At 47.6% G+C, this 142,142-nt stretch overlaps 3 protein-coding genes, 1 long non-coding RNA gene, 2 other non-coding genes and 1 pseudogene across 6 annotated transcripts; 5 read left to right on the forward strand and 2 right to left on the reverse strand.

The window, feature by feature from the left end:
* Positions 1–1,302: 1,302 nt before the first annotated feature.
* On the forward strand, positions 1,303–3,025 carry LOC141423133 (uncharacterized). Its single transcript, XR_012447784.1, has 3 exons — positions 1,303–1,387; positions 2,480–2,543; positions 2,944–3,025. It is a non-coding gene; the product is annotated as an uncharacterized lncRNA (long non-coding RNA).
* A 19,714-nt stretch (positions 3,026–22,739) lies between these two features.
* On the forward strand, positions 22,740–31,979 carry Bpifa3 (BPI fold containing family A member 3). The gene is made up of 7 exons (XM_020151318.2): positions 22,740–22,863; positions 26,154–26,304; positions 28,949–29,056; positions 29,526–29,675; positions 30,656–30,740; positions 31,170–31,233; positions 31,728–31,979. The coding sequence occupies exons 1-7, from the start codon at positions 22,740–22,742 to the stop codon at positions 31,760–31,762; spliced, it is 717 nt and encodes a 238-aa protein (XP_020006907.1). The 3' UTR covers positions 31,763–31,979.
* Positions 31,980–36,685: 4,706 nt separating this feature from the next.
* Positions 36,686–42,962, forward strand: LOC109674319 (BPI fold-containing family A member 1). Its single transcript, XM_020151314.2, has 9 exons — positions 36,686–36,743; positions 37,685–37,892; positions 38,044–38,203; positions 39,322–39,429; positions 39,744–39,893; positions 40,858–40,930; positions 41,491–41,554; positions 41,916–41,991; positions 42,839–42,962. Exons 2-8 carry the CDS (start codon positions 37,697–37,699, stop codon positions 41,954–41,956), a joined length of 792 nt encoding a protein of 263 aa, XP_020006903.1. The 5' UTR covers positions 36,686–36,743; positions 37,685–37,696; the 3' UTR covers positions 41,957–41,991; positions 42,839–42,962.
* A 31,040-nt stretch (positions 42,963–74,002) lies between these two features.
* Positions 74,003–74,992, reverse strand: LOC109674323 (large ribosomal subunit protein uL10 pseudogene; annotated as a pseudogene).
* Positions 74,993–95,762: 20,770 nt separating this feature from the next.
* Positions 95,763–95,896, forward strand: LOC141423724 (small nucleolar RNA SNORA18). Its single transcript, XR_012448544.1, has one exon. It is a non-coding gene; the product is annotated as a small nucleolar RNA SNORA18 (small nucleolar RNA).
* An 18,115-nt stretch (positions 95,897–114,011) lies between these two features.
* Bpifb1 (BPI fold containing family B member 1) lies at positions 114,012–139,756 on the forward strand. The gene is made up of 16 exons (XM_074072413.1): positions 114,012–114,037; positions 116,118–116,274; positions 119,222–119,363; positions 120,017–120,124; positions 121,598–121,747; positions 122,163–122,244; positions 125,619–125,682; positions 127,494–127,579; positions 131,053–131,232; positions 132,090–132,143; positions 132,502–132,660; positions 134,516–134,583; positions 135,730–135,775; positions 136,515–136,578; positions 137,374–137,450; positions 139,595–139,756. Exons 2-16 carry the CDS (start codon positions 116,148–116,150, stop codon positions 139,625–139,627), a joined length of 1,440 nt encoding a protein of 479 aa, XP_073928514.1. The 5' UTR covers positions 114,012–114,037; positions 116,118–116,147; the 3' UTR covers positions 139,628–139,756.
* Positions 138,886–138,992, reverse strand: LOC141423568 (U6 spliceosomal RNA). Its single transcript, XR_012448413.1, has one exon. It is a non-coding gene; the product is annotated as a U6 spliceosomal RNA (small nuclear RNA).
* Positions 139,757–142,142: the final 2,386 nt, after the last annotated feature.

A 142,142-nucleotide genomic window follows, 5' to 3' on the forward strand; every position in this document is an offset into this window, starting at 1 on the left:
CTTGTAACTCTATAACCAACTTAATCTCTTCAAGGCTCAGTTTTCAACATCTGTAAACTTGGGACAATAATGATCCCTCCTCATAGGCCTCCAAAATGAAAGATGAGAAAATAGGAATCTTTAGCACAGAACCTGGGATATGCCAAGCTGTCAGTAGCAATGATATCCATTTTGACTCTCTGTTAACTGGTTCTCTCTATCAGTGAGGCAGGAATGTTGACCATAATCATAAATTTGTCTCTGCTGCCTTTCAGCTCTACCAGTGTATGCTTTGTTCCTTTGAAGCTCTGTTGTTAGATGCATACATGTTTAAGATTGTTATGTCTTCTTGGAGAATTGACCCCTTTATTATTAAGTAATGATAAATACATAAAATAGTATTAAAGTTGCATCTATCTTCTTGCCTTGAGTTGGGAGGCAGCTGGGGAATAAATGCCTATCATGGGCTCTGATTCCACATTGTTCCCTAATTTTTCCCCACCCACTGGAAATTCCTGAAATGAGATCTTGAAATCTTAATCCTCTCTGTTTAAATCATTGATCCCTGTTAAACCACAAAATCTACATCTTTAACTATGTGCTTAAAAAGCAGGTTTGGCTCAGACAAGAAGGTAGAGGGAGAAAGGGTGGCCCTGGCCAGGGACTGGGAGAGATGCCAAGAGCCAGAACTGGTTGGTCTCAGCCAGAAAAAAAAGATGGGTCCTTGGCTTTCAGCCCTGATGCCCACAGCCAGAGGTCATTCCATCCTCCCCCTACCAAGATATCTTATCACAGCTTCCCCAAAGAACTGCTAAAATAAAGAACAGATGCACTATTTTGACATGCACATCCAGAGTCATGATCCCACTGGACACTGCCTTGCCAAGCAGCTCCAGGAAATTCATCTTGCTATACTTTGTCTCTGGTGCCACTTTGCTACTCCAAATCCTCTCACTCAGGGAGGGCTCTCAGGAAGAGGTGACAATTGTGCTGAGGTGAAGGAGGTGGCCTTGTATAAAGTTTAGATACCAGGTTGGAGGCTGTTTACCCATTTCACTGTCTCAAGGCTCAGCCAGGTGCCTGGCACACGGTGGTCTGTAAATATGGATTGAATGAATGAATGAATGAATCAGGGTTGTGAGGAGAGTCTCCTGAAGTACTGGTGGCCAGTAGTCCATGTGAGAGGATAAGTGATATTTCCTCTGGATGAAGGCTCTGCCTCTGGTTAGAAAGACCTCCCTAGCTGGGGCCCGTCTTACTCCCAGGTGTTCCACTTAGCTGTCCTACCCACCTGGCCAGGTTTTATCAGTTCCCTATCTTTTCCAGAGACATCAAGGCAGTCAACGTTGTTTTTAACTCTCTGGTTAAGGTCCTGCAGACACTTCTGACCACCGTGTTGCAGAGAGATGTAAGTACCCCACTCCTTGAGGCCCAGAGCCAGGTCTGGTGGGGGCAGGAGTGGCATTTGCAGGCCTGGCTGCAATCTCGGGGCACCTTTCCTTGTGAGGTGCAAACTTCTCTTTGGGAGGTCAGCAGGCAGCCCCTCCTCAGTACCTGGGCCCAAGGGATGGGGCAGGGGCCTGACACCAGCTGAAATCACTGGGTCCCCAACCTAAGCTATTTGCTCTATCTGTGCCCAACTGATAGGCCTTTGTAGCTAATGCTTCTTTTAATCTACACAATTTCATCTAAATGAGTGAATTTTTTTAAAGGAAATTTTATATCCTCATCATAAATAGAGAACTAATATCACTTATTTTGTCATATAATTAATTGAAAAAAGTTGCCACAGATCTATAAAAGTGATTTTTTTTTCCATCTGTATGTCATCCAAACCAAATGGACCGTGTTCAGGGTTCCTGAGCCCAAAGGTGTACAAGTTCTAAATTAGTCACTCTAGGGAAGGGCCCAGGAACCCAGGTCTATAAAAGAACAATCCTCCAGGTGACTCTGCAAATCACTGAACCTGGGACTGTATTCCAAATGCTCTATCTAGGACAGGTCCAGCCTCGCTGGGCATTCTTCAGAAATTCAAGCTCCAGATGGGCGTGGTTAGTGTGTGCAGATAACCCCAGCACTGGGGAGGCAGAGGCAGGAGTACCTGGAGTTTGAGGCTAGCCTGGGCTTCAAAATGAGACCCTGTCTAATTAAAAAAAAAGGAAAAAAGAAATGCAGATTCCCAGATCCTGCCCTGGACCTGTTGAGCAAGACTTTTTATGGACTGGAACCCACAGAAAACTAGAGAAGTGTTGCTTTCACAGGCGCCTTGAAAATTCCAAAGTTCTAGGTTTCTAAGAGTACGGAGATGTTAACACTCTACATTCTAGACTCTCAAGATTCTAGAATTCTAGTGGTAAAGGTTTTAGGGTTCTAGCACCCTGGAGTACCACTGTCCTCAAATCCAAATGTTCAAAGGTTCTGGGATCCTGGAGGTGGGCCTGTCTGTGGTGGTGGTGGGAGTGGTTTCCCATTGCCAGTCATCGCCCCCTCTCGTTCTCAGGTGTGCCCATTCACTCAAACCATTACCAACGCCTTGAATGTGAATAGTGTTCAGACACTGATCAGTAAGTCACAGCCCTGGGGAGGAGGTGCACTCCCAGTGTTCTGAGCTAGGTGGGGGCTTCAAGATCTCTTCCTGCCACTTGTGAACTCTCCTTGGCCTTTAGGTCACCAGGGCCCCAAAAGTGCCCTTTCTGTGGAAATGACCACAAGTCCAGCACATTAAGCAATCACTCAATGTCCTGCATACACTGCCATTGGATACTCACAACAGCTATGTGCAGTGGGGGCTGTCCTTGTGCCCATTTTTTCAGATGAACAAGTGGAGGCTCCAAGAGGTGGTGTGACATGCCTGAGGTCCTGTGGCTGTCAGACTGTCTGTCAGAGGGTGGTGACGAGTGGGGTCTGGTCTCTGCTCAATTTCCATAGCAGAAACTGAGGCCTGCTCTTGGTTTTGTCCTTCAGATAGCCTTTCCCAGAACACTGCAGTACCACTCAACCTCTGAAGAGAAAGGACGAGGAGGACTGCTATGGTGCTACCTGCTGGTGAGAACTGGTTCTGCAGTCCAGGCTCAGGGGCCATAGGAAAGCAAGGGCCAGGGTTGGCTTCACTTCTTTTTCCAGTAGAGTCTGAGCCCTCGTTCTAGTCACACTCTGAACCCTGAGCTTTGATCACGCACCCAGACTGAATTTCATGCCAGATATTAGCTGAGCTTAAACTTTGGTTACAGACTGAATCCTGACCTTGATCTCAGACTGATCCATATTTCTCATCGTGTTCTTCACTCTGACACTGGCTCCAGTCATGGCCTCTGTTCAGTCTTTTCTCATCTGCCATTTTTCCACAGAAGAAGATGGGAATAAGGATGGGTCAAGGATAGGTGCCAGTGAAGGACCTCAAACCAAAGATGCCACTCCCTCTCCAAGGCCTTACCCACATAGGGTACTGTGGGAAATTGCTGGAAGAACGGGGCCAGATCAGTGTGGGTCCTGCTGGGCGTCCAGTGAGGGCAGCTCCCATTGTGCCATAATTGCCAATGTCCTGACTCCCTGATGTCTCATTTTAGGATGGTTCCCAGGGGCTCCACCTCACTCCCTATGGCATCTCCCTCTGGGGAGTGCCACCATCATCCCAGGAAAGAGGAAACCCGAGACCAGCCAGGCGAACCCTCCAGTGGGACAGTGGCCTTGATACCATTATCCCCACCCCAGCAATAAAATTGCATTTCTGCATCTCCTGTGTGGCTCGCTGCTGTCTTTCCATTGGGATTTCTTGGTGGAGGGTTAGAGTTGCAACCAAACCAAAGCTGAAAGGGACATTAGGGAATACCCAGACCTTGTGCTTGTTTCACAGTGGTGCCCCCTGAAGCAGGGAGAGAGCAAGAAACTGGTCACACAGGCAGTCCGTGGCAGAGACAGATCCTGACCCATCCAGCCACACATCCAACAGGTGTTGAGTGAGCACCAGAAAGAATCACATTCTGGGAGCTTTTCCATTCCTCCCCAGGAGTCGGGGACTCCTGGAGAATCGGGGTACCTAGTCTAATCAGACTGAGGGACATGAGGCAGAGCAATTCAGAATTGGGGACTATGGCTCTCCCCACCTGCCCTCTCTGTCACCTGTAAGGCCAGGCCCACCTAAGCTTGGCTGTCTCCTCCCAGCAGTGTTGAGGGTGTCCCCAGGACTCACTACCCCCCTCATCACCAGCCCTCAGCACCTAGACCCCTACCTGCCAGGATGCAGGAGATCTGACCTACCTGGAGAAGTCAGGAATACTGGGGGGGGGTCCCACATATCCCCTGGAGATCTGCTGCTTCCTCTTGGCGGTGCTAGAACAGCTTCACATTGTGCTGTCACCTCACTGTCATGGAGGCTGCCACAGTACCGCTCACACAGGTGTCTCTATTCTTCACCATATCCCTATGACAAGAGGAGGAAATTGAGGCTCACAGGGCAAAGTGACTCATCCAGGTCACAAAGTAAGCAAGTGTCAGAATCAGGATTTGAACCCATGCTTGTGGGGTTCCAAGATATACTACACTGGCTCAGGGAGGTGACCTCACAACTCCCATTGCCCAACCCCTAGCAGGCTGCACTCTCCTGGCCCTGCTGTCTTTCCCTCAGGACTGCCAGGGGTTCCTCAGTGCTATGTTTCCCTTCTCCCCATGTTAGCCCTCAGTTTCCTTTTGTGGGGCAGGGAAGAGACACTGCCCCTTCCTACAGCCATGTCAGGGAGGCAAAGCAGGCCACAGGCAAATTCAAGTAAGGGCCACATGGTCTCTGCAGTCTATCCCTGCAGGGGGCCTCCAACCCCAGGAACCCTGGGGCTTTTAGCCAGGCAGCCATCTCATTGCTCCAGGGGCAGGTGCGGGGTTCCAAGAGCAAGGCCACACAGATGCCAATTCCCACTGCTGATCCACCCCAGGGCCTCCTTTCTGGCAGAGGCAGCCTCAAAGAATCTGCCTTTGGAGCCCTTTGTCAGCCCTTGGAGAGGCATCAGCGGTCCGCTCTCTCCTGAACCCTTCTGCTGAGTCTAGCAGGTTCTAACTGTGCTCTGCTTGGCACAGGATGAGGTCATGGGATTGGGCAGGTCTGAACTCATGTAAGCTCTGTGTTAGAACTTTATACACAGGACCTCCCTGAATTCTGATTTTTACAGTAATTCAGTAAGTGGGCTTTTGGACAGCTGTGGCAGCTGAGGTTCAAACAGGTAAAGTGACTGGCTGGAGGCCACTTGACTAGTCAGAGGCTGAGCAGGACCCAGAGAAGCCGGCCTCTTGCACAGCTGTCCTCTCTCTGCACACCAAGGGGCAGCAGGAGAGTGTTTCTTTCCACCTGGATTTTGTGACCATCCCACCTGCCACCGAATATACACGGGGGACCAGCTATAAAAGAGGGTGTTTAGCTGTCTACTTGTCCACGTCCATGGCTTCGTCAGAGCTAAGGTTAGAGGAACACTGCTTTCTCAATGTATTTCTTTATTTTGAAAATTTGCTGTTATAACCTTGGACTATTTGAGTTATCTGAAATACAAGTCTGTTCCTGATGCTATAACAAAATACCTTAGATCGGATAATTTATAAACAGTAGATGTTTATTTCCCACAATTCTGGAGGAATTCATGGGAAGTCCAAGATCAAGGTGACAGCAGACTGAGTGTCTGGGGAAGGCTGTTCTCTGCTCTTGAAAGAGAGGGCATTGTCACTGCGTGTCATGTGGCAGTAGGGACAGATGCTATGTCCTCATGTGGGAGAAGAGCAGGAGAAGGGCCAGGCAGCTCTCCAGCCTGTTTAATAAAGGCATTAATCCTGCTCTCAGGGGTAGAGTCGCCAGGCCTTCCTCCACTCCCAGAAGGCCCTAATACGTCCACTGTGGGGCTCAGGGGCCAGTATATGAATCTGGGAGGCACTCATGTCCCAGGGTCTCCAGAGCACATGGTTTAATACAGTTTTCAAATTTAATAGAAAAGTGTGATCCCGACTGGTAGACTCTGTCTCTGGGAGCCCAGCCTCAATGAGGTAGAGAAAGTTACCTACCACACGTGGAGGCTTCAGCTCTGCCTTGAAGGAAGGATTGGTGAAGCACTGTCAAGGTTACAGTCTTTGACATGAGGTGGAACCTGGTTTAAATTCTCTTTCTGCCATAGACTAGTTCTATAACCTTGGGCAAAAGATCAAGGTTCCTTTGAGTTTTAGTTTCCTCGTCTGTAAAACAAGGGTAATACCATTTCCTTTACCCTTCGATTCTATGAGGATTCAACAACCATTTGTGGCCCGGTGCCAGTGCCTCAGGCCTGTTATCCTAGCTACTTGGGAGGCTGAAATCAGAAGGATAGAGGTTCGAGGCCAGCCCCGGCAAATTGTTGTGGGACTCCATGTTCAAAAACCGGAGCAAAATGAGCTGGAGGTGTGGCTCAAATGACAGAGCATCTGCTTTGCAAGCTCAAAGCCCTGAATTCAAACTCCAGCTCCAGCTCCACAAAAAAAAAAACACTTCAGGGAAACTGAAGCCCCCAAAATGCCATACAATGTTAGACAGCAAGGAATGGACAGAGCCAGCCTAAAACTCAAGGCTCCAGCGTCACAGGCCCAGGACCTGAATCTGGGATGCCTCTTGCTCCCCACCCAGGGCAGACCCAGCATATTCTTCCCCCAGAGTCGAAGGGTCCCCCTCCCTCATCCTTCCAGAAGGAAGCTGGCTTGAAGCAGGACTCCTACTGTCAGCACAGCTTGGGGCTCTCCCACCCTGGACACCTCTCCATTTCATGGCACTTGTGATGTGAAGATTCCTGTCTGGTGTTGACACTGCCTGGCCCATCTCCACAGCAGTGTTTGCCTTGGAGGTGTTGGTGAGTCCCAACTTCCTGAACTCTCCTGGGCGGGAATGTTTGCTTTGGAGGAGTTGGAAGGATGTGGGGAGACAGAGGGCCTCCCACAAATCCCTAGTGTCCATCACCAGGGCCACCCCCAGCAGTGGGCCATTAACCATTTATAAACTCAAAGGGACTAGGACATTTCTACAACTCACTAAAAAAACCCAGAAAAGAGCTTTGCATAAATATGACCTGGTAATAACTGTGTTTGGTTCAAATACACAGCATGAAGCCTGGCTCCAAGAACAAGAAATCCAGTCTGGTGGTGGTGGCTCACAGCTATAATCCTAGCTACTTGGGAGGCTGAGATCAGGAGGACTACAGTTCAAGAAAGCCCAGACAAGTAGTTCATGAGACCTCATCTTCAAAATAAACAGGAAAATGGACTGGAGGTGTGGCTCAAGTGGTAGAGCACATGCAGCCCTGAGTTGAAACCCTGGTCCCACAAAAAAAAAAAAGGAATGAGAAATAATCCAGACATAGGTGGAGAACCCTGCCAGCTCTTTCCTCTGTGGCCTTCATCTTCATTCTAATAGAATAGCTGCTGAGAATCAACCATCACATCTTGTATCAGGCAACATCAGGACAGGAAAAACAAACAGAAACCTCCCAGCTAGGACAGCCACTTTAAGGAAATTTTCTATGAAGCCTCAGCCTACACCTTCCACTTATATCTCACGAACTACGACTAATAGCAAAGAAGGTTTGGAAAGATAGTTTCTTTCTTAGGCATATTTCTGCCCTCAGAAAGAAAAGGTTTCAGTAAAGCAAGAGAGAAGAACAGGCCAGTGCCCTTGGCTCTCCATGCTTCCATGTCCTGCTCTTTAAAATAAGGGCACCAATGTTTGTCTCACAGGACAGGTCTGTGGCTAGGACTTTGTGTCATTCCCCAGCACTCAGTACTCAGAGATGCCCCCAGGCCACGCTCTCTCCTTCCAGACCCTGTTCCATCCGGAACAGGGAGGGACAGAGAAGTTAGACTTTGTCAGTCTAAAACGAACTTCCATTTAGGGCATCAGCCTAAGCAATTTTTAAAATGCTTGTTGGACTCTCATAGTCACAGTTTTTTGGTTGTTGTTGTTGTTGCTGTTTTGGTGAGGGGCAGAGTAAAGTATCCAAAACAACAAGCCAGAAGAGTCGAGTGCCAGTCACTGCTGGCAGCCTCAGAAAAAGTGTAATCTAGCTCCAAGCCTCAGTTTCCCATCTGTAACATGGGTGTTGATGGTAGGAAAAAGTCCTGTTGTCTCCCCCAAATCTCATCAGCTCCGCAGAGAACCTGTCAGAGCAGCCCCACACTGACTGTACCCACCCAGCTTCGCGACAGGATGGTCCTGCTGGCTGCTTGTCCTGTTGTCCACTCACATTCGAGTATCAGAATTGCCCGTGGATCTATTATGTTATATACTTTAATTTCTTGATTTTCTGTCCTTTGAGTTTTATTATGAATTTTTATTAGGATATATTGGTCTTACAGGGGGAATTCATACTGACAATGCTGAATAGGTTTATACTGCACATTGGTTGGGTCACCCCAGTCTCCCCCTCAACCCCATCCCCATCCCACTTAAAGCAATTGCAAGAGGTTTCTTTGTTCTCTTTTATATAAACTTATGAAGTCCATCAACCATATACCCTCATCTCAATGTCTTTCATTCACCTACTCCATCCCACTAGTGCACCCGCACACACACACACACACATACACACTGGTCCTATTTTACAGTCCTGCCTTTCATTATTAATATTTAAGTCCATGTTCAAAGGGAATTCTCAATGTACCCCTGAGGTGGGTATACTTTACTTTGGTCCATTCAACCCCTTCCACTACTCTCCCTTACCCCTTTACCTCCCACCCTCCATTCTTCAACAGCTTTCAGTACATATCTTTATATCCTCTGTCTTCACAGCTGTTATGTTTTATGATATTATTGATGCTCTATCCTTTGGCTGTTTAACATGTTCATCTCAGAACATCTTATTGGGTGCTGGACACTACAATGAAAAAATTGCAGAGGCTCTGAATGGTGTTATCTTTTTCCAGAGGAAGAAAGACTGCAGAAGAGCAGCATGGGAGTGGATCCTTCCATCATGTTGAGCCTTAGGTTGTGTTTCCTTAGGAGGAACTATTTTGGCTTTGCTTTTCTTCCCGGAGGACCCTTATTTCTTGAGCACAGCCCTTTCTCCTAAAATCATAGTCTTCTGGATGTGAATGGGAAGTCCAAAGTGTCTTCCAATGTCTGTCCACCTCAAGGTCATTCCCCTTACTGTGGCTCAACCTCTGGCCAATGTGTGCCAGCACCACAAGGAGGAGGTGATCTTGGCTCAGCCTTTGCCCTGGAGGGGGGTCTTCTACCACCCACTTACTGGGACTCTACCCAAGGCCTGTCTGTTGCTGAAGCCAGGGCACATCATCACCAACAAACACTTCCCGTCTTCTTATTGGGTTTTTTTGGGGGGGTGGGTACTGGAGTTTGAACTCTGGGCCTGGCACTTGGGATGCAGGTGCTCTATTACTTGAGCCACGCCTCCAGCCCTGGCTCCTTGTCAAATGAAGAAAGGGTGTGGAGAAAAGTAGTGCCATGAGGTGGGGCCACTTGCCAGAAATCCCACAATCCTTGAAGACATGAGAGTCCTAGGAAGACATGAGTCTCAAAATGCATGCTCCTCACGGTGAAGTCACACAGCGCCTCACACAGCACCATGCTGGGGAGGCCATGCCTCCAGCACTTGGGAACAAATACAGGTTGTGTGTCCTTGGGCAAGTAACTTAATTGCTCCAACAGTCCCTTTCTTGCTCTGTAGTTTAATGCAAAACCTCTCTGAGCCTCAGTGGCCCCGTATGTAAAATGAACGGAGGGGAAGGGGATCCACATGAGTTATGTGGCCATCTCAGAACCAAGTTCAGTGAAGACCTTCTCGGAGGGAACCCCACAGCTGATGCTCTCTTTGCTGATCCCCACAGGCACCTGTATCCCATCCCTTCTTCTACATGGGTCATTGCCTTGTCCCCTGCTCACAGTCATTAATGGTGAAACAGCTCTGCCCAGGTCATACCTGAACTTGCCAGACTCTATAGGCCTCTCTTCAAAGTACAGGCCAGGAGCCAGTGCCAGGTAAAATTGTGAGCATATTTCCTGGGGCACAGTTAATACCACTGGTCATTAGCTGTCTTTGTTGCCTCTGCATTTAATTCACTTTCCTAAAGATTCCTGTCTTCCCTTTCTCTTTGCCCTGTTTGATCCATTAACACCCACCATCAAAGGACCCAGCCCTCTGTGGCACTCCACTACTCCAACTCTATTATGTCACCTACTCTTATCCACTGGCTCCTGCTCCAACTCTATTATGTCACCTACTCTTATCCACTGGCTAGAATTAGGGAAAGTTTGTGACCCTCAGAATATACATGCCTTGATACTGTATCTCAGGTTGAATGTTCCTTTTTTTTCTCTGAGCCTTCTTTTCATTGGCAAATATGTATAGGTTATTCATACCCCAGCTCAAGGACGACTCAAACCACCCTCACTTGACCCAGGGACTTGGGTCACTCATTGATTATTGATTGGGAAGTTTCTTCCCTTCCCATAGAATAGTTTAAGTTTTACAAGCACCTGGAAAAGAGAAAGACCTCTGCTTCCAGCTTCCACCAGGGCCCACCATGCTCCCTTTTGCAATTCCCTTCCCTAACCTTTTTTTTATATAATAAATGGGGGGGAATAGTAGTGACAATTCTGATTAGACTTATATTGTACATTATTTATATTGCCCCCATCGTCTCTCCCCCTCAACCCCCTCCCTGCCCCACTTAAAGCAATTGCAAGAGGTTTCTTAGTTCTGTTTCATATAAGCATATGAAATCCATCTACCATATATCATCACCTTAATCTCCTTCCTTCACCCTCCCCCCTCCCACTAGTACCCCCCCCACACACACTGTACCTACTTTACAGTCCCAATCTTCGTTATCCCTTCCCTAAACTTTAATAAACTCCATTTATACCCATGTGTCCTGCCATGGGTTCTTCCACGTGGGACACAAAGAATTTAGAAATCTGACCAGAGACTACACCAATCGCCATCAACACCGTCACAGATGCCTCCTCAATGCATTACACACATCCCAGGACCTTTGCACTTGCTGTTCCCTCTGACTGGAGCCTTCTTCCCCTATCAACACGGGTGCAGTACTCTCAAATGCAGTATTGTGTGTTACCAGAGGACAGTCGAGGGGGGTTCCCATGGCTTCCCAGTTTTCATGAAAAATCACAGGTCCTTGAGATCCACAGAGATGAAAAGCACTTCCAGGTGTCTCGCAACAAGGAGTCTCACAAGGTGGAAGTTTTAGCAAGGTTTTATTTTAGTATAACAGTGTGAGAAATATGCTCACCTGTCCAAACTCAAAGAATGGACTCAGAGACATGTGGAGTGCAGTGAAAGTGAGACTTTAATAAAGATGTTGCAAGATTGGGTGCCTGACAAGCAGAGACACTGAAAACTGTTACAACAAGCATTATATTGTCTAGTGTGCAAGTCCCTCCCCCAGTTCCTCATTGGCTGAGTACTATGAGTGTACATTCTTTTCCTGCACGTCACATAATTCCTATTGGGTTATTTAAAATTTGCTTCTTGGGATAGGTCAAATTTTAGATGTGGGCCTTAGGTGGTTATCTGCCTCCTTTGTGGTGGGAAGATCTCCATGTGATATGCGCTTTCTAGCACATACACAGTTTTTACTCATTCCCTCACTCTATGGTGATTTACTCCCACTCACTTTAAGTTCCCTTATCAGTTGCCCCTCTCCCAATACCCAAAAGCTGAAAAGCAAGTAAGCGGCTAGGGTTAAATGCCTTGAAAATGGACCACCACTGACTTTATTTCTAACAACCTGAATATACAAGCACGGCCACAGGGATTAAAATATTGAAATTTTTCTATGCTGTTTGGGAAATCTGAGCAACTTGGAGTTTCTCCAGGTGGGTTCCCTCATCGCCCCAATCATCCTACCTTTATCCCCAGGAGTCCAAGTTCTCCAGCATCCAAGTCTAAAGAGTTCACACCTGAGAAGCCCAGGAGCCAGCTGCAGAAATGTGGCTGGCTACATCCTCACTGAACTGGGTGTCAGTTAGTGTGAAATCAGCTCCTTTCCAGCACTAACTTGCCCCTGACTCCTGTGTCATCTGTGTCCCTTCATCCCACTGGAGTGTCAGTTCCAGGTGAGCAGAGTTCTGCCTGTCCTCAGGCAGAACTCTGAGGGCATGGCCCTGACACACAGGAAGCTCCTATAGATATTTGCTGAATGGCTGTCTCCAAAACCTGACCCAGTACCAGCTGGTACTCCCAGCTATTTGGGAGGAGTAAGAAGAAAGAATCTTGAGTTCAAGGCCAGCCCTGGAAAAGATAGCAGCAAGACCCTGTCCCAAAAGCAAAGTAAAAACAAAACTGCTGGTAACGTAGGTCAAGTGGTAGAGCACTTGCCTAGCATGTCCAAGGCCTTGGGTTCAATTCCCAGTAAAACACACACACACACACACACACACACACACACACACGATATTTTTAAAATACTTAAGACTGACATCCACATTTTACTGAACCCAGTGGTCATCATCAATCTGTCTTAGACCCTGTCCTTTTCATCCATGACTGCTTTATTTTGATTTGCCTCCTCAGTTGCTCACTGTTCCAGAAAGACCTGGCTGTGAGCTCCATTCTGACCTCTTGCACATTGGTTGTGTTGTCTTGTCTCACTCAGCCAGAAGCAAGAATGGGCCAGATGCAGCATCCCATTGTCTCTGATTTAGAGTGTGATTTGAGAGTGTTACATGCTGGTTTGAAATGTTGCAAGCCTGTGTCGAGGGTTCTTGCCTTCACAGTCCAGACAACTGGCTCGTGAGGCAGCTGAATGACTTAAAAGCCAAAGTTGGTGTATGAAGTAGGATTTAGAGAGAAAGGAAAGGCTACAGCTAGAGAAGTGTGGTGGAGCCCGGAAACTGGTAGCTCCCTGCTCAGGTGAAAGCTGGGGCTTTTATGGACATTTTAGCTCTGGGTTTGGGGAAGGCTTAGGTGGTCTCTTTTCATCGGCTGTGGATTTGCAGGCTTTCTTAGATGAACTGGTCTGTTTGCCCCTTATGGGGGAGGGGAAACCATCTTGAGAGCATTTTGCTCATCAGCCCTGTGGCAGATCTATGAGACCCTGCATCTCCTCTTCAGGATGCAGAAATACAAATTTACAACTCCTTCTCAGGAACCAGGAATGCAGTGCTCTCCATGGGGAGATACTCATGGATACTCACTCATCTGCCTTAGGTCTCCAGACTGATGGGAGGTGACCCCTCCCTGTCAGCCATCTCAGCCACTTGGACCCATTATCTTTGACCACATGTATTTCCTCAGCAATCCACTATAAAATTAAGAGTTGACCACCATTTTGAGTTTTTGCTCCCAAATCCTATATGAAGGCAGAAAATGTTTCTCTCTCTTTTCCTCTCCCCTGCCCCACTCCTTGTCTATACCTTATTCTGTTATACTAAAATAAATACTTGTTAAAACTTTCACCTTGTGAGACTGCTTGTTGTGACAAATGCTTTTCAGTGTTTGTGGATCTCAAGAACTTGTGTTTGCATGGAAACTGGGATGCTGTGGGAGCCCCCTCATCCATCCTCCAGTGACAGGAAGGAAATCATCCAGGAAAGAGACTTAGGAATGGATGGAGTGGCATTGCCATCTCCCCTACTGTGACCAGGCACGGGTGGTATGCTTTACAGACATTATTGGACTCTTCAAGTCCAAATCAACAACTGGGCTGGGGGCATGGCTCAAGTAGTAGAACATTTACCTAGCAAGCACAGGCCCTGGGTTCAATTTCCATGTACAGCCAAAAATAAAAAATCAGCATCTGTGTGACTGGAGGTGAGTCGATAAGGCTATTTGAGATTTGATGTTCTTGTCTGTACAATGGGTATAAGTACTCACAAAATCAACAGTTTGTAAATGGCAATGGTTCAGTCTGTGATCAGAAGACTTGTCTGGCTTGGAAGAATCCATGGCAGAACATCTGGGTATAAATGGAGTTTATTAAAAGTTAGGGAAGGGAAATACAAAGGGAAGCATGATGGCCAATGTGGAAGCCGGAAGCTGAGAGAGCGTGTTTTTGGTCTTCAGGTGCTTTTAAAACCAATGATAACCTATGGGAAGGGGAGAGCGAGGAGATTCCCAGCCAATAATCAATCATTGGGAGGGGCATGAGCGGTTCCCAGCCAGGTGAGGATGGTTCCAGAGCTAAAGCATGGTTAATCTGAGATGCAATATTTTTTCTGTAAGTCCCTAATTTAGCCTGCCTCAAGTTGACATTTATTTTGCACCCAGACACTGTTCTAAGCATCTTAAATGAATTTTTTAATCTCATTCTCCAAACAATTTCATTATTTAGGTAATGATGTTATCTCCATTTTCAGATTTAAGAGAAAGTTCCAGAGAGGCCCAATGACTTACCCAAGTTATGCAGGTGCCAAAAGGCTTAGCTGACTTAGGACTCTACTGGGGTCTGTCCCCCAAACCGCTCTACTTGGGTGTGCCCTAGGTTGGGTTGGCTTGGGAAACCTTGCCTCCATCTCCTCACTCATGCTGCACTGGTAGAGGCCCTCCCATGGTGCATACAGCCTTGTCTTTCAGACCTGTCTGTGCTTTGTGTTAGGATGAACAAAAGGGAAGCCATGTTAAGACTGGGTGCCCCACCCTTGCAGGCAGTTCACTGGAAAATACCACACCACTTATTGGAAGAACCACTCCTAGCCTGAAGGGAATGACAAACTCTCACCTTGCCTGGGGGTCAGAGCTGGCTGAGCATTCATGTCCTCTAGCTTCCCCTAGCAATTGTGGATCCTGGAAAAATCTCCCCATCTATCAAGTCTGTGACTCTTTCAGTCTAACAGTTTGTAGTACTCCTACGTGTTGCACAAGGCAATTGATGAAATAATTGGTAAGTGTTTGAAGTGGGAGGTGACAGAGACACTCCGGGAGAACACTTGGACTCCTCCTTCACCCTATCCATCTCATCTCCCCTGACCTCGCACTGATACTTCTTCTAAAAATTTCTTCCCTGTGAAGGTTGAAGGGTCCCTGCTACTAGCAACCGTAGTGAACTAATTTCCCTTTCCTGAGGGAGTCCAGTGTACCAAGGCCAGGTGGAAGCCCTGTGCCTGCACTGGCCATTGAGACCTCACCCCGAGGTTAGGTCATGCTGGTTTCAATTCTATTCTGGTGTCAAAACCCAGAGAAGCTGAGCTATGAGTGGAGCTTCTCTGGGAGAGAAAGTCTCTGTTTCTCCTCGACAATGTACATTGTTTTATGAGCAGAAAATTGACCTGGCTTCACCCAGACAAAGATGGTCTCTTCTAGTAGTCTGTCTCTCTCTCTCTCTCTCTCTCTCTCTCTCAGGCACTCAGAGTTTCCATGGCTGCCAGAGCTCAAAGTGACAAACTCAAGATTCAATATTGGTGGCTCAGGCCCCCAGTGGGAATCCAAAAACCAATAAAATTGCTGGCTTGAAAGATCTATTGCTTATTTCACTCAGTGTTCACTAGACCTGCAAAGTGCTACCTGCAGGAATTTCTAAAGTTCCTTTAAGTGACTTCCAGCAAGCAATTTTCTGGCCACTGCTCGCACCCTTCTGTTGACAAGGAGCTCACTACTAACAATGTAGGAAGCTTGATCTGGACGAGCCTTAAAACTCCAACACGTAGGTCCCAAGCTCCCCTAAAGTAAGTGTGAGCAGAACAGCTCAGCCAACAGCTTGCTCTTTGATTGAGCCAACACTTTGGAGATATGGCCAGGCAGATGGGACTGTGGCTGCTGTAATGCCAGCATCCTCCATTGTCTTATTGCAATGTGTCAGATCCCAGTGACTGGCTATTAAGTCATTGACTTTGGAGGAAGTGGTAGTTCCTGATGTATGGCTAAGGGAACCGAGGCCCAGGCAGTTAAGAGATTTATCCAAGGTTACTCAGGAAGACACACGGACATGAAAGTTAAGTGTTGACAAAGTGCTTTACTATGTCATGTCTTTTGAGGGCTTTCCATAAATGAATCCCTACAGGAATTCTCTTAGGTACCCATTACCACTGTCTAGATGGCAAGGACAAGGAACCAATGAGAGCCTTTCTCATTCCAGCCCCCTTCACACTGTTGACCACTGTCCGTGGTGCTGAACCACATCCTGTCCAGACACCCAAACTTTGCCTGTGCCTGAAAAGGTTTTCTCACTGTACTCTGGACTCCGTCTCATCGATTAAGATGGGTCTCCCTTCACCTCAATCCTCTTCACAACACACGGATGCAAAATATCTCCAAATTCCCTATAGCATCTCATCACTCCATTTCATTTCCTTCACAGCACTCACAGCTCTATGAAATTATTAAATTAATAATTCATTAATTATTAATTAATTATATCTTATGAAATTCTTAGTTTGCTTGGTATCACCCATGCACAGCACTGGGCCACAGGTTCAGTATAGCAGTGGGTTTTGTCTGCTTTGTTCACTGCTTGGCACATGGAGATGCTCAACCAAGCCTGTTCACTCACTGAAAAATAAATGCCCCCACCTAGGACCTGCCATCCTCTGCACAAAAGGATGGAAATGCAACTCCCAGATCTGTTCAGAGGACAGATCCTCAATTCCCAGAGGGGGATCCAAATGGGAAATTAAGCTTTGCAACTATTTTCAGCAATCATCAGAATTTAGGATCAGTTAAAGCAAAATGAGCATTTTGAAGGGGTACCAGATAACCGGGGTTTGAACTCAGGGAACTGTGCTTGCTAGGTAGTCAGTCTACCACTGGAGCTACTTCACCAGCCCAAGAGGAAAATCTGTTTTATTTTTGGGAGTACTGGGATTTGAACTCAGGGCTTCACACTTGCTAGGCAGGTACTGTACCACTTGGGCCATACCTCCAGCCTAAATGAGCAATTTTTAAGTAACACCTGAGGGAGAAAATAAAAGGAGGAGTGGGCTCCAAAAGCAGAAAAGTAAAGAAGAGAGAAAGAAAATTAGGTGTCTTTGAGAAAGGCAGTGGGCAAGTGGGCAACAAAGGAGAAACAAAGTTGTGTGAAGAATGAATTGATTGTCAAGCAGCCTGGATACATGTTTTAAGGAGAAGGACTTCTGGGCATTTCCTCTTCCTTCTTGGCTGAAATTGAAGGCAGATGAGGCTCTGAATGGCTGGTCATTATTACTGACCTGCCTTCCTCCTTTCCTCCTGAGAACACTTCTGTTAGGTTAGATCGCAGCTAAATGGGATCTGCTCCTGACCCCTTGTGGCCCAGAGGGTTCACAGTTATTGGCAAGACTTGCAGTCCTTACTCCAGTCTGGTGAAACTTTTAATATTTGCCATAGAGTCTTTAGTGATTCATGTAAACCTAATTAGGAGAGGAAATGTAAGTAGACAAAAAAGACTTGCAAAGCCTGAGATGAAGAACTGTGAGCAAGTTTATCCCAAAACAAGACAGAGCCTACTAGAACCTATTAGAACTAGATGGCCTGGGTTCAAATCCTAGCTCCATGTTTACTAGCTCTATGTCTTTGGACAGGTGACTGCAGGGCCAAGGTTCAGTGTAAGTCTACCCTTTTTATTCTTTCTGTTTCTCCTTGTAATGTCTGTGGTTGGTGGCCAGGGTGGAGGAACAGGATGGTGTGGGGAAGCAGAGTGGGGTATGGGATGGGGAATGAGCAGCAGCCTCTCTGACCTCCCCCCTGCTGGTATGGCTACCTGGCTCCTGTCCCAGCCCCACCCTTCATTCTCCAGCCGAGAGGCTTGGAGGATTGTACTCAAATGTCCCCATGCCTCTGAGAAGGGAAGCTAATAATCCAGCACCAACCACAGAGGGTTGTGGTGAGGACTAAAGCAGTAATTACAAGAAAAGCACTTAGCCTGCCCCAGAGTCCTGTCAACACTCAGTAAACACTGGCTGGTACACTGTGGCCATTTCACCTCAGTGGTCCCCAGCACCGTGTAATAATCCTCCAGGTTCCACCATGGAGACTCTGACCTGATTGCTCAGAGGTGGCCCAGGGATTAGCATTTTTACAAGTCCCATTCCTCCCTCCCAAACACTGCAGTGCCCCCTAGAAATTCCTGCTTTTCAACTTTCCCATTCCCCTCTCCCACTACCCCAGAAGAGGCACCATCAGTATCATTTGTCAACCCCAATATTCCATTGGGAAAGGCGCTCTTCCCCAATCCTCACTATCTTTAGGAAAATTGTCTTTAGGTTAATGTTCCAGTCTCCAGTCCTCTTTGAGAGAGAGAGAGAGAGAGAGAGAGAGAGAGAGAGAGAGTTTTAGGCCATGCATTTAGAACTATCACTGTAGGTTTCTCTCTCTCTCTCTCTCTCTCTCTCTCTCTCTCCTCTCTTTCTCTCTCTCTCCTCTCTCTCTCTCTCTCTCTTTCTCTCCTCTCTCTCTCTCCTCTCTTTCTCTCTCTCTCGCTCTCTCTCTCTCTCACACACACACACACACACACACACACACACACTCTCACTCACCCACACACATCAGCTCTGAGGAATCAGATTCAAGATTCTGTACTTAATGCTTCCCCAGAGTCTGAGACCATCTACCTTTGGCTGGGGACCTGGAGCATTGTGGAGTCCCAGTGTGAGCTGCAGCCCAGACTAGGCAGCTGGGCAGTGTACACATAAATTTTCTTGGCCCCTGCTTCTTCCAGGGGAAGCTCCTGCCTCCTCTTCGCTCTTGACAGACCCTTTCCACAGCCAAAGCCGCTCCCTGGCACACAGGTGCAGACTTCTCGGCCAGTCCCTCCAGCCGTACCATGTTCTTCTGGTCCCCCGTGATCCCCACGCTCCCCTGCTCAGGACTTTTGCCCTTTCACTTGCCTTGCCTGGCATATGCTCATTTCCAAACACAAGCTGGCCTCTATCTCCTCCTCCTGGACTCTGCTCAAAGGTCACCTTCTTTGCAGAATGTCCCTAGCCTTCGTCTACAGGCCTCCCCACTGTGCCCAATCTCTCTGTACTTTTGCTACTTAGTATGATGTGTAGCTCCTTCATCCTTCGTCTTGTTCTGATGCTGTCATATACTCTCCATGGGTGGAAATCAAGGTAACTGTTACTGCCAAACCTGGTGTCTGGCACATAGCTGGCTCACAAAAGGAATAACTGACTGAATAGAAAATTGATTTTATCCAAGTCAAACTGCTTGAAAGCCAGTCAACCAGGAGGGCAAGGATTTTAGCACTGTGTCCATGAGAACCTTAGAATGTCCATGGGATTTCTGACACAGTGGACATTTTTTCACTAGGTGCATTCTTTTTTGAAAAGACAAACCAGTTTTCATCACATTTTCAAAATGCCCTCCAAAAGGTAAAGAAGGTGGTTCTGAGGACAGTTGCTTGAAACGCAGGAGATTGCTGATGTGTGAGGTCCGTTGTTGTCTAGAGCTCCAGGACAGTTACATCTTGGGTGGTTCTAGAGGAGGGCAAAGGACCCCACTAGGATGCCAGCCAGAAGGCCTGGTCAGGCGCTCAGGCAGCTGCTGGATATCTTTGAGTCCCCGTCCCCTCACCTATATGGCACAAGGGTAGAATTGGGATCCTGTGCAGAGCCAGGTGAGCACAGGGACTGAGGCCACCAATAAATATCAGCCCCACTGCCAGCTAGAGGGCAACTTGTGAGTAGCACCGTTCATTCTCCATCCCTATAGCACCAGCTTGTGACACACTGATGGGAGGCCAACTTGCTTTTCCCTTGAGTATTAGAACCAACTCCACCTCCTCAGGGTGGTCTTTTCCCCGACATCCCCCACTGGCCAGGTCTTCCTCCCTGCACCCTCCCACAGCATCCTCACCTTCTTCCCAGCCAGGCTGTGCTTCATCAGCTTCAGGCGTGTTTGAAGACTGACAGTCCTTACATGAGTATGCAGGCTCCGTGAGGACAAGAACCCTACCTGGCCTCTCTCCATGGATCCTCAGTACCGACAGCCATCTTTGTTTGTTGAATGAATGACAGCAGAGCCCACCCTGTGGAGACACACAGCTCCCTCCAGGATCTCTGCTGTCAGACCCACCTCCCTTATAAGTCCCGACTGCCAGAGCTGCCTAAGTTGTCAACTGTCATAGTAGAGATGGCTCCTGTATATGCTGAGTATTTCCTTTGTCCTGGGCACCCTCTCAGGAGTCTCATATTTTGGGTCATTTACTCCACTACTGCCCTGGCTTACAGATGAGGCTTGGGAGATGCCGATAAGGATGAAGCTGCTCATAAGACCCTGATCATGAGCACATTCCTTTCCATCTTCATCCACCTGACATCTGCATTATTGCCCTCTGTCCCATCATCCTGAGCCCCAAGTCTGACAAGAGGCAGAGGCAGGAGTTGAACACTGGTCCTTGGGACTCTGAAACACATGCTCTTAACTGCACGAGGTTCTGCATGCAAATGGCTCTAAATCTGAGCTTTCGCACCAAGTGGGACCCTCTCATCCTTCTATGCCCTTCCAAGTCATGCATCAAGGTCAAAGAGTCTACACCCTCCATGTCCTTATGTCACGAGACTCTGTGGCCCTGAGAATCACAGAGGAGAAGAGACAGGATTGGCAGCATCCCCATTCCTGTGCGAAGACATCCAAGAGCTGTGACAACAGTTTATTCCTCTCAACGGTGCCTTTGCTTCTCCAATTTTCTTGATGAAAATAACAAAATTCTGACTGCTTACATAAGACCAGGAAGACTAGAAAAATGTGCTGGGAAGTAACTGATATTCTACAAACATCCCCGAGGGGAGCGTGAACTCTGAGAAAGAACCTCAAATAGTGGAAAGCCAACACCCAGAACAAAGCTTTCAGTGTGGTCCTCTTATAAAACCGGAGTGCATGGGCCAAGACTGGCCCAGGGCTTCTGGGAAATTTCCAAAGGACATGTTGTCTTCTCTTATCTAAGTGGGACCCTGACCTCCCCCTGCAGTGTGGAGGAAGAGCATGAAGTCCGTGACAAATACCTTTCTCTCAGTACACAGAACAGTATAATTGTTGAACCAAGGTCCCCGGGCCTTGTGGTGGAGTGGATGAAGGAGAGGGGTAGGTGGTGAGAGGGTATAGTGGCTCTGCTGGGCCAGGGGTGGTGGGCTGAGCAGGGAGTTTTTTGCTCTGTGTGCAACAGAAAATCCTGAAGATCTTTGAGCATGACTCAGAGTGTCATGGTCCGAGTTATGACTGCCTGAGCAGCTGCTCAGAAAAGAAGCTGTGGGTGGGCAAAGGAAGAAGCTGGGGAACCACTTAGGACCCTTTGCAATAATTCAGCCCTAGTGATGCTGGCTACAGAGGAGTTTCAGAAGTGGTCAGGTTCTGAAAGTGTGCACATGGGCTGGCGGAGTGGCTCAACTGGTAGAGTGCCTGCCTAGCAAGTGTGAGGCCTTGAGTTCAAGCCCCAGTACTGCCAAAAAACAAAACAAAAAAACCCAAAAAACAAATCTCTTTGGACTGGAGGTGTGGCTCAAGTGGTAGAGTGCCTGCTTTGCAAGTAAGCCCTGAGTTCAAACCCCAGTTCCAACAAAACAAAATGTAAGTATGCACAGAATCTCTTGGCAAATGAGTGGTGAGAAACAAGAAAAGAGAAGTCAAAGGTAACTCCCAAAACTGGAACTGGAACATCCAGGTGGACTGTCATAACATTCCCTGAGATGGTAAGGGCAAGAGATGTGAACTGAATTCTCTCTGCTTGTCCCCCAGCTTCAGGGCTCCAAGGAAAGCTTGATACTTTGACTTCAAGATTCTGTTCCCACCTGTAAATCTTATCTAGAAAAAAATGAGATCCATCCATCCGCCCACTCACATACCCATCCATCCATCCATCCATCCACCCACCCAACCAACCCATCATTTGATCATTTGATTTACTGAATCATTTAACAAGCAGTCGTTAGTACCTACTATGTGGCAAACAAAGGAGCACTGTAGCTATGAGGATTAGACCTGCACACTGCCCTCAAGAAACTCACAATTTGGTGAGGATTCAGAGATCAACCATTGAATAATCATCCATGTCCTCCAAAAGCTCCTATGTTGAAGACTTGATGGCCAGTCCAGCAGTGTTCAGAAGTGGGGACTTTGGGAGGTGATTGGATTGAAAGGTCTTTGACCTCATCAATGGATTAGTCTTTTTGTAGTGCCATCATTACTGGATTTCAGGAAGGGGTTTTATTATAAAATAAGTGAGCTCTCTTTGCTTCCTGGCTGCCATGAAGTAAGCAATTCTCCTGTACCTGCCCTTTGCCATGATGGATGGCCTCACCATAGGCTTAAAAGCAACCAGGCCAAGCAAGCAATCATGGACTGAAACCTCTGAACTAGGAGCCAAAATAAACCTTTTCTCCTTTTAATTTTTTTGTTTCAGGTATTTTGTCACAGTGATACAAAGCTGGCTAACACAGCTATTTTAATTTCTGTCAAGTAAGCATGGTATGAGGACTGAGGTTGGTCTTGCCCTTAAGAAAGCTCTAGTCCAATTGGACAGCATAGGGTTAGCCATTCTCATTCTTTTCTTCATTCATTCACTGAAGAGTCACTAACACGCAGCTTGTGCCAGGGTCATCCTATTGGATGACCCAATAGTGGGCTCTGATGGGCGTCTCCAAGCAACTGAGCCTCTCTCTGGAGCTCTGGCCTCCCCTAAGGCTCCACCTACTGGCCATGTGAGCCAGCCCTGGGAGCCCCTGCCAGAGCCCATTGTACCACCTCCCACAGCATGCTGGGGACAGCTCTGGTGTCACCTGCCTACAGAAAATCATGAGCCCATCCATCCAGGTGGCCACCCTTACAGCCAGCTTCCCAGGCCCTATCTACCATTATTAACACCTGCAGGTCCCAGAACTCAAGATGTTCCCACTCTGGAGGTTCTTCCTCCTTCTCGGATTGCTGGCCTTGCCCTTGGCACTGCACAAGCAGCCTTGGCCTCGCCTGGCCATGGCCTACACAAGCAGCAAATCCATCCTGGCAAGAAGTAAGCTCAGCCCAGTACTTGACCTGCTATCCACAGGGGTTAGGGGGAGGGCACAGCCTGGGCCCCACCACTGATGGCTGAGTGACCTTTTGTCAGGCTTATTTCCTAGTTTTGTTTTGTTTTTTCTGACCTCTTGGACCTTTCTTACAGAAAATTGAGAAGGAGTTAACCATACGCCAATTTGTAGCATGTCATTGCCATGGTGCATCATTGCAGGGTTCCTCTTTTTTATTTTATTATCGTCTTCCTCCCCTCTCCTCACTCCCTTACCCTACAGCCTTGGCAGGCTTAATATACGTGTTTAACTCTGCCTGTATCCTTTACAGAAGGTGCTTTGAGTTATGCAAATGTACTGACATATGTCAGTCACTCTTTCTGGTTTTTACTCTCTTTCCACACTATGCTGTTGACATCCACGTTGCTTTGGCTGGTGCAGAGAAGCCCATAAAGTAACTCCACCTGTGTTTAACTGGCCATTTCCCTGGGGTGGGTGCCCAGGTTGCTTCTAACTTTCCACTATTGTAAACCACACAGAGATGAGCACCCTTGCACAGGTCCTTCTTGGGGTACATGGAAGAACTGCTCTGGAGATAGCCAGGAGGAAGATGGCCAGGCTCTAGAGCAGATGTGGGCTCAATTTAACCAGAACTGCCAGACCCGCTCTAGAACGACTGTGAGTCTACACTCAGTCCGCTGATACAAGAGCATATCGGTTTCCCCATTTCCCCACCACGGGAAGGTGTCCATCTGTATCCATCTGCCATGGCTACCATAACAAGATGCCAGAAACAAAGGGGAAGGGCACTTACACAACAAACACTTGCTTTCTCACAGTTCTAAAGGGAGGGAGTCCAAGTTCAAGGTTCTGGCAGTTTCTGCTGAAGCCTCTCTTGCTGCCTTGAGATGGCCCCCTTCTCCACATATCCTCCCATAGCCTGTCTGAGAGAGCAATCTCTGGTGTCTCTTCCTCTTCTTATAAGATCACCAGTCCTGTCAGATTAGGGCTGACTCTGTGACCTCATATGACCTTGTTTACCATCGTGCAGGCCTTGTCTCCAAATACAGTCACACTAGAGGGAGAAGGAGGCCCAACTCCATGTATAATGTCATCTTTCTAATTTTCCATCAGTCTGCTGTGTAGTTGAATGATGTCTTAGTTTGCCTTTGAGCGCCTCAACATAGTTTTGTTAACTATTTTGACTTCTTTGAATTCTCTCTTCTTATCTTTTGTCACTTTTTCTATTTGCTTTTCTAGTTGTTTTTTTTTTAATCATCTTTGAATTTGAGAAAACATTAGGTGTTCCTATTTGGTGTATATTAAATTGCACATAGTTGTTTCATCATGGCATTTCCACACATGCATAGAATCTCTCACTCCCTCATCCCCTCCTCCTCCTCTCTGCTTCCCCCTTCCACCTCCCTAGTAGTTCCAATTCTACTTCATGACCTTAGGTTTTTTGTTTTGTGTTGTTTTGCTTTCCCAAATGAGAAAAAAAATGTGATGCTTGTCTTTGTGGGACTGACTTGTTTCACTTAACATGATGATCTCCAGTTCCATACATTTTCAGCAAACACCTTAATTTTAATGGCTGAATAATACTCATTTGTATATATACACTGCACTTTATTTATCCACTCATTCATTGATGGGCACCTAGACTAATTCCATAATTTGGCTATTGTGAATGGTGCCATGATAAACACAGGTGTGCAGACATCTCTATAGAAAGCTGACTTTGATTCTTTTGGGTACATGCCCAGAAGCTAGATCATATGATAGCTCTATTTTTAATTTTTTGAGAAATCACCATACTTATTTCCATAGTGTCTGTCTTGATTTACATTCCCATCAGCAGTGAGTAAGAATTCCTTCTCCCCCTGCATCCTCACCTGCATTTGTTTCTACTTGTTTCCTTCACGAGACCCATTCTGAGTGGGATGCACCGGAATCTCAGTGTAATATTGATTTGTATTTCCATGATAGCTATGGATGTTGAACGCTTTTTCATGTATTTATTGGCCATTTGTACTTCTTTTGAGAACTGTCTGTTCAATTCATTTGTGCATTCATTGATTGGATTATTTCTTCTTTTGGTGTTTAATTTTTGAGTTTTTTCATGTATATGGGATAGCTCCCACTCTGCAGGCTGTCTCTTCATTCTGGTAATTGTTTCCTTTGCTGTGCAGAAGTTCTTTAATTTGATACAATCTCATTTGTCAGTTCTTGCTCTTATTTCTTGAGCTATTGGAGTTCTACTCAGAAAGTTCTTGCCTTTACCTCTATCTTGTTTCCCCTATGTTTTCCTCTAGTAGTTTCAGAGTTTCAGATCTTACATTAAGGTCTTTGATCCATTTTGAATTGATTTTTTTCTACAGCATGAAAGACAAGGATCTAGTTTCAGTGTGAATATCATATTTTTCTCCTTAAGCATTATGTCATCTGCAAGCAGTGGCAATTTTATCTTTTCTCTTTTATTTTCTTATGCTCCTTTATATTTCTTGTGCCTTTTTCTTATCTTGCATTATAGCCAAGGCCTTCTATAGGAAAAGAAATGTATCTGTAATTCTCAATTAAACAGGATATTTTCTGTGGGTTTTTGGAATATGCTTTTTATTGCATAAGGCAATTTTGGTTTTTGTTTTGTTCTGCTTTATTGTTTTTTGAGATAGGGACTCAGTATGTAGCCCAGGCTGATCTGGAACTTGCTGTGTTGCCCAGAATAGCTTCAAATTCCAATCCTTCTGTCTCAGCCTGATTTTCCAGGACTGAATCCCATCATAGGCAGGAGGGTCTGGAGCCCAGACAGGCAGGAATTAGCATACTCAAAGCTTTGAAAATTCCTTTCCTTGGGATTTTTAGTCCTTTCTGTTATAAGCTCCACTGGGTCCTGAAATTTACCCCAAGCATGGTGTGGGATGACTTGCATTTATTCTCTACATAGTCAGTCACCTTCTGTCTTCAGCCGACCTTTATTGTGCTCTCCATCCTGCACGTTAGTCCTGCACTCCTGACTCATGCATACAGTGCAGGGCGAGCTTCCACTCAGAGCAGCAATTCGGCACAGCGGTTGTCTGCCAAGCTCTCTGCAGCATTTGCCTTTGTTTCTTGGTCCATCTCCTAAAACGTAATTTCACATATTGAAGAGTGTGGATCTCAGTAGGGGACATGGTGACATGACCAGTCACTCAGCAGGAAGGCAGTGCCCTAGCCTGCATCCCAAGCCACCTACCTCTACCACCCACACCTTGCCACAGCAATGTGCAAGTCACTGTGCCTTTTTCATTTCCAGTCATCGCCCAGGGCCTCCTAAAGCACAAAGCAGAAGACCGAATCCAGAACCTCCACCTTGTGGACAGTCTGAATATCTCAGGGATGGTGGTTCCAGGCATGGTGGGCTGGCTAATTGGTAGCTTGAGCCTCAAGCAGCAGCAAGAGATCAGGTAAGACCCCAAATCCCACCCCTAACCCTGGGGCTCTCCATGGAACTCTGGGTCGAGGGCAAAGCTGGGAAGATGGGATAAAAGGCCTGTGAAACAGGAAGGAAGAGAGACTGAAAGAAGAGAAGGCAGAAGGCTTAGGATGAGAACAGCGGGGCCCAACATGAGAGACCATTTGGGGAGGTGGCAGACCTGGATAATTAACAGTACAGCTCAGGACCAAACCAGTCTGTATTTAAATGCTAGCTCTGCCACCAACATTTGGGGAGATTGTTTGGCTGATCTAGACTCATTTGTAAAATGGGTTTCCAGGGCACACAGGAATAAACATATGGGGTATCAACTGAAGCCAGGCCCACAGACTGGCCCCTGCTGCTTGGTATCTGTGTGCCTCTGAATAAGGCGTTGCAGAGCACTGAGTCCTCACCAGAGAATGGGCAGAGTGACTGTCCCTGCCCAGGAGATGGAGGGAGCTTTTAAAATAATGCAGGGGACCTCTCCGGTGCACATAGTAGACTCGTGGAGCGAGTTTTCTCTCGCTCCTGTTACTACTGAACCTAACTGGGGCTAACTGCAGGTGATGGGAGATGCAGAAAGGACAAAGGATAGTAAGACAGACAAGCAGAAAGCTGGGGTCAGGTGTGCTGGGTGCTCCGATGGAGATCCACAACAACCCCATTGCTTCTTTTCTCTAATAACTCTTTTTTACTTTGCTTCTTTTATCTATTCTTTTTTTTCTCTTTATTGATATACTCATATGTACATACATTGTTTGGGTCATTTCTCCCCCCCTGCCCTGCCCCTCCCTCTTGCTCTATCTTTATTCTTTAAGGCCTACTCCTTTACAATTCTTCTTTAAAACCTTGCTTCTAAAGTCTTCTTTTCTGCTCTTTACAGTCTCTTTCCCTAGACTCACTCTGGCCCATGTTTTCTCTTAGCTTTTCTTTAGCATAATCTCTCTTAAAGTCTCTGCCCTCAGACTTGCAGACAAACAACAGCAGCCGTACCTAAAATCTGCATTAGCGTAACTCTTAAACTCTCAGTCCTCAGACTTGCACTGTCCCCTGTTCTCTTTAATCTCTAGCATGATTCAGCCCACCAGTAGCATTGTTCTTGCAAACAGCCCACCAATCAATCCATCCTCCATCAAAAAACTTCTCGTCCTCCTTCAGCCAGTCTTTTACATCCAGGTGGAGCAGCAGTTCTCTGGGTAAGGGCGTGACATTGTAACAAGAGAAACCTGCCCTTGCTACTTCTCTGAATGTAAACAACTTAGGAAAAGCAGCTGTGCTGCAGCTCACCTTCTTGCTCTCTTCTGAGGCTGGGGCCTTTCCAAACTCAGCCTGTAGATTATTGGGCACAGTTGTGTTTATGCAGGCCTCTCAGAATCTGCTCCCCACAGAATCATAATCCTAGGTAGCTGTGATTTGCCTCACAGACCTGCGCTTGTCCCACTCCCATCCATTACAACTCTGTCCCCTGGGACAGCTGCAGGCACCTCTGCTCCAGGCTGCTCTCCAGAACACTTGCCTCACACTGGAGCTGCCTTCTCACTCTGACTCCAAGCCCTCGTCCCCTCACCTGAATGAGCTATGCCAACAGTCACCAGCAGGGTATTCCTATGGTCTCTGCAGCCACAACCAGCCCCCTTCCTTCATTCCTTTCACAAACATTACAGTTATTCATTGAGCACCTACTGCATACCAGGACTTGGACCAAGAACTGGGAATTCAGCTCCAAACAAAGTCACTGGCTTTTTGGATTTCACATCCTAGTTAGTGAGTAGGCCATAGAAAGTAAATAATTCAGGTGGAGGGACATGGGAGGAACAGAAATTCAGCAAGATGACAGGGAGGGGACTGGTCAGGAGGACCTGTTCAAAGGAGTGGCCCTTGAACAGGAACTTGAATGATGAAAAGAGAGCAAACAACAGAAGGATGTGGGAGAGTCCGCTGGCAGAGGAGTCTGTCAGTGCAAAGGCCCTGAGGTAAAAGAGATTGGTGTGTTTGGAGGAGGGAAAAAGTTCTGTGTGGCTGGCTGAACAGGAGGAAGGTGGTAGGAGATAGGACTGTGGAGGTGGGTGGGGACCAGATGCAGCAGGTCTTGTGGGGTGGGGGGGCATGGTGTACAGTTTAGATTTGATTCCAAGAGCAGTGAGAAACCAGGGGAGAATGGAGACTGTGAGGTCCCCCAGGCTGCCTCATGGAGAACTTGCCTCTGTAGAGAGGCCAAGTTCACATCAGGGAGCCCAGGAAGGAACAGAAGCATCTCAGGAAGAAGTGATGCAACCTAGACCAAGTGAGAGCAACAGGAGTGGACAAACTCAGGATGTAGGGGAGAGACATGGTGAGAAGCCAAAGGCAGCTCCTCTGGTTTGGGCTCCCAGACAGATTGTGGGGCCATCTACCGAGAGGGGAGCCTCAGCCTGAGAGCAGGACTGGGGTCTGGGACTGGATTCTAAGACCAGCCAGCTATGGCTGCACAGATTAACGTGTGTGGCGCTCCTGGGGCACTCCTGCAGCCCATGGTCGGGGACTCCTGTGCCTGCTCAGGCCTCTTTGCAGACAGTCCAGCCTTGTCTCTCCACACCAGACCTTGCCTATTCTGTGGTCCTCACCCTTGAGGGGCCTCTGCTCTCTCCTTGTAGCATCAACATCACCAACGTGCATCTGGACTGTGGTGGGATCCAGATGTCTTGCCATAAGGAGTGGTTCTCAGCAAACATCTCGATTGAATTTGACATTGAATCAAAACTGTGAGTTCTACCAGGCAGCACCTGCCAAGTGCTGTTCTTCTTTGATAGAGATCCGGAAGCTAAGAGCAGATTGGGCTGCCTTGGAAATTTAGATCTTTCTGACCCCAATCTAAATTCAAATCCTAACATCTAAACTCACTTACTAGGTTGCCTTGGGCAAGTCACTTCACCTCTCTGAGCCTTAGTTTCTTCCACTGAAATAGATTTGACAATCATTGGGGGGTGGAGGCATGTCACTTGTTCATTTAGACCTATGTGAGATCATCACCCTAGGTTTGATGAAAGAAAGGGACAGCCACTTTGATAGCCTCCTCACCCTCCATGCTACCTTCCTGTTCTCACTGTCCTGCCACATCTGCTGCCCCAGGACAGAAAGGCACCTAGAGTCGACATACAGGGACAAAGCCCCTTTCTTCTGGCTGCTTCTACCCCCTTCCACTCTTTATCTCTTCCTCTCTCTCACCCCCAGGCCCTTTAATGTGAACACCACCAAGACACATGCGCTCATGGGGCTCGCTGTGGACTTCTGGCTGAAGAAAGACCAGTTTGGCCGGAGGGATCTGGTGATGGGCAGATGCCACATGGAGCCCAGCAGTATGGACACGAGAGCCCTCACTGAGTATGGCCCCTGCTACCCCTCTCCATCAGGTCAAGGCCCCTGCCTGGCATGTCAGCTGCAGCTTCAATTCCCCGCCTCCTCCTGATAAATCCAAAACAAACCTCATCTCTTCCCCAGGACCTGTCTTCCTCTTGTGTCCCCAATGCAGTCATGGCCCTGCTACCCTCTTCTGGCTTTCCCTGCCTCAGACCTCACCTCATTCCATTCTCCACCCCACTGCAGAAGTGACAATGTCACTGCCCACCGCGCCTGCTTCAAAGCCTCCAGAGATTCTCCAACACCCTCAAGATGCAGAGCAGCCTCTGGAATGTCACTCAATCCCCACTTGTCCTCTCCCCTGCCCCGTTCTGCAGGCCCTTACCCTCCAGCCTCTTGGAAGGACCCACACCTCCACAATACATGGTGCATTTTCACACCCCAGTGCCTTTGCACATGCTGATCTGTCTGCCTGGAATGCCCTCCTGACTTCTCTAAAGCATCTCATGAATACATTCATTCACACATTTCCCACGAGTCTCCTGTATGCCAGGCCCCTTGCCTGATGCTAGGGCTGCAAGAGCTTCATGAAGCTCTGTAGACTGAATGACCAACTCAGGCAACCTGAACAGATCAGGAGTCCCTTTAGGGTAAGGTTTGTGCTGTTTCATCTCTGTCATTCCAGAATGCTGAACAGTGAAAACCTCCATGATGTCTTACTCGTCAGATGTTCACTGAATGCCTTGAGTGTGAGACCTCCTCAGGACGGTGTAGGGAAAGAACATGAACTCTGTGCTGCCCTGACACGTTCTTTCTAATAGAATCAGCACTTCCTCACTGTGTGACCTTGGGCAAGTCACAGTTCCCCTTGGACTATGGCTGACAATGCCTCTCAGGGAGGGCCACACGAGGATTAGCATGTAACGTGCACTCAGCACACACCATTTGCCATTAGCACCACGTGGACTGACCTGTCCTATTCAGTTTCCTTCCTCTCTTCCTAGGGCCATCCCATCTAAGATGAAACACTTTCTCTACAACCTCAAGGAGAGCCTAGTGAAAATTCTCCCACACCTGGTAGAAAATCAGGTATGTTTGATAAAAGTATTTGCATCATGGATGTCCTAGAGTTAGCTTCAGGGCGCACACATGGGCAATTTAGCAGAGGATTTCAAACCTCATTCTTTACAACCTGAAAAATCTCAAATGCAGTTTTGTTTTGCCATCAGATTTGTTCTTTTAGGCAAGGGACTTAGTCTCCCTGAGCCTCAGTTTCCCCGTCTGTAGCCTGAGAACTGTTGCAGCTCCTATGTAGCTTTAGTTATTGTGAGGATTCAGGAAAACAAAACATGGACGTGCTGTGTACAGCGCCTAGTCTGTAGCCAGGACTCAGGGTGGAGCCCCTCTTGCCATGGATCCTGCTGAAATTTCAGTGGCATTGATGTCCCCAACCTTGTACTTACCCATGCTCCTCTCCTGGCCCCTCACCTGACCCTTCTGTCTGTACTGGTGGCCCAGGTGTGCCCTCTGATCAGTGAAATCCTCAGGCAGCTGGATGTGAAGCTGTTGAAAGGCCTCATGGGTAAGTGCTGGGTCCATCCAGGGAGAATGGCAAGTGCTGAAAGAAGGGCCTCACTGGCACCCCTGTGAGGCCAGTTGCAGGGCAGCTGCATATGCTACAAGAACAAATTAGAGGGACTGTATTGTAATAACTGTTACGCTTCCCGAGAGTTAGGACAGTAGAGGGGACCTCTGACAAGCAGCCTGGACCCTGCCATGTCATCACCAAACTAAAGGTTCTAGCTCTCCCAAGAGCCCTGCCCAATCTAGAAGGGATCACTGAGTCCACCCCAAACCAAGACCACCCCTGCTCCAGCAAGTAGTAAAAGGCTGCAGTCCCTGCCCTTATGTTGCTCACCACCTTGTGAGCAGAGGACACGAAGTGGATCGTTAGATGCAGTGTGAGTGCTCCAGGCACCAGATCTTGGAGGATGGATGGAAGAGAGTTCCCTTCGGTGTGGACCCTGGGGGTTAGAAGGGTCACCTTGGGAGTGAGGCTGCCCCTTCTCTTTTCAGAACAGGTGTCTGCTCATGAACTTGACCAACTCTGAATCCAGACAAGCCCATGTACCATGCTCCAGGGTCTTCCAACTGCCTGCTGTTGATCAGGAGACTCCACCTGGGGGGACCTTCAGTCTCACTCAGCTTGGGGCTTCAGGAGCCCCTAGAAACTTGACCCCAAGCCATGTGAACATTCTGTCCTCTCCCACAATAAACGAGTTCTGAAGGGTACACCAGGCCCCTGCTGCCTGGGCCTTGAGAACAAATAGCAGCGAAAGCCCTCTTGGCCTGTCTTTTGCAGCCACCATGACTGTTCTTTACTGCTGGGATGGGCTTGAGATGAGGCTTCCCACACCTTCATTTGCTCACCCATATTTATTGAGCACCTACTATGTGTCAAGACTGTTGCTGGGTTCCCAGAAGGTAAAGAAAAGGTGACAGAGCAGAAATGCACACAGACGAGAGCTCAAATTAGATTCAGCCCAAGGATGAACTTCAGGAGGCTACAGACCCTGGGCAGCATGGTGACTGGTGAGTGCCCAGTCTCACCAGCCTCCAGCACAGGGCCAGCACATGAGGTTAGCTCTGCAAAGGTTTGGGGTGAAACCGTGATGAATCCTGGTGCTAGGACTCACTTGCTTTGTTTAGAGTAAAGCACATTACCTCTTGGTCCTTGTCATCTGCAATGTGGGAATAAAAATCTTGTGGGATGGGGAGCCCCAGGAGCCCCAGCACACGCCGGTGGGAGACAAATCAAGTCACCACTCAGGAAACTGACAGTATCAGCTGAAGGTGATCATTTGTGTATCCATGTCACACAGGTTCACTGCAACATGTGCACACAGCAGAAACACACACACGGGCCCCCAACGGACAGGATGCTTATAGCAGCAATGTTCACAGAGCCCCAAAGTAACGGCTCTCTTAAATCACCATCAAAAGGACAGACAGACCAGGTAAAGACCGCGTGGGAAGGTCACCCGCTGGGGTACCCGATAGTAATGAAAATGACCTTCAACTTCACACAGCCTCATTGATGAATCTCATAAACATAGCTATGCGGAAAAAAAAAAAAACAGACACAAAAAAGCACATGTTGCATCTCCCGTTGATACAAAGCTCAAAATAGCAAAGCTGATTTGTGCCACTAGAGGTCAAGGTAATCGCTACCTTAGGCTGAGGCTTAGACACAGGGAAAGCTTCTAGAGAGCTGGTCATAGTCTTCCCCCTCTCCACGCCCCCCCCCCCAGAACTGGAGATTGAATTCAAGGCCTTGGACTTGCTAGGCAAATGCTCTGCTGCTTGAGCCACGCCCCCAGTCCTTTTTACTTTAGTTATTTTTCAGAGAGGATCTCATGCTTTTACACAGGCTGGCCTTGGACCCAATCTTCCCACCTCTGCCTCCCGAGTAGATGGGATTACAGGTGGTATGTACCACCAATGCCCAACCCCACAGTCTGTTTCTGGATCTGGGTGCTGGCTATGGGGAAGGGGGTTCAGCCTGTGAAAACTCTTCAAACTACTCACGTGTGCATTTTTCTTAGGTGTAATATATTTCAACAATTTTAAAATAAATATTTACCACGCAACACACCTGTGAGGAGTACCTGAAATCTGTTTGCATTATACTGACTCCCACCCTCCTCCATCAAGAACTGAGAAATCAGGGGAAATATTAGTATTAACGAGTGTTAATATGAATAGCACACACATAATAAGCACTCAGTACGTGCTGAGCTGACATTCAGCATCTCATCAATGACTCACCGCAACTCCATGAGGTACAAAACTGTCACCCCGTTTTGACCATAAGAATGCTGAGACTCAGAGAGTCACTGTGTAAAGTCACACAGTAAGAAAGTGACCAAGTCCACTGCACTCAAGCAGCCAGCCTTCCCTCCCTCCCTCCAACACCCCCTCCCAGCTCCCCAACACACACACATGGTCTCAGGCGAAAATGATGAAATCTGAGTTCAGCTGAGCTGACATGCTCAAACAAGGAAGTGTCAATAGCTCAGAGATGAGAATGGGGCTGGAGAACTTCTTATCTCCATCTTTCAATTCAAGCTCCCTAATCCGAAATGCTTCACCAAGGATGTGCAATTCGAAACGCCCGTGTTCCTGCCCTTTCCACTTGACAGCCTTGAGCTAATGAGCCAAAGAACAAACATGGGAAGGTTGGGGAGGTGGGGGTGCCCGGTCCCTTGCGGAGGCAGCTTTTGTCTGTGTTCCTCCTGATCCCTCCTGGGCCAGCTCAAGGCATCTTCAGGACATCTCCTCAGGTTTCTCAAATTTTGTTTTCATTTTAGGGTTCACAGAACCATACATTCATCACATTTTTCTCCTGGAAGAGCCTATTGAGCAATAATCCTCTCATGATATTGGGGTTTAAGTAGAAATTCAGAACCTTGGTCCAACCCCTGTCACTCGGTGTCATAGGTACTTTCCATGCCCTTCTGTTACAGGGAACTGACTGATCCAGGTATAGAGCTAGGGGCACATTTGTTGCCCCAAATTGTAACACTCCCACCTCCTCTGTTGGGTTCCTCCCCTAAAAGAGATAACACCACTCCCCTTGAGGAGGAACCCAAGCTCAAAGAGGGCATGCATTGAATAAGTTCTGGACGTTGGTGCAAGTGTCTGCTTAACAGTCTGCTAAGGAGTAGATCCTATGTTAAGTGTTTGTAATGTAATTTTTTTTAATTAAAAAAGAAGAGGAGGACAGGGAGGAGGAGAAAAAGGAGTGACACAGTGGGTAACAAGGCCAAGTCAGGTTTGGAACTCAAGAGCCATGTGACATTGCTGCCCATGAGCGCTCCAGAGAACACAGCAGGTGCTTTCTGCACTGAAGGCTGACATGCAAACTTCCCTTGAAGAGCACTGAGGCTGGACAGCCCCAGATGATGGCCTGATTTCAACTTTTCTAAGCTAAGAAACCTCAGGGAGGTCACTGCCCTTCCCGCACCTCAGTTTCCCCAAAGGTTTGGTGCAGATGGCATAAGTTCTAGGGTCAGATTAAAAGTTATTATATTATTATTCACTCTAAATGCAAACGAGAAGATCAACCTCCAAGGAAAGGGAAGCTTGCCTCAAGCAAACTCTAAGAACAATTATTTCATTGTATTTATTTTATTTTATTATGGTGGTACTGGGGTTTGAACTCAGGGTCTCACTCTTGCTAGGAAAGCACTCTATCACTTGAACCACTCTGCCAGCCCAAAATCATAAATTTTAACAGAATAATTAGCACATAGTTTTAATCCCAGCACTCTGGCAGCTGAGGCAAGAGGATTGCAAGTTCTGCCAGAGCTATACAGGGATTTTTTGTCTCAAAAAAAAATATATATATATATATGCTTATATATAAACATATTTTATTATTTATTTCTATTTTATTTCTATAAATAATGTTTATTTATACATATATTTATATAAATATATACACACATATTTCTCACTCTCTGGAGCCCTCTGAAGTTTGCAAGCCTATCTGAAGACTTCCTCAAACCCAGTCCAACCTGGCCTCACTGACAGAGAGTAGATCTAGCACCCCGTTCCTGAGTTCTGGAGAATCAAAACTGGCGTAGCTCAGAGTCCCTGGACAGGAGCACGCAAGTCTGCCCTTTAAGAATGGATCCAGTCTCTAGGGACCACTAATGAGACCAATGTTCTTAGTTTCTGCAAAAAGAGAATATGAGGAATTTGCCTTTCTGTGCCTGGTTAAGACACTTTTTGAATGGATCCCTTGGCTCACAAAATCCCACCAGTAAAGTTCCAAACACACTGGCTGTCGGTGAGGAGGGAGGAAGAGATGCCACCTGCAATCTCGGAGGGGTTACAATGGAACTGCATTGATGTCACTGGCATGGGCGACTGTTACGGAAATGTTAGAGTGTGTGCTTCCTTCTGCTCTTCTCTGGGTGCTCTGATGCTCCTTGTGCCTTTTAGGAGCAGCAATTTCAGTGGAAGCAGAAAGAAGGCATTTCCATTTCCAAAGCCTGGGGTTTTGACACAACTATAGACACAACAGATGGGGGCTGCCCGGCAGCATGAATGCACCCCGACTGTTATGAAGGCCACATGAAACCACACCCAGGTTCAAATTCATAGGACTGCTCAGCAAAATTAAGTCACTTTTACTCTGTGTTAATTTGATGTGTGTTTTTAAAGCCTGGGTTTGAGAATTGTAGAGCATAGGCCAGAGGACACACAGGCCTCAACTGTGAAGCAAGGTTTCCTGCCCCCAGGGTGAGACAGACCCTGGGTTGGGTTCGGGGAGTGAGAATCCAAGAGAAATTGAAGAGAACACAATTCCAATCTGCCTCAAAATCAGTGAGCACCCCACCATACAGCATCCCCGCCCAGACAGATGAAGCAGGATGGAGAACAGAGGACAGCTGTGCCCACGTCCACACCCAGAGCCAGGAGCGGTGACCCCAAGGAGAGATGGTGAACTGAAAATCCAGGTGGTCTAGGAAGCTAGATTTGAACTGCCCCCCGCAGTCCTACCTGAAGTCCACGGAACTGACGGACTCCCACCTTGAAATTAAGGGTACCCCGAGATGGGGAGGCCAGATGCAGTTGACTCAACATTGTGGGAACAAAACTTTTCCAATTGGAGAGGAAGGAAAGGAGTTACAAGATGAGACTGAGGTCCCTTTCTGGGCTCCCACTGGCTGCCCAGTGCTCTAAACACATGGTTTGTTCCTTCTGGCCACCAGAGCACGGGCCCCCAACCTCAGCCCCATGCATGAAACCATGAGGTCTTAAATGACTTCCCGTCTCAAGTGTTCCTCTGTTTGACTTGTGGACCAAATCACTTAACTGACTCACCTGCTATTGTGATTGGCAATTATTTACTTTGGAGAGGCATGAAAGTCACTACCAGACTGTAGAACTTTGAGTTATCTAGAAACCCATCATCTAATCTCACATTTCCTGATCCCCATGCTATAAAAGAGGTGCCTCCTTGTCAGAAGCAGGAGAGGGGAGAGGAGACCAGGCCAGCCACTGAGACCTTGAGAAGCCCAGGTGAGACCTGCCCCTTCCCACTACTCCCCCACTGCCCTGCATGACAGGAATGCAGGCTCTTTGCCGTGTGTGACAGGGATTCCAGGCTTCTTGCTGTGGGCCGGCTCTGGTAGATGCACTTAGGGTCACTCATTAGCAGGCTTGCCAAAGAAACAGGACTGGACATGGTCAGGGTCAAGGGGATAACCATTCATTCTGCTTTCCGAAGAGACCACCAACACTGATAGAAAAATCTGGGCTGGTGGAGTGGCTCAAGTGGTAAGAGTGCTTGCCTATCAAGTGTGAGGCCCTGAGTTCAAACCCTAGTGCCGTCAAAAAAAAAAAGAAGAGTCAACGTTGATAGAGAAGTGCTGGACACACCCTAAATCGCAATCTCTAAGGCAAGATTTTAACTTGCGATTGCCAGCGTGGGTTAACACAATGTCTGTGGCCATGAGAGCTCTGATATTGTGTGATTGCCAGGGTATCTACAAACCATCCTGGCCTGAACCCAGACCAAAGAACCATCCCCATAGTGCAGATGGTGGCAAAGCAGCTCAGTCTTCAGCCACTTTGTCTGAAGATCAGGAATGAGGAGGATCGGGCCTTTAATTATGTCACCACCTGGAGCTGACAGCCACACAAACAGAGGCCTTACGTCAGACAGGTGTGCTTTCAAATCCCCTTGCCACTGTGTTCTTGTGAGCTCAGAACTTCCCCTGTCACTAGGTCTCTGTGTCCCCACCTACCCAGCACCCATGTCTTAGGATGTGGCAAAGATGAAATTGGTCACCAAGTATAAAGCCTCAGCCCATTGCCTAGCATAGAGAAAAAGCTATTGGTCACCTTCTGGTGGTCTGGTGAAGAGACAAACAACACCCCCACACCCAGGGGTCAGAAGCAGGCAGTTAATAGATTCCTCTGATGTCCCAGTCACAGTGGACTCCTCTTTCTGTCCACAGATACCAAGAGAGATGATATTTCAAATTGGGAGCTTCGTTGTCTTCTGTGGACTGCTGGCACAGACCACAGCCCAGCTTGAAGGCCTGCCCTTGGGCCAGGGCCTACCCTTGCCCCTGGGCCAGGGCCTGCCTTTGCCCCTGGGCCAGGGCCTGCCCTTGATTGGGACTCCAGCCCTGCCCTCCAATCTTGCCGGAAGCTTCACGGGTGGTGAGTCTGTACCAGCCTCTTTCAGATATGTGTGCGCACACATGTGTGTCCAGCCATCCTATAAGAGGAGGGGCAGGGATGTCTGAGAGAGGGTCTGAGGATCTGGAATTGTCAGGATCTGAGCCCCAGGGACCCTTCTACTCATTTGCAGCTCTCAGTAATGGCCTGCTCTCTGGGGGTCTGCTGGGAATTCTGGAAAACCTCCCGCTCTTGGACATCCTCAAGAATGGAGGCAGCAATTCTAGGGGCCTGCTTGGGGGCCTGCTTGGAAAATTGACTTCATCCATCCCTCTCCTGAACAACATCATTGAGTAAGTTTGCCTAAAATACGGCCTGGGTCCCCACCTGCAGTTGAAGTTCTGCCAGCCCAGGCAGCAGCCCCAAAGGAGGGACTAGGGTAGCCTAAGCATGGAGCTGCTGTTACCCATGAGACACCTGACAGCTCGCTGAGCAGGAAGCAACCATGGAAAGCTTGATGCCAGTGAGCTGCCAAAGTCTGGGTTCTGGGTAGGGCTGGATCAAAGCCATTTTCAAGATTCCTACCCTCCCTAGAGCTTGCTCCCTGACCTGGAGACAGAGAGACATGAATTTGACCATGTTTGCTGGATGACCTGAGATCAGGTCAGTCTCTCCAGTCTCTCTTTCTGTGAAATTAGCTCCCATAGAGAAAGATATTGGGAGGACTAGGGAAAGTGTAAACCACCTGGCACTGTGGCTGGCTCACAGAAAGCCTTTTCCACCCTTCCTGCAGTCTCCCTAACTTCCTGATTTTATTTATTTTCGATGGTACTGGGATTTGAACTCAGGGCTTCATACTTGCTAGGCAGGCAATCTACCACTTGAGCCACTCCTCCAGCTCTCCCTGACTTCCTGCTCCTCAATACCTGTGATAAACATTGGGGATTGATGTTCCATTGAAGGCCATGACAGGATGAGGGATTCCTGCCCATAGGTGCCTGTCAGGATTTGCTCCAGTCACCCATACATCATCCATTCATCTGCTGACCAGTCCCTCCATCATCCCTCATCCATCCATCCACCCATCCACCCATCCATCCATCATCCATTCATCCTTTTTTTCATCCATCCGCCCACATGTCCATCTTCCCACCTTCCTGCCAACCCACAAATCAGTCACTTTCTTTGTAAGGCTTTTAGCTGGTGTATACATAAACAACCCACACATAGTCCCTGATGGAATACCTCATAGACTTGAGATGAAGAGAGGGCATGGGTGTCAGGATCTGATACAGGCAGAGGTTAGAAAAGGTGGATATATGGTCCAGAACCCAGGTGGCTCTGGCTTCAAGACTTTTCTGGCTTCCTCATCCCAGGTGGCCAGCTACCATCTGAGATGGGTTAAAGGTAGTTTCTGGGTTTGAGGCTCCAGAAGCTAATGTTTGTCCATCCTATGTGGCTCCCTGGACAGCATCCATATCACTGATCCCCAGCTGCTGGAACTTGGCCTTGTGCAGAGCCCTGATGGTCATCGCCTCTATGTCACCATCCCTCTGGGCTTGAAGCTCAAAGTGAATATGTGAGTAGGCCCTTAGGGGCAGGTGGGAGGACAGCTCACTTAGAGAGACCCTGGTGGCCACAGGCAGACAAAAAGGAGGTGTGGGAGTACAACAGACCTGACCCTCCAGCCTTAGTCCATTTGCTGTTCTGCTGAGTGACTTTAAGTCATGTGGGAAGTTCACTTGAATTCTCTGAGCCCTGGGTTCCCTTACGGGGAGTGAGAGGAGTACAACTGTGAGCAAGATGGAGTGAAGTGAGGATGGCACTCCTGGCAAAGAGAAAAGCTTTGCAATGTGGTGAGGCCGGATGCCAGCAGGGCTGTCTCCTCTGCAGGCCTCTGGTTGGAAGTCTGTTGGAACTGGCTGTGAAGCTGAACATCACTGCAGAGCTCTTAGCCATGAGAGATAATCAGGGGAGGGTCCACCTGGTCCTCGGCGATTGCACCCACTCCCCTGGCAGCCTGAAAATTTTCCTACTCAATGGGTGAGAACAGAGGTCTGGCTTTTCCCAGCAAGAGACAATGGAGTGGGATGATCGATGGATGGATGTATGGATGGATGGATGGATGGATGGATGGAAAGATGGATGGATGGAAAGATGGACAATAGGAGAATGGATAGAAGGGAAGATGGGAGGGTGGATAGGTGGTTTGATAGATGGAAGAATGGATGAGAAATGAATGGTGAGATGGTTACATGGGTAGACAAAAGGATGGATAGATGGATGGATGGATGGATAGATGGGTGGATGGATACATGAATAGATACATGTATGAACAGATGGATAAGTGAACAGATAGGCAGATATTCACTTATACCTTGTTAGGCCAGAATGACCAATTTCATGTTGTATTAGGCATTAAAAAATCTGAGTTTAAGCCCCACCTGTTATATGAGGGCTTCCAGTGTGACCTTGAATAGTGTTTCTCCAATTTGGGTCTCGGCTTACTTATCTGTAATATGGAGCTACAACAAGTTACTGATAGAATCCACCAAGATAATAGGTGTAAAAGTATTTAATCCCAAAATTGGCAAAATACATATGGAACCTAGCTGGGTTGCTGATTTCAGTTACCTGTCATATGGGGAGACTGAGTTGTATATGATAGGCAGGAGTTGCCCACAGGGCTAACATTTACTGAACACATACATCGTGCTTCACAGGTAGCATCTCACTGAATCCTTGTAACAACCGTGTACTAAGCACTGCTCATATGTTGATGATTCTACAGTCTTGTTGAACACCTCCTATGTCCTGGAGCTGTAGGTTTATTCTACTCACCTGTGTATGCACTGCTGTGTAGGACGTAATTCTTTTGACTAGGACCCTTGCTGTTTACCTGCACATGGATGTGAGTGGACAGGCCAAGTTTCAGTTACTGGTCCCTGAAGACTTCTCCAGGTCAACCCTAGGCCTCTGCACCAACCCCATGGCTTTTCTCTTCCAGTGTTGTTCCCCTCCCCATTCAGAGCCTCTTGGACAACCTCACAGGGATCTTGCCTAATCTGGTACAGGGAAAGGTAAGAGAACAGAAGTGGCAGTCCCCTGATCCATAGCTGTTACAGCTTCTCAGCTAAAAAAGAGCCCTGGGGTGAGTTAGCCTGAGAAGTAAATTCCATCCATCAGTCTGTCATTTGCTCTATCTGTCCATAGTCCTTCTTTCCATCCGTCCAAATGTATTGATTGGCTTTGGCTTAGGGCCAGGCCCTGTGCGTCAACACTGCCACTGAAATGAACTGGCCCTGGCCCCGAGGAGTAAACCATCCAGTCCTCTATGACCACAGACAAGCAGTCTTGCAGGCTGTGCTTCAATGCCTCCTATAACAGAAACCCATTCATCCCAGAGCACTCCACAGTCAACTGTGGCTCAGGCAGCAAACTTTACTACCCCCTCCCATGCCTTCAGTGTCCTCTTCTGCCTAATGCATTTGTGTGACTCTTCATCCATGAGATTGCTTAGAGAGAAAAACAATAGAAAATCTCTCCAGAGAATCCACCCCGGGGGGGGGGGGGGGGGCTACTGTCCCCAGGGCCTCCCTGCAGGTGACTCTGCCTAAATCCCCTCTCTGCCCTGGCTCAGGTATGCCCTCTGGTCAATAGGATTCTCAGCCTCTTGGATATCACCCTGGTGCATGATGTTGCTAGTAAGTCCTGCTTCCAAGCCCCCTCTTCCCTCCGCAGGGGCAGCGATTTCCCCAAAGTTTTATCCCTATGCCCCAGAGGACAGCTGAGTCACTCTGGCCTCAACTTTCCCATTTGGGCTTCTTTGTTCTCCTGAATCATCCAGATAATTTTGAGGCAGAGAGCCTGCCTCCTCCTCAGCCTGACATTGAGAACAGTTAGGCTGACTGATGGAAGGAGACCAGGCCCTCTTCCTGCCTGCCTGAGCCCAGCTGGGTCCCCAGAGCTTCCATTCATATCCTCCCCTTCATGAGGAATGCAGGCTCTTCCTGGACTCCTTTACCTCCAGATCCCCACTCTAAGGCTGACTTTTTTATTTTCTAGACATACTGCTTCATGGTCTAGAATTTGTCATCAAGGTGTAGGCCTCCCAGGAGGGGACCCAGCCTCTGCTGAGCTGGTGAGTGTTATTTCCTGTCCCCAGAATTTGGGAACTGACTATTATTCTCCTGAGAGAAGATAGCAGAAATTTTGGGACAGTGACATCTGTGTAGTGATGGAAATATCACTATAATGAAATACCTGAGATAAAGATAAAAGGGTTATTTTGGCTCAAATTTGGAGGCTCCAGCCCATGATCAGTTGGCCTCATTGCTTGGGGGCTATGGTGAGGCAGTACATCACACTAGGAGCACTCACCACATTAACCATGAAGCAACGGAAGAAAGTGGAAGGGGCCAGGGTCCCATGATCCCTCCTAAGGGCACTCTCCAGTGACCTAAAGACCTCCTACTTCTCAAATGCTTCACTTTCCAAACGTCCCACCATGTCCCAACAGCACCACCCTGGAGGCCAAGCCTTTAATAAATCCAAATTATACCAACACACTCCAAAGAGAGAGACAAACACCTACATAGACAAATACAGGGATGCACAGAGAAGTCTACAGAAAAGCTGACAGGGGTGACAGTGGTGCAGAGACATAGGTGCCATGGCAACATAGCTACAAAGAGAAATATACATGATCATGGACGGACACACACACGGACATAATACACATGCATGCACTCTCACACATGTGCACACATATGTAGACTCACCACATGCAAGGCCACATGGGCACAAAAGCATACACCCAAACACGTGCACAGGAGCCCCCTAGCCCCAGACCTGGGCTGCCCTATGGCTGAGATCAGATCCCTAGACCCAGGGTGCCAGCCTCCTCCTGTCCCTCAGAGGGCAGGTTTGCTGATGGCAAATACCGGTAAGAGTCAGTGAACCTCTTAACTGTTCTCTTCTCCCAACAGAACTATTTCTTGCTCCTCAGTCCACTCCCTCCCACCCAGCTGTCCAGGGTTCACAGAAGGTCAACCCGTGTGCAGAAATAACAAGGCTGCCTTCTTCCCAAGAAACCTGCTCCACTCCTTTCCCATCAGACATGAGTAACATCTCACATTCCTCACCAAATAAAATCACTTTTCCTCTGCACTTCCAGCTGTCCTGCTGTTCTTCACCATCACTTGAAGGCTCAGAGGCTGGAAGGAGCCCTGGCCTGGGTGGTCTGGGCCACCACACCAGAGCTTGGATCATACATCATAGACCTGAATAGTCTTGAGCAGCTGGGGAAGGAGGTTCAGGTGTAGAGGAATTTCAGGTGACTGCCCTGCTCTCTTTAGGAAGAGTGCACAAAGGAGGCTGAGAAAGACGTAGTGCTCCAGGCACAGATATCAACACACAAGTTTGTCACACAGAAGTGAAGCAGCAGGTTGAGAGATACTCTGGAAGTAGCCTGGAAAGGTGCAGCAGGGGAGCAGGGGAGCAGGGGTGCAGGGGAGGCTCTATCCGTGTCATGGGCTAGGGAGCTGAGGATAACGAGTAACGCAGGAAGATGAATTGATCCCAGCAGGAAGAACAGGCCTTAGTTATGGCCTCTTGGCTGTGGAAATGCCTGAGAGGCCCTGAAGGACACATTAGGGAAGCTGAAGGACACATTGGTCATCTACCACCCATCATCTGCCCACTTGGATCCCTCCTGCTGGGCTCTTTTCTGTTCTCCAAGCAAAAGAATAGAAATGACAAAGAAGGGAAGGAAGAAGGATGCTCTGGTCCAGAGTGGAAACTGCCAGTGGACTTGAGAAAGACAGACATCGAGAAGGAGTTGTGAATAAAATGACTATTGAAAACAGGTACGGTCCTATCACTCCTACAACCCTAGCAAAAAGGGATGGGGGCATAGCTCATTTGCCTAGGAGAGGTCCTAAGTTCAAACCCCAGTACCACCAAATATTATATATATGTAACTATTGAAGAAGGAGGAGAAGTAAGGAAGTTGAGACTGTTTATGCAGATAAGAATTACGAAAAATTGGATACTTATGGTATTTTATTTACCCCAGTTTCATCTCCCATTTTCTAGCTCCCCTGGAAACCTGAAAACCAAAAGCCTAAAATCAGTGGGGGATCCATCAAGCATCCATCAAGGGGGAGAGAAAGGGTTAGAGCAACTTCAAGACCTCATTCCCAAGGTGGGATAAAGGAGAGTGATGGGGGAGGGGGGGTGTGAATTTAACTAAGATATAGTATAAGCACTTTTGTAAATTTCACAATGTACCCCCAGTAAAACAATATGATAATAAAAAGACCTCATTCCCAGAAGAATGACATTATTTTGAACAAGTAGACTAGGCAGTTAGCAGAAATTAGACAATATAGATAGAACAGAAGGGCACTTGAAACCCCTATTATGACCTCCTTGTGACCTTAAAGGGTGGAAAGAAGGAAAAGCATGACCTACCAAAATGAGGACCAGAATGAAAACCCTACAAGAGTTAGGGCACAACCAATCAGAATATTGCAGACACAGCCAAACCGAATGCTGCTTTCTGCACAACTAATTAGCACAGAGATTGAGCAACACTCTGGAGAAAAATGGATAAAAACCTTAGACCATGGTCACTTCTCTGGGAACCCTTTCTTGAAACCCCTCCCTACTCTGGGAGCTCTATTCTCTGCCTTTTTTCCCTCAGTAAACTCTCCTGCTTCACTTGCTCTCATTGTCTGTGATTTTCATTCTTTGAAACTGTAAGACAAAGACCCTGGGCTCAGACAGAGCAGTCTGGTAATAATTTGATCTGACTGCTGTGTCTCTGGAAGGCCCACTCTGAAGCTGGTCTTTACTTGATCCAGGGTTGACAGAGTATGTGCACAGTCTTCTCCCCATGGGCATTTGTGGAAAACAATCTAAGGCAATTGTTTATCGTTGCAGCTGCCTGAGGTAGTGGGAACATTTGAGACAAACACTACACAAACCAAAAAAAAAAAAGCTTAAAAGGAAAATCTGGGGACAGGATATGAGTTTCCAGGATATGGCCTTCTTGGGTTTCCAGAAGGCCAGGTGTATCCATGGACATGTTTATGCTTCCGGCTGCTCTGCAGGCTCTGTGCATGTAGGCATTAAGGTTCAGGCATAGGTATGTGAAATAAAAATTATGGAAGCCCATTGTTTTGGACTGAGCTCCTGCAGTAATCCCCAACAGGCCATACCAAACTGTTACCAGAGGAGGTTGAGGGGCTTCCCAGAGTGTCCCATTTTCCGAGCAAAATCACAGGCAGGTCCTTGAGATCCACAGACGTAAAAAGCATTTGAAGGTGCCTCACAACGAGTCTCACAAGGTGAAAGTTTTAGCAAGGATTTATTTTAGTCTAACAGAATAAAGTAGGGAGAAGTGTGGGGAGGGAACATTTCCTGCTCCCCGCTAGGAAATGGGAGTAAAGATTCAAAACGGTGGCTCGTATCTGTGGACTTACACTTTCTGAGCTGGGGGAATACAGGTGGTCATGTCTAGCAACCTCTAATCATTAAGACAATGGATCTGGGTTGTTAAAATGGGGGCTAAAACAGGGAGATGTCATCTAAGTCCACCAAAACCAGGAACAATAGGTGACTTTTAGGCCTTCCCTTTGCCAGGCATGCCTTTCATCTTTCTGTCCCTCTACCCATTTAAGGAGCCTTGAAGCTTGTTAACATCTCAAGGAGGAAGGAAGATGCAGACAGCCCCTTTATGTTTCTCTATTCTTGTAAGTTAACCCTAAAAGTAAGTAGGTTTTCAGTTTTTACTTCTTCATTCCAATGTCTGAATCTAGCCCTTTTAGTATTTTTTAAAATAATTTAATTTCCCTGTCTACTCATCTATCTCTTCTGCCTTAAAACCAGAATGGAGTCACTCATGCTTGTGTGAGAATCAACTAAATTGGGTCTTTTTTGTCCAAGAGCTAGCTCAGTTTGTAGAGCATAAGACTCTTAATCTCAAGGCCATGGGTTTGACCCCCTTCCTCTGCCCCCACCAGTATCATACTATGGAATATGTCTGTGTGGAATTGTGTGGATATTAGGTAATTTCCCCAGTTGTCTATGTGTTTAGTAAAGTTTCTGCCTTTAAGCAGAGAATTGTCACTGGATGTCCTAAAACTCAAACTGCTAGTTTTAAGGTAATCATTGTCCAAAGGAATCTCTGCTTCAAGGTCCCCCTGGCCCATGGGTTAATTATACACTTGGTACTGCCATTTCAGGTCAAATAGTCATTCAGGCCTTGGTTTTCCCAGAATCCTAGAATTCCTGCCTTATGCGTCACTTCTTTGTCTTTGAGTACACCAACCAAATTAAGTTTCTGTCCATAATCTCTAACTATGTCTCCTCTTCCCCTATGCCCTCCCCTAAACCTCAACCTTAGTCAATCATGAAGCTTGTGAACCCAAACCCATCCATCAGGGTGAGGGGCAGACTTGCGTGAGAGAGAAAAACTGAGCAGACTTCCTGCTCAGTGTGTGCTGGCTTGCCTGGCTTAGGCCAGAGGCACACACACCCCCTTCTGCAGAAGAAAATTTTGCCTTATCCATCAGCTTTTGAGAATGTGTCTGATTTATGACCATGGCAGCACCACAATATTTCTAACACTTGGGACCACATACTCAAACTGAACTTAAGAATGGGGCAGTTTCCAAAACACAGAAGATTCAGAGCAGCCAATCCTAAGGGCCTACCTGAGTTGCAGAGGAGCTTTCTGTCTTCATCCCACAGGAAAGGAACTTGGAAATGAGCAGTCTGCTTTCTGTTCCCTGCTTCTGACACCAGAGTTTTAGGCCCCAGGCCCAAACTCCCAGGGTTCCAGATGTCAGGTCCGGCCACTTGCCCCAAGACACCAAATAAAGAGACAAGTAATGGTGACAGGCCAAGAAAGGAGATTTATCCTGCAGCTCATGCCCACCATGGGAGAGGCAGAGTAAGCACTCAGCCCATCTTCAGCCACCTTCAGGGTACAGACATGAGCTTTAAGTTTAAATAGACAAAGAATTAGGGCAGTGTTAGACTGAAAGAGGCACAGGGTAGATAAGTGGAATACGGCTTAACGCCAGTACAGGGTTTATTCAGGAAGAAACCCTGCCAAAGGGAGTATTCAGCCAAAGTCAGAACCCCACTGCCCCTTGCAGACTTGGAGTAGATGTAGGGGAGTGGTCTGGAGGAGAAGTTTTGCTAGGTGGGAAAGGGGTTAATGATTGCTAGGGGAAGATAGAGAAAATAAGTGAGAATTAGGTAGATTGATCAGCTCTGACCCCCTCTCAAGATGAGAGTTTGTCATTCCCTCAAGGCTAGATTTGGTCCTTTCAGTGAGTGGTGGGGCGTTTCCAGGAAGCTGCTTGCAAGGGTGGGGGTTCTGATCCTAACATGGCTTCAAAGCCTTTTGTTCAACCTAACATTCCTGCCTTTTGATCAATATTCCTTGATCTACTTCCTGCTCAACTGGGGTGTTGAGGTCTCTTAAAAGGAGGGCATATTGGCAGGGTCTTCTTGCTTTAGGTGACTGTAGTAGGCCTGTTGGAGGAACAAAATTGAGTTGATCTGCTTATGGGTAGTGTCCTGGACAAAGGCCTGGAGACTCTGGGAAATAAAGCAAGAAATGGTTTGAAGGAGGCAATATCCAATAGTCAGCAGAATGAGGAAAAAACTAAGAGGTCCCACAGAGGGGTTACCTATGGCATCCATTTAGCCCAAGAAGACCACTGCTCCCAGCTGTCCTTTATTTGTTGCTGGAGATTGGCAATGTTTTAAAAGTCTTTTAATGGCATCACAAGTGATTGTGGACTGGTTGACATAAAAACAGCATTATTTCAACAAGGTTTTGAGTGACGACCTGTGTAAAGGAATATAGGCTTTGGGAGATAAAGCAGAGCATGCAGTTAAATACTCATGGGCCAATGGTAATCAGCATGAGAAAGAAAACCAAGGGATATTGGGATACAGACATTGGCTATGAGTTTCAGTAGACAAAAGAACTGGGGGCAGGGGACAAAGCTATGTATAATAAACAGTCCCAGCCACAGGTGTGGCCTGATTGGTCATTATCTTTGTTCTTGTTTTGGGACAGGTTCCAGAATTATTATTTGGAGGTTGTTCCATCCTAAGTAGAGTCCACTGTTGGGGATAGTTTTAGTCCCTTGTCATGAAGATGTTATTGATCACTCCTGCCCTTTCTTGATTCCAAGGTGGTTGCAAGGTGACTATAGAGAGAATGGCTCAGGCAAAGACATTGGAAAATGGAGAGATGCCATGCCATTTCCTGTTTCTAGTTAATTTGTGGGCCCAAATAAAGAGTCAGTGCTTTTCAGCAAAAGCAGTTTAATACCTCTTATAATGTTTTACATTTGAATATTTTTAATCTTGAGAGGATTAGGGTTTCTTGCCAGTGATAAATTAATACAGGTGAAAGGAACAGATAGCTGACAGCAAAGTCAAAAGTACTTGTTATTTATCTCTAAAACTAGAAACACCTTTATAAAGTTAAATACAGAGTAAGTAAAAGTCAGAAGGCTCCCAGTTAAATAGGAACCCATTTTAAAATACCTCACAGTAACTTTGTTACTAGCCAAACTTTAAAGTAAATTTAGGAAGCCTAGTCTTGGGTGTAGGGTTGGCATCCCTGTATCTCAAGGGATACAGGATGTATGAGTCCCCTTCTTATTTTATACTTAAAATTTGTTTTTTTTTTTATTTTTTTCACAGTATAATATCATGCATTGGCTTTTAATGTTTGACATTAAATATTAAATATATTAACACAATGTTTCAACAATGGCTGTGTCTTACCATCTCATGGTTGCACTGGTTAAATTATAAATAATTTTTTCCTTATATAGGATACAGTCAAATGGTTGTACTTACCCTCATTTTATTATATTTTATAACCAATAATGCTAAGTTTAAAAATTATACTGACATGTACTTATTTTTTTCTATCTACTTTTTCTACTGTTTTTTTATTCAGGAGAGCCCTGTAAGTTAACATACAAAATTCCCTTATCTTAACAGTAAGTTGCTATTTGTATATAAATTATAATTTACAAATATTTATTCAATGAAATTTGAAACATGAAATCATATAAAATAATTATTGACTTTCCTTCAGAAGGTAAATTATACTTTCCTATTATTGGCATGAAAATATATAGCATTATAGTATGGCATGAAAATATATAGCATTATAGTATCAGTGGAAAGTCAAGCAAAGCAAAATACTGATGGAATCCTGGATAATTTTTATTCACATATATTATAACCTAAGATTAGTAAATCATTTATTATATTTGCTTATCAGTGTTTCCAAACTTTTTGACTGCCCTGTATATCTATGTAATGAAAAGATGTTTCTAGATGGGTGCTAGTAGCTAGTGCCTGTAATCCTAGCTACTCAGGAGGCAGAGATCAGGAGGATCACCGTTCAAAGCCAGCCTTGGCAAATAGTTCACGAGACCCTATCTCAAAAAAAACTTTCTTTTTTTGAGCCCACCAGCCCAAAAAAAGGGCTTAAGATGTAGACCCTGAGTTCAAGCCCCAATACCTCCCCCAAAAATGTTTCTATTCAAGAAGTTGTTCACTAATATTATTTTATGAAGACACGTTCAACATATCAGTAAGATGGCAATCAAAATATTTAACAACCAATCCAGCACAAGCCTGGAAAAATCAAATCATGCAATGTTCAGAGTTCCAGAAGCTTCCTGCTCTTCTGTGTCAGGATTAAGAGAAATGGGAACATCACTAGGAATTAAGGTAGCCAGGGCAATGCATGAAAAGTGACATTTGGACATCTACCAGCAGGAATGTTTTACAAATTAAAATTTGTTTTTTAAATTAGAATTTGTATGTCAGGCTGGGAAAGAGGCAGACTGGTACAATAAAAAGGATTATGTCTCCATTGAAACTGCTGATACCTGGCTATCTTAGTAAGCATGGAAAAGGTAGAATGAATTAGTCCATCAAGACTTACTTTTAGGCAAGGAGCCTTTCATAATAAAAAAATTCAAATGCATTATTGAATCCATAGCAGAACTCAAGAGACTGCCTTTTTGCCTTTTAGCTACTGCCATAATGTGGAAAACTGAGATTCTAATTTTAAATAAGTTGAGAGAAATAGATCCCCCAGGAATCAAGTTTAGAGAATTGAAATTACCTATTTGGTCTGTTCAGCCTGTGCACATGTGAGGCTGAGGGCATGGATCCCTCACCCTGACCGCATGGTGGCTGGGCCAGGAGAGCAGATGCTAACCCAGAGTGCCACCTGCCATGACCTGAATATAATCTGTTCCTTCTCCTGGTCTTGACATGTCTGCAACGAGAAAACAGCCCATCTCAAAAGCAAGAATTATAGAAGAAAGCTGTTAATAGAGTGTGTAGAAATTTAGAGGCTTAGCATTAGGTGGAAAAGATTTAAGAGGTTAGGACAGAGAGCAGATCCAATTATCAGCCACATGTCATTTAGATTTCCAGTTGATCTTATGTTTTTAGTCCTGAGACCATGTGAGTCACTCAGGAGGCTGAGAAAACTGACAGTGTTTTTCTTTCCCTTTCTCCTCATCCTTTTCTGTCTCTGTTGTCCTCACTCAGATGGCCAGTCCTATTAATGGCGCTGGTACAGTCTGTGATCAGACGACTTCCAAATTCTTTGTCCCTATGGAAGACTCCATGGCAGGACATGACATGGGTGCAAAGTTAGAGAAGGGAAATCCAAAGAGGAGCCTGGTGGGCATAGGTGGAATCTGCGGGCTGAGAAAGCATGCTTCTCTCCTCTAGGTGCTTTAAAAACTTATGTTAATCTATGGGAAGGGAGGAGCCAGGTGATTTCCATCCAATAATCAGTGAGTGGTTCCCTCACTGATGAGCCAGGTGAGGGCGGTCCCTGAGTCAAAGCATGGTTAATCTGAGATATAATATTTTTCTATGAGTCCTGAACTTTCCCTCATTTTAGCTGCCTCAGTCCTGAAAAGGAAACAAGAGCATGCTATGAAGTAGGAGTGTCACATGCTATGAAGTAGGAGTGTCACATGCTATGAAGTAGGAGTGTCACATGCTATGAAGTAGGAGTGTCACATGCTATGAAGTAGGAGTGTCACATGCTATGAAGTAGGAGTGTCACAGGATGAGGGCTCTTGGACCATGAAGGGAGACCATGTCAGTAACAAACAGTAATGATGCATTCTGCCCAAAAGAGATAGAAGAGAGCTAATAAATCCAATCAGCAGAAGCAGTTTCTGCCAAACCTATGGCAAAGACTAGGGTGAAAATTACAGCAGCAGATGCAGACAAGGGGTGACAATGCACTACAGTGAAATCACTGGTGTGGAAAACAGTCCGTTTGTCCAGTAGAGAGTTGAGTCCTCAAGCTTCAGCCATGCATAAATTAGTCAGCTTCCTGGAGTGACTTGAGCAGGGCTGTCATCCTGCCATTCTTGCTCCCCTATTGTTTTCTGGGAAGCAAAGTCCTGAGGAGGGAGTGCACTCAGGTTTCTGAAGGTGATCCTGCATGGTGAAGCCAGATCAGGGATGCACTCCCACTCGAGAGAAGCTGGCTTGACTTGACTGTGGTGGATCCAAGGAGCAATCTCTGCTACTTTAACTGTAGTGGAGATAGACAAGACAACAACAAAAGGGTCCCTCTAATGGGGTTTTAATGGCTGGACATTTTATTCTTTTACACAGACAATATCTTTTGTTTTTTTGTTTTTTTTTAACTGAGTAGAATTACCATGGCAACAATATATTATCAGTATACATGTCCAAGAAAACACATTGTTTTTTTAAAAAGCTAAAACTGTTGGAAATGTAGGCCCCAAAAGTGACCACATGGAGAGGAGTGATCTGTCCAAGAGATTCTTTATTGCTGGGTGGGAGAGGGAGAGAGCTAAGAGAGAGAGAGAGGCAGGGGCTTAAATACCCCTCAGTGGGACTCAGCATGATCTGATTGGTTAGGATCTTATGGTTCATGCTGATTGGAGGTTGGGGCAGAAGGAGGATTCAAGCTAGACTTGAGGCTGGACTGTGACCCTGGGAGGCAGGACTGTGACCCTGGGAGGCAGAAGCTTAAGGGTGCAGTAAGAACTGAAGCCCATCAGCGCCATTATTGCCAACATTCCTCCTTTTTTTGTTTGTTAAGGAAGGGGGGCGTTGTGTTTGCTCTGGCTTCTTCGAGCTGGCAAGGGGCAGCATAGGGGAAGGGAGGGTCAGTTGGCAAACAATGTTGGGGTGGTGACCCTCATGATGGTGTATACCCAGGCTCTGAAAATGAAGATTTCCTCTTCCCTGAAGTTGATGAAGGTCCCTTGTAGCCATAGGTCGTAAAGAGTCTCGAGCCAAGCCTCCGACCTCCGCATGGTGGGTATCAGCCAACTATCCTCGCGATTTGGGGAGGTTGGTATCCCTGGAGGTACAACTGGTTAAATTTTTGATCAGCAATAGTGGACATGCAGTGTGATACAAGGGAGGAAGCTTAAGAATAGGAGAGCAGAACATAGGCATTAGGATGGGCATTGGCCAGGAGAACCGCTGTGAAATGTTCCCTAGACAATTTCAAGAGTCCTCCAACTACAGAGAGAGAAATGGGTGGCCATACATTATCTAAGACCCAAATAGGAATAGTAGGAGGAGCATAAAAAGGTGTCTGTTCAGGGACTACATACCTAGGAATCTAAATTCTGCAAAATCCTATAACTGCCAAGAAAGCTGTATAAGCTGTCTTATGGTATGGGGGTTGGGAAATGGAAGATTGGGTTGATGCATTTATGACTCAGGGAGTGAGTCTGTCCCTTTAAGGCCACACCTAGGTAGGTGACCTGTGGGAGGCAGGGACTGTCAGGATGTAAATGTAACACTCTTGGATAAAAGAGACCTTTCGCTCATTATTTTATATAAATTGACACTTTTAACCTTTTAAATGTTTGTACCATATTTAGATAAAGTATAATATAACACTGTTACAAGGTGGCCATTTAAGACACATAAGCAAATATATAAATGAACTCTGATTTAGTAGTACTTGAAGCTTGACAAGATCAGCAGAAAACACAAATAATTTCTTTGACAAAATCTTTCTCTATAATGTTTTTTTGTAGATGTTACTCAGAGCAGAACAATATTAAGATAACCTTGTTATTTCATAGACATAAAGGATTTTAGTTTGACATGACCCTAAAAATCGTTTAGGCAACTCTTTGATTATATCCAACTTTAACTTTATCACACACCAAAGCTTTTATTATACACTTTTCAAACTTACTCAGACCTTCATACAACATACTAAACCCTTTGATGGTTTGTCCTTATCCTTCCTATTTGAAACAATCATTAGGATAAACCCTTCTTTCCAAAATCCCTTCTCATCCAAAAAACCATTCCTTTTTCCTTTAACTTCCCAAAAAATACATTTATTACCTACCTATAACCTTTCCAGTTGTTTACTTTGTAACTTGTATTTTAAAATTAACTTTATAAGAATTTTAAATTTATTATAGGGGCTGGAGCAACTCATTAGTAGCCCTTATCGTTTTTTAGGAATAGGCATAAGGCCTCACCATCCCTCAGGCTTGAGGGGATCTTGTTTTAGGTGTGGAAACTGTGAGGGATTTTTGAGTTTTATTTGAATAGGGAGGGCCATCCTGGCTCACCCTACACTCATCTCATCAGTCCACACTGTGGAATCTCTTTGTTCCTGAAGAGGGGGCAGCAGAGATAGCTGCCTGGGGGGAGGAGAATTTGCGCTTTTAATTGAGATAGTAAATCCTGTCCCAGCAGGGACACTGGAGTTTCAGATACTATGAGGAAAGAATGACAGAAGAGGAGGTCTCCCCAAGAGCAGCCAGAGGCCGGGTAAACTAGCGCTCTAGGGGCTGGCCAGATTTGCCCCGAACGATAACTTTTGTCATTGGACCGGGGAACCAGGAGAAAAAGGTAAAACAGAGAAACAGGCTCCACTGTCTAGGAGGAAAATGACCTTTTGTTTTTCTGCCATTATGGCTCCTCAACATTGATGCCAAGAAGTGGAGTGTGGACAGGAGGCTTGGACCCATCAATCCATAGGAGTGGCACCTTGCCTTCCATCTGGTGATGGGGGGCACTTAGACCTCCAGTGGTTACCCTTGCAGAGGGCAGGGTCCCAGTTGGGGGCAGGGCTGTCTCCCGGGCTGTCCCCCCTTAAGCATTCTCTGCAGAAGTGCCCCTCCTGTCCACCATGGTAGCAAGTTCAGGATACAGGCCCCAGTCAGGTGGGGCCCTCTCTGAGAGCAGCAGTGAGGCCATGGTGTCTCTTATCTTTTTCTCTCCTGTTAGGAAGGTCCCAGACATATAGACATAGCCATAAATACAGACATGGTTAGCTGTATTACTTGGTTCAATGACTTTTCTCTTCAGCCACAGTCTGAGTTTTTTTACAAATATCTGGGGCTGACTGTTAGAAGTTTATCTTTGAGGAGAACCTCTCTCACCTGTGACTCTGAGTCCACCGTGGTATGCTTTCTGATAGCATCCTTAAGATGCTGTAGAAAGGTAAGAGGATTTTTTTTAATTTTTTTTTTAGGTTGTTGCTATAAAGTAAGATTGTTATTTTACATTGACACCTGACACTCTCTGGAGAGCAGGTCTCTGAACTGTTCTGGGCCTCAGTTTCCTCACTTGAAGAATGAGGGATCTGGTCTAGGTTAAACTATGTTTTTCTACTATGAGATGGCTGAAGTGACATTAATGCCATTTATCTTCTTTACCATTTTTTTATTTTCTTTTTTTAGTAATGCTGGGGAATTGAACCCAGGGCTTTGCACATGCTGGGCAGACATTTTCCCATTGAGCTACTTCCTCAGCCCCAAATATTATTATTATTATTATTATTATTATTATTATTTTACTTTGGCTGTACTGGGCTTGAACTCAGGACTTTATGCTTGTAAAGCAGCACTCTACTGCTTTAGCCATATAATCATTTCCAACCTGAGTGGCCTGGACCAGAACCCATTTCTTTTCTAATGAGAGAAATTTGTATAGGGGACCTCAGTTTACTTTTTTTTACTTTTATAGAAAAGGTCTAATTGGAGTATGGTATTGTAATTTAAGGAACCCTGTGAAGGCCACTTCTCTTGGTCACCCAAGGCATACTGAGGCTGCCCTCAGTACAAAGCTTTCAACATCTACCAGCCAAAGACTGGAAGATGCAGGTCCCATCTAGAAAGAACAAAACGTTAGGATTCTGTCTTTTAGCTAACAGCAGGCAGCCTCTTTAATAAAGGCTACCTTTTTAACAAAGAAATCATTTGTAAAGTTACAGAAGGGCATTCAGAGGGCATTTCAGGCCAATAACAGGGCCATACGGGACAACTGGTGTTAATATTTGGAGGGAAAAATTTATGTTGAGGCCAAAGGTATAGAAAATTCTAAATGAGAAATTTAGAGACCACAGTAATGTCTATTTTGTTATTTCTGGAACTATAACCTTGAGCTAACAATTGGCTTACAAGGGCTGGGTCTGATGCCCTGAGGTGTGAGGTGGGGCTAGGAGCAGGACTTGTGCAAGGTGCCACTCCCTCCACACACACCTGGGACAAATGACCCTGACTGCCTAGGCCTGATCCTGTGGCCTGTCACCCCTCCCCCCTTCCTGTGAACTCTGTGCGCGTTTATTCTAGGGGAAGTGGTGGTGGGCCGCAGCCATCACCACGTGTGGCTGGCGGCCCAGGATGTACTGGGTCCTCTCTATGGGTTTTCTTAGCTATGGCAGGCATTTTTGCTGTGTCCAGAAGCCAGCATCCTGTGCACAGATGCGCCTGTTTAATTTCCCTCCTCCCCTTGTGGGGGCGGAGTTACAGCGTGAGTGTGGCAGCTGCAGTTTTTTGTAAGCGCCTTTGTAAAGCAGCTGACTTAAAGTTACTTTAGACTGAGAGGCCTGGCAAACTACTTGGAATAACTTAAGTCATAAGGTACCATGTTACAAGTTTTTCATGGGAGGCAGGGTCCCAGTAAGCCCAGGGAGGGGAAGGCAGACAGAGACAAATGACACATGGTGAGACCATGGAGGAAGCAGAAAAGTGTGCTGACATCTTAGGTAAGGGAGGGGAAGGCAGAGCCTAGAGGCATGACACATGCTTAAGGGATTAGCCATCACCTGTGCCTCCAGGTTGCTCCCATTGATTGGTACTGGCAGGCTTTACCAAATAAATACAAGGCTTGGTCTCAGCCCAGAGGAAGGGAGCATGAGCTCTCCCAGAGCTGGAACCACCTTGAGCCCAGAGTTGGCAAGGAGTGGCTTGCTTAACTCCATGATGGGGAAGTTTTTCAGGAAGATAGGAGGAGATAGGCATGGTAAGCAGTGCAAGAAGTCTGCTTACATGGGGAAGGAGGAGGTTTGGAGAGGAATTGGCTGATTTAGAAACTGGTTTACAGGCTAATAGAATCTGTGCAGGGGAACAGAAAGTACAGAGGGAGGGTTTGAAGTCAGAGAGCCGGATTTAGACAGAAGTATGAAACATGCTGATTGGAGGTTGGGGCAGAAGGAGGATTCAAGCTAGACTTGAGGCAGGACCGTGACCCTGGAAAACAGAAGCTTAAGGGTGCAGTAAGAACCGAAACCTATCGGCACCGTTATTGCCAACATTCCTCCCTTTTTTGTTTGGAACTGAATTTTTTGTTATCCATCCCTTAACCTCAGCTCTGACTATTTCCCAGGCAAAGCTCAACCCCCCCTAACTCTTGAAGGTGTCTTACACACTTCTGTCTCACTCTCTTAACCTGAGAGGGGGGTCTATGAGAGGTGACCAATCTCCCCTTCTGCCTCCTGAGGCAGGCCTGAATTCAAATTTGGGTTCTTAGCAGTACGAAGAGCAGTGCTCCTAAATTGATTCCTGCACCTCAGTGGGTTCTGTTGTGCATCTGAGACCCTCTCCCTGACTTTCCGGGAGGATGAATCCCCCCTCCAGATCAAGCTGTCTGTTGGTGCCTGGTGGGATCTCCTCCCAGTGGTCTGGGGGATGCACCCCAGTGACAAGGGAAGTGATAACTCACCCTGTCCCATAATCCCGGACAAGCCCCCAAGTAATGTTGCAGGAAATTATGAGCTGATATATGAATCTCCGAGGTAGATTAGCAGGAAGCAATGGTTATTGTGTCGGCACAGACCCAGTGGACTCGTGTCCAAAGGCTGAGCCCCGAGAACAAAGAGGTCTCACCTTATATACCCTTGCAAGCAGGTTACAGAAGCAAAAAGCAAAGCTCAACCCACATATGGATGCATGTGACTTAATTGGCTATTTCATTTCCCTAGTGCTATGTGACCTTCATGTTTCAATTCTTTAAGTTTTATCTCTCTGCTTCGCCATCCCCTCCTGCTGTCTCATTGTCAGAACACCGTCTGTCTGTCTCTTTTCTGCCCCCCGCCTCTTTCCTGCTACAGGAAGGGTGAAAGAAACCTCCATCATGGCTGAGACAGATTTAGAGAGAAGAGTTTCAAAGCTAAACACTTTTCATACCTTGTGAGATGAGGTAAGAGGAAAGGACAACCTAAAGATGGGTCAAACTCAGAGGAGGAGAAGGGATTTTTAAGGGAAGACAGAGAAACCCAAGGGGATTTTTACTTTAGGAGGAGAATATATGGTGAACAAGATTGACAGGGAGAAGGCCTAGAATGGAGATAAGCAAAGGCCTAGATAAAGGGGAACTCAGACCATGTCCCATAGCATTGGAGGAAGTTTTTTGAGATCATGCTGAATTTGGAAATCAAAAGTGCCTTGTTTGGGCCAGTGGTTATGATATTCCCGCCTGATATCTAATGCCCTCTCTGATTATCTTAGGTGTAAAGTGACTCCCATTGTCTGAGTCTATATTTTCAATAAGTCTAAACCAAAGAATTATATTGTCCAATAGTATCTTAACTACTCCATTGGTGGTGGCACTAGAGGCATAGCCTCAACCCAGTTAGTTAAATGGTCCACTATAACCAATAAATACTTTAGATGGCCCACCCAGAGTAATTCAGTGTAGTCCACCTGAATGCTTTGAAAGGGCTTCAGGCCTGAATTTCTTCCTCCTAAAGGTTGCCCCCTTAAGGCCTGTTTGTTAACCTTCCTACAAGTTAGACAGACTTCACTGATCTGTTTTGCTAGAGTATAGATTCCTGGATAGATACATATAAATTCTGAGGATGACATCACACATAGCCTGGACCCCTTGTGACTTCCTTGGTGTAATTGGGTTAATATCTCCCTCATGATAGTTTTGGAGAGTACTTCCCTCCTGTCTGGGAAGAGTCATTTCCCTTCAAGGTCTGAGAGGCAGCCAGCTTCCTGAGTTGAGCTTTCTCCTGGGGAGTTGGGGATGGGGGGTCTAGACAACAGGAGTGAGGTATGGCATTGGTATTGCTGGGTGGAGGGCAGCCTCTTTTGTAGCTTCATCAGCTACTTTGTTTCCCTGCACCTCAGGGGAGTTGCCTCATTGATGTGCTGGGACATGGAATATTGCAATCTCCCTAGGAAGCGTAAGATTCTCTAGCAATCTGACAATTTAGCTCCTTGTGTACTCGGTCCTGTCCTTTAGTCAACCCTCTTTCAGCCCATATTTTTCCAAAAGTATATGACACCCCAAATGCATATTTAGAGTCAGTATAGATCATTCCTTCTTTGTGTTTTAAGAATTTTAGCACTTGATTGAGTGCAAATAGTTCACAGGTCTGGGCGACCAGTTATTGGGTATCCTCCCTGATCAATAGCTTTTAATTTGACTCAATCTACCACCAAATGTCCATTATGTCTTTTTCCTTGAATAACTATAGAGGAACCATCCACAAACAGCCTAAGTCCATCCAGGAAGGAAGTTTCCCTGAGATCAGGTCTGATTTTAGACTGGTATTTGATAAAATCCAAACAGCAATGCCACATAGGGTCCTGGGCTTTCCCAGAGTTTCTGCTGGGTTTAAATAGTTTTTGGTGGTAAGGACCAAGTCATCCCTTTCCAGTAGAATGGCTTCATATTTTAATATTCTGGAGTCAGTCAGCCACCTTCTTACTTTTGCTGAAGAATAGTTCTGACCTGGTGGGTTGTGCTAACTATCAGGGACCCTCCAAAAGTTAGTTTTCAATTTTCTTCATTCAATAGGGCCATAGTGGCAACTGCTTGAATACATTCTGGCCTCCTCAAATTACAGGGTCAAGGAATTTGGATTAATAGGCCACAGGTTGTTTCTTTCCCCCACACTCCTGAGTGAGGACCCCAAGGGCTGTTCCCTTATCTACATTAACAAATAAATAGAAAGGCTTCTCTAAGGAAGGTAGGCCCAATACAGGGGCTGTGATTAAGGACTGTTTAAGGCTTTCTATTATCTGGGCTTCCTCTGGCTCCCAACACAGAGGATTGGGTTCCTCTTCCAAAAGTTTGGAATAAAGGGTTTTAGTCCTGCGTGCATAGGATTCTATCCACAGTCTGCACTATCCAATTAAACCAGAAATTTTTGAAGTTCTCTTTTGGTCTTTGGTAGAGGCATACCAGCAATCCCCTCTATCCTCCCAAGACCTAATCTCATTTTCCCTTGCTAATCAAATCTCCCAAATAGTTGACCTCTTCTTCAACAAATTGTGACTTGACTCTTAATCCTTGGCTGCCCAAGAAATTTAGGAGACTATTTGTAGTACCTGCCACCTCTCTCTCAGTAAGTCCAGATAACAGAAGGTAATCCACACATTGTAATAAATTCATCTTGGAGGGAAGGGCAAATCCCTCCAGGCCTTGTTCTGAGACCTGGCCAAATAGGTTAGGGGAGTCGGTGAAACCTTGTGGAAGGACTGTCTCCCTGTCTGAGGATCATTCCATTCAAAGGCAAAGGTGTCCCTGCTATCCTCCACCAGGGGGCAGACCCAGAATGCATCCTTTAGATACACAACACTGCCATTGATGATCTGGAGGTATTTTACCGTCTGGTTAATGGCCCAGAGATCCTATACCAGCTGATAAGATCCATCTGACTTCCTAACTGGCAGGATCAGGGTATTAAAAGGGGACATGCAGGGTTCCAGAAGGCTGTCCTTTAATGGCCCCTCATTTATGAGTTTCAGGCCCAGCCTCCCTTCCAGGAGTATGGGATATTGCTTCCTTCGTGTTGTCTCACCAGTGGTTTTCAGGTCAAAATGAATTGAGAGAATCTGTAGCCCTCCCCTGTTCCAGAACCTGGTCCAGACCTCAGGTAGAATTTAGTTCTCGATTTATGCTGTCATCAAATTCAATGAAATCTTAAAATTCTTTTCCCTAACTTTTATCTCTTTGCCCAGCTCAGATGCTAATTCTCTTCCTAGAAGGTTGATCCCAGCTTCAGGTACAAAAAGAAGATTAACCCACAGCACCTGATCTTGGAATTTCACCAGGGTGTGTTTGAAGACAGGGACATGAAATTCTTCTCCCTTTACTCCAGAAATTGGGAGCCACTCCAAGGGGAGGGACAGGCCCAGGGGAGCCATAGTAAGAGATGACCTATATGCTCCAGAGTCATCCAAAAAGGTGATTTCTTTTTCTTTGGACCCTACTTTTAAATTTATCAAGGTCTCCTTGTAGGACCCATCCACATAAAAGAGCCCTGACCCCCCTATTTTTCCTTAAAGGCCATAAGGGAACTATTTTCTCTTCCTTCTTTCCCTCAGGACACTCTCATTTAAAATGTCCTGGCTTCCCACACTGGTAGCACTTCTTCTCTTTCTTTCCCTCGGAAGCCTGTGAGTTTAGCCTTCCCTTCTAGGGCTTCTGAGCAGCTCTCAGCCCAACTCTCTGAAAAGTGTTTTTCTCCTGAATGATCTGCCTGATTGTGGACATGATCTTAGCTTTTTATGTTTGTTTTTCCTCATCTCATCTCACATAAAACTTTTGGGCCTCTCTTAATAATTCTTCCAAGCATTTGTCCTTCCAGTTTTCTATCTTTTGTAATTTCTTTGTTATATCTGGCCAACTATTGGTCACAAACTGAAGTTTTAGTATTCCCTGTCCCAAGGGTTATTTAAATTTAAACCTGAATATTTTCTCATTTGGTCTTTTAGCCTGTGAAGAAAATCAGCAGGTCCCTCATCCTTTCCTTGTTGTATGTCAAAGGTTTTGGCTAAAGATGCCCCACTATCGATGAATGGATTTTTAAAAATGTGGTATTTATACACAATGGAATACTACTCAGCCATGAGGAAGAATGAAATGTTATCATTTTCAGGTAAATGGATGGAACTGGAGAACATCATTCTGAGCAAGGTTAGCCAGGCCCAGAAGACCAAAAATCATATGTTCTCCCTCATATGTGGACTTTAGACCAAGGGCAAACACAACAAGGGGATTGGACTTTGATCACATGATGAGGCAAGAGCACACAAGGGAGGTATGAGGATAGGCAAGACACCCAAAAAAAACAAGATAGCATTTGATGTCCTCAATGCAAAGGAACTAATGCAGATACTTTAAAGTGACAGAGGCCAATAGGAGAAGGGGACCAGGAACTAGAGAAAAGGTTAGATCAAGAAGAATTAACTTAGAAGGTAACACACATGCACAGGAAATTAATGTGAGTCAACTCCCTGTATAGCTATCCTTATCTCAACTACAAAAACCCTTGGTCCTTCCTATTATTGCTTCTACTCTCTCTACAACAAAATTAGAGATAAGGGCAAAATAGTTTCTGCTTGGTAGCAAGGGAGTAGGGGAGGAGAGGGAGGGGGCTGGGGGGGAGTTAAGGGAGGGGGCAGGGAAAGGGGGGAGAAATGTCCCAAACATTGTATGTACACATGAATAAAAAAAAAAGGTTTTGGCTAGCTTTTGGGATTAGGGGATGGATTCCTTTCCCCATTTCCTTCTGTTATCAGGGTCATTATTATTCCAATAAGGGTCCTCAAGGGGAAATTTCCTGTCTGCGGGCTGAGCCTCGGGGCCTGATGTGTGCTCTCTTTCCCATTCAGCCATGGCAGCCCTCCTGAGCATAGCTCTCTCCTCCCCAGAAAATAAAATCCTCAAAATAGACATGAGTTCTACCCAGGTGTAAATTTGCAGGCCTAGGAACTGGTCATGTTGATCCATGATTCTATGTGAATATTCTAAAAGGGGCTTTAATTCCCTCTTTAAATTTCAGACTTCTGAGCTAGCCAGCAGGGCATCAACAAAACCATAGTTTCCACCTCCAGCTTGGGCCTCTCTAAGTATGTAAAAGGTCTGTGACTGCATCTTGGGTGAAGGAGGAAAGGGGAGATTCTGAACATCCCTCAGACATTGTTGGAGTTCCCTTCTGTGCCCTGAAAAGGACGAATTGTGACTTGAAGGTGAGGCCAAAGCTGATGGGGAATCACTTGGGGGCTCAGAAGGGAACTTGGACTGGGCCTCCAGAGTCTCCTGACTGGAATCTCCAACCCAATCTTGGGTTTCTGCCTGAGAAGCCAAGGCCTCTGGATTTTAAAGGGGAGCAAACAGGAAAGAGGGTCCCATTTGGAGGAGGTTTCTTTTGGCTCAATTTTTTCTCCCTTTCCTAATTTTAAGGGAAAGAGAACCATAGGTCCCTGTCTCCAAAAAAGGGCATACTCAATTTCTTCTTGGACACTTGTCATTAACATATTCAGCAAGTAACTGGCAGACCCAGTCCTCGTCTGATCCAAATTTTGGCCAGAAAACAGCTGGTTTGAGAATGGATCCCTGTGTCCAGATAAAGCAGCAATATTTGACCATTTTCTGGTTTTTTTGCCTTTGGTCTGAGTACTATCAGACCAATATTTTAACATTTGTCCTAGCAGACTTTCTGATGGAATTTTATTTTTAGTTTCATCTTTTTTAGAACTCTTTATTTGTGGCGTTCCCCATCCCAGTCTACCTGGATGGTGAGAATGCCCAGTGGATGCTCAACTCCCTAACTTCCCATCTCTCAGACTACACCATGTATTTTGCCCATCTCCAGCCGATTCCCTTGAGGGACAATTCTCAGTTGGTGGCACTGCTTGGCAATAAGCAGGTCAATATAAGCCCCTGACTAGGTCCATATGGACTGCTGTTAAGCTGTATGTAGTCGCCTAAATATCTACAAACTGCGGATTGGGACTCCACACTCACCCCGTGTCTCAGACACGTTTCATTCACTCTCACACAACTTCTGAGATTTCGCCAACCACCAAGGAATACTTTGCCAGTGGACGGTGTTTCTTACCTTGGTCTGTGCACAGAATTGCTTGGTCACCACAGTGCTTACTAAGGCCCTTTCTCCCTGCATTGCTGAGATAATTCAGGCCTGGAATGAATTTCCAGTACAAGAGCACTGGTCGCCCGATACCTCAGGGCCACTGTAAAGAGGCAGAGAGACGCATCCCTTCAGGGGAAGGGGCTTCTGAGCACCTCTCCTGGATGGAATTATTCTGGACAAGCTCCCAGGTTGTTAGCAATAAGACCCCTGAAGACCACCAGAGTCACAAACAAAGTCACAGAAATGGAGAATTGTCTTGGCAAGGCAAAATTTACTTCTGCAGCAGGGTGCACAGGTCCACAGGCACACCAAGCGTAAGGAGCAGACTATAGGTCTTCATTTTTATTCCTGACTCGGTGGGCCCTGCCCCTTTACTCGGATTGGTTGAGCTCGGGTGCGTAACCTGCTCACAACTGGCTAATGATGCACTTGGAGTTTAGGGGTGGGGTAGGTAGTAATTTTGGTGTGAAAATGGAGCTCAGCGAACAAGAACCCAGATTTGCAAGCAGCTAAGATGGCGACACACTTTGATAGAAAAGACTGTTTTCCTCACACTGTGATTTTGCGTAGAAACTGGGAAGCTGTGGGAGCCCCCTCACCCATCCTCCAGTCACAAAACTGGTGAGCCTGAGCCAGGAGTTGAATCTCACAAAGTATGAAAGCATTTAGCTTTGGAACTTTTCTCTCTAATCTGTTTTAGCGATGGTCCAAGTTTCTTTCACCTCCCCTATTCCATTGCCTGATCTTGTCTCCTCTCCCAGACTCACCACCTGGGTAAGGACAACAGAAGCAAAGATGGGAGAGGAGCTAGGAAAAGGTTGAGAAGTCCTGCTGAGTACCCTTGTTAGTTTTTGCAGCTTCCCGAGCAACTCACAGGGTCCCAGGGTTAAAAACGTAAACTCAATTGGGAATCTAAATGGCATGTGGCTGAGGGTTGGAGCTGCTTCTCTCCTGGATTGTTTTCCACCTAATTCTAAGTCTCTCAATCTGTCTAAACTCTACTAACAGCTAACCCATTTAAGTCTTGCTTCCAAGATGGGACACTTTGAAAGGAATATGAGGTCTCAGCGGGCCCCAACCCCCTTGTTGGAGAAACCAGTACCAAACATCCCATGTAGATAAGATAAGCAATGAGGCAGGGCTCAGTTAGGGCATATAGAATGTGAGGAATGCAAGATGTGAGATACGAGCAAGATGTGAGATACGAGCAAGATGTGAGGTACGAGCAAGATGTGAAGTATGTGCAGGATGTGCTCTGCCTGCTTGTCTAATGTTAATAACAAAAATATGCACGCCACTGCAGTCTATATAAGATTTCCCCCTAAGAGGCTCAGGGTCTTGCTTTCCTAACCGGTCCTGCGTGTCCGTGTGGGAGCTCGACCCTGGCTAGCCAGTCCAATAAACTCTGCTTTGTTGATTGCATTCACGCCTGGCTCTCTGTCTCTCGGGGGAATAGGATTCCGGGTCCTAACATTTGGAGGTCCCACCGAGATTTCATTTTCTCGAGAGACAGAACCTGCCTGCGAGAAAGCAGGGGCGATCCCAAGTCCTAGGCGTTGGGAGGGGATCCCAGACCCTCATTTGGAGGAACTTGAGTGTTCCATTTGGGCCGCGGCGGGGATTCGGCCAATCCCCAGGGAGATTCATTCTGGGAATCTCGCAAGGAGGACCACAGGGTCCTATTGGGAGAGGCTTTCCTCTCATTTGGGCTCGAGCATTTTAGGAACCCTGGCGCCAGGTGAAGAACTAATTGAGCTAGTCGACCGACCACCCGTCAAGTGGACGCCTTTCGGCCTGATATCCCAGTTGGACGGTGAGGAGGTTGAATGGGGTGCGCACCAGTGTGAGAGAAGGACCGGTCCGAGCGAGTGCTGGAGAGTGTTGTGTGTGTGTGGAATTATTGTTGCCTTTACCCTTTTTGTTCTATCTCTCTTGGTGTTTGAGTCTCCTTCCACAATGGGACAGGGACAAACAACCCCAAAGTCTCTGATCCTTTCTCACTTTCCAGAAGTTAAAGAAAGGGCCTTAAATGCGGGTCTGGTCATCAAGAAAGGTAAGTTCGACACCTTTTGTTCTGCAGAGTGGCCCACCTTTGGAGTCGGGTGGCCCATTCAAGGTTCCCTCTCCCTAGACCTGATCACTAAGGTTAAAGCAGTCATTTTTCAGCCAGACAATCGAGGCCATCCAGACCAAGTTTCTTACATTTTGGTTTGGGAGGATCTGGTGAGGAACCCTCCCCCTTGGTTAACAGTTTTTCTGACCCACCCCTCCAGTTCGGCCCCCGGGGCTAAAACCCCAGTCATGCCCGCCTTGGTCATAAAGGAGGAGGAAAAACTTCCTCTTCCCACCTTGACCGGTCCTCAAATTAGGGCATCTCCTTCACCATCTCCGGTCTTACCAGAGAGTTCCCCCCTTTACCCATCCCTCGCAGGGGCAGAGGAAGATCGGCCGCCTCCATACGTGACTCCCCCTGGCCAAGCCAGTGCCCCGGAGGAGGAAATTTCCTCATCCTCCTCAACAGGACTGGCAGCAGGAGGAGGAATGGGTCGAAGACTTCGCCCCCGAGGGATCCGGGAAAGGGAGGGGGAAGACGGGCCCCCCTCATCAACACAGGGGGAGGAAACTGTCCCTACACTTCCAGTCCGGATGGTGGGCCAAGGGGGACCGGGAGGAGGGCAACAGTTTCAGTACTGGCCCTTCTCCTCCAGTGATCTATATAACTGGAGGACGCAGAACCCGCCCTTTTCTGAAGACCCCAAGTGTCTCATAGATCTCCTGGAGTCCATCATGCATACACACCGCCCCACTTGGGATGACTGTCATCAGCTGCTCAATACTCTTTTTACGACGGAGGAACGAGAGCGCATCCTCAACGAAGCGAGGAAGAATGTCTTGGGGGATAATGGGAGACCCACAACTCTCCAACCGGCCATAGACGAGGCTTTTCCCCTACGCCGGCCTGATTGGGATTTCGGGACCGCAGAAGGTAGGGAGCGTCTTCGGATCTACCGCCAGACTCTGATGGCCGGTCTCCGAGCGGCCGCTAAAAGGCCCACCAATTTTGCAAAAGTAAAAGCAGTCATTCAAGGGGAAAACGAAAGCCCAGCCGGTTTCTTAGAGCGCCTCTATGAGGCATACCGTCAGTACACCCCGATTGACCCTGAGGCGGACCTCCACCGGTCTGCTGTGGTACTCTCATTCATTAATCAGGCAGCCCCAGACATTAGGAGAAAACTCAATAAACAGGAAAACTTAGGGGAGATGACTATAAGGGAAATGCTACAGGTAGCAGAAAAGGTCTTTACCGCTAGGGAAACTCCAGAAGAAAGGGAGGAAAGACAGAGAAAGGAAGACAGGGAAGCCCAGGAGAAATTGAGAAAGGAGGACCGGGAGTTCCAGGCTAAGGAAAACCGAAAGCAACAGAGAGAAATGGCTCGTATTTTCCTAGCGGGTGTCCGGGACCAACCCAGAGGAGGGGGCCACGCCAGGACCCCGGATAAGGAACACTGTTTTTACTGTAAGGAAACGGGGCATTGGAAGAGAGAATGTCCTAAGTTAAAGGGAAGAAGAGGGTTTGGAAGGAGACCGGGGGAAAACAGGGAAAGGGAACGAGCAGTAGAGCAGGCCAGAGTCCTACTAGCCGGAGAAGAGGACTGAAGGAGACGGGGCTCAGACCCCCTCCCCGAGTCCTGGGTAACAATGCATGTGGAGGGGAAGCCGATGGGGTTCATGGTGGATACCGGCGCCCAATATTCGGTTTTAAACAAGGCACATGGACCTTTGAACAAGGCACGAACAAGTGTTGTTCAGGGGGCCACCGGTACGCAGTTATGTACATGGACTACCAAAAGAAAGGTGAACTTAGGAAAACACCAGGTCACACACTCCTTCTTGGTCGTCCCTGAGAGCCCCGCTCCCCTGCTCGGACGGGACCTACTCACCAAAATAGGGGCCCATATCCATTTTGAACCAGATGGAATAATTGTGACTGATCGAGAAGGGAGCCCGATTCATGTCTTGTCCCTATCATTGGCTGACGAGCATCGTCTGTTTGAGAGTCAACAGGAACCAGGAGGGGACATGACTCATTGGGTAAAAAGATTTCCCACAGCCTGGGCGGAGACTGCGGGAACCGGCCTCGCCAAACACCTCCCGCCCGTAGTTATACAATTGAAGGCTTCTGCTCTCCCCATTCGGGTGAAACAGTATCCTATGCCTGAGGAGGCCCGAAGAGGCATAGCCCCTCATATCCACAGGCTAATAAAGGAAGGAGTACTGCGACCTTGTCAGTCTGCCTGGAATACTCCTCTGCTCCCCGTCCGAAAGCCGGGAAGCGGGGACTATAGGCCTGTGCAAGACCTACGAAAGGTAAACGAGCGGACGGAGGACATTCATCCCACCGTTCCAAATCCCTATACCTTGCTCAGCCACCTACCCCCCTCGCAAGTATGGTATACAACCCTTGATTTGAAAGATGCTTTCTTCAGCATTCCATTGTCAGAAATTAGTCAGCCGCTATTTGCTTTCGAATGGCAAGAAGATGGGGGCCAATCCGGACAGCTCACTTGGACCAGACTGCCGCAAGGATTTAAAAACTCTCCCACCCTGTTTAATGAGGCCCTGAGCCAGGACCTGGAACCTTTTCGTCGGAGCCACCCACGAGTCACTCTATTACAGTATGTTGATGACTTACTGTTAGCGGCAGAAACCCGAGAGGAGTGCATCAAGGCTACTGAACACCTGCTAACGGAATTAGGTGAGCTGGGGTATCGGGCAAGTGCCAAGAAAACTCACATCTGTAAAAGGTCAGTGACGTATTTGGGTTATCGGATTGCAGATGGGGCAAGGTGGCTGACTGATGCCATGAAACAGACTATTCTGGCTATCCCATCCCCGACATCCACTAGGGGGGTGAGAGAATTCCTGGGCTCCGCGGGGTTCTGTAGACTCTGGATTCCAGGATTTGCGGAAATAGCCAGACCCCTATATGAGGCCACCAAAGAAGCTCCAGATTGGAGTTGGGGAGAGAGAGAACAACAGGCCTTTGATCAGCTAAAAGACGCTCTTTTGCAGGCCCCTGCCTTAGCCTTGCCAGATCCTACAAGACCATTCACTCTGTTTGTAGATGAGAAAAAGGGGGTAGCCAAAGGAGTCTTGACCCAACAGCTAGGTCCCTGGAAGGGACCAGTGGCATACTTTTCCAAGAAATTAGACGCAGTAGCGGCAGGATGGCCCCCCTGCCTCCGCATCATAGCGGCCATTGCCGTGCTGGTGAGAGAAGCCGATAAACTAACCTTTGGACAGGCCCTCTGGGTAACGGCCCCTCACCCGGTGGAGGGAATCCTTAAACAACCCCCTGGGAAATGGATGACGAATGCCAGGCTCACCCACTACCAGGGGCTCTTGTTGGATTCCCCTCGGATCACATTCACAGATCCCGTAATCCTGAACCCTGCCACCTTGTTGCCTAACCCGGAACTGCAGACACCTGTCCATAACTGCAAAGAATTCCTCTCCGAAGTTACACAGGTACGGGCTGACCTAAAGGATACCCCCCTGTCCGGCTGCAAATTAAACTGGTACACGGATGGAAGCAGTTTTTTCCAAGATGGAGCCCGAAGGGCAGGGGCAGCTGTAGTCGACCAAGAAGGAAATACGGTATGGAGCAGCGCCCTCCCACCCGGAACATCAGCCCAAAAAGCGGAATTAATTGCCTTGGCAGAGGCCCTGGAGAGGGCAAAAGGAAAGCGAGTCAATATCTACACCGATAGCCGCTATGCTTTCGGTACCATCCATGTCCACGGGGCCATCTATCGCGAAAGAGGATTCCGCACAGCAGAAGGAAAACATCTAAAGAACCTAGCCGAAGTCCAGCGTCTATTAATGGCAGTGGAAAAACCGAAGGCAGTGGCAGTGATGTATGTCCCAGGCCACCAGTCTGCCAAGACGCCGGAAGCTGTCGGTAACAACAGAGCAGATCAAGAAGCAAAGAGAGTAGCAATGGTGAGTCCTCCCATGGAGACAGGGCAACCTTCCACGGTTGCGGCGATAGACGTGCCGGTCCCAGAGCTCCCTCCGCTACCCCCCCGACCAGAATACTCCACAGAGGATTTCACTTGGATGAGAGCCCACTCCCCCTTTAGAGAAGGGGAAGACGGATGGAAAAGCGACTTGGAAGGCAAGTTAATTCTGCCTGAAAAACTCGGACGATTCCTGTTGGCTAACTTACATAAGTCCACCCATTTGGGGCGGAGAAAATTACTAGACTTGTTGACATCTGCGCAGCTCCGATTTCCGAACCAGACCATAGCAGTCCGCCAAATTGTGGAAGATTGTGCCAGCTGCACAATCATGAAACCAGGACGAAGGGAGGGGCACCATACAGGTACTCGGGAACGGGGGAGGGCTCCGGGAAGAAGTTGGGAAGTGGATTTTACTGAGGTAAAACCGGGAAAGTTTGGGTACAAATATTTGCTGGTATTCATAGATACCTTTTCAGGCTGGGTGGAGGCTTTTCCTACAAAGAAGGAGACGAGTCAGGTAGTGGCAAAGGCTTTGCTAGAGGAAATCATACCCAGATATGGGGTGCCCGAGGCAATTGGGTCAGATAACGGTCCGGCTTTTGTTAGTAAGGTCCTGCAGGGACTAGCCCAGACTATGGGGGCCAATTGGAAGCTACATTGTGAATATAACCCCCAGAGCTCAGGGCAAGTAGAAAGGATGAATAGGACACTAAAGGAGACTTTAGCCAAATTGGCCCTGGAGACTGGCGGTGATTGGGTGACGCTCCTTCCCTTGGCCATCTTCCGAGTCCGGAACTCCCCCTATGTCCATGGGCTAACTCCCTTTGAGATCCTGTATGGGGCTCCACCCCCCATCATTCAGAGGACCTTAAGCCCAGAACTAGGTGATCTGGCCCCAAATTACCTGACCATGTTGCAGGCTTTAGCTAAAGTGCAACAACGGATTTGGCCCTTAATTCAAGCATACCACGCTGTTAAGAGGGACCCGGCTCCGGAATATGGCATAGTCCCGGGTGACATGGTATGGGTTAAAAGGCATCAGTCCAAAACCCTAGAGCCTAGATGGAAAGGACCTTATGTTGTACTGTTTACTACCCCTACCGCCCTCAAGGTTGATGGCATCGGACCTTGGATCCACCACTCCCACGTGCGTCGAGCCAATCATCAAAAACAAGAAGGGGTCAAGGAGTGGACTGTACGGCGGCACCCAGACAACCCATTAAAGCTAAAGCTTTTGTGGCCCCGGGAACATGCAGAGCCTTCAGGAGCAGCCACGGATGGGGTGGCTGATCGCTCTGATCTTGCTCAATGCCCAGAGCGGGAGCCTCGCAGAAACCAACCCTCACCAGCCCTATAAGCAAACCTGGATACTCACCGATGGGGAGACTCATACCACCCTCAACGAGACTACTCGCACTGCCCCCATAGGAACTTGGTGGCCGGAGCTTCAGTTCTGCTTCAGAGACATCAATCCTGCCTACAAGTCTACTGCCCCGGAGTCAGCCCGACGTTATGGGTTTTATGCCTGCCCCGGCCACAAAAAGAACCAGGAATGTGGGGGGATACAATACTCCTTCTGTAGGTCATGGGCATGTGTCACATCCAATGATAGTGAATGGAAATGGGGGATATCAAAATCAGACCTAGTCAAATTTGCCTTTGTAAATGGGATATTAAGGGGGCACAGAATTCCAATACCCACCCATAAATGCCAGCCCACGGATCTAGATAGAATCAAGGTCACTTTCACTGAAACTGGCAAGAAGGACACCCCTGGGTGGATACAAGGTAAGGTATGGGGACTTGTATTTTATAAATATGGTGGACATGCTGGCTCGACCATAGTGGTCAGATTAAAAATTGAGCCCATAGGGCCACCGTCCACAGCAGTAGGCCCCAATAAGGTACTTAGGCCGCCCAATGTAAAGCCATCTCCCCAACCTTCCACAACTCACCACCTTCCCTCAACCATAGCTCGGGCTAATGTTACAACTCCAAGACCATCAGAAACCAGCCCTCCCCTGGTGAGGCCCAGTCTCATGACCGCATCTAAAGACCCCCTCTGGGAGCTAGTGGGTGCTGCCTTCCTGACGTTAAACCACACCAACCCTAACATGACTAACTCCTGTTGGTTATGTTATGATGTGAGGCCCCCATTCTATGAGGCAATAGGGCTAAACACCACTCACGATACCTCATCTGAGGAAAACCCTAGTCAATGTTCCTGGGGAGACCGTAAGAGAGGTCTGACCATACAGCAGGTAAACGGCCAAGGAACCTGCTTAGGAAAAGTGCCAAAGAACAGACGGGACTTATGTACTGTTATTAAAGCCAGTTCTACCTGGGGAAATGCTATTAAATGGGTAATTCCAAAGGACAATGGGTGGTGGCTATGCTCGCGGTCCGGACTCACCCCATGCCTATCAACTAAGGTGTTTAACAGCTCTAAAGAATTCTGTGTTATAGTGGTTGTGCTGCCCCGCATCCTCTATCATTCGGAGGAAAGTCTATATTCATACTGGAATATAGGAACAGGTGAGAGAAAGAAGAGAGAGCCTATTTCTACACTAACCATTGCTACCCTACTTAGCCTAGGGGTGGCTGGGGCAGGGACCGGCATAGCCTCCCTGGCTACTCAACATAAAGGGATGTCTTCGCTGCGCGCAGCCATAGATGAAGATATAGAGAGAATAGAAACCTCCATTAGCCACCTAGAAAAATCCCTCACTTCCCTGTCTGAGGTAGTACTTCAAAACCGACGAGGTCTGGACTTGTTGTTCCTCCAAAAAGGGGGACTATGCGTTGCTCTAGGGGAAGAATGTTGTTTTTACGCTGACCATACCGGAGTTGTTCGTGACTCCATGTCTAAACTCCGAAAGAGCCTGGAACAAAGAAAACGAGAAAAAGAGGCAGGGGAAAGCTGGTTCGAGTCTTGGTTTAACCAGTCCCCATGGTTGGCTACCCTTTTATCTGCACTGGCAGGGCCAATAATAATCATCCTACTGCTTGTTACCATAGGACCCTGGATTCTAAACCGACTTATGACTTTTGTCAAAAGTCGAATTAATACTATCCAACTTCTGGTCCTCCGCCAACAATATCAGGCTCTTCATTCTCTCGAGGATGATTCCTCAATTTAGGCCATAAGAAAGGGGGGAATGAAAGGAATATGAGGTCTCAGCGGGCCCCAACCCCCTTGTTGGAGAAACCAGTACCAAACATCCCATGTAGATAAGATAAGCAATGAGGCAGGGCTCAGTTAGGGCATATAGAATGTGAGGAATGCAAGATGTGAGATACGAGCAAGATGTGAGATACGAGCAAGATGTGAGGTACGAGCAAGATGTGAAGTATGTGCAGGATGTGCTCTGCCTGCTTGTCTAATGTTAATAACAAAAATATGCACGCCACTGCAGTCTATATAAGATTTCCCCCTAAGAGGCTCAGGGTCTTGCTTTCCTAACCGGTCCTGCGTGTCCGTGTGGGAGCTCGACCCTGGCTAGCCAGTCCAATAAACTCTGCTTTGTTGATTGCATTCACGCCTGGCTCTCTGTCTCTCGGGGGAATAGGATTCCGGGTCCTAACAACTTGTCCCATCACAGACATGTCAAGACCAACAGAGGGAACAAGTCAAGTCCAGATTGCTGCAGGCAGCAATGATGGGCTGGCCAGTTCACTGTCCTGGCCAAGACACCCACAGGGGTTATGGACCCATGCCCTCAGCCTCATGTGCACACAGGCTGGAGGGACGAGAGGGGGATTTCAATTTCCTGTCTAAGCTTTTCTTCATCTCCTACAAATGCCCATGTGTTTAAAATTGGGACCATAGTATTCCAGGTTGTTACATTAGCTAAAAGACAACAAGACAGCCCCTTCTTGGGTTCTGATATGAATTCAATAAGGCATTTGGGATTTTTTTATGAGTATAAAGGGCCTCCTCCCTGAAACTAACTTGACAGGCTAATTCATTCTACCTTGTCCATGCTTACTAAGATAGCTAGATATCACCAATTTCATTGGAGAAGTAAGCCCTTTTTCCTTGCCTGACATGCAGATTCTGATTGGAAAAACTAATTTTTGTTGTAAATTAAAAAGGTGGACTTGTGCTTCTTATATCCTTTTCCCAGATGATATAGGATTCCAGCTTTCCACCCAAAACTAGGCTCCCTAAATGTTTTTTAAAAGATTTGACTAATAACAAAGTTGCTGTAGCCCAAGGTAAACCGTTATTGGAGGTTATTTAAAAAGCACTCTCTAGGGGTAAATCTGAAGCCTTAAAAGAGGCCACTTTAAGTTAAGACTCAGGTCTTTGATCCTAGTTGTGTGTCTCAATATGTCTAGTAAGGGGACCCCTAGAGGATGGGGAAGTCCAGGACCCAGCAACAAGGACTGGAGAGGTGCAATGACTAGGAAGGGATGCCTTCATTAAAAATCACTGCAGGTTTAATTAATCATGCTCATTAAGGTGTAAGGAGATGTCTGTCCTTAAGGGTATAGGTTAATTGTTCCAAATAAAGGGAAAAGGGCACTTAGGAAGTGGGGAAGGAAACTTCTCCATCCCCTGGCGAACAGTTCTATATAAGGGAACAGATGCAGCTATGCTTCACTCCATTTCTGTCTTTTCTTCCTTCCTTCTCTCTTCTCCAGGCACAAATTGAGACAATATATCAGAAAATGCAGTCCTGGCAATTCTCCCTTAGGATTTTATGAGTGCTGCTTACTGTGCCAAGGGTACTACTAAACTGTAAAATTTTTAAAAGGAGAGATTTTAAAAAATGATATATGGCCAAACCTAACATTAAGACACCTTAAAATTGGACCTTAAAACATTCCAATTGCAACTTTGGTATTTTGAGCCATTTGTGTTACTTTTAAACTGATTTTGAGTTTCTTCTTTTTTTTTTTTTTAAGAGAAAATAAGCCTTTTTTTCCTTGTTTTGCAAATAAAATTGAATTGGCTGCTTTTTGGTGATTAGTCAAAGAGACCAAATTCCATATCCTCATCCGACTCTTCCGACTCCTCCTTGGCTTCAACCCTGGCTGGGGCCGCAGCAGCAGAAGGAGCAGCAGTGGTGGCGGCAGCCTCTGGGGCAGCAGCCACGAATGCAGATGGATCAGCCAAGAAGGCCTTGACCTCCTCAGCAAGTGGGAAAGGATAGACACTCTCCACAGACAAAGCCAGGACCGGCTTGTACCCATTGATAATAGAATGAGTCACTGAGGCAACAGTTGGGTAGCCAGTTTGCAGACAAACACCAGCAACTTTGCGGACACCCTCCAGGAAGCAGGACTGCAGAGCTTCCTCTGTGATGTCAAGCACCTCGGGGGTTGTAGATGCTGCCATTGTCAAACACCTGCTGGATGATCAGCCAGAAGGAGAAGGGGGAGATTTCAGGGTGTTCAGCAGCGTAGCTCCACTGGGTCCCACTTTGTCTCCAGTCTTTATTAGCAGCACATCACTCAGGATTTCAGTGGTGCCTCTGGAGATTTTGATGGTGATGCCTAAAGCCTGGAAGAAAGAGGTCCTGGCTGGCACTGTGACTTCACATAAAGCAATGGCACCAGCACAGGCAGCTGCTGGCACTTTATTGGCCAGCAGCATGTCCCTGATCTCAGTGAGGTCCTCCTTGGTGAACGCGAAGCCCACACCCCCCGGGTATGAGGCAAGCATTTCTCCAGAGCCGGGTGGCTCTCCAGGTGTCTGAGGGTGGCCTTTCGCATCGTGGTGTTCTTGCCATCAGCACCACGGCCTTCCCGTGGTGGGACCTCCGGATCTGCTGCATCTGCTTGGAGCCCACATTGTCTGCTTCCACAATGAAGCATTTTGGATAATCATCCAAAAGTTGGATGATCTTAAGGAAGTAGTTGGACTTCCAGGTCGCCCTGTCTTCCCTGGGCATCACACGGTGCGGTGCATCAGGGATTACCACGCAGGGTTAAAGACATGTCACTCTCATGAGGACGCCTGGCAAAAGGAGGATTTTGAGTTTCTGCAGTTTGTCTAACAGGAAAATTTGTATCCTATTTGGGTCTTTATCAGGGAAGGGGTGGTACATATAAACAGGACGTTTAAAGATGTCTGTTGCGATTTGCATAATAATTAATACCCTGAACTTATCTTGTTGCTACCATAAGGAAAATTCTAACTTACGCATGGTTTAAAAGGTTTTACTGTGAGTGCACTCGAATTGTTTTTATGTGTCTTTTGTGATCGACTTAATGGGGCAAAGTTTCTACAGGATTCAACAGCAGTCTTGTTAGATTTTTTTGCTAACTTTATTGGGCTTTTGACTACTTAGGAAACAGTTCTAATTAAATCAGCTTATTTAAGTATCTATCTTTTCCATGATTTTAATTCATTTGACAATAAAATGTGTGGGCAGTATGTCAAAATTTCATTTAAATGCTATACAAAATTCATAGGGTTAAAGTTATGTAAGCTTAATGCAAAATGACCAACACTTGGTCAGTAGAAAACAAGTCATTTGGGGAGCACTGACAATGTCTCCCTAAGGTTGTAAGAGTTCTAAAAGCTTTGCTAAATATTTCTCTAAAAGTAAAAATTTAAAATAACACTATGACATCTGTGTAGCAGTAATGCTAATTGTTACTGTCTTTAAATGTTAAAAATACATAAGTTCTCTAAGTCTATGTTTCCTAAAGTTAAAAACAGTGCTATTTAATTAAGGATTGGACATTGGTCACTCATAAAGTACATCTGTAATAAAAAAGCATATTGTGTAGTTAATTTAAAAACTCATTTACTCTAAAGGCAAATTTAAAAGGGAGACTTACTCTATTAGTAAGGTGCGTATTATGTCATTTTTAATATAAAATCGGAGTTTTAAATATATACTTAAGAGATAAGGAGAGCTTAGTGGTACTAATTAATGCTATACATCATAATATCCTAAAATGCTATATACAAAAAAATTTGATTTATTGATCGCTAAACATTTTAAAACATTCTAAATTTTTGTCATCTACAGTTTGGATCCTTCTAAGGCATTGACAACCAAACTCCCAGAAAATGTCTCAGCAAGTATCCATTTCGCAAACAGTTCTCTATTTTTAAGTATTTGCCATCATTGGTTTTGTTTTGTATTTTCCTAGTAAAACTTTTAACTACTCTGTGTTGATACTTTGCAAAAGTACAACATAGATTGTTTTTTTAAAATGCCCCCACATTACCTATAGAACAAAAAAATTAAGCTTGCTTAAAAATGGGTGCCTTACAAGCCCAGCCTAAGGGCCACTTCTTCTAAACTGCTCAGCTTGCTTAAATTGGTCACTAAAAGGGTTTTATTGGCACTGACTCTCAACCTATCTGACACTTGTCCCCCAATGTGTGATCACAGATCACATCAGATTATCTGGGGGACCCCAGCAATGAGGCATAATCAAAGACAGACCAGAGCGATTGGTCAATGGATATCTTCAGGAGGAAAGTGTTAAGAAACAAGGGGAAAGTTATCAGAATAAAGACATGCTGAGCATGGTAGTTCATTCCTATAATCCCAGTGATTGGGAGGCTAAAACAGGAGGATCATGAGTTAAGGCTAGCCTGAGCTACATAGTGAGTTCTAGTCCAACCTAAACTATATGACACCCTGTATTTAAACTAACAGCAAAATGGAGTCATTCCTGGCAGCCCTTCCAAAGTAAAGCCTAGAGGTTAGCAAGAATGGGTCCTTATGTGGGTATTTTAGATAGCCAACTTAATTAGAGGTTTTATTCTTAAAAATTAAATCTACTTCATCATGATACATCAATTGTGAATTATTATGATTTTGATTTAATTTTTTGCAAGGGGTAACATTAACTCTAATGCTGGAGACTAATGAAACTTTGTTCTCTATAGCTCAATGTAATATGTCAGATTCTAAACTTGTTTTAAGATCCTTTTTAAACTGGAACTTTACTACAGTCTGTAAATGATCTTAAATTTTGGGGTCTACAAAATACTGGGCCTCGCCACTAAAATCCATAAATCTCCCCACTAAAGGTAACTTATCTAGCCATATTGTAACTCTGAAGAACTAATTCTTGTCCCCAAAAAGATAGTTCTTAAAATTAGGGTCGCCTAAAAAATTAACATAAATAATTCTTAACTTAATACCAGATTTAGATAAGCCTTTGAAACTAAAAAGCAGGACATTGTATTCAAAAAGGGAAAAGCAATGCAGCCTATTATTTCCTATGGGGAAGCAAATGTAACTTATTTTAGGGTGAAAGGCACTCCAGGCTGTGGAGGCGTTCCTCTTCCACCTAAAGGCCTGTAAGTTTATCCTATCTGTAAAGAAAAAAAAGTATTTAAAAGAGCCATAGTTCAAGGAGCATCATTTGTTTACACTAAAGATGAAAGTTTCTTATATTTTGTGAGGCTGGTATGGTAACTTTTTACAATATAACCTTTGCTTATAAACATATTATTGCCGCAGTGGGACTGTAAACAACTTTACCCTTACAGGGGAACACAAAATAACTCCACAAGTAATGAAGTATGACCTAGGGTGTAACATAAATTACTCAAAAATCGTATTATTTCATAACCTACTTCTTGACTTAACTGTTGCCATCTAAAATAGACAATAGCTGCTTCTATGAATGGGAGGTGGTTTCAGAATGTTAAAGCCATTCACTATACATTTCTTTTTTTTTTTTTTTGCACTGGGATTTTGAACTGAGGGCCTCAAGCTTGCTAGGCAGGTGCTCTAACCACTGAACTACACCCCAGCCCCATACATTTCTTTAATGTCATTATGACTCTTCTTAAAAATCCTGTTGGTTAGAGGGGCACTCCATGGGTTCTTGTCTTCACTGGGCTTAGGAATAAACTCAGGAGACACAAACAGTGCACACACAGGTAGATTTATTAGGGACAGAAAAGGCTGTAGCTAAAGTAGCACAGTGGAGCCCAGAAGCCAGTAGCTCCCTGCTGCAGTAGAAGTTGAGGCTTTTTATGGATGTTTTCATTCCGGGTTAGGGTAAGTGTTCATTGGGATCTTTCCACTGGTCACGGATTCATGCACATGGGCTCTCACAATACCTCCTGATGAGCTGGCCTGTTTGCCAGTGAGGTCTGGGTCTGGGAGGGGCTGGTCAAGGAGGTCGGGCCTAACCAAATAGCATTCAGCTAGTACCTCCTCACAGGAATGCGTGAGTGGGTCCCCCTCAGTGGGGGGAGTCTGCTATCTGATAACCATATTCCTCCTTTGGCTGTTAGGAGCCCTCCTAGCATATGAGGAGTATATGTGGTTAAGGGTCATCCAAGAATAAATATTTGGGCCTTGGGGATCAAGAGGCAGACTGCCACTTAGGCATCCGGGCCATCCTTTAACTACATTGTCTGTCTCTTTGCTCAGGTATCCCACTGGTTGGGGAGTGGGCCCTTGGAGCTGGGTTAATACTCCAAGGGCCACTCCCCTCTTTTCATAGACACAGAACTGGTTTGGGGTGGGCAAGCTCAATGCTTTGTGACCCTTTGGAGTGACCATTTGAGGATTTGGAAGGCCTTTACACTCTCGGAGTCCCATACAAGGAGTGATGGGGAGTCCCGCTGGGCACCCTTGAGGAGCTGACATAAGGGTCTGGCAAGGTCCGCATATTCAAGAATCCAGATTCTACAAACTCCTGTAACTCCCACAGAGGCTCTAAGTTTCCTCATTGTCTGGGGCAGTGGGTAATGGAAGATCAGGTCGATCCGTTTGGGACTCAGGGACCAAGTTTGTCCCTTTAAGACCATGCCCAGTTAGGTGACCTGGGAAAGGCATAATTGGGCCTTTTCCTTAGAGACTTTGTGTTCCTGGGAGGCCAGAAAGTTTAAAAGGGGTTCAGTCCCCCTAGAGACGATTGGCTCTGTGGCTCCACATAAAAGTAGGTCATCAACATACTGAAGAAGGGTGACCTCTAATGGAGCCAATCTAATAAGTCTCTAGTTAGGGCCTGTCCAAAAAGATGAGGGCTGTCTCTAAACCCCTGTGGCAGAACTGGCCAGGCCAGTTGTTGTGAGGGGTGGGAGATGTAGGGGAATGCAGAAGAAAGTGTCCTTTGGGTCTAACACTGAGTAATATTGAGCTTTTGAGGACATTTGAGCTAATAGAGTACAGGGATTGTGAACAATGGGATGGAGGGGAATGATTGCTTCATTAATGAACCAGAGATCTTGAACAAGTCTCCATTTATCTGGTCCTTTTTGGACAGCAAGAATAGGAGTATTGTAGGGGAGGAGCAACTGATTAGTTATCCTTGTTTTTTTAAGAAACTAATAATGGGTAAGAGGCCTTGTTGCCCTTCAGGCTTTAGGAGATACTGCTTTTGATGTGGAAACTGTGAGGGGTCTCTAAGTCTTATTTGAACCAGAAGAGCCACTTTTGCTTGCCCTATAGTCACTTCATCAGTCCATACCATAGGATCTACTTTTTCCTGAAGGAGGGGGTAACAGAGATAGTCCCCCTGGGGTAATAAAATTTGAGTCTTTAGTTGAGACGGTAAATCCCACCCCAGCCAAGGGCACTGGAATCTCAGGGACTATGAGAAAAGAGTGACAGAAGTGGAGGTCTCCCCAAGAGCAGGCCAGAGGTTGGGTGAAATAGCACTTTAGGAACTGGCCAGATATGCCCCAAACGATAACCTTGTCATTGGACTGGGGACCAGAAGAAGTGGTAAGACAGAGAAAAAGGCTCCACCGTCTAAGAGAAAGATGATGACCTTTTGCTTCTCCACTGTTATGGTTACCCAAGGCTCCTTGACATTGAGGTCAAGAAGTGGAGCCTGGACAGGAGGCCCCGGAACCTATCAATCCACAGGAGGTAGCATCCCACCTTCTGTTTGGAGACAGGAGCACTTAGACCTCCAGTGGTTACCCTTGCAGACAGAGCAAGGTCCCAGTGGGGGCCAGGGCTGTGTCCTGGACTGTCCCCCCTTTGGGCATTCCCAGTGGAAGTGTCCCTCCTGTCCACAATGGTAGCAAACTCAGGATGTAAGACCCCATGGGGGGAGGAGTTGCTCCCTGAGAGCTGAGATTAGGTCATGATGGTTTTTATCCTTTCCTCTCTTTTTAAGTGAGGTCCTGATTATAGTATACAGATGTGGCTAGCTGCATTAGTGGGCCCAATGACTTTTACCCCTCAGTCACAGACTTTTGGAGTTTTCTGTGAATATCTGTGGCTGACTGAGTTAGAAATTTATCCTTAAGGAGAACCTCTCCCACCTGTGACTCTGGGTCCACTGAAGTGTATCTCAGGATAGCATCCTTAAGATGCTGTAGAAAGGTAAGGGGGGTTCTCATCAGGGCCTTGTTGTCCTGCAGTTACCTGGGAATAATTTAGAGGCTTACCCTTGGCACTTTTTATTCCTTCCACTATCAAATGGATAAAGTGGCATCTCATCCATTAATCTTTTCCATCATTTTGATCCCAGTGGGGGTCAACCAAAGGAACTGCTTGTGCCCCCACGGACATGGGAATTTTTATCCCTTCATTCCCTGGTGCCATGGATATCAGGGCATGTTGTAGGTGGAAATTGTCCCCCACCCAGGTGGTGTAGGTCAAGACCCATTGTTTTTCTAAGGAGGAAAGGGTTTGGTCTAGGAGGAGCATGACATCCTTCTATGCCAATTCAAAGGTTTGGATCACAGTAATGAAGACCTGAATATATTGACCAGGATTGTCTGCATAGCTACCTAAATCCTTTTTGATCTCCTTTAGATCTGATAACTAGAATTGGACATAAACTCGTTCCCTTCCCTCTACTGCCTGTTGGAGGGAGAAACATCCATGAGGGGGTCCCAAATATTGGGGTGGATCAGAGGGTGGGGCAGAGGGTTTGGTGGATAGGGGCACCTTGGTTTCCTTGGGTGGTTGGCATTGAACTGCTAATTGCTGGTCTCTCCCTGTGCTGTTTTGGGGGATTACAGAGCATGGCCAAGCTTTGAATGTCTAGGTGGCAGTAATGGAGCCATTCTGGATGATCCCAGAGATAAAAGAAAAGCTGTACATAGGGAATCTCAGTCCATTTTTCCTCCTGCTTACAGAAAAGAACTAATTGGAGTATGGTATTATAATTTAAGGAGCCCTCTGAAGCCCACTTCTCCTGGTCACCCAAGGGATATTGGAGCCAGGCCTCAATACAAAGAAAGAAGATGGTTTTTCTCTTAAGATTATCAAGGTCAAGATTATTCCAATGTTTCGGTAGATAGGCCAGTGGAGACCGCTTGGGTACTGAAGCCAGAAGACTGGAGAGGGTAGGTCTCATCTAGAAGAACAACAGAAAAACTTGTCAGATTCCCCTTTCATCAGTGTCCCAACTGGGGGCTGACACAGCAAGAACAGGTGTCCCTGTCCTGCTATTTCCTTCTGCCGTCCTGGCCAGGGCCAAAGGAAATGGACTAACCAGTCAGACTGCGACAACCCTACTGACACAGTGAGAACATTTAGGATCCCGCATGCTTGCCTTATATCCTAGGTATTTAAGGTTTCTCCACCAAAAACTGGCAGCCAAATGGAAGGCTACCTCTTTAATAAAGGGATGGAGTACTTGAAGAACTGCCTGTAAAGTTACAGAGGGGTGCTCAGAGGGAGCCCCAGGGCAATTATAGTTCCACAAAGGGACTACCAGTGCCAGCATTTGGAAGAAACTTTCTCTAACCTAAGGCTGAAAGTGTGAGAAGTTCCAAATAAAGGTCTGGAGACCATAGCAACATCTATTTCTTTTGGCTGTGCCCAGAAGATGACATTAGCACTTTCTGGGGAATAAGGGACATGACAAACAAAGTGTGGGAGTAAATTAAGGAAGTCATAAGAAACTAGGGGATGAGTTTCCCCAAGGGAAGCCAAGGTCACAATAAGAGGAAGGCAGACAAAGATGAAGAACAAGGTGGCAGGACTGGGAAGGAAGTGTGTGGGTTCATGTATCACAAAAGTATGTCCACCATTTCTGGTGAGGACAGAAACGCTGGCCTGTCATAGAGAGAAAGATCCAACTTATAGTTCTCTCTCTCAGCTGCTCACATGGTAGTAGGTAGTTCCATATAAACCCTGGGCAGGCTTGACACGTTGCACTCCAAGGAGGGATGACTCAGAGTTTGCCAATGAGCTTTAGTGAGCTCGGACCAAGAAGAGGCAACCTACAGTCAGGGAAGGTCCCTATGAAAGTGAAGAGAAAAGGGGAGAGGAAAAAGGGGAGGTAAGTTCTGCCTTTGACTAGTTTGTGACAGGTCTCCCCCAACAAGGGAATCCACAGAGGTGCCAGATGCTCACAGTCACACCCCATGCAGACCCCCACCGGTTAGGTGCTTTTGGCACTGATGACCTCGGTCTTGGAGTGTCCCTTTGTGGTTGCCACAAATGTCAGAGGAGGGACCACTCCGAGGGTTCTTGTCTTCGCTGGGCTTAGGAATAAGCTCACAAGACACAAAAAGTGCACACACAGGTAGACTTATTAGGAATAGGAGAGGATTCAGTTAAAGTGGCACAGTGGAACCCAGAAACTTGTAGCTCCCTGCTGTAGTGGAAGTTGATAGTTTTTATGGACACTTTAATTCCAGGTCGGGGTAAGGGTTAGGTGGGACCTTTCCATTGGCCATGGATTCACACATGTGGGCTCTCATAACAGCTCCCCAATAAGCTGACCTGCAGTTCAAGAAGAATCAACTTAGAATGTAACACACATGTACATGAAAGCAATGCAAGGAATCTCTTTGTATAGCTATCCTTATCTCAACTAGCAAAAACCCTTGGTCCTTCCTATTATTGTTTATATGCTCTCTTCAACAAAATTAGAGATAAGGGCAAAATAGTTTCTGCCTGGAAGTGAGGGGTTGGGGGGAGAGGGAGGAGGCGGGGGGGGGGAAGGGAGAGAGCAGTGGGTAGGGGAGAGAAATGGCCCAAACATTGTATGCACATATGAATAAATGGGAAAAAAAAAAAAGCTGACCTGTTTGCCCCTTATTGGGGTGGAATAATCTTAAGAGCAACCTGTTTATCAACTCTGTGGCAGATTTCTGAGACCATCTATCTCCTTCTCAGGATGTAGAGCTCACAGTGCTCCCATGGGGGATGGGGGCACTGACTTGCTTCTCTGTCTTTAGATTCCCAAACCCAACAATCCTATTAGCTTTATCCACATAAAAACTTTGGGTTTTTTTGTTTGTTTGTTTGCTTGCTTTAAGAATAGTTTTCACTGATTTCTCTTTTAGTAAAAGAATAACTTGATGTCTCCTGGTCTTGATCTTGACAGCCCTTCAATTAAATTTTCTGCCAACTGAACTTCCCTTGTCACCGCCTAAATTTAAGATAGGAAAATGACTATTTCACTCCCTTTCAACATAGAGTCAGCACCCAAACTCAGCCAGAAACAGCTATAGAAGATGACTCTTAACCCTCAGCACCCGTTTTAAGAGTAAAAGAGACCAAAGTCATTTAGGGGGGAAATGAAGCAGGAGAGAGAGATTAGGAGACAGGGAAATTATATTTTAATCAGTATTTAAAGGGGCAGACTCTGACATTGGAACAAGGAGAGCCAGAGCAGCTGGCCCCCTCCCATCTTTTAGATGTTAAGTTACAGACAAAGAGAAGCTAGCTGCTTCTGCTTTCATCTTTGAGATGTTAAGGAGTTGCAAGGATCCTTGGATGGGTGGAGAAATAATCATGTGTAGGAAAGAAAATTCTAAAGCATTCTATTGTCTCTGATTTAGGGTGTGATTTGAGAAGGTGACTCCTCCCAGTCAGCCATCTCAGCCACCTAGACCCATTATCTTTGACTGTGTGTATTCCCCTAGCTCTCCACTATAAAACAAGAGTTGGGGACCACCATTTTGAGTCTTTGCTCCCATTTCCTGCAGGAAGGCAGAAAATGTTTCTTTTTCTCTGCATCTCCCCCTTCTCTCTATTTTATCATGTTAATACTAAAATAAATCTTTGCTAAAACTTTTGCCTTGTGAGACTCCATGTTGTGAGACACCTTGAAATGCTTTTCAATGTTTGTGGACTCAAGGACCTGTGATTTTAAGTGAAAACTGGAAGCTGTGGGAGCCTTCTCATCTGTCCTCTGGTGACAAGCCCATAAGCAGAACAAAGGAGCACACATTGTCTGAATGGGGAAAGATATCCCCACACAAGGAAATAGCCTGCCTGTTCCCTGGGCATGCTTTATCTGTAGGCTAGGAAGTGCTTCAGGCCCAGAGACCATTCTTCTATGGCCCAGCAGGAGTGGAAAGACTGCAGGAGGAGACTCCCCTTCCCAATAGTCCACACTCCCCTCCCCCTGCCACTCAAGCAGCAGATAGGGAATATCAAACCCCATAGGCCTTCAAGGTGGATCCTTCCTCTCCAGCACAAGACCCACCTCTCCCTGGGGCACTGGAGCAGGAGTCAAGCATTGTTGAGCCCTCTTAAGTACCATTAAAGCACTGTCAATGTTAATGATAAGCCTTTATTCTAAGCACCCTTTTGAATGTTTATTTTTCCTTTAAATGTGCTGAGATGTTGGAGGCTGAGGAAATTTGAATTTGACTTCCTAAATGACTGCCCTTAGATCCTCCCCTGAGGCCCTGGCTGCCTTGAAAGGATTATCAGCCATGCAGCTAGCCAGACTGCCCTCATTCCAGCATCTGCTGCTTTGAACACTTCACAGCCACCTTGAGGTGGCTACACACCAAAGCACAATTCCAGCTCCTGAAGGAACTGACCCAGCAAACAGCTTGGGCAGGACTTTGGTCCATTACAGCCTTCATCAAACTCTAGATGACTCTGCAGTCATTTCTACCAGGTCAGAGAGGCAGCACTCCCCCTGCTGGCCCAACAGAAGACCTGTGTTTGGTGTACAGTGTAGTCCATTTTTGTAAGGGACTGCAATGATTGGTGCAAGCATAATCTTTCATTTGCATGAAGGGACTGCCTTGACTGACCCTTTCTGGCTATATAAGCAGGCTATTCAGGTCACTTTGTGAGTCAGCCAAGAGACACTGTCTGTGCTGCCCTCTGATAATACATTAAGTTCAGTTAAAGTTTCTCTTGGGTAGTCTTTCTTGCCTACTTTGATTTTCATCATTAGTAGAAGAGCTGTGCAGGTATGCAAAGAAAAAAGAGAAGAAACAGCGACTACAATGAGAGCAGTGATGGGACAGCCAGAGCCATCCTGGTAGGAGCAATAGCAGAGCTGACAAGTGGCTTCAACAATTGTGGGAGCCATCAGAAAGAGTGGCATTGGAGCTGACAGCAGCAAATCAAGGCCTCCCACAGCAATAGAAACAGAGTGGACATTGGTGGTCAATCAGGCCAACCATTGTAGTAGGAAGGGAACTAACATCAGGGGCCAATCAGGTCCAGCAGTGGTAGTAGTAGTGGGGCAGAGGTGGGATTAATAGAATTGTGACATTTGCCACAGTGGAGCTGACAGGTGCCCGAGGCCCAAGCCTGCCCCAATAGAATGAGGAGTTGCCACAGGCTGTCAAGTACCATGAATCCCAATATTCAAGGCACAAGAGCTGCTAAGATCTGTCTGCAGATCCCAATATGTAGACACAACAATGGTAACACTTTTTGCTGTGGGAGCTAAAGGTCCCAGTGATACTCAGATGATATGCAGCAATTTTCTGGTGTTGGGGTTCTTGGTCTGCTCTGAGATAGAAAGCAAAGGCGGACTCGAGCAGCAGAGGTCAGAAAGATTTTATTTGTAGAGAAGAAGAGAGAAAGGCTGCATAGGGGCATGCAGCAGGATCCAGAAACTGGTGGTCCCATAGGTCAGGTTAGAAATTGTGTTTTATAACCTTTTTTTAAATTGCCCAAGGACAGAGATGTCTCTCATGCAAACAGATGTTTCCTGAGAAGGAGAAGTGTCTCCCTGGCTAATTGCCACTTTTTGGGACTTCCTGCAGTCTGCCCTTCAAGTTCCTCCTCTTAATGATTGCCCTAACTGCTGTCAGGAATAAGGACGATGAAAGTCTATTCAGTGACTGCTTTCTGCTGACGGGGTGATGAAGGGGCCCACAGCCTTAGGGCTGACCACAAGAGGGGACTGTGATAGTAGGCCACTTTCATCTCCATCATGGGTATCTGTAGTTTGATGGATTCTAGGTGAGAGGAAACAAACTTGACAAGAAAGTTTAAAATGCAAGGCCCAAACACAAGCAAAACGAATAGTGGCAACTATAGGCCCCAGAAAGGGTAAGAATCACGTCCTGGAGGGGAGCCAGGATTTTATTTGATCCCATACCTGTGTGGATATCTGTGTTTCAAGGGACTGTTCTCAGAGCCACTTAGCATGTTGGAGAATGTAGTCTGCATGTTCTTCTACAATGCCTGAAGTGTTTATAACAGTGCAACAAGAAGTATTGGTGATGGCACATACCCCTTCTTGTTTATCCAAAAGAAAATCCAGGGGCAGGCAGTGGTCCATGACCATAAAAGCAAGGGATGATAAAGACCTTTGCATGTCCTTAATGGCAAGGCCTGCCTGGTCTGAGGTGCCCTCTACTATTTGGTTAGGTTTTTTGCAGTTACATGATTGGCAATCACATAGCTTACTTCAGTTAGCGTTACTAGAGTAACCTCCCTTTTATCCCAGTGGGAAGTCACTTTTGTTGTAGTTGGCATTCCCCTTTCCTTCCAGATGGCTGCATGAGCACGCAGGATCAGGAAGGCATATTTAAAATCTATGTAGATGTTGACTCTCTGTTCTTTTGACAGTTTTAGAGCTTCTGTTAGGACCACTAATTCTGCCAATTGAGCACTTATATTAGGAGGAAGAGGACCTGATTTGAGGATGCCAAATTTTGTCACAACTGCAAACCCTGTATGACTGACACCATTTTTTTTTGTTTTATTCATATGTGAATACAATGCTTGGGTCATTTCTCCCCCCTTCCCCCACCCCCTCCCTTACCCCCATGCCCCCTCCCTCTCCCCCCCACCCCCTCGCTAACCGGCAGAAACTATTTTGCCCTTCTAATTTTGTTGAAGAGAGAGTATAAGCAATAATAGGAAGGAACAAAGGTTTTTGCTGGTTGAGATAAGGATAGCTATACAGGGAGTTGACTCACATTGATTTCCTGTGCATGTGTGTTACCTTCTAAGTTAATTCTTCTTGATCTAACCTTTTCTCTAGTTCCTGGTCCCCTTCTCCTATTGGCCTCAGTTGCTTTTAAGGTATCTGCTTTAGTTTCTCTGCGTTGAGGGCAACAAATGCTATCTAGTTTTTTTAGGTGTCTTAGCTATCCTCATACTTCCTTTGTGTGCTCTCGCTTTATCATGTCATCAAAGTCCAATCCCCTTGTTGTATTTGCCCTTGATCTAATGTCCACATATGAGGGAGAACATACGATTTTTGGTCTTTTGGGCCAGGCTAACCTCACTCAAAATGATGTTCTCCAATTCCATCCATTTACCAGCGAATGATAACATTTCATTCTTCTTTGTGGCTGCATAAAATTCCATTGTGTATAAATACCACATTTTCTTAAACCATTCAGACTGACACCATTTTTGACAAAGAAGTTGCTGTTGGTGTATAATTCTAGATATGGGCTTTTTAAGGGCCGATCAGTCAAGTCAGGTCAGGAAGCATAATTCTCCATAAGTACCTCCTCACATGAGCATTCAGGATTTCCCTCTGCCTCTGGTAGAAGGGATGCAGGGTTTAGGCTCTGACAGGTCCTTAAAGTTATTTCTGTCCCTCCCAGAAGCTGGGCCTGGTGTTTAAGTAGACAGCTGTCAGATAGCTAAAGTTCTCCTTTTGAGTTTAAAATTCCCCCTAGGTTGTGTGGGGTATAAACTGTTAGGGGACAGTTTAGGATAAGTTTTTGAGCTTCAGGTACTAGAAGGCTGCAGCAACTGCTCAAAGACATCCTGGATGTCATAAGGGCCTTTTTTAACTGGTGGAATGCATTTTTTGACATGTCATCCCTTTAAATAAAAGGCTGGGGATCCTTTTGTGATTCCTTAAGGATCTGACATAAGGGTCTGAGTAGGTCTACATATCCTGGGATCCAAATTCTACAGTATCCTGACACTCCCCCCACCCAAAAGACCCTAAATTGTTTAGAGTCTTAGGTAGAGGAAACATCAGGATCAGACAGATTATATCTTCTCCTAGAGCCCTCATTTATTTCTCCAGGAAAAGACCTAAATGTGTAACCCTAGAATAGCACAAATGGGCTTTTTCTTTAGAGAGTTTATAACTCCTTTTAGGAAGTTTAGTAAGGATTCAGTGGCTTGCAAAATGACAGGCTCAGTTGGTCCACAGAGGAGGAGGTCATTTACATATTGTAGCAAAGTAGCTTGTGGATATTGCCTCTCTGCCAAGTCTAGGATTAGAGCCAACCCAAAGAGATGGGGGATGTCTCTTGATCCCTGGGGGAGGACAGTCCAGGTGACCTGTCCAACCTTTCATGTTGTTGGAATTAAGACCCTCTGGTGCCAAAAACAGGCACAAGAGACAGAAAATCTTGACAAGGCAATTTCTTTTGATCAAGAGGGTGCAAGCATGTGCTCACTCCCACTAAGCAAACACTCGAGCACAAAATGGCTGACAGTGGCTCCTTCCTTATGTCCCTGATGCAGTCGTACCTGACCCTCACCTGGGATTTGTCCAGGTCAAAGGTTCACAATCTTCCTTGATTAGCTATTGGGGGATGGGTTAGGGCATGCAGTTGCCGGGCAATGGAGTCATATAGGAATCCTGAAGAAGCAAGGACCCTTTAAACATGAAAATCACCTAAGATGGCAACCTGAGGAAGTTTTAAGTAACCTAAGAGAGTAACAAATACTTTGATAGAAAAAAATCATTTTTCTTACAATGTGGGTGTCCTCAAAGGCAAATATAGGCTGACTTTTAGGTTGTAAGGAAATGCAAAAGAAGGCATCATTTAAGTCCAGGACAGAGTAGTAAGCAGTACTTGGGGGGTATTTGGGCTAAAAGCATATAGGGATTTGGAATTACAGGGTAGAGAGGCACTACTGCTTCATTGATCAGGTGGAGATCTTGGACTAGCCTCCATTTGTTAGGTCCCTTCCTGACACTGAGAATAGGAGTATTATATGGGCTGGAGCATTCTATTAGCAGTCCCTGTCTCTCTAGGTCTTTGATTATGGGAATTAGTCCCTCTTTAACTTTTGATTTTTAAAGGATTTTTTTTTAATTGGGAAACAAAGAGGGATCCTTGAGAAGAATTAGAAATGGGATTGCTGTTTGTACCGGTCTCACAGTATGTCCATCCATCCACACTATGGGATCTATTTGTTCCTTTACCTGGGGCAAGCAAAAGTACTCCCCTGGGGGTAAAAGGAGCTGTGCCCCCAATTTAGATGGAAAGTCTTGCCCTAGCAGAGGAGTAGGGGTTCTGGGACAAATAAAAAGGAGTGACAGAAGTGGAAATCTCCCCAGGAGCAGGCTATAGGCTCAGTGAAATAACACTTTAGAGGCTGGCCTGATATGCTCCAACAGTAATTTTCTTGGAGGACCTGGGTCTGGGTGAGAAAAGAATAGCTGAAATGCCAGCTCCAGTATTGATAAGGAGGCTGACTTTGTGCTTTTCAACAGTAAGTAGTGCCCGGGGCTCCTCTGCTTTTATGGTGGTCACGGCAGCCTGAATGGGGGTCCTCAGGACCCATCATTGGGTGGAATGCTCTAGGGAACGGAGGACAATGTTCCTCCAATGATTTCCCTGGCAAATTGGGCAGGGTCATGGAGATGGATTCCTCTGGGGCACTCCCTCCTAAAATGGCCTGCCTGTCCACATTGAAAACATATCCTTGGGATTGGACTCTGCCCTGGGAGAACCTCTCTGAGCACTGCAGTCAGAGCCTCTCATCATTTTTCCTTATTCTTTTTCCTCTCCAGGTCCTTCTTTTCTTTTTTTAAGTCCCTATTATAGTATATGGATGTGGCTACACAGACTAATTGGTCTAGATCTCTGTTCCCGTCAGCCACCAGCTTTTGAAGCTTTCTACGAATACCTGGGGCTGTGTTAAAAATTTATCTTTTAGGATGATCTCCTCCTCCTGTGACTCCAGTGCAATGTTGGTATGCTTTTGTAAAGCATCCTTAAGTCTCTGTAGGAAAGCTACTGGGGATTCTAAGGGTCCTTGCTGTACAGCCATGACTTGGGAGTAATTAAGGGGTTTATCTTGGCTCTCCTTCAACCCTCAAGAATGCAGTGGATGAAGTGGTTACAGGTCCCTTCATCCTTGTCATTCTCAGGGTCCCACTTAGGATCATAGCTAGGTACTTCCTGGTCTCCTGTGGGAATTCAGAATTGGAATTCTCTTTTAGGTATACAGTGTCTCTGTCTTTCTTCCTCCTCCCTCTTCTCTTCCTCTAAGGGCCCTGTAAGGCCACATTTATCTAAGTGATAATCATCCCCAGCTGTGGCTTCCTGCTTTCGTGCTCACTGTTTCTCCAGGGAAGGGAGAGTCTGAGATAACAATAGCATTACATCCTTTCAGCTCAGTTCAAAGTTTTGGCTGACTTCTCCGAATGCCTAGATGTACTGATCTGGGTTTTTTGTGTAATTTCCTAAATCTTTTTTTATTTCTTTAAATTCACTTAATCTGAAAGGAATGTGAGCCTTATCACCCCCAGGAATTAACTGGAGTGGGTAGAGTCTGTGGGACGATGTCGAGGGAATGAGGTGCCTGGGTAAGAGGGTAGAGGGGGAGCTGATGGGGCATCAAACAGTTTCCTCAGGGTAGAATATATTCCCTGTGGCTCCCCTGGAGATTTGATTTCTGTCATAGGGGAGGCCCCCTTTGACATTGTTGGGGGTTTTGGGGCATCAGGTGTTTTTTTTGGGTTCTGGTTCCTCAAGAGAGTTTGGGGGCTTTCTGTAAAGGGTCACTATGGTCTGGGTATCTAGCCTGCATTTTCTCAGCCATTCTGTGTGGTCTCTTAGGAAAAAGAAAAGTTGAATATGTGGGACTTCATTCCATTTTCCCTCCTTTTTACAGAACATATCTAATTGAAGAATGGTATTATAATTAATGTTCCCTCCTTCTGGCCATTTTCCCCCATCTCCCAGAGGATATTGTGGCCAGGCCTGGGTGTAGTAAAACTTGAGTCACTTTCATTGAAGACTTTCTGGATCAAGGTCTTCCCAATGTTTTAGCAAGCAAACAAAGGGAGATGCTTCTGGGATCCTGGAAGTTTGAGTCCCTATCTAAAAAGGGAAGAAAGGGAAAATCGATCATCTTAACAGGGGTTTTTCCTCCTTTTACCTAGGCATCCCCAGGTGAGGAGATCCTCTATGTGGGAGACAGCATTCCTCTCTCCCATGCTCTCCCACCACTGCCACTTGTGGCTAAGATCAGGGGAAAACATATAGGTACATCTGGCTGCACTCACCCAGCTGGAGTGACCCTGATCAATTTTTTTTTTTTTGGCCTGTTCATCTTATTTTGCCTGTTTGCCTTACAACCCAGGTACCTGCTTCTCTTCTATCAGCTGAAGGCTTGTAATTTAAAAACAACTCTATCAGTGAGGAGCTCTAAAGTAACCAAGAGGGTTTGCATGGCCAGAGGGAGGACCCCTGTGAAGGTGTGGGTGGGGACTCTTGATGAGGTAGACTTTTTGTCCCCCTATATAGCCTGTTTTCTACGAAAACAGAGGGAGCATTCAAAGGCATTGGTTTTTTGCTGAGTAAGGGATTAAAACGGAGACTGTTGAGGTCTCTATCCACTTAACTCTTTTCTCTCCTGAGAACAGACTACAGGAACCTGCTTAACCAGATCAACCAGATGCCTGACAAAAACAGATAAGCCCAAGTTAGAGAGTAGCACTTTTTGGTGTAGTCAATTGAAATGGGGGCTGCAGAAGAGACACTGGAGCTCTTGAAGATATAGTCTAAGGATTAGGTTTTGAGTGGGGGATGTAGGGATCTCTCCCAGACTCGGCTGAAGAAGGAAGCTTCCTGCTGTCTAGGACATAGGGGGAGGCCACTCATACTGATGTACTTGGGAAAGAAGAAGGAGAAGCTGAGGATTGGGGAAAAGAGTTCCCAGGCTCAATTCATGAAGGATTATTAGTCATCACAGCTGTCCAGGTCCATCCTGCCAGAGGCAGTACTGGAGCTCTGGAAGTAAGGGGTGACCTCCACTCTCGGGCCATGGGAGCTGTGAAGAAAATGTAGAGAACTGATTGTTCTTTGCAGGCATGCTGGAGGGTTCCATACTTAGCTACCTCTGGAGCCTCAGGGCGGGCCAGGAAGTTACCTCTTCAGCCTTCAGGTCTCACCAGGGAGTTTCCCCAGCCAGAATGCCCTTATGGCTTGAAGAGAAACTTTCCTTTCCACCAGCTGTTTTTGACCTGCTCTTTAGTTGGTCAGATCTGAAAAGAAGAGAGTTTAAGGAGGGAGGAAGCCTAGAGTTGAGAGGAAAAAGCCTCAGTGCACTGAGGTTTCAGCTCCACCCATGTAGCACTGGCAGTCCAGTATAAGCCCTGGCCAAGCCCCCAGTTTCTCCAGTTGCCTGCCTTACCAGCTATAGAGGGCTCAGAGCTTTTTCCCCAAGTTCCCGAGGCAGAAACCCTCCTTAGCAAGAGAGAGAGAGAGAGTCAGCCTGAGAGATCCACCGTAGCTAAGCCGTCTTGTGGGGGCTCTCCTGGAGGACAGACTCCATTAGAGTGCTGGATGATCACAGCCACTTCCTAGGCAGTCCCCTCCAGTTTGGCACAACCTGTACCGACCTCAAGTGGAGAAGTGTCCCTTTATAGTCACCAAGATGATACGCAGATGATACTCAGGAATTTTCGGGTTTTGGGGTTCTTGGTTTGCTCTAATATACAAAGCAAAGGTGGACTCGAGCAGCAGAAGTCAGATTTTATTTGGAGAGAAGAGAAGAGAAATGCTGCATGGGAGCATGCAGCAGGACCCAGAAACCGGTGGTCCCATGGGTCAGGTTGGAAATTGTATTTTATAGCCTTTTTTTTTTATTATTGCCCGAGGGCGGAGATGTCTCTCTGGTGCAAACAGATGTTTCCTGGGAAGAAGGAGTGTCTCGCTGGCTAATTATCACCTTTCAGGACCTCCTGCAGTCCCACCTTCACCAGAACCCTGGGATTACACAAGAGCTGCAACACTAGAGGGCACCACTTGCTGTTGCTCACTGTTATCTGCTGCTGCTCACAGAGGATTACAAAAACCAGCCAAGGATCCATAATAACTGGAGGAGCTTCTCCTCGCCGACCCATGATTCCTGTTGGAGTAGAATGAAAGGCCCCAGCTGGCTTGTAACATGCTCACTTCCCATACTTTTTGGTTGGATGTATTCTTGTCTATCACTTTGTGTCCTGGCTGTTCAGGTATTAAAACCTCAACTATACACTCACTTAACCTTCTTGCTTGATCCAAAACTTTTAGCCCCAATTATCCAAGCCAGGGAGGAGGAGGATGTATGCACAGATTTCATATGTCTGACAATGTTACCACCAGACTGGAAGGATCGGCTGTCCCTAGTGCCACCAGAGAGACCCTAGCATTCTGGAACTCCTTGTCCCATCCACCACTCCTATGGGACCCACAGAAAGGAGATACCCAGGGGGGACCATCAACTCCAGATTAAAGTGGGAGGCCATGTCTGAGGTGTTGTGGCAGCCCAAACCACATACCACCCCCTACATGCTCACTCTAAATGGAAAAAGGTAAGGTTGGAGTCACTGAGAATGAGATTTGTAGGTCCAGCCCAGTCGGAGTTGCCTAGTCTCTGCTGGGCTGTCTTTCCCTCACACTGAAGTATAGTGTTAGTGGTCATTCTACCTCAGCAAAATGGAGGGTACCACTCCATCAGCAATGTCTATCACATTCAGTGAGTCTATTTGCCTTCGGTGACAGGGCTCAAAGAAAGACCATCATTGTTGCTTGGGCATTGAAAGATGTTCCTTGATCAGATTGCCATCCTGTGGGATAGCCAAAAGCATTATGTAACTTCTTCTCAAGAGCAGCTATGGTACTTTAAGCTCCGCGTGTCAGACTAGGATGGCAATGCCATAGTCTAACTAGGAATCAATGACAAGTGGCACATCAGTGCTTGTGGCAGGGAGCTGTGGTCTGATGAGGTAAAACCACAGTGGTTTATAGTCATTAGTTAATGTGCCTCAGTTTTCCTCTTTGAACAATTTGGACTTATTGGGAAGAATCCAAAGACTGTAATGCACCTTAATCTTAGCATCTTCCAGGCTCATTCCCTGAGCCTGGCCAATTCTTGCACCTGAGGTGGACTTCCATGTCCATAAGTTGATGTATCCAGCAGGTGACTGTTGCTTCCTGTGGCACAAGCTTGTTTGGCACAAAACCTCCACTCATATTCCATTATAAAGGGTCCTTTTCTATAAGTATCCACATGAGTGGCAAATACATGTTCCTTCCAGGCAGCAAATTGCTGCCATAGGCCTTTCCCCACCCAGGGATCCCATGCTAATCCAGTCACTCAGTTGCCATCTTCTGACCAGATGGCTTAGTATTGGCAATGGCCTATGAGCCAGTGAACATAGTGGTGGACAGTGGTGGGAGTGGTCTGCAGATTTCACCACTGCATGCAGGTCAGCACCCTGGGTAAACAGCCATGTCCAGTCTCAGGTCAAAGATGGCTACAAGGCAACTGTAGTCCAGTGGACACCATTGGCCTTTAGTTTTGCAGTGCCACCAGTAAACCAAGCCATGTTTTTGAATCTTGGACCCCTCTAGGTTGCTCAGTCCCTTCTGACAAGCAAGCTATTCATTCACAGTCAAGCACAAATCAGGTTGCAGAAACTTCCCTAGCCTTGTCCATATTATTGTCTAGTCTTTCCCTTTTATAGTCTAATCTCTCCCTCAGAGAATGACCCCATTTCAACAGTCTCATTCTCATTCTGCATGAAAACATGTCACTTGAGGCCCTCAAGTAGACCAGACCCAGCAGGGCTTTCTGCTCAGGGGCCCTTCACCTTCCCCAGGCATCATTTACAACCCCTGGGATATGGTGGGAGCTAATGCCACATCTCATTTATCCCTGTGCAGTAGACAGCACCTTGGTCAGTCCATCATCCCATAGGGAGCTGGCCCCACTTTAGAGCAATGGCCTCATATCTACTATGTCCTGTTGTGTTTCCTTGGCAACCATGCTTACTGTGCCAAACTGCTAAGCAGAATAGCTTGCACTGGTTCTCAACTCCATGGAAGCAGAACACTGTGCATTGGTTACCAATCCCGGGGCAGACTCTAAACACTTCTGCTCATTGCATCTTAGTAATTGAGTTGTCAAGGAAAAATACCATGCAGTCAAGTACTGGATAAAACAGTGCTGTGGTAATTTCTCATCACTTAACAACTTAAGGGAGGAAAAACGTATTTGGGTTCATGGTTTCAGAGGTTTCAGTCCATCATGGCAGGTAAGGCATGGTGGAGTAGAGCAGCTCATATCATGACAACCAGAAAGCAGAGAGACAGAATGCCCATACTAACAGACTCCCTTCTTTCTCCCTCCTTTTTTCCCCATCAGGGGCCCCAACCTAGGGAATGTGCCACCCACACTGAGGGAGGGCTCCCCCTTAGTTAATGCTCTCTGGAAACACCCTCAGTCACACCCAACAGGGTGCTTTACAAATCCCCTAGTACTTCTCAATCCAGACAAGTTGACAATCGAGATTAACCATCACAAATGCTTTACTCACATGAACAGAAGAAAGAGCAAGACCAGTATGAGTATTTAGGTCTATCCCGATGGGGCTTCTGTACTATAGCCACACATCGTTGGAAACGCCTCATACAGTAATTGCGTGATTTTGCTTTACTCACAGGGCCATTTCTTAGGTCTGTGGGAAGTAACTACAAGATAGTGACAAAGTTTGAAAAAAAAAAGACCAGTATGGGTCATTGGCTAATGAGTGCCCCCCATAGCTAATGCAGGGCAACTAACTATGCACACCCCTCTTGTGACAAGAAGACCCCCCCTCAATAGCTCCACAGGCTGGAGACCCAGCCTTTAACACATGAACCTTTGGGGAATACTTCAGATCCAGACTACAGCAAATGTCCTCACAACATAGCAGGGAACTATCCCCAAACAAGTGATTTGAGAAAGAAGGAAGCTATAGCACCTGTTCATGACTGAATCTTGCTTTCTGCCATATTCTATTCACTAGAATGAGCCACTAAATCCACACAAGGTGAGGAGAATTAGGCTCACCCTCTTGAAGGGGGCATCAGAGAATTTGTGGACACAGTTTAAAGCCATTCTGCCCTTTCTATTCCAGATATTGTCCTGGAAGTGGCCTTTAATCAGTGCTCAGTGACCCAGAAACCTACTTTCCTTAGCAAACAGCCTTTGCCCTTAGGTAAATTCTTCATCCTCCCTTGAGGATGAAAATGGCTGCAGTCCAGTGTTGCCGTTTTATGTTGTTCTGATTGCTTATTTAACAATTTGCCCTTTCCACTCTATCCAAACCACATAAGAGCAGAAATACGCTAGTGGACATGGAGGGGCAGGGCCCCCAGGAGCTGGGTTTCCACATCTCTCCATCTGTCCCCCAGTGTGGACACGTGTGAGACAAGCTCAGATGGTGCCCAAGCATAGCAGGAAGTAACTTTGAATCCTGAAGGGGCAATGCTTTTGTTTTTTCTGTATTTGTTCCTTCTGCCTTTTTTTCAGTACTGGGATTGAATCTAGGGACTCATGTTTGCTTGCTAACTGCTCCAAAACCATACACATTTAAACCATACCTCTAGTCCCCTCACTTTTTAGTTTGTTTTTCACTTTTGTGTGGGTCAGCCTCTGACCATGATTCTATTACCTCTGCCTCTCAATTAGCTAGAATTATAGGCATGTGCCACCATACCCAGTTTGTTTTTGAGGCAAGGTATCACTAATTTATGCCAGGGCTGACCTTGAACCCTGATTCTCCTGTCCCTGCCTCCTGAGGGATTTTCTTTTTCCCTTCTTCCAATTGTAGCAAGAATAATGTCTCAGTTGGGAGTTAGCCCTTCTTGAATACTTTGGGCATTACTTCTGTAATCTTTCTTTTCAGATAGAGAAGGGGGATGTTGGAGAGAGAGAGAAAAAACTAGACTCCAAATCTCTCCACATTATCTAGGAAAATGTAATAGCATTTTTCTCTCTCACTTGTATCTACTTTGCAGTTACCTTCTGTTTCGGGAAGTTGACTCTAAGGGGTTTTTGTACTTAAAATAATGATGAAAATTTTGCTATTACAATAGATTTCTTGAACTAAAAATAGGGAGAAAATTTAGAGGAACATACCAGTGAGTAAGAGTAATGGTGACTGGTGCATGGCACAAGCTGTGGCAGTGATATGTGAATGACTGGAATCCAGTGAACTTGAGGAGGGACCAGCCTGGCCTCAAGCCAGAATCTCCAGGCCCTTAACCTGGCACCAACACTCACAGTTTGCCCTGTGACCACTAGAGGGAGCCGATGCACACGTTCTTCAGGCGATGGGGCAGTGCCCTTCGTCCTGCAAGGATCTCCTACCTTCTCCACAGAGACTGGGACTCCAAGACCCAAAGTCACAAAACTTGTGAACGCTGAATCGAGCATTGAGACCTCAGCAGTCAGCCTCCAGAGCTCAGGCTATTTGTTCCAGGTTAAAACTCATGGTCTCCAAATGCAATACTTTTTTTAAAAATTTTAGTTTCAGTGCTGATTATTCTTTCATTGGGTGCTAAGCATAATTACATTTGCCATCCATTTTCCCAACCAGCATACCAAGTTATTAACTTTGGTCCCTAAAGTAGGGAATAAAGTAGCAATAAAAGTTTACCCATTAAAAATAGTCAGTGGTGGAGTATGTTCTGGCATATACAAGCACCTGGGTTCCATCCCCAGTACCCAAAATAAAATTTAAATAAATAAAAAAATGTACATCTATATGGCACAGCTAAATTTGCAGTTCAGATAAGCAAACAATTAAATTTTTTTTATTCGTATGTGCATACAATGTTTGGGTCATTTCTCCCCCCTTCCCCCCGCCCCCTCCCAAACCCCCTTGCTCCCTCTCTCTCCCCGCCACCCCCTCGCTACCCGGCAGAAACTATTTTGCCCTTACCTCTAATTTTGTTGGAGAGTATAAGCAATAATAGGAAGGAACAAGGGTTTTTGCTGGTTGAGATAAGGATAGCTATACAGGGCATTGACTCACATTGATTTCCTGTGCGTGGGTGTTACCTTCTAGGTTAATTCTTTTTGATCTCACCTTTTCTCTAGTACCTGTTCCCCTTTTCCTATTGGCCTCAGTTGCTTTAAGGTATCTGCTTTAGTTTCTCTGCGTTAAGGGCAACAAATGCTAGCTAGTTTTTTAGGTGTCTTACCTATCCTCACCCCTCCCTTGTGTGCTCTCGCTTTTATCATGTGCTCAAAGTCCAATCCCCTTGTTGTGTTTGCCCTTGATCTAATGTCCACATATGAGGGAGAACATACGATTACAATTAAATTTTAGTGTACCAAAAGCAAATACTTAGTGTTAGTGAATATTGTGTGGAATATACTTAAACTGAAAAGGTTTCATTTCATCATTTATCTGAAATTCAAATATAACTGGGCTTCCTACATTTTATCTAGCAACCTTGCTCTAAAGGTGTGTACATTTGAAGCTCCTACCGTGTGGTATCCTCTACCACACAGAAGGGAATATTTATTATGTATATGCTAGTTTTTGGTTTTGGTTTGGTTTTCGTTCTCTGTTTTGCAGTGCTGAGGAACAAACCCAGGACCTGATGCATACCAGGCAAGCACTCTACCACTGAGCTACAGCTCAGGCAGGTCCAGAGCAGTAAATAACTCGCGGCACACTCAGGCTACTGTTCAAATAGCACTGTTATTTGAGCCATGGGGTCAGGCAGATCCCCTGGTACTAAAAGTAACTGTGATTGGTACGGATGCCCTACAGAGTTTCCTGTGAGCCCTGATAAGGAAGTCACAGAGAAGACTGCTAGAGTTCTGGGCCAGGCCAGGCCATCTTTGGTACAGAGCTGCATAGTTAGAAAAACAGCTCCTGACATACTATAGGGCCCTGGCAGAGAAGGGACAGCTGACCCCAGGACATTAAGTGGTCATGAGTATGAGTAGAGTTGCCCATCATGAACTGGGCTCTGTCATTATGAGGTCAGCAGGACCAAGAGCAACTCGTCACCAGACACACATGGTACATCACTCTAGCCTGGGTTCAAGAGACCCAAGGAGCATAAGTAAGCTGCATGAACAGGTGGTCCAGATGCCCACATCGTCTATGAGTGTGGCACCAACACTTCTCCTTCCATTCACACCTATGGCCACCAGAGGTGTTTGCCATGACCAACTGATGGAGCAGGAAGCAACTCGAGCTTTGTTCATGAATGGGTCAGCTCAGTATATTGATGTGACCCCAAAAAGGAGGTCATTTCATTGTAGCCCTGTGTAGTCACTTTCTGTTACTATAACAAACACCTGAGATAATCAACCTAGAAACAGAAAAGGCTTAGTTGGCTCATGGTTTTAGTTTCAGTCCATGATCAGTTGGCCCTGTTGCTTTGGGCCTGTTGCGACACACAGCAGTGGGAGTGTATGGTGGAACAAAACTGCTCATCTCATGGCCAGGAAGCAAAAGAAGAGACAGAAACTGGGGTTGCACATTCCCTTCAAGAGCATGTCCCCAATGATAAGGACCTCACACTAGACTCCACCTCCACCATCATGAGCTGGGGACCAAGACTTTATTTAACACATGGACCTTTGGGACACACTTACCCAGACTGTGAAAGCACCACCTAGAGGTGACCCTGAAGATAGCAATGAGAGGAAGACCTCCCCCTGAGCAAAGTCCACCACGCACACTTGGTTATCCACTTTGAAAAAAGAGAGTAATAGTCAAAGGGGAGACTATTTACAGACTCCTGGGCTAAGCAAATGGTTTGATTGCTTAGTCAGGGACATGGAAGAAAACATGATTTGAAGACTGGAAACACCAAGGCTCACCTAGTAATGGTCACTGAATGTCTGACCTATGGTCAACAGAAGCCAACACTGATCTCTATGGGACCATTTGCTCAGGAGACCAGCCAGGCACGTGGCAGCAAGTCAACTGCAATTAGATCTCAGGCATATATCATTCCTGCACTTGCCTTTCCTGGTGGCTCAGCCTCCAGACAAAAGGTCTAATTCACAAAAATGAGTTCCCACACACCACCACCTGGGACCAGTAGACCTACTTTTAGCAAAGAGATCATGGCACCACTGCCACAATGGTCATGGGACCCATTGGTTTTGCCATTCAGAAGGTGTCATCCTGCTGGAGTTATGGAAAGGCTCTTGAAGGTAAAGGTGAGGTACTAGCGTGGTGACTGTACCCAAGGATGGGTACTGTCTATTGCTGTGTCACTAATTATTCCAAAATTTCATCTTAGGGTTTCTTGGAGTCAGAAATTCGGCAGCATTGGATCTAGGTAATTCTGAATCCGAATCTTGACGAGAGCTGGTGTTTCATTGGAAGGCTCAACTGTACATCCACTTCTACCTTACCTCATGTGGCTGTCAGCAGCCCTCAGCCCTCATTGGCTGCTGGGCAGAGGCCTCAGTTTCTCACCACAGGGGACCTCCATAGGGATGGGTTGTCCTACTGAGTGAGTTTTCCACTGAGAAAATCACCCGAAACAACAAGATCCAAAGATAAAAGCCTAACCTCAGAGATAACTTCTGCTATTTTATACTGATCCCAGAGGCCAACTCTGGTACAGTGTGGGAGAAGACAACATAAAGGTATGAGTACTAGGAGGTAGGAAATTGGAGGCCAACTTGAAGGCTGGCTACTGTGGGCCTTAGCCTTTAGGATGCATGATACGTCTTAAGCTATAGGCCATTTTATGACACTGGGTACTGGATCCATGGGGAGCACAGTTTGGAAATCAAGTAGCAGCATCCCCCAATCATAATCACCACCCCTCCCAGTAACACATGGGGGAGTTTGTACTTTTTTTTTTTCTTTTGCAGTACTGGGGTTTGACCTCAAGGCCTACACCTTGAGCCATTCCACCATCCCTTTTTTGTGAAGGGTTTTTTTCAAGAAAGGGTCTTGTGAATTGTTTGCCCAGGCCTGGCTTCAAACCGTGATCCTCCTGATCTCTGTCTCCTAAGTAGCTGGGATTACAGGCATGAGCCACCAGCATCCAGTGGAGTTTGTACTTTCCATCCAAAAATGTTAGGCTCTGCGAGTGTAAAAGTCTTGGTTCTCAAAGAGGGGATGCTTTCTCTAGGAGGCACAATAAGGATCTCACTAAACTGAAAGCTACAGCTTCATTGGACTTCTTCCAGCTTTTCTTGCCAATGGACCAGCAGTAAAGAAAATTGTTAGCAAGACTGCAGGGGTGATTAGCCCTGATCACCATTGGAGATTGGGGGGGAGGCAGCTGGGGAAGAGGAAGAAAGGGGCTGAAGCTCAGGCCACCACGGGGCCTGATCCGTAATCCATGACCAGTTTTAACTTTAAGGGACAAATAACTCTCCAGTGTTTATAACAACCACAGCTTAACACAAGCCACGTGGACCAACGGAGGTGCTGAGGACTAAATTGGGAGGGAGGAGGGAGTTAGGAGTGTCAGGTGTCCTCACAAATGACTGCAGCATCAGGACTGATTTGACTTGTAAGTTTCCCATGATTGTGACTGTCTTTGTCCACTCAAGCTGTCCTTACAAAAGCCACAGATCCAGTGACTTAAAGAACAAACATTTATTTTCTCACATCCCTTCCTTGGCTGGAAGTCCAGATCAAAATGGAGGCAGAGCAGGTTTTCTGCGAGGCGTCCCTCCTGGGCTTGCAGCTGGCCCCCCCCCCCCCACTGCCTCTTCTCTTGATCGTCCTTCTGCACATGTGCACACTCGTGTCTTTCTGTGTGTCTTCATCTCCCGTCCTCACAAGTACACAGTCAGATTGGATTAGGGCCTCATGTGAACTTGGCCATCTCTTTACCAGCCCTGTCTCCAAATTCAGTCACATTCTGAGTTACTGGAGGTTTACCAATAAAAACATAGCCTTTCAAATAAACGACAAGAATTGCTAAGGTAAGTATGTCTCAAATATTGCATGGGATATACTTATACTAAAAGAATTTTTTTAACATGAACTTTTGAAGGCCACAATTCAGTCTATGATAATGACCTAACGACCAAGCAGAACTGTGGAGTAGCTGTGCCTGGCTAGAGTGGACTGTGTCGGAAGTGGACTAGTAGACACGCGTTGTCCTGTCCGGATCCCCTTCGAACTCAGGGCCTGTCAGTGTGAGCACCTAACAGCTCACAGCCTTCTCTTCTCTAGAGCATGAGCCCTTTCACCCCCAGGGACAGCCCACAGCGAATGACCAACTCACAGGACAGTGGCAAAGGCCGTTCCCTCACCTCAAGGTGCATCAGCTCTGTGGTGGGCTTTACATTCCAGAACACCGCCAAGACTGCTTTACCCAAGACCACATCTGTGCTGTTCCTTCCCAGGCCCTACCCTGCCTCTGTACCCTCTTCTTCCTGAAGAGCACCCCCTCAATAAGTCACAAGGGCCCGCCTCCCAGGTGCCACCTCTGGGGCATATGATATCACCAGGATGTGAGCAGACAGGTCCAGAGAAGAAAACCAGACTGCCCTACTGACACAGAAGGAATGGCTCAGACATTTGTAATCTAACAAATTCAACTCATTGATTATGAGTTTGCCTATCAATGTCACACATTAACCAGGGTAGAAGCACTGTCATGGTTTTCCAGTACAGTCAGCAGAGATGGCAGTTGGTCTGTATCTAAAACTGAAACAGGGCCCCCACAGGGCCTGGCCCATGCAACTATGCAGCACATGTGGGCAGCTGTCACAGTTGCCCCATTGACCAGGTATGCTTTTAAATACATCCTGAGCTCCTACTGTATACAGGCTTCCCCTGGGTACTGAGGACAATGGGTGAATCTTTCTCGTGGTGTTCACAGTGCAGAGCAGAGACAGTTACAGAAGAAGGCCATCCAAGCTGCAGGAGAGCTGGACAGAAAGTACCTCGTGGCTGTAAGAGGGCATGACTTCCTCTGGGTGAGATGTCTGGGAAGGCTTCCTGGAAGAGGTGACAGCTAAGCTAGACAATGGGATGTCAAGGGTAGGAGTGCATTCCAGATTGGAAAAACAGCCCTTGTAAAACAGAGAAAAACAACTAACCAGGTTCACGCAGGAGGAATCCCTGTGGTCAATATAGGAAATTAAATAGAGGTCAAGGATGGAAGGGCTGGACCATGGGAGCTTGAACACTAGGCTATGAGCGGGGCTTTTCCTTGAGAGCCATAGGAAGCTGGAGATAGGCTTCTTTTTTTTTTTTTTTAGATGGCGTTGGCCCACCCACCAGAAAGGTAAAATTCAAAAGAGTGAGACAACACTAAATGCTCGTGGGGGAGGAACAACCAAAGCTCAAATGCTGCACGTGAAATGTAAAACCACTGTGCAAAGAGTTCTGGAAGTTTCTTACAAGACCAATCATAAGCCTACCCTAGCACCAGCAATTCCACCCTAAGGAAGATGAAAACATGCATTTCAAAAAGGCTGCACAGACCTGTTCATGGGAAGTGTATCTGTAACAACTTCAAACAAGAAACAGCCCAGAGTCCATCAACAGGAACAAAAATGAATGGGTACGTTGTGGCAAGGTCACACAATGGAACACTGTGCCTCCGTGAGAAGGAATGAGCTGCCACAAGGTGCAACCCCACAAATGGCCAGCCAAGGGATCATGCTGACCAGAAGAAGCCAAGTGCACACAGGACAGCACAGAGCATGAAATGTACCCAGCATATGAAGTCCTGGGCAAAATCAATCTGCTGTTTTATCTCTGGAATTTTAGCCTTTCCAGTGGCTTGGTTAATGCCACCAGCTCGCTGTGGCTCTCAAGAAAAAAATTAGAAGCCACCCCTACAGTAGGAACTCAAGGGGACTGGCTAAGAAGGGCACAGGAAAACATTCTGGGGCAATGGGGAAGTTCTGTTTTGTTTTTTTGGGTTTTTTGGTGGGACTAGTGTTTGAACTCAGGGCTTCGTGCTTGCAAAGCAGGCTCTCTACTGCTTGAGCCACACCTCCAGTCCATTTTGCTCTGGTTATTTTGGAGATGGAGTCTCACAAAGTATTTGCCCAGGCTGGCCTTGAACCAAAATCCATCCAATTACAGCCTCTTAAGTAACTAAGATTACACGCGGGAGCTGCTGGTACCCGGCAAAATTTTGAACCTTGATAGGGGTTTAGGTTACACAGGTGGATGCATTTGTCAAAACTTTGCAATGGACACTTCCGATCTGTGCTTTGCGTATTAAAATATTTTCTTTACAGCTCTTAACTACCCAGGCATCCTGTGGTCCTGCTGTGGGTGTCATCCATGATGTCAAGACAGTGGAGCTGGGAGCATTGCAGCCCAGATGCTGGGTACTCCCCAGGGTCTCTTTAATGGCTCCAGAAAGTTTTCTGTCTAAAGGTCATTGCCACCTCTGGCAAGCACCATTGCCAAGATCATCAAAAGTGATGTCCCTAATGCTTTATGCATTTCTGCTTTTTTTCCATCTCTGAGTTGTCCCTTGATGACTGATGATCAGGACTATGGCAGAAGTCACCTTCTGGTATATACCTGCGTGGTTGGTTTCACCGTAAGCCTTAAACTCTCCCAGCCACTAGTTGCTTTAGGGTCATCACCAACCTCTTTAGGAGACAGATCCAGGGCACCCATCTTGGAGAAGAGGCAGGTGTAGCACTGACTTTTGACACATGACTGATTTCCTTGGGATCAAATGTGGACATCGTGGCAGAGGTGACTGCAGTTAGATGAACCCGGATGTTGGACCTTCAATGAAAGTTTCACCTTGCCTCACTCTAAGCCCAAAGCCAGACTGTAAACAAATATTGGACTCTGAGCAATGAATGGGAGCTGAAGTATTAAGGAGAAGAGAATAGACTTCTGCAACTTCCTTTAAAATGCACCAAACCAGTAAGATAAATGGATAGGTGGTAAAAAAGCAAGCACAGTAAGAGGTTCACAGAGAATTGAGGCAGTGGATATGGTGTTCTCTGGAAAACAGACTTTCTCTCTTTTAAAATTTTCCATAATAGCCAGGCACCAGTGGCTCACGCCTGTAATCCTAGCTACTCAGGAGGCAGAGATCAGGAGGATAGTGATTCCAAGCCAGCCCTGAGCAAATAGTTCTTGAGACCCTATCTCGAGAAAAACAAACACAAAAAAGGATTGGCAGAGTGACTCAAGTGGTAAGAGCTCCTGCCTAGCAAGTGTGAGGCCCTGAGTTCAAACCCTCGTACTGCCAAAAAAATTTTTTTTATCTATAATAAAGTACTGGGGGAAGGCAAGATGGCACTGGCAGTGTTGAGAAATAAATTTGACCAAGTAGGTAGGAGTCAGGGAGGCCAGTGAAGAAGGGATGAGGAGGCCTAAGGGGAGGCCTGGAGAGAAGGGATGGCCAGAGACACCATTTATGGGGAGACTCTGAGGGCCAGAGATGGAGGTGAGGAATGACCAGAAGTCAGGCCCAGGGTAAACAGAATGGCCTCTTTCAGAAGCAGCAGAGCTGAAGTGCAGAGGTCACGTGAGAGGGGAGGGAGGGACGGTCCTAGAAGAAAGCCATGAAGGAGCCGCTGTGAGGTCAACACCCCTCAGCAGTGTCCTTGCTCACTCACACCAAGGGGCTGTGCTCCTCATTACTTCCTGGAAACCTGGTAGCCAGGTGAGTAAATGTTAGCACAGAAACCCAACCCCATGGAGGTGACCACAAGGGAGAAGCCCCATGGTCCCCTGTGGCCCTCACTGCTTCTCCCTAGGAAGTCAGGACAAGCAAAGAGCAAGACATTCATGGTCCCAGTGCAAGAGGTAGGAGAAGTTCCTTGGCTTGGATCCAGAACTCCACTGGTGGACACAGCTGTCCCCATGGCAAGAGGTTTCTAGTCTGGCTTTCCATGCTTGGGACACACTCAGAGCATTGCTTATTCAGCCTGGATAGCTGGTCTTCTAGAACATACACTGCTTACCATGCCATAGATGGGAGTGAGAAAGAAATTCCCTTCCTATCGTCTCTCAATCCTTCTAACAATCGCACAGAGAAAGGTTGCGTACACATCCCAGCACCTCTCCAAGCCTTTGCTAACCTCCCATTTATTTATTTAAATGGACTGGAATTTGAACTCAGGGCTTTGCACTTGCAAAGCAGGAGCTCTACCACTTGAACCACACCCCCAGTCCATTTTGCTGTAGTTATTTTGGAGATGGGGTCTCATGAGCTATTTGCCTGGCTTGGCCTCAAACCATGATCTTCCTGATCTCTTAGCTCCCCAAGTAACTAGGATTATAGGCGTCAGCCATGGGCTCCTGGCTAATCTTCCCCTTTAAAGGGAAAGAGCAGGGCTGGGGTATAGCTCAGGGGCAACAGGCTGTCTAGCACACGGGAGGCCCTGGTTCAACCCCTGGCACCACTAAAAATAGAAAGACAGCAGCAGCGCCTGCCAGCCGGGGCTCACCACACACTTCTGTTGCTCCCCCTGAGACTTGGAAAAGGTATCTCACCTTGAACTCACCCAGCAGCTCACCCAAACCTCATCTGAGCCTGCACCGTGTCCACATCCAGGCACTGGTGTGAGATAAACCAGTCAATGCCACAATAGGGTGTCAAACTGCCTGGCACAGCAAGCTTGATCCTCGCCATGATTACCGTCATCATGGTCCCCTGCCCTTTCTATTTACGGAAATGAGTGTTTTTTTGTTTGGGGTAGTGAGACATGACTTCCTGTTAGAAGCAGAAAATAAAGCTTTCTTAAGTATTTGAACATGATTTTAGTTACCTACACACCTGCTGAATAAATCATAGCCCTGAGAGGTGTAGAGATGTCAAAATGTAAGGCAAGGTGACAGGCAGGTGAGGGCGGTGCGCACAGCAGGTGTTCAGAAGACACCAGCCTGAAGAAAAGCACAAGTTTTGGAGTCAGACCAACCTGAGTTTAAATCCTGGCTTCTTGTCCCCCTGTATGACCTTGAGCAAGTCACTCACACCTCCTCTTCAGGTAACCCCTTTCCTTTCATGCATAATTAGCCCCCAAAATTGTGTGCAAAGCCAAATGTATGAGAGTTGAACAGGGAGACTCATGTGGAATGCATGTGTGCGTGCGTGCATGTGTGTGTTCGCTGTTCGGAGCACCCAGTTCCCAGGAGGCTGGAACCTCACACACCCCAAACCTCGTGGTGGCCTGATGAAGCCCCAGGCTGCAGTGTAGATGCCTCACTGTGCTCTGAGCTGATCGTGGGAACTCCCTGCTCTCCTGACCTGGAGAGACTGGGGGGTGGGAGCTGCCAAGAGAGTCTGTCTCCACGATGGTGAGATGAGGCTAAACCTCAGAGCACCCCAAACTGAGGCTCCAATCTGAGGGACTCAGGTGCCCCCAGGTCCTGGTCCATACACCCCCATCTCCCAGGGAGCCCTGTTTCCCAGGTCCCCCGCATACATAGCTACACCCTGTTTCTAAGGATAGGCAGCCATACCTAAGGGAGAGCTCTCACAACCCTGGACTTTTTAGACCACCAAGTTTGTCCTTTATCTAGTCACAGCCACACAATAGCAATATTAGCAAATACCCCAGCAGTGACAGAAATACTCATGTCAAGGCCAGGCATCGTGACTCATGTCTGTAATCCCAGACACTTGGGAGGCAGAGATTGGGAGGATCACTGTTCGAAGTCAACCTGGGTAGAAAGTTCTCGAGACTCCATCTCAACTAATAGAAAAGCTGGACATAGTGGTGTTCATCGTAATCCCAGATACACAGGAAGCTTAAGTAGGAGGATCGAGGCCCAGGCTGGACCAGATAAAAACTTGAGACCCTGTTTGAAAATAACTAAAGCAAAAAGGCTGGGGATGTGACTCAAGTAGTAGAGGCCTGCCTATCAAGCACAAGGCCCTGAGTTCAAATCCCAGTACTATGGAAGGAAGGGAGGGAGGGAGGGTGGAGGAGAGAGAGAAAAAGAAAGAAAGAAAGAAAGAAAGAAAGAAAGAAAGAAAGAAAGAAAGAAAGAAAGAAAGAAAGAAAGAAAGAAAGAAAGAAAGAAAGAAAGAAAGAAAGAAAGAAAGAAAGAAAGAAAGAAAGAAAGAAAGAAAGAAAAGAAAGAAAAGAAAGAAAAGAAAGGAAAGAAAGAAGGAAGGAAGGAAGGAAGGAAGGAAAGAAAGAAAGAAAGAGAAGGAAGGAAGAAAAAGACTCATGTCAACAGTCCCTTTCAGGTCCAGCCCCGGCTTGAGGTCAGTGCTTTGTGAGCCCCATCCCCACTCTGCTCCATGGTGTGGTTGAATGAGTTGCTTCAGTGCTCGGGGAGAGACCTGGGCTGTTCCCATGTGGGATAATCTCAATGTCCACCCTGAGTCAAAATCAGGCACAAATCAGTGTGGAGAACTGGAACCCAGAGCCCTTCTGCCAGGTTCAGGCTGTAGCACAGAAAGGTAAGACATGTGCCCAAAGCCACACAGAAGAGGCAGATCACCTGTTGGTGCATCCTGGGGCTAAGACCTGTGCTCTCTATGGAGTCCCACAGCTCTGTCCTGGGTGTCCAAAGAGGCAGCCAGGAGACACGGGGAGAGGGAGGAGACAGAGACAGAGAGAAAGAAATACAAGAAGAGACAGGAGAGAAACAGGACCAGAACAGACAGAAAGGAAGGGAAAGAAGGACAGAGGAGAAGGGGACGGAAGGTAAGAGACAGAGACATGGGGAGACCAGTGACAAGCGGGGCCAGAGCTAGACCAGCAGGTCCTGGAGGCCTGATTTGAGGGGTCAGAACAGATGGTTCCCACCCAAGGGAGGTTCTGCGTCAGTCTGGGACATTCTGGGGCATGCTGAGGACCCCAGCCCTGTTAGCACTCAGTCCCCATGCTCAGCCCATCTCCCCTCCAGCCCCAGGAACATCCCCCAACCACCTTTCCTGCCACCACCCTCACTTTTCACAGGCTCAGGCAAACTGCCAGGCCTCCTGCCTCTCTTCACCCCTGCAAGGCCTCCACCTGGAATGCCCTCTCCTTCTCACCCTCTATATCCACCTCTCATTCATTACCATCCCTGAGCCCAGGTCATTGTTACCTCTCCTATGAAACCTTCTCTGCTAGCCTCCTCCCCCTGAATCTGGCATCACACCCTCTGCAGGTGCCGACCTCCCCATCCCCCACCTGTGTACTGGCCTCTTCATTACCACTTGACACACTTGCCCACAGGATCCCATACTCTCAGGTTGGTGTCGCTGGTCTGGCCCTGATAACAATCTCTGTGTCAGCCTCTATGCTAACATGTCACACTCTTGGCTGGGGCTTGCTGCAGGGACACAGGTGTCACTCTGTCTGGGGTCCCACGCTTATAGCACGTAGCCTCTAAACTAGCTGCCTCCCACCCCTGGTCCCATGCTGAGTGTGTGGATGGAGATCACAGCATTGAGCTGCTGCCTGGGGCGGCCTATGTTTGTCAAGTTCACTTAACACCTGCACAGACTTGACTGTGAGCCCCACAAGGGCAGGGACCTGGTCCTTGTCTCCACGCAGAGCTAACACAGAGCCTGGGTCAGTTTGCCCTGAATGCAATCTATTCCTCTCCCACAAAAGAGCCACTATGACCTAGAAGTTCCAGAACCCATTTCTCTACTTCTGCCCCAGCCATTCCCGACTGACATAACTGCACTTTTGTGGCTGCTATCCGCAATATCACACCCGTGTTTCCCTGAAATCCGGACTGGGTGGGGACTGCCAGTCAGGCACTGGGAACGAACTGGGGCTTCCTCTACTCCCTTGACCTCCACCCCACCTCTGTTTACTCATTTCTAGCAGTCTATTGTGGTTGTTTGCTGATCAAAAAAAAAAAAAAAATGTGTTCAATGTTAAATTTTTTTTTACATTTTTCCATTTTATTTTTTAAATAGTTTTATTTATTTATTTATTTATTTTATCCATTTATTCACATGTGCATACACTGTTTGGGTCATTTCTCCACCTTGCCCCCTCCCCCACCTTCTCCCTCCCAGATTTTTTTAATTCTTAAAAACACTAAGATGATGGTAAAAGTCGCCTGGGATCACATGGGCAGAAAAAAAGGCAAGCAGCTGTTCCCTAGTGGGTTCATTTCCTTCCAGAAGTTTCTCTAGATTTGAATTTTAATAAATAACTAAAACATGGGGAGAGTTGCTTCCTTTCGATTGCTTTAATTGGTGTCTCCATAGTGTTTTGTGACGGCTGCCTCTCCGCCCAGGAATTGCTTAATAGACCGGCTCCCTGTTGCGGGACAGCACAGGTGGCCCCACTTTGGGGCTGTTAGGTAGGGCTGCAGGGATGTCCTGTTAGGTATCTTTTCTCAAACCACCGGCCTCCCATCCCTTGGTAGACGAGAATTGTTCCAGGCTCTGAGCCTCCTGGGAACAACTCATCCTAGCTGCATGGTGGCAGAGCCCCCTCTGCCATACTCAAAGGTCTTCTTCGTCAGCCTTGCTGGTGGCCAACACCCTTGTTCTATAGCTGGGGATGCCGAGGCCTTAGATAAGAACCAGCTTGTCCCAAATCAACCCAAAGGCCTTAATCCCAGCTCTCAGGAGGCTGAGGCAGAAGGATGGTGAGCTTGAGGCTAGCCTGGACTACACGATGAGACCCTGTCTCACGAAGAACACAAAAATGCCTTCACAGATCTTCCCCTCCCCCCAGCCCCCTTTTCATCTCCTAGTAGGTCAGGCTTCCCTGCTTGTGTACCCGAGAGCTGTGCACCTGTTCTGGGCCCCTTGCCTGCACTGTGGCCAACCACCTCCTTCTTGTATAGCCTCTGTGGACTTGTGGAGCCTAGAATACTGCCCAAGTTTTCAAATCCAGTTCCAGCAAATGCTAGTGGGGACACCCATCAGTATGCAGCAAGAAGAGCCCTGCTGTAACCAGGTAGTCAGGAAAGGCCTTTCCACAGAGGGGACCTAAAGCTGATACTTGGCAAATGTGAAGGAGCCAGTCTGAGGGAAGACTAGGAAAAGGTTCGGCATGTGCAAAGGCCCTGAGGTGAGAATGAAAGGAGGGGAAAAGTGGTGAGAGATGAACAATTGTCAACTATGTTGGATCTTATAGACCTCGGTTCCCATGAAGAGCACTGGAGGTGCTGGAGGGTTTTAACAAGCTGGGAGGAACATGGTCTGGGTAATGTTTTTAAGAGCTAACTCTGGCTGTTGGATGGAATTAAATTTGGTTAAGAGAAACTGTTTGTCTTCTGAAGGTGATGACAGGGAGTCCAGAGAGGAGGCTGGTATGATAAGAAGGAAGGAGGGAGAGAGAAAAATGGACATCCCTTCAGGCAGAAGGGGACCCAAGGCCCAAGCTACGAGCAGGGTCAGAGACATAGGGGCTGAGCTGGGTAGCGTCAGGCATCTCTACACAGCTATTGCTTCCGACTGGGCCTCTGAGGTCGGTGGTGGTAACAGTCCAACAGTAGCAGCAGAATTTCTGGTTACTGTGTTCCTGATGTTCCAAGCATTTCCATGGTCGTATGTGACCCTCACTATATTGGGTTTCACAGTGGGGGAAACGGAGGCTGCAGTGATGTGAGGTCACAGCTGATGGCCTAAGAGCAGGGACGTGAGCCGTGCCTTCAGACACCAGAGGCCTCCTCTGGCCCCACTGCCCACAAGTGAGCTTTGGAGGTGAGCAGGGTCAGGAAAGGGACAGGCAGACAGACGCCAGGAGCTGGGAGAGGCAAGGCCCCAACAAAGAGGCCCTGGATGGGATTGGGTACAGTGCAGAGGGCAGGCCTGGGACCAGGTGCATGGCCCATAGAGGAGCAGTGATGCCTGCTGACCCAGCGCGGGTGGGACCAGGGGGCAGGAAGCAGAGCTGACGTGGGCTCCTGGCACTGGCTTCAGAGCCCCACAGAGGGGCATTGTCCCCAGGCAGCAGGCATGGCCGGCCAGGAAGGAAGCGGGGATGTACCTCTCAGGAAGAGTGCCCAGGGCGCTGGCAGGGTCCCTCCCAGAGTCCTGTGTGTTTGGGGGCGTTTTCAACATGGCAGGGTGGCAAACACACTTCCCCTTGTTCTTGGTCACACCAGGAAAAGGAGACCAGCCAGGGCCTTCATGACCTCCCAACACTCACTGCCCCTCTCTCGTCCCCCTCAGGATGGGGACAGGATTCAACAGTGGCCATTCCAGCCCTAAATCACAGTTCCCAGGTGGCAGACCGAGATCAGGCAGCCAGGACAGTTTGCCAGTGTAGGCCAAAGGCTGAGGTTGGAGCCTCACGAGCTCCAGTTGTAACTTGGGGTCACTGAGGAAGGATGGGGGTGAGTAGGAGTGCATGGTCTGCACTAGATGACTGGGCACCGTTCTGCCACCCCTGATCATGTGACCTTGAGCCAATCACTGTCCCCTGAGCCTCCATGCCCTGGCAAAAGCAGGGCTGTGAATTCCTGCTGTGGGTGGCTAAGGGAGCCGAGGCCTGTGCCCAGGCAGGGCTGACAGGGCTCCTACTGAGCTGTGTCACATTTGCCTCCTGAGTTCATAGTCGTGGCTCATTATTACTGCACAAATATGTACCATGTGCCTCACAGTACCCAGGAGGTGGCATGGCATGTGTTGCTGTGGAGTGACCAAATGAAAGCCATGCCGAGTGAATGTGGGCCTGCATCTCTGTTCAAACTGTCAGTGGCCTGGGATGAGATCCTACCATCATCCCATTTCACAGATGAGTTCATGGAGGCCCAGAGAGGTGAAGCCCCTTGCCCAGGGATGCCCAGCAATGAAGCAGCAGGAATAGGATTTGAGCCTATTCTAAAGGAATTGTCTAGTGGAGATTGTGTACTAGGATGCACAGAAGAAGAAGGGGTGGGCAAGGCCATGCCTCCTTTCCGAAAGTTCATTGTCTGGACTACACCATGGGCGAAGTCTCTCCCCAAGGCTCGCCCTACCTCCAGCAGTAACGGCGACAGCAGCAACACCAGGCACTGATACTAACCTTCCCATGTGTGGGACCGGCTTTCCTCTCAGCCCTCCAGGAAAGGGTTACAGTGTGCTCACTTCACAGATGGAAACACTGAGGCTGGGAACTCATGCTGTAAGCCCCGAGTCACACCATGTTGAAAAACAAAAAGTGGGGCTTGGCGCTGGTGGCTCACGTCTGTAATCCTAACTGCTCAGGAGAGAGATCAGGAGGATCTCAGCTCAAAGCCAGTGAATAATTCACGAGATCCTATCTCAAAAATACCCACCACACACACACACACACACACACACACACACACACGCAGGCTGGCAGAGTGGTTCAAGTGGTAGAACGCCTCCCTAGCAAGTGCGAGGTGTGAGACCCTGACTTCAAACCCCAGTACCACCAAAAACAAAACAAAAAACAGTGGAGCCAGGACCTGAACCCAGTCTGTCCCTGGGTTGCCAGGCTGTGGCGACATCCTCGGGAGGGTTTTAAAGTCTGCTTCATATCCGGGCTCTGTTGTTTGCTGACCGTGGATGTTGGCTCCTCTGTGGTAAAGTCAGGATGACCGTTGACTCTAAATGGGAGTGAGGCTTCACTGATGCAAGCAATGTAAAGCTTGGGTGGCACCTGCTATGTTGAAGGTGTTCATTCAACGTCACTGACACTGTTCTCATCATTGTCCCAGGCAAGTGGCAGTCTAGGATGTGGGGAGCCCCTTGTAATGCTGGTAGCATGCCTAGGCCAGCTCCCTGCCATGTGTCCCAGTGCCCCACCACCCCTCACTCCAGCCTAGACCCTCCTTTCTCTAAGTCTCAGGAAGCTAGAGGCCCCAGGCTGCCTCCAGGAAGGCTCTGGTTCACCAAGTGCTGCAAATATTTACCTTGGAGACCTCAGTCCAGCCTAAGTCCTCAGCCCCACTCATAGGGCACCTGGCCAGGCTGGGGTGCACAGGATATAAGGCTAGGTCTCCACACCCACTGCCCAGGACAGGAGCAGAGCAGGCCCAGGACTCCACGTGTCCAGGTAAAAGTGGGGGGAAGGGGCCAGAAGCCTGGGCTGCCAGGAAGGCCCTGTGCTGGGGACACCTATTGAGGTCAGCCCAGGAGGAAAGGAAGGGCTGGCCTTGATGATATCCCTCAGTCAGCTGGGACCTCTCAGGGTCAGGGCCAGGAACAGAGAGGTGCCAGGTTCCTCACCCCAAAGACCCAAGAGCTGTGATAAGGAATGGGGTGGGCTGGTCTTTCCCAGACCTAACCCCAAGTTCATCAACCCACTCTGTAGACTCTAGTTGCTCAATGCCCGACTGTGCTGGGTTGATGCTAGGGACAAAGAAAAGCACCAACCACAGCAATGCTCCAGGAGCTCCCAGTCAGGCCATCATGGGGCTTGTGATAAAGGAAGGCCTGGCACTGGGAGAGGAGGGCAGTCAGAGAAAGCTTCCTGGAGGAGGCGACATGTTGGCTGCAAAACTGAGCAGAAGATGCTGGGCAGGGAGGAGTGAAAGGCAAAGAGGAATGGGAGCTGAATACCATGTGGCAGAGGGCATCTTCCATGGGAGGTGATCCTGCAGGCTCATGGGTCCCCCCTGCTCTGCGATTAGAGGAGGGCTGAGCAGACTGTGGGGCTGGGGGAGGTAATATAGGGGCAATGCACTTGGAAGGAAAAGATATGGAGTGGGGTGCAAAGGAGCAACATACAGGCCATCACCTCTGTCCTTGGGCTTTGCTGACATTAGCAATAGTAGCTGTCCTCTGTGACAACAGCCAGCATTTACTGAGCATTTCAGCATGCCAAGCCAAAATGCCTTCTCTCCTTGTGTCCTCCCGTCAACCTTGTGGTGTAAGTACTCTAATTACCCCCATTTCACAGATAGCAGACTGAGGCTCAGAGAGGGTAAGTCACTCACCCACAAGCACACAGCCAGTGAGGAGGAAGGCTCCTGCTGAATCTGTCTGACTACCAGACCATGATGTTTTCCCTCGGTCCTCAGGCTCCTGACAAGAGGGACATGGGGTGCAGTGACTTGACAGGAGTCCCCAACTCAGACTACCTTGGCTTAGTAGACTCAGCACCGCCCCCCCATTCTGCTAGGGTTCCCAGCGCTTCCATTCACTCAGCAGTCAGTTATGAAGCACCAGCAGGTACTGGAGGCACAGCAGGGAACAGCGGCCCCAGCCTCCCTCCTAGAGCTCACAGCTTAGTCCTGATCACCAGTGTCTCAGAGGACCTCCATGCTGCAGTCACCCGTGCCACATGTGTCTTTGGTGACAAGAAAGCACATGCTTAGCCAGGTAAGGGCTCAAGTCTCTGCGTTAACAGCCACAGGCTGGAAGGCAGGGCAGGTGTGAGATGGAGAACTCAGGACCAGTGGTGCCAGCCCACGGAGGACATAGAGAACCAAGGAGCCAGAACAACCAGCACCTCTCTCTTTCTCTCTCTCTCTCTCTCTCTCTCTCTCTCTCTCTCTCTCACATTTCTATCTCTAACTGGACCCAGACCAGCCTTTCTCCAAGAGAGGTCCAGGGTCCCTGGCTGCAGAAGGGAAAAGCTTTACAGAGAAAGTGAGAATCTGGGTGAGGTTGTGAAGGATAAATAAGAGCCCAACAGGCAACTTTGGGAGGAGAAAAGCACTGGAGAAAGCAAGAAGAGCCAGAGCAAAGGCCTGCACCCAGGAGAGACCAGAACTGTTCTGGAAACATCAGGAGCGTGGACTTGATAGAGCAAGAGGGGACAAAGCAAGGGATGGGTCAGATTGAGCGGCTGGGAGGGCGGAAGCGGAAGTGTTTTGTCCTGAGCATTGCTGGGCGTTTTCTGTAAGAAAATTGCTCACACTGCCCAAGCGCTTGCTGCGTGAGAGGCTTTCTAGATATTATCTCGCTCATTCCATTGACTGTGAAGTACAATTAGTTATTTCACCCACTTGTCAGAAGAGAACACTGAGGCACAGAGAGGCTAGGCTGACTCTCTCAGGCCATGCGACAAGGTGTTGCCCTTAACCACTGTACTATGTGGCCTTTCTGGATGCCATGCCCCGGGCCAGTGGGAATGGTGAGTCTGCTCTGGACCTCTCTGCCCAGCTAGCAGGACCCTCTGCTCCCCGTAGGCTCTGCTACCTGCCACCTGCTGCTCATCAATGCCCCAGAAGATGGCCATCCTGTGGACCTTTGCCCTTCTCTGTGCTTTGCTGGAAGCCACCTTGGTCCCAGCCACCCTCAGCCCCCCTGCAGAGCTAGTCCTTGGCCCAGAAGTCATCAAAGAAAGTAAGTCTTGATCCCCAGGCCTCACCACCATATGGCCAAGGGGACAGGTGGAGCAGCTATCCAAAGAGGGAGGGAATTCCCTATCTCTGGGGTTGTGCAAGGCATGGCTGGGATCCCAGGACATGGATGAGATGTGAGTGGATGACTTAGAAGGGCTGGGAGTGTCTGATATTCAGAACCCATGAGCCAGATGCAGTGGCTAATGCCTGTAATCCCAGCTATGGGAAGGCAGAGATCGGAAGGATTATGGCTGGAGGCCAGTCTGGGCAAAAAGTTAGCAAGACCCCATCCCTGGTGTGGTGGCACATGCCTGTCATCCCAGCTACTCAGGAGACATAGTTAGGAGGACTGTGGTCCAAGCCTGGCTAGGAAAAATTGTGAGATCCTATCTAAAAAATAACCTAAAGCAAAAAAGGGCTGGTGGAGTGGTTCAAGTGGTAGAGGGCCTGCTTAGCAAGCACAAGACCCTGAGCTCAATCCCTAGTACAGAGAGAGAGAGAGAAAATGATGCCAAGGTCCCCTTCTTAAATTCCATGATCCCCAAAACCCACCACTTGGGGATCTGTGGCTTGCATCAAGGGTTTGCCACCAAATGCAGCAATGTGACTTCCCCACCACCACCACCCTTGTCTGAAATCCCACTGGCAGAGCTGGGCTCAGGTGCTCCAGTCCCAGAACAAGGGCTCTGACGAGCAGTCCAGTAGCCTCGGTCTCATGCACAGCTTCATCACTCTCCAACTCGGTGACCCTGAGCAAGTCGCTGAGCCTCAGCTTCCTCTATGGAAGCAAATGAGGCCTTGACCCTGGGTTGGTGACATGTGCAATGGCGCAGGAACTGACCCAAGCCTCATGAACTCTGCAGCCGGTTCTCACCACAGCCCTTCCCCTGTGGGCCAAATTCTGTACTACTGTGGGGACCATCCTGTGCCTTGTAGACTGTTTAGCACCATCCTCAGCCCCGTTTTGACAACCAAAAATATCTCCTGCCATTGCCAGATGTCTCCAGGAGACAAAGTCACCCTGGTTGAGAACCTGCTGCTCCAATGGTGGTCCCCTGAGCAGGCCTGCTCCGCCAGCTCTGGCAGCCACCAGAGGACTGGACCTCTGCGTTCTGTGGAACTGGCCAGGGCCAGCGGATGGCTCCCCAAGGAGGGATGGGGATCAGAGAGCTCTGGGAGGCAGCGAGAGAGGCACAGAGGCCCTGGGCCCATGCCATGACTCCCCGGCTCATGGCATTAGAGCCAGAGGGAGCCAAAGGTGAGCAACCACGGTGTAAACCCTCCTGGCAGCAGTCAGAACCAGGGGTTGTTGTAAGAGCCTGGTTTGGGAGGAGACCCCAGGAATCATCTGCAGGACAGTTGGAGGGGGAAGTCGGGCAAGGAGAGATGGTCCATGAAGGGCCTGTCCAAGCTAGTGACCACTGTAGACACCGGAGCTTTCTCCTGCCACGCAACTGTGCTAAGCAATCAAGAGACAAAAGCCACATTGTAATCCGCATGGGTACGCTTAATATAAAGAGCTGCTAACCAAGCACAGCAGTACACATCTATAATCCCAACCACCTGGGAGGCTCGAGGTTTGAGGCCAGCATGGGCTAAAAGTTAGTAAGACCCCCAACCTCAATGAAGAAGCAGGCATGGTGCTGCATACCTGTGGTCCCAGTTACTCAGGAGGCTGCAGATAGGAGGATCGAAGTTTGAGACCAGTCCAGGCAAAAACTCAAGACTCTTCCTAAAAATTAACTAAAGCAAAAAAGGGCTGGGGCGAGGCTCAAGTGGTACAGCACTTGTATACCAAGCATGAGCCCTGAGTTCAAATCCCAGTACCATCAACGAAAGTTATAGCTGTGCGTGGTGGTTCACACCTATAATCCCAGCACTCAGGAGGGAGAGGCAGGAAGATCACAAGTCTGAGGCCAGCCCAGACTACATAATGAGACTGTCTCCAAAAAAGGAAAATTATTTCCAGGAGATTAGAGAAATGGGGAAGTGACTAAGAGGGAAAAAGAGATTATAAAGGGTTCCCCAGGGGTGGAAGGCAGGGTATCAAGGACAGCTCAAACTCAGAGGCAGAGAATTCTCCAGCTCTTCCTGGGGAGGGAGTGCTTGAAGCCTGCTGGATGGTGGGGACATTTGCTAGGTTGTCCCAGACCAGCACTGGTCCACAGCTGGTGAGCTAAGGCTCACCAGGAGAAGACCACATTCTCTGGGAAGCTGTCCCTGGAGGAAGGGGTCACTGTGACACCCAAGGAGGCCCCAGAACTCACTCGTTGCCCTAGGGAGCAAGGCTAACTCATGTCCCAGCACCCCGGGGAAGTAACACCATGGGAGGTGACAGGAGCACCCCGGGGCCTCCTCCTCTGTGTCCCTCCAGATCCTCTACCGACAGGATTTAAGGTTGCTTCCATTGGCAACACAGGGCAGACAGTGACCCGGGAGCTCTGAAGCATGCTGGTGACATAAGGCTGAGTTGCCTGCCCAATGGCCCAGGGGGCCAGGGTGTTAAACACCAACCAAATGGGTTCGGGCTGCTGGCGAAAGCTCTGGCAGAGACCAGGCCCAGGGCCCCAACTCACAGGCTCCTCTGCCCCACACCTGGGGCCCTCTGGACACCAGGCCCCCAGGATGTGACTCCCAGCGAAGTTAGCAAGGGGGCTTTGGCAGCAAACTGCCCCCAACAGGGCTGTGTGGGGTTCCTGCCGCTCATGAGAAGATGCACGGCCGATGTTCTGTGCACCAGTGGTCCCATCTACCCCAGTATCAGTCCTCATGTGAAAACAGCCCACCTGGGCCACCACCCTCAAGGGCACATCCACACAGTGGGGATGGTCAAGATGGAGATGTCAGAATCCAAGGAGCCCTGAGTGGCAGCCCTCTCAGCCTGGAGCCTCCACTAGGCCTTCTTTCCTGCCCCTCTTCCTGGCTCCTAATCCTGGATCTGCCTCCAGAGCTGACCCAGGAGCTCGAGGACCATGGTGCCACCACCATCCTCCAGCAGCTGCCACTGCTCAGTGCTGTGCGGAACAAGCCAGCCAGGGGCTTCCCGCTGCTGGGCGGCCTGGTGAACTCCTTCCTGAACTACGTCATCTGGTGAGTGGACCAGGGTAACACGAAGCCACTTCTTTCCACACCTCCCCACCCACCCCTGGCACACCTTGCAAGCTCAGTGGGTCAGTCAACAAACATCAGTCCCTAACCACCATGAAGAATGGATCAGACACAGTCCTCCCTTGAGAAGCTCCCAGAGTGGTTGATGATGACCATAGACAATGAGGCAGGAACCCTAAGAGGGCAGCCCCAGAGGAAGGCGGCCTGTGGTGGGAGTGAAGGGACAAGGCGCTGCTTCTCAGTGGAGAGGCTGAGCCAGAGACAGGAAGAAAACACATTCCAGGCAGAGGAACTAGCCTGGGCAAAGGCATGGAGGGGTGAGAGTCGCTCAGAATGGCTGCAATTCAAACCCCATGCATGGCACAGAGAGAAAGGCCAACCGGCTGAGGTCACAGAAGGTCTTATTGATCAGCCCAAGGAGTCGAGGTTCACTCCTAAAAGCCAAGGAACCACTGGAGAGTGGCAAACCCACGTGGAGGGGAGGGATGGAGGCAGAACCATGCTCAAGGAGTCAATGGCCAGGGACTGGGCTCCAACTTCTAGGAAAGACAGGGAAGGTAGAGTAGGAACAGGCTCGGGGACAAAACTTAGCTAAGCCTAAGGCACAATTCTCATCTCTCCCGAACCCCACCCAGGCTCAAGGTCACCTCCGCTAACATCCTCCAGCTGCAATTACAGCCCTTAACCGATGACCAAGGTCTGCTGATCAAGATCCCCTTGGATATGGTGGCTGGATTCAACACGTGAGTCCACTTGATTGGGCACAGTAGGCCTGACAGCTCCATTCACTCGTGCCCCTTCCCCCATGCAAATATCTGGAAGAAAGCATCCCCAAGTAGAGAGGACAAGTGCAAAGGCCCTGGGGCAGGAATGTACTTGCCTTGCTCAAAGAATAGCAAAGAAAGGAAAGGTGGGGGGAGGAGGTGGAAGATGAGGCCAGCAGGCAGCCAAACCCTGACCCTTCAAGTCTTGTGGGCCAAGGTGAAGACTTGGCTTGTGCCAAGTAAGGAACCAAGGAGGGTGGGTCTGAGCAGAGGTGGAGCATGGTGTGGCTCAATGTTTTTTGTTTTGTTTTGGTTTGGTTTTTTTCCTTTTTTTTTTATTCATATGTGCATACAATGCTTGGGTCATTTCTCCCCGCTCTCTTACCACCCACCCCACCCCCTCCTTCTCCCCCCTCTCTTACCACCCACCCTGCCCCCTCCTTCTCCCCCCACACCCTCGCTACCCGGCAGAAACTATTTTGCCCTTATCTCTAATTTTGTTGTAGAGAGAGTATAAGCAATAATAGGAAGGAACAAGGGTTTTTGCTCGTTGAGATAAGGATAGCTATTCAGGGCATTGACTCGCATTGATTTCCTGTGCGTGGGTGTTACCTTCTAGGTTAATTCTTTTTGATCTCACCTTTTCTCTAGTACCTGTTCCCCTTTTCCTATTGGCCTCAGTTGCTTTTAAGGTATCTGCTTTAGTTTCTCTGCATTAAGGGCAACAAATGCTAGCTAGTTTTTTAGGTGTCTTACCTATCCTCACCCCTCCCTTGTGTGCTCTCGCTTTCATCATGTGCTCATAGTCCAATCCCCTTGTTGTGTTTGCCCTTGATCTAATGTCCACATATGAGGGAGAACATACGATTTTTGGTCTTTTGGATCAATGCTTTTTTTAAAGGATCCTTCTGGATGCCGTGGGTTAAACAGGCTATAGAGAAGCAAGAGTGGAAGCAGGGAAGCCATCGACCCTCCTCAGGAGGAAGTGAAGATGGTTTACACCAAGGTTAGGACAAGTAGTTAGATTCTGGATATGTTTTGGAAGTAGGTAGAGACAGCTGGCTTTCCTGGTGAATTTAATGTGAGGACAGAGGGAAAGAGAGAGAGGGGTCAAGGTGACCCCAAGGTTTGCGCCTGCCAAAGTCCAGAAGGGTATAGCCAACAACCACGGCCATGAAAGGAGCAGGTTTGAGACCATGCAGCGTTCAGCGCTCTTATGCTAAGCTCAGTAGCTCATAGGACATCTGAGTAGCGAGTGGGGTGTAAGTTTGAAAGCTGTCGCCATAGGGGAGGGAGTTGAACTAGAGCTGGGGTACAGAAGTTGGGGGGATGAGGAGAACCTGCAAAGGAGACAGAGGGAGGAGAGGGTCCAGGAAGAAAGAAAGATGAGCCCCAGGGTGGCTTCCTGTCTGGACTTGAATGGTGCTCAGGCCCTGGTGCCCCCGCCCCCAGGCCACTGGTCAAGACTATCATGGAGTTCCACATGGAGACCGAGGTCCAGGCCCTCGTCTTGGTGGAGACCAGCCTGAATGGCTCCAACAACCTCATCCTTAGCAGTTGTGCCAGCAGCCGGGGCAGCCTGCACATAAGCCTGCTGAACAAGTGAGTGCTGGGATCCAAAGTTCCCTCGGACTTCCCCAGGGACTCGGGCAGGCCACCTCCCGGTGCCTCACTCACCCTCCTGGCCTGGAAGGGCAGTGGTGACACCTCCCCCCAGCAGTGAGAGGATTCCACCAGGCACAAGGCACTCAGGCCAGAGCACATTGTGTGACAAGGGTTCAAAAGCACAGCGCCTCCCTCCGCTTCTCCTTAGAAGAGATGGCCACAGGAGACACACACGCCAATGGCAGCACAGACTTCTAAAGACCACACCCTGCCCCTGCCCCTGAAGTCCCCCGGAGTCTAGCCCTGGCTCAGGGGCTACTCCCAGCCCTGCCTGGGCAGGTTCCTTCCTCCCCCTCCTGTAAAGCAGGGGAGGGGCAATCCTATCTGACCCCCTCCTGTCTCCCCACTAAAGGGTCTCCTTCCTGGCCAACTCCTTAGCAGACAAGGTCACGAACCTCCTGGTACCAGCCCTGCCCCAAATGGTGAAAAAGAAGGTGAGTGGAATTGGCCTCTGGCCTGTGGAGACTGCGCCCCCGCGTGGCTAGGGTGGAACTGCACGCTTGCACTAAGCAATCAGTCTCCCTGGATGGCCAGATAATTCCTTCAGCAAAGCAAGGAGCAATGGATTGTGCCTTGACCCAGTTAGGCCACTGAGGTCAAGGTAATGCAACTGCAAAGGCCAGCCAGGGGGCCATGACAATGACACGCTGGTGAGGGGAGGGAGCCCTGGGTTGCAGTTTGCTGATGCCCTGGTGTAAATGTCCCTGGATAGGACTGTGACAGAGGCTCATTGACACGCTATTGCGCAGTATTTCCACCAGGCGGGTAGGACCAGTGTAACCTTGAGAGCAATATGTGCTGGTAAAATAGAGCAAAGTAGGAATTAATGAGTTTCATGTTTTTAATGAATTCATTTTTAATATAGGCTTTTCATTGTAAGTTCATATAAATTATATTGTAAATTTTATTTCTAATAATGTCTGGATTTAGCACCTACCTCAGAAATTCTTGAGTTTTGTTTTGTTTTTTAATGCATATGTATGTGTGTGTGTGTTGTTTTGTTTTTGCGGTACTGGGGTTTGAACTCAGGGCCCTGTGCTTACTAGGCAGGTGCTCTACCACTTGAGTCACATGCCTAGTCCTGAAATTCTTGAAAATTTAACAATTTGTCCTTAAAAACTAGACAAGCTGACTCTAGCATACCACCTGCTGTGGGTTTCAGGGGCTGTTCCCCACCAGCTCCTGTTGGATTTATTTTTCTGAGTCAGCAAACAAAGTGAGTTGTTTTTTGGTTTTTGGGGTTTTTTTGGCAGTGCTGGGGATCAAACCCAGGGCTTCATACATGCCAGGCAAGCACTCCACCACTGAGCTACACCTCCAGTCCAGATGAATCTCATTTTATGCCCTTATGTGTCACAGGTAGACTTACAAAATGTTGTAAATTGGATTCATCCACACTGCCCCTCCTGGCTAAAACACCTTGTGAAATAGCTAGTATTTTTATGTTAAGACTTTTTTGAACTGAGAAGATATAATAACTAAAATACCTTTGGGAGAAAAATACCCATAATGCTACTTTAATCCAGTAGTTATTCATAATTTCATCTTGCCTTCTGATCTCCATCCAAGTGCATTTGTATCTTCACCTGCCTGCACGTGGTCAGCCTTTAAATCATAGGTATGTTTCCATGTCATTGTAGAAACTGGTAATTGTTGCAGTAGCTGAATCATATCTAATAATTTACTGAACTATCCAAAAAATCTTTCTTCCTAACAATGTGATTTTATTAAAAGCACTTTCAAACAACAGTAGCAGTATTTAAAACAATGTCTTATATAAACAATGGGACTTTTTTTTTTTCCTGGCAGCACTGAAGTTTGAACTCAGGGCTTCACCCTTGCTAGTCAGGCTCTACTGCTTGAGCCACACCTCCAGCCCTTTTTGCTATGGTTGTTTTGGAAACAGAGTTTCCATTTTTTGCCCAGGCTGGCCTGGACTGTGAGCCTCCTGTTTTATACTTCCCACCAGTAGCTGGGATAACAGGCATCTGCCACCACACCCAGCTTTTTTCCATTGAGATGGGGGTCTCACAAACTTTTTTGCCCAGGCTGGCTTGGCTCTCAGTCTCCAAGTAGCTAGGATTGTAGGTGTGAGCCACCCGTACCCAGAAGGACTTTCTAAGATCATTTTAAAACAGTGGAGATCTTGATTTTTCTACAAATTGCCTTCCATCTCTTTGTCTTCAAGAAAACTACAATGCAACATCTCCTTCCATTTTGTGAAATTATGCATCAAGTGTACATCGTAGAATCATGTACGTGGTTTTTTACTGAGTCAGGGTAAAGGGTTTCACCTTCTGTTTCTGCACTAGAAAGCTTAAGATATTGTATTTAGTAGAAAAGGATTTATTACCTTAATAGACTAAATACTGTATGTCAGAGAGACCAAAGAAAAACCAGTGAACAAGCAGGAGCCAAGGGGTGGGAGGGCAGTGTAGCCCAGTGGTAGAGCTCTTGCCTAACATGCTTGAGGCCCTTGGTTCTGCCCCCGTACCTAAAAATAAAAAAACTGAGTTAAGCAAAAATGAGATTTTAGAAAGTTAAGCAGCAATATGGGTTCAGTCAATGCAAGGTACCTTTCTCCAGTACCTTGTTGAAAGAAGGTGGGAAGAGAGAGGGAGGAGGAGAGGGGAGGGGCTGAATATAAATGAATACAAATGTGTTCTAACAAAGTAAAGGTGATGATCTGTTATTGTTAGAATTTAAGCCCCCCTAACTGCTAGCAAAGGTGCACATCCAGGAAGGGATTTTTAAGGAAATATGAAAATAAATAATTTTATTAAGTTGAGATTTCTAACACTACAGTTGTTTTTTGGTTTTGTTCTGTTTTTGTGGAACTGGGGCTTGAACTCAGGACCTCACGCTTGCTAGGTAGGCACTCTACCACTAGAGCCAATCTGCCTTCCCAACGTAGGAACTTCTTAAAGTAGAGCCCAGCTGCAATTTATTCCCCAGCCTCCAGGAAAGTCATGTTTTATCTGACAGCATACTTTAATAGTTAGAAATAAATTTTCCACTAGAAAAGATGGCAAGAACTTGGCATTATAAAATGCTCTGGCTGAGCATGGTGGCTCATGCCTGTAATCCCAGCTACTTGGGAGGCCGAGATAGGAAGATGACAGACAATCAAAGCAAGTGCTTAACCTCCTCTTTTAGCACAGCAGCAAGGCCAAGGTTTCCCAACCTGGGTATACTGACATTGAGGACTGAGTGATGCTTTTTCATAGGCACTGTGCTAGTATTGTGGGGTGCTTAGTAGCATTTCTGGCCTCTACCCACAAGGCACAAGTAACACTCCCAAGATGTGACAAAAATGTCACCAGATATTTCCAAATGTCTCCCAGTGGACAAAGTCACCCCTGTGAAGAATCACTGGCAATGTTAGGGAGAGAGGTGCTCAGTGGGCCAAGGGTGCGTTGGGGCTGGAAACTCACCAGGGTCACGGAGATTGTTCGGAGCCTGGCTTGTTGGGGTCTGGCTGGCGGCCATTGGTCTAGGGTCTGACATGTTCAGGGAACCCAGCAACCACCTACAGAATGAATCCGTGGATTCTCTGCTCTTGTGAGCAATTCAGGAGTGTGATAGGGACGCAGGTGGCAGGCCAGGCACACTCTGGGCACAGGGCAAGGGACAAACTATTGCAAAAGATCTCGGGTGGCCCTGGGGGCTGCCATAGACTCTGCACAGCACGACTAGCTGGACGGAGTGAACATGGATGACCGCCTGGCTGGCCCTGGCCATAGGTGGCTGGACACAGGTGCCTGTGGGGCTGGCTCCTCAGGATGACCCTGCATCTGTGCCGTTGCAGCTGTGCCCCGTGATCGAGGAGGCCTTCAAGGACATGTACGCAGACTTCCTGAAGATGGCGAAGGGTAGGTACACCACTCCTCACCCCCCAACTTTTCTGTGGCTGTCCAATGGGTCTCCAGACCCTGCAGCTCAGGCCCAGCAGCAGGTTAACCCCTTCCTAGGACCAGCAGGAATCTTCCACAAAGAACTGTGACATGAGCACACACAAGGCTCTGCATGAGAGGGCCAACAGGCGCCCCAGATAAATGCAAGTTCAAATCCCAGCTCTGTCGCTGCCTGGCTTCATGACCTTGAGAAAGTCACTCCACCTCCTTTTCCTCAATTTCCTTATCTGTGAAATGAAAGTTTTTACATCCTTATCTCAAAGAATCGTTAGTGAGGATTAAATGTTTACAGGAAAGTTCCAGGCATATAGTAGATATCCTGCCTGGCTAAAGGAAGTGCTTCCACATGTGGGCTGAGTAAATGGAAGGGAGGGAGGGAGGAAGTGAGGGAGGAAGAGAGGGAGGAAGGGAGGGAGGGAGGAAGGGAGGGAGGGAGGAAGGAAGGGAGGGAGGGAGGAAGGAAGGAAGGGAGGAAGGAAGGAAGGGAGGAAGTGAAGGAGGAAGGAAGGAAGGAAGGGAGGGAGGGAGGGAGGAAGGAAGGAAGGGAGGGAGGGAGGAAGGAAGGGAGGGAGGGAGGGAGGAAGGAAGGCGGGAGGGTGGATGGATGAGGCAGCAACCACTTTGAGCTATTAGAGAAGAAGGAGCAATGGCAGAGGGGAGATGAGTACCTAGGAAGGAAGTCACTTCTCACTCCCTGACTGTGGCAGAGATAGGAGGACACAGGCTTCTGCCCCCACCTTGGAAACTGGCCACGCCTGGCATCCTCAGAGTGAGAACCGGCAGGGGAGAAGAACGTCCTACCATCTACTGATTTAGGGTCTGAAGAGGCCCTTTCCAAGAGGGCCAGAGAGGAGTGGGGAGAGGAGAGCGGAATGAAGGACGCTGAGCCCAGCGAGCAGGGCACGGAGGCTGAGGCCTTGGGCTGGGGTTCGTGTCTTGTCACACTGATCCTCAGTGCATGAAGCTGCACTCATTGCCTGGCTTCACACATGAGGAAACTGAGACACGGAGCAGTTGAGTCACTTGTCTGAGTTCACAGAGGAAATTCGTGATGGGAGGGCTTGAACTCAGTTCCGGTTCCAAGTGGTGTGATTCAGACTCGGTCATTACTAGCAGCCTATCCTTGACATGAGGCGCGACTCACCTCATTTTAAAACAAGGAATCTGGGAAGCAAAACAGTCGTCTACTTGGGTGAGACTGTAGCAGAGAGAGAAGAAATGGAGTCAGAGGCAAGAACGTGAACCCAGTCCATCAGGCTCTGCTCCCCAGGGTCAGGGTCAGGGCTACAGACCCTAGCTCCCCTCCCTTCCCCTCCCCCCCCATCCTTTGCCTTGCTGCCAGGCAGATGAGGAGCCACCGCCACCTGGTGGCCACGTGGGGAATCCCCGGTGAACACTGGCCCTGGGTGCATACCTGGTGTTCAGACCAGACCTGCCCTTTTGGAGAGCGGGCTGCAGTCTGGTGGGAGCAGACTTATGAAGAGCTGTCCAGGCTTGGCCTGAGACGGGCTGGGTTCAAACCTTCTCACTGCAGGCTCCAGTGCAAGTCAGCTCTCTTTTCTGAGGCTTGGTTTCCCTGACTAAAATGCAGTGGCAAGGGGGTCTACCTCCTAAGGTTACTGTGAGGAAGTGAGTCTGCATGTGTAAGGGTGCTTAACACAGTCCCTGTCCTCATGGTCACCACCATTATCCTTGTCATTCTCACTCCCACCATCCCCTCTCCAGTGACGCCAGCCACCCTCACAGAACTCTCTTCTTGCCCCACATAGCACCGATTTCCCTCAGCCCTGGACTGCTGAACTTTGACCTTCTGTCTTCCACCATCACGGGCAGCAGCATCCAGATGGACCTGCAGGTGAGTGTCCCAGACCTCAGATCAAAGCAGAGACAAAGACATCGCTGCTGTCCTCCCATCACCTCTCAGACACAAGCAAAGAAAACCTGCCCTCCATCAAGGTATGCACCGAGCATGCCACATGCCAGCCATCCTGAGGAAGAAAACCCTATAGGTCACACACAGAGCAACCCCCGTGGGAAGGGTGTCTGTCCTCTACCCTTGACCCTGCATATGCATGGAGCCCTGAGCCTTTCTCTCAGGCACACTCCTGTCAGTTCCCAAACTTCTGGTGACATTGCAGCAAGAGTTCAGGATGGAGACATGACTTCAGGATCACAAAGACCTAACTTTCTCTCCCAGCTCCATGACTCCCTGGCTGTGTGCTTTGGGGCAGGTTTCTTCACCTCTCTGAGCCACCATTTTCTTGTCTGTAAAATGTCAATAATAATGGCCATTTAAGAGAGAATGAAGTGAGACCACCTGGGGCCTAGCAGACAGGAAGTGCCCAGTAATCATGGGCTATCTGTGAAACGTGGAGCCGCCTGTCCCTGCTGCAGCAGGGATGCCATCAAACCCGTTCTCAGGGAAGCCTTAGAAAAAACTGTAACATCAAACTTTCCACTCAGTTGGCGGCAGCTTTGAACTTTTCCTTCATTTAAGGTAGCTGAGAAGTTAAAATATAAGTGAAAAATAAGATACCTGGTTTGCAAACTGGGCAGGGGGTATGTGTCTGTAGTTCCAGGTACCAGGAGGCCGAGGCAGGAACAGGAGGATCACTTGAGCCCAACCTGGTAATGTAGCAACACCCCATGTCTTTAAAAAAAAAAAAAATGCTAGCTAGATAGATAGATGGCTAAAAACCAGGAATGATCTGAGGGATTCAGACGAAGTAAAGGTTCTCAGGCACCTTACAACTCATTACCTTCCACAAGGCACTGAACTCCTAGCTAAACTTCCTGGCAACGAATGCAAAAATCCAAACAGTCTGAATGGTGTCTTAGTCTATTTTTTTTTTTCATTATTCTGCATGGGAATACCCAGTTTTTCCAGTTCCATTTATTTTTTTTTTCATTTTTCTTTTATTATTCATATGTGCATACAAGGCTTGGTTTATTTCTCCCCCCTGCCCCCACCCCCTCCCTTACCACCCACTCCACCCCCTCCCGCTCCCCCCCTCAATACCCAGCAGAAACTATTTTGCCCTTATCTCTAATTTTGTTGTAGAGAGAGTATAAGCAATAATAGGAAGGAACAAGGGGTTTTGCTGGTTGAGATAAGGATAGCTATACAGGGCATTGATTTCCTGTGTGTGGGTGTTACCTTCTAGGTTAATTCTTTTTAATCTAACCTTTTCTCTAGTTCCTGGTCTCCTTTTCCTATTGGCCTCAGTTGCTTTAAGGTATCTGCTTTAGTTTCTCTGCATTAAGGGCAACAAATGCTAGCTAGTTTTTTAGGTGTCTTACCTATCCTCACCCCTTCCTTGTGTGCTCTCGCTTTTATCATGTGCTCATAGTCCAATCCCCTTGTTGTGTTTGCCCTTGATCTAATGTCCACATATGAGGGAGAACATACGATTTTTGGTCTTTTGAGCCAGGCTAACCTCACTCAGAATGATGTTCTCCAATTCCATCCATTTACCAGCAAATGATAACATTTCGTTCTTCTTCATGGCTGCATAAAATTCCATTGTGTATAGATACCACATTTTCTTAATCCATTCGTCAGTGCTGGGGCATCTTGGCTGTTTCCATAACTTGGCTATTGTGAATAGTGCCGCAATAAACATGGATGTGCAGGTGCCTCTGGAGTAACAGTCTTTTGGGTATATCCCCAAGAGTGGTATTGCTGGATCAAATGGTAGATCGATGTCCAGCTTTTTAAGTAGCCTCCAAATTTTTTTCCAGAGTGGTTGTACTAGTCTACATTCCCACCAACAGTGTAAGAGGGTTCCTTTTTCCCCGCATCCTCGCCAACACCTGTTGTTGGTGGTGTTGCTGATGATGGCTATTCTAACAGGGGTGAGGTGGAATCTTAGTGTGGTTTTAATTTGCATTTCCTTTATTGCTAGAGATGGTGAGCATTTTTTCATGTGTTTTCTGGCCATTTGAATTTCTTCTTTTGAGAAAGTTCTGTTTAGTTCACCTGCCCATTTCTTTATTGGTTCATTAGTTTTGGGAGAATTTAGTTTTTTAAGTTCCCTGTATATTCTGGTTATCAGTCCTTTGTCTGATGTATAGTTGGCAAATATTTTCTCCCACTCTGTGGGTGTTCTCTTCAGTTTAGAGACCATTTCTTTTGATGAACAGAAGCTTTTTAGTTTTATGAGGTCCCATTTATCTATGCTATCTCTTAGTTGCTGTGCTGCTGGGGTTTCATTGAGAAAGTTCTTACCTATACCTACTAACTCCAGAGTATTTCCTACTCTTTCTTGTATCAACTTAAGAGTTTGGGGTCTGATATTAAGATCCTTGATCCATTTTGAGTTAATCTTGGTATAGGGTGATATACATGGATCTAGTTTCAGTTTTTTGCAGACTGCTAACCAGTTTTCCCAGCAGTTTTTGTTGAAGAGGCTGCTATTTCTCCATCGTATATTTTTAGCTCCTTTGTCAAAGATAAGTTGCTTATAGTTGTGTGGCTTCATATCTGGATCCTCTATTCTGTTCCACTGGTCTTCATGTCTGTTTTTGTGCCAGTACCATGCTGTTTTTATTATTATTGCTTTGTAATATAGTTTGAAGTCAGGTATTGTGATACCTCCTGCATTGTTCTTTTGACTGAGTATTGCCTTGGCTATTCATGGCCTCTTGTGTTTCCATATAAATTTAACAGTAGATTTTTCAATCTCTTTGATGAATGTCATTGGAATTTTGATGGGAATTGCATTAAACATGTAGATTACTTTTGGGAGTATAGACATTTTTACTATGTTGATTCTACCAATCCATGAGCATGGGAGATCTCTCCACTTTCTATAGTCTTCCTCAATCTCTTTCTTCAGAAGTGTATAGTTTTCCTTGTAGAGGTCTTTCACATCTTTTGTTAGGTTTACACCTAGGTCTTAGTCTATTTTGTATTGCTGCAACAAAGTACCTTAGGGTGAGATATTTATAAATAATAGAAGTTTATTCAGCTCACAGTTCGGGAAGCTGGAACGTCCAAGAGCATGGCACTAGCATCTGGTGAGGGTCACAGTGCTGCCTCACCCCATGGCGAAAGGCAGAAGAGCAAGAGGGGGTGAAAACAAGGACAGCAGAGCACTGAACTCACTTTATAACAACCCGCTCTTGCTGTAACAAAGCTAACCATCAATCATGACCTAATCACCTCCTGAAGGTCCCGCCTCTCAAACCTGTTGCACTGGGTGCTGTTTCTGACACAGCAGCTCCCAAGGACACATTTACACCAATGTGGCATCATCTCCTGCCAGGTAGCTACTAGGTACACTGTGGAGGTCAGGTCCCAGCCTACACCGTGCTCTGTCCCCTCAGGCCACATTACTGGACTCACAGGCCAAGGTGACCAAGTGGTTCAATGACTCCGTGGTGGCCCCGGCATTGCCCACCCTGAACAGCACCCTTTTCAGCCTTGCCATCAGGCAGGACGTGGTGAGCGCCGTGGTGGCTGCCATTCTCCCTCCAGAAGAGCTCCTGGTCCTGCTCGACTTTGTGGTGAGCCTCACCAAGGGATAGGGGCAAGGGGGCACACCTGCTGCATCATCTCCCCCAAAAAAGGACCCAGTGAGGCCTGGAATTCCCTGCCTTGCTGTCTTCATCCCTCCAGCCCCTAATGGTCCGTGTCTGACATTCAGCGCAAAAGCTGGACATGTCCCTGGATTGTCCCACTGAGGCTCTGGTTCTGCCCTGTGGAATCGAATCTACCTGTTTTTTCTATAAGAGTCCCAGGGAGCCAAAGGGCATCTGAGACCCTGAGTGGACAAGGATGACAGTGATGCTACTGTTGCCACATGACCCACAACAGACATCACTAATTGGCCAGGGTCTTCCTTCCTACTAAGCCAGGTGCCAAGGCAACCTTGGAGTCCCTGCAAGTGCAGCATGGCAGACTGGAGTCTACCACCAGTCATGCCTAACAGCCACCCATCCAGGGCGACTGACAGGGAAACCGAGGTCCAGAGGAGAAGAGTGGCCTGAAGTATGGGAGGGTGGCAGAACCTCAGGTGCCAAGGCCTTGAGATTTGGACTCAGAATCAGGGACTGGGATGGATGGAGGGAAAGGGGGCAGTCAACACAGTCATAGTCACAGCTGCAGGGAGAACTGATGTCACTGCTGAATGTCCTCTGGGTACCCCAGCCCACAGCAGAAGCCCACTGTGGCCCCATGCCACAGTGGCTGACCTAGGGGCTATTTTTCCACAAGTGACAGACACGGCCTGGACCACAAAAAAAAAAAAAAGCTGGCCTTCCAGCTTTTGTGGGGTTCTGGAAAGCCTTCATCCCATCAGTGAGATGTAGATGAGCCTTGTGTCCTGTCTGACTGACCTTCTCTGGCTTTTTCTCCCCCTCAGCTTCCAGATCTGGCCCATGAGCTTAAGTCAAGAATCAAGGTGATCAATAAAACGGTGAGTCCATCTGCCACCTGTGATGTGATGGGTGCTGGTGCAGTCTGTCCGTTGGCCTCTGGGGTGGGGAACTGGTGGGGGCTGTTTTACCTTCCACCACTGGGGACATTAACAAACCAGGTACCTGGCCGCACGCAGATCTCAGTCAAGCAGAGAGGGTTGAATGAAACAATCATGTGGATGGTATTTCATCACAAGTGTGGTGGCAAAAGACCAGTGCTGGGGTGTTGAGGGTGTCCTTGTGCAGCTGCGAAAGGGAGGGCATTCCAGACGTGCACTCCAGAAAGGATCTGTGGGAAGCGCAGAGGGGAGGCCAGGCTCGGGCCACAGTGACCATGTGGGTCTCATGTCTCTCCAGGCTTCTGATAAGCTGGGACCCACCCAGATTGTGAAGATTGTTACCAGGAAGCTCCCCCAGCTCTCTCTGAGCCAGGATGACGCCAAGTTGGCCCAACGGATCTTGCTGGAAGTGTTCGCCACCAATAAAGATGTCCGGCCCTTCTTCACTCTGGGCATTGTGAGTTCAATTATCTGTGACATGGGGACTTCCCATTCACTGCTCTTGTAACCCACCAGCAGGAGAAGAGGGAGATCTGAACCAAGAGCCAGGAGTTTGGGAGCCCAACTTTGACCCCATGACTTTATTGGTCAGGGAATCTTTGGGCAGAAACTCAACTCACATGCACAGAAGGAATTGCATTCACTCATATAACTGAAAAGCCAAATGATGTCATCTTCTTTCTTCTTTCTCCCCTCTGGCGACTTTGTCTTCTCCATGCTGTCTTCATCCTTGGGCAAGCCATTCCCTCATGGAAGGACCAAGCTGCATCAGGCTTATCTCCTACCAACTTCATCCCATAGGAGGGGCTTCTGTCCTAATCGCTCCAGCAGTCTCAGGGCTGCCTCTCATTGGACGAGTTTGGGTCATGTGACCATTCCTGAGCCAATCTGTGTGGCCAAACACACAGATTGAGCTGGGACAAACACAGGAGTGGGGATTGGGAGTTGGCTGCATCATAACCACGAACAACTGAGGGGGTGGTCAGAGCTTCCATTTTCGGGACCACTGTGTGAAGGGATGGGCATGGGGGTCTTTGAAGGACAAGCCTACTAGGAGGACCCTGAGCAGGATCCCTGGAAGCAGAGCCTGAGATGAAGATTCTCTTAAAGGTGACTAATCAGGGGACAGTTCTCAGGGCACGGAAGTCTCTGTCAAATACATGGTCTCAGCTGGAGGCTCACCCTCACCTCACCCCACAGGGAGCCCCAGAGCATTCACTGCACAACATTGAGAGCAGAAGGGCAACCTTTTGTACTCCTTCAACCATCAGCCATCGCCCCACCAAGAGCCCCCAGGGGTCGGGAAAACAACACCCACCCCCACCCCCACCCCACCCCCCACCCCCCACCCCCGCCATCAAGTTCACTCCATTCAAGCAAGGGATGTTCCCCAGACAAGGGGCAGCCGTGAACTGTTAGTGACAACACACAGCATCGGGGAGGCGGATGCCCCACCTGCACAGGGACCCGAGCAGGGCAGCCATGTGTCTGCTACAGAGGGCAAAGAAGGTTCGAGATGAGACGGACTTATGGGTGGGCGCTGGGTGCTTAAGGCCGTCGGGCGCTACCTAGCTCTTAGTGCCAGGCTCAGATTGATGTGTGCATAAGTGGAGTCTCCGTGTACAGCCGTGCAGCTTTTCTGGCACACAATTTTCGGGGTGCCTTCCAGAATGACAGGTGAAATGGTGCCTCCTAGAGGTGTTCAGAATGCTCTGGCCTCCTGTGGTGAAGGGCATTCTGTCCCCAACCAGCAGTGGGAGCTGACTGCACTCCCAGGTGACCCCTCCATGGCCAATGCGGGACACTGCAGGACAAGTTGTTCCCTGGGTACAACTGCCTAGAGCTGGAGCCTGGTGCACTGCCCTCAGGGTCACCCTGACCCAAAGGTCAGGCCAATGCATGCCTTGGGCCTGTGCGGGACCTGGCTTTAGCTCTGACCTTTCTGATAATACCAACAATGGTTACTGTCTAGCAGGGCCTCAGTCCTCTCTGTCCCTGTTTCCTGCCCTGTACACCAGGGAAAGAACAGCAGCAGCCCACAGGGCTGGAAGGATCAAAGGGTGTGATCACATCAAGTTTTAAAGTGCCACTCGACACACAGCAAGGGCCGCGTCCAGCACACCTGTAATGCCATCTGCTAAGCAGGGAATGGGCACGAGGACCATTCCTCTGAATAATGCTGAAAGTCAGGCCCAGAGAGGTCAAATCTTTTCCCAAGGTCACAGAGCCCAGGGACGGGACTCAGCAGGTGACCCTGAATCCAGAGCCTTCTTGCATTACCTGAGCCCTACACCTGGCTTCTCTTATTGCAGGAAGCCAACTTAGCAGCTCAGTTTTACGCTGAAGGGGACTGGCTTGTACTCAACTTTAATGACATCAGGTAACGTGTGAACCATTGTGAAGATTCCGCTGACAATAATAAGTGCTGCCCTGTGACTAGGGTGTCCTTAAACACCTAGTGGGTGGACATCAGGTGAGGGCTGCTCCAGGGAAGGCAGAAGGCTGCCTTGCCTGGACTCCTCTGCTGGTGAGGACTGAATTCAAGAGACAGGGAAGGACAGTGAAGGGACCTTACACCTCCTCAGGAAAGGCCACCCCTGGCCATGGGAACGGCCTACCCAGCACCACTCCATGGCCTCAGGAGGCCCATTCTGGACAGTCCCAAGACAGTGGCAGTGACAGTGGCAGTTGGCCCCAGGCACTGAGTCTAGCACAGAAACACCTTCTGCCTCCCTGCAGAGTCTCTCCACCCCAACCCCTGCCCCAGAGCAACTTCAGGGCTTGCAAGCTAGAGCCTCCAGGAATAGAATCAGGCTCAAAGGTGTTTTGATTAGGGTTGAATTTTAATGTAGGTTAAATATAGAAATCAGACTACCTGATTGCCCTGGGCTGACACTCTTACATAGCAACAAATGGTTGAGCTGGGAATCAAACCCCCTCCCATTTAGAAGGAGTTTGGCTTGGCTGGGCACAGTGACTCATTGCTGTAATCCCAGCTACTTGGGAGGCAGACATTGGGAGGATTGAAATTTAAGAACAGACTGGGAGAAAAAAAAAATTAGTGAGACACCATCTCAGCAAACAAGTCAGGCATGGTAGGATACATCTGTATTCCCAGCTACACAGAAGGCATAGGTAGGAGGATCACAGTCCCAGGCTGTCTGAGGCAAAAAGCAGAAGACCCTCCTGAAAAATAACCTGTATTGAAAAAGGGCTAAAGGCAGAGCTCAAGTGGTAGAGTGCCTGCCTAGCAAGTGCAAGGCCCCAAGTTCAAACCCCAGTACTGCCAAAACAAAACTGGAAGGCGGGGTGGGGAGGAGGGGTTGGCAGAGGAGGGAGGAGGCTTGGCTCCCTTGTAATCCACCAGTCCTCACTCCTGGGTGATTTTGCCACCCCCGTTAGACATGCTCTGTGAGGCACGGCCTCGCTTTGGTTCACAGCTACGTCATGAGGGCCTGCACTGTGCCTGGGTGCTGAGCGGGAGCTCAGCCAAGTGCTGGCTCTCCAAGTGGCCTTTGTGTTACAGCTTTGATCGGATCCGCCTCATGATCTCGGACATCGGCCTGTTCAATGTAAGTACTCACGAGGGCAGGGGGTCGCAACGGCCCGTTCTGAAAAGACACTGCCCAGGATTTGCTCCCCGTGAGAGCCCCATGGGCAGCTTCAGGAGGACTGGCTGCCTCCACATCAGCCACAAAGTCCAGCCTCCTGACTGGGGTATTTACTGAGCACCGCTGTGTGCAGACGCAGCTGAGAGCACACGTGGCACACAATCCAGACTTTCTGTCAGCAAAGCTTTGATTCTGTACTAGAAACCAAAGCCCCTGAACTCATGAAGTCTTGCCTCAATGTCTCTGGTCAGCCTTCACCCTCTGGTCCTCCGTTTCCCCAGTCACCAGACGGAACTAGGGGTCAAAACGGGCTGGGTTCTCTCTTTAGCCATGTTCTCTTTGATCTTTATGGGTTTTCTTTTTTTTTTTTAAGCAATATTTTAAAATATTTTAAGCAGTATTTTCTAAGTGGAAATCAGGACCTCTGACCTCCGTTGAGAAGTCAGAAGTCCAGGCAGCGCAGGGCAGCTCCCTCCCCTCCCAGACCCCTGAGAATGGGGTGTCCCCTGTGGGCCAGCTGCGTTCCTGACTCTCCCCAGTCTGTCTGTTCCCAGGACCCCTTGCAGCTCTGACCTGCGGGGGGCCTGGGATTCCAGCACCTCTCTCAACTATCCTCCCCATGAGGATGAGCTAGGCTGCCTGGAATAGTCCAGAGGACCTGGCCACTCAGCCAGGGTGACAGTCCCCATCTCTCCAACAGCCTGAAGTCCTGACCAGCATCCTCACGAAGATCCTCTACTCTTCCCTGCTGCCAAATGAGAATGGTGCGTCACTCTGCCATCTTCCCCCCCCCACCGCAGCTTTGCTCTGCCCCTTCTGCTTCATTTGGGGACCTCTTATTTTCCACCTGTCCACCAGAGCCCAGTTCAAATTCCACCACTCCAGGGCACCTTCCTGGTCACCCAGTGGGAATGTCCTCTTCCATCTCCCGTCCTCCCAGCCCAGTTCCTTCAATAACAGCAGCACCAGGGAGGACAAAGTTAAGCTTGTGAACCCCAGCGTTACAGGACTGGCCACAGGAAGGGGACAGAAGTGCAGAGAGCTAGAACACACTTGAGGAGCCTCAGACAGATCTGGGTTCAAGTCCTGGTCCCCTTCTGGCTGGCTGACTGGCCTTGGACAAGCACCCTAATCCTCTTGAGCCTCAGTTTCTCCATCTATGAAATGGAGAAATAAGTACCTTCCTCAAAGATGCAACTGAGGCAATGTGTGTTAAGGGGGTGGGGAAAGCAGGTAACCTCTTCCAGCATCACCTTTTCAATTTCATCTGACTAGAGTGGGAAATCTTGAAGTATAGAAACTCGCTGCGGGTGACTGGGAGCCAGTGATGTTTCCTGAGCAAGAGGGTGAGAGGATGTGAGAGGTCCATTTTGAGACAGTCACAGCAAATGAGATGAGGCTGAGTGGATGCTGGGCAGAAAATAGGCAAGCAGAGCCAGAAGGGACAGTCCAAATCAGGTGTGCCAGGCCCTGGGCTCCCCTCCAGGAGCTGTGAGCCTGCCCACCCCTGCCCAAGCCCACCCTGGGCCCACCAGTCTTGGCCATGTTTGTTTTTTCAGGCAAATTAAGACCTGGGATCCCAATATCGATATCGAAGAACTTGGGATACAAGACAGCTTTGTGGTCTGTGACCCAGGTGAGTGGTGTGGCTGGGAGGCAGGGCATACACACCAATCCCAGCCCTGCCGGGCATTGTGGGTAACACGGCCAAGTCCCTAAGTCCCTTCCTTTTCAAGGCCTCACCTCCTCCTCACTGCCATGTGAGGGACCCAGACACCCTTCCCACCCCGCTTGGCATTGTTCATGCATTCACTTGCTCGTTCACTCAGTAAATCTTTTCTGAAGGCCTACTGTGTGCCCGGCATGACTCTGAGAGCTTGAGGCCACAGAAGTGAAGCCTCCCCACCCCCTTTGGCAGAGCCTACATCCTAGCAGGAGAGGCAGATACATAAGCACATAATCTGTAGCATCAAGTAGATCCAGGCCGAGAATAAAAATGAAGCAGATAAGACAGAGTGATGGCCGAGAAGGGCTGTTGTTTTACGCAGGTGACATTTGGGTGACTCCTGAGGAGGCGGGATTGTGAACCCTGTGGGCAGCCAGGGGAAGTGTCATGTCAGAAGGGACAGCAGAAGCAAAGGCCCTGAGGCAGGGATGTTTAATGTTCCAGAAAAGATGATGACGGAGCCAGGATCTGAGGCAGTATCCAAGGCACGTAGATCTTAAGCTTCACACAGACACTTATGTGGCCAAGTGGCCTCAGAGCAGCAAAGCCCAGAGTCCTATCCATCTTGTTCATATCACTGTACGCAGAGCTTGAACAAGGCCTGGCACACACTAGGCATTCAATACATGCTTGTTAAGAAAAATGACTCTGTAGCATCAGCTGGGGGGGAGGGCAGCAATAGCATCATGTCACCCTCACTCAGTGACAGCAAGTCCTTTTCAAAGCCATATACCCAGTAGGTGGCAGATGGGATTTGCATGTGGCACCAGCCACAACTTCCACATGAGCCAATGTCAGCAAGGTGCCATGTCAGTCAGCTGGCCAGCAAGCATCTACTGTGTGAGGGCACTGGTCACAACAGTGACAAAACAGAAATAAGTGGCTTCTTAGAGTCTCAATTCCACTCTAGAGGACAGAGATGTTGGAAACAGAATTATTATCAACAAAGAACACCCGCGGTCAGGTGCCAGTGGCTCATACCTATAATCCTAGCTACTTGGGAAGCTGAAATCGTGAGGATCATGGTTCGAGGCCAGCCCAGGCAAATAGTTCTTGAGACCCCCATCTCCAAAATAACCCGAGCAAAATGGACTATAGGTGTGACTCAAGATGTAGAGCACCTGCTTTGCAAGCACAAAGTCCCACCAAAAAAAAAAAAAGAAAGAAAGAAAAGAAAACCCACAGATAACTTGCCCACCACCCTTCTGTGACAAGTGTCCAGCCTGACACCACAGAGGCACTTCAGGCCAAACCCTTGCTCTTATTAGTCCTGATTTGCCCAACCACTGCATTCCTGACCCTTTTCATTCTGGAGAAGCTCGGATTTAAATTCACTTTTTTTTTTTTTAATGTGGAACGCTTCACGAATTTGCATGTCATCCTTGCGCAGGGGCTGCGCTAATCTTCTCTGTATCGTTCCAATTTTAGTATACGTGCTGCAGAAGCGAGCACTTAAATTCACTTTTTGCATATATTCCCAAATTTCTGGGCTTGCTCTACCTGTTTTCAGCTAGCAACACAGTGATTTCCTTGGTATCACTTTAAAAAACTTGTGTTTAAAATCCAGTAGGAGAAAAGAATAAAGGAACAAACATGAGCTAGAGCCAGTCCAAGTAAGAGAACGCTTGGTGAGAGGTCAGGTGACAATGGCAAGTGCTCACTATATACTTCTTTGCTGGCTGTTTGACAATGCTCAGAATAAAATCTTGGTGGGGCTTGCTAGGACAAGTTCCCCACATTGCACTTAGTGAGTCTTGTTAAAATCTCAGCTTCCTGGGTTCCCACGGTGACAGCCAGAAAGCTGCCTTTTATAAAACTTCTTGGAGCATGGTGGCTGGCTGGGTTTGGGAACAGCAGTTCTACACAATCTGCCCACTGCAGCAGATGCCTCACCTGTGCCACAGGCCACCATGAGACATGGCTGTTCACACACAGCCCCTCTACCCTGATGAGTGAGTTCGGGAGTTCAGGGTCATGACCCCCCCTCCCTTGTAAAGGACAAAATCATCACACTCCACAATAACAGCCCTCTGGCTCTCCTCCTTCAATTCCAGGGCGCCCTCGTGCTCACCCCAGCCTCCGCCTAGAACCCTGGCTCTTCTCTCTCCCAGTGATGACATGGAGGTGGCTGTCCCCGGCAGGTGGGGTCTCAGCTGGGAGTGTGGGAACCAGCTCTGTGGGTCATCTCTCCCTGAATTAATAAACACATGCTTGTGGCTCTGCAGCCTGGAGTGTGGCTTTGTCCCAGTATAGGAGTCACTCTGCCATTAGCAGACTTGGGGACTGTACGCTAAGCCATGTTGAGGCACTCTGCACCAATCCGGGCAATGTCGGGGCTGTGTGGGGCTGTATTAGACCTGGGTGGCCTTGATGTCTCCCTGGGCCACAAGATGAAGAAAGCCAGTGCCTGTCTCCATGTCAGCTTCACAACCATCTACAGTGATCTATGGTGGGATGGCCTTGGGTGGGGGGCACACATTTTGTTGATCTCTGAGCCACCTGGCTCTGGAGGCAGGTGAACTAGACTTTGAGCTCCAGCCTGGCCCCTAATGCCTCTTTGATCCTGGGATGCGGCTTTCCCTCTGTGGGCCCCAGTTTCCTTCTCTGTAAGAAGGGAAGAATCACAGGTCCCACCTTGGATGGCTGTGGTGAGGATTAAATGAGAGAGTAGATCCAGGCACAGTGCTGTCGTGGGTGGTGTCATGTCACTTGTCATCTGGCCTCAGGGGTGTTGGGCCTTCTCATTCAGACAGCACATGTGTCCCTGGCCTCTCTGAGGTCAGGAGGTAGCTGGTCAGGTACCAGGAGGTAGGGAACAGACAACATGGCCTTGTTCTCCAGACCTAGGGTCGGCCACCTAAAGCCTCAGTCCTGCAGGGCCCTCTAGGAAGAGAGAGGAAGGTGTTTGGGGACAGCCACCATTCAGTTTCAGAACACAATAGCAAGGGAGGTAGCCAGGGAAAGAGCATCTCCAATCTACAAGGAGAAGGGCCAGGCCAGGGAGGATCAGGACTGGACCCTTCATGGGGTGTTTGCATCGAGTCAGCCACGCCAGGGGCCGGGCCAGTGCCCAAGCCCCGGTGTGTCCCCATCTCCAGCTCTGTGGTCTGAGGACAGGGTCAGAATTGGCTTCCCACACTTCTCATCTATTACTTTTCTGGATCTTATGAAACTTGGGTTTGAACTCCCACTCAATCTCCATCTTGTCTGGGGCGGGGCCTCTTTGGGCTCCTCAGTCTCGTACTATTGCGGGGCATTACGAGCTGAGATGGGAGACACTGAGGCAGATTAGCAGGAAGCAACGTTTATTGTGCCAGCACAGACCCAGCGGACTCATGTCCAAAGGCTGAGCCCCGAGAACAAAGGGGTCTCACCTTATATACCCTTGCAAGCAGGTTACAGAAGCAAAAAGCAAAGCTCAACCCACATATGGATGCATGTGACTTAATTGGCTATTTCATTTCCCCAGTGCTATATGACCTTCATGTTTCAATTCTTTAAGTTTTATCTTTCTGCTTCGCCATCCCCTCCCACTGCCTCATCATCAGAACACGGTCTGTCTGTTTCTTTTCTGCCCCCCACCTCAGCTTTCCTGCTACATTATTCCCCCCTTTGATGCTCGGACCCAACCAGGGTCAAAGAGCATCATCGTGATCTAGGAGTTTGTGTTTCCATAGCATCATTACATGCACAGCCGTTTTCCTTTCTATAATGGCCTCCATAATAGTCTTGATAGACCATAGCACCAGGGGACCAGGCAGGGCAGTATTAAGCATGCTGTCAGGATTGGGCCCATTGCCCCTATCAGAGTTTTGAATCCACCTAAGGCAGAAAACCACCCTCCAAACAGGTCATTGGGATCCCATCCTTTCCAAGTCTGGACGGGGACATGGGTGAGCTTTCTCATTCTGCCTGTGATCTCTTTTATGACCTTTCCTTCATCACCAATCTGTAAGCAGCAGTTGTTCAGGTTAAATTTTCCACAAAATCCTCCCTCAGAAGCCAGCAAATAGTCTAAAGCCAAGTGGTCCTGATAGATGGCATTGTGCATTTTTGTGTTTTGTTTTGCCAGCAAATTGAGGGTTCTTGCAGTTTCAACAACAGCCTGCAGCCGGATGATGTGGTTGAGCATTTATACAGGGGTGCGAGAGCCCCAGGACCCGTCTTCTGCCCAGGAGGCAGATGATTTGTTCATCCTTCCAATTGCCAATTTGTAAGGCACCCTGTTTTGTCTATTTAATTTTTCTTTATATATGGGGACTCCCAGATTTTTACCTTGTCTGAGGGGAAGCAGGAAAAGGGATGATCTGATTGAGCCTAGCACATAAGACCCAGACCAGCTACTAGGTAGCACTGTATAAGCTTGCTTCCCACAGATCCAGTATATTCCTCTGGGTGCTTGCCAATCTATGTTTGAGGTAAGATTGTGCCAAGCTTTCCTGAAATTAGAGAAACTGGCCACTGGGTGGGGCTGGGGTTTTGTATGGTTAGGTGCTCCCCATAATTGAGTCTCTTGGGCAGTATAATTGTAAAACTTTTGTCCTAAACAAGTTAAATCCCCCACTGAGGTGGAGAATTGGCCTTCTGGGCGGGAGACTCAAT

This window comes from Castor canadensis, chromosome 5 (assembly GCF_047511655.1).
Source record: "Castor canadensis chromosome 5, mCasCan1.hap1v2, whole genome shotgun sequence".
Classification (NCBI taxonomy): domain Eukaryota; kingdom Metazoa; phylum Chordata; class Mammalia; order Rodentia; family Castoridae; genus Castor; species Castor canadensis.

Coding starts and splice junctions, on each gene's coding strand:
- Bpifa3 (XM_020151318.2), top strand. CDS start 22,740: ATGTTCCCACTCTGGAGGTTCTTCCTCCTTCTCGGATTGCTGGCCTTG. Junction 22,864..26,153: donor CAAATCCATCCTGGCAAGAA/GTAAGCTCAGCC, acceptor TTTCATTTCCAG/TCATCGCCCAGGGCCTCCTA. Junction 29,676..30,655: donor GACACGAGAGCCCTCACTGA/GTATGGCCCCTG, acceptor CTCTCTTCCTAG/GGCCATCCCATCTAAGATGA.
- LOC109674319 (XM_020151314.2), top strand. CDS start 37,697: ATGATATTTCAAATTGGGAGCTTCGTTGTCTTCTGTGGACTGCTGGCA. Junction 39,430..39,743: donor TTGAAGCTCAAAGTGAATAT/GTGAGTAGGCCC, acceptor TCTCCTCTGCAG/GCCTCTGGTTGGAAGTCTGT. Junction 40,931..41,490: donor CTAATCTGGTACAGGGAAAG/GTAAGAGAACAG, acceptor GCCCTGGCTCAG/GTATGCCCTCTGGTCAATAG.
- Bpifb1 (XM_074072413.1), top strand. CDS start 116,148: ATGCCCCAGAAGATGGCCATCCTGTGGACCTTTGCCCTTCTCTGTGCT. Junction 119,364..120,016: donor TTCCTGAACTACGTCATCTG/GTGAGTGGACCA, acceptor AACCCCACCCAG/GCTCAAGGTCACCTCCGCTA. Junction 137,451..139,594: donor CTTTGTGGTCTGTGACCCAG/GTGAGTGGTGTG, acceptor CTTCAATTCCAG/GGCGCCCTCGTGCTCACCCC.